The 144179-nt window shown below is 41.6% G+C and overlaps 1 protein-coding gene across 2 annotated transcripts; it reads right to left on the bottom strand.

Moving 5' to 3' along the window:
- Positions 1–46418: 46418 nt before the first annotated feature.
- LOC134611665 (rho GTPase-activating protein 39-like) lies at positions 46419–138744 on the bottom strand. 2 transcript variants are annotated; one of them, XM_063455778.1, is made up of 10 exons: positions 138596–138744; positions 101941–102372; positions 82605–83850; positions 77894–78446; positions 66109–66201; positions 61000–61073; positions 57222–57421; positions 56390–56481; positions 54663–54832; positions 46419–48399 (listed from the first exon to the last, which is right to left on the bottom strand). In XM_063455778.1, the coding sequence occupies exons 1-10, from the start codon at positions 138604–138606 to the stop codon at positions 48205–48207; spliced, it is 3066 nt and encodes a 1021-aa protein (XP_063311848.1). In that variant the 5' UTR covers positions 138607–138744; the 3' UTR covers positions 46419–48204. The 2 variants fall into 2 exon arrangements, with proteins under 2 accessions (XP_063311848.1, XP_063311849.1); XM_063455779.1 differs by lacking the exons at positions 101941–102372; positions 138596–138744 and adding an exon at positions 88455–88527.
- Positions 138745–144179: the final 5435 nt, after the last annotated feature.

Raw genomic sequence — 144179 nt, 5'->3', positions numbered from 1 at the left:
GCCACAATAGGCAGCCATCCAAACTCGCAAACAGCAAGAAACTACTCACACAGCAGTGGGAAGGGTAGCGGACCCCGAGATCGGGAGTTTCGGATCCCGCCACGGGAAGCACGGGACTTCGGAGGCCGCGGCCTACTCTAGGGGGAGCGGGGTGGACGGCCGCTGCCCTGTCTCCCTACTATACTGCCCCACGCTGGAATGTTGAATGCCTGCCGGCTCCTGTTCCCCCACCTCTGGGCCGGGGGGGTCATCCCGGTCCACACTGGGGCGCACTCAAGCTGACCTGCAAGCTGACTACAGGGCGCTGGACACGCAAGGCCCAAACCCAAGATGGCGGCGGCTCAGAGCTCCTACATAACCGCTCCTGCGATATGGAGCCACAACAGCTGTCTGAACACAGGTACAGCGACCGCACCGTACCCAGGTCAAAGGGAAAGCTGCAGCCTCTCAGCATGGCACTTGAGTGGGAGCAACACACAGCACACAAGTGAGCTTGGAGATTGCACCTGGGCGGAGACCTATAATGGCAAGCAACATGTTTACCCCCACATCCATGAGAGCGAAATCACCAGTCCAGTATGCCACAAAAGCCACTCACCCGACCAGGGAATCAGTGGAAGGCACAGCTCGTCACCACCCTTTCAAGCCACAGCCGCAAATCGGGGAGCCGTAAAGCTACACACTCTGCAAACGCTGCTGGAGCTGAGTCCCGTCGCTGGGGACAGCTAGCAGTTCCTACTCTACCCTGTCAGCCCCCATCCTGAGGGACAAAATGGCACTTACCTTGGGCTTACACGAACGGTGCCAGATGTCCCTTTCTCACCCTCTCAGCAGATCAGTCTGTCATCACACGCGACCCCACTCTCAAGCTGCATACCCCACTATGCTTTATTATTATTATTATTCTATGCAACTAGTATGAGCAAATGTTCTATGCAACTGTGACAAGCTAATGTTATCTGCAAATGTAGGGTATTCCTAATTATTCCTGTCAGTTCAACAGGTAATCGAACAACCAATACTTAAGCCTAAACAAGTATAGATGAGATAAGCTACATATACAACCACATAGCGACTACAAAAACGAATCCACTAGCATGTAACTCAGCATGTAGACACAAATATAAATACTAGACCACTGTTTTCTCTTTATGTGCAATGCTGGGGCCCAACGCAGATATAATCGTTTGTCAAATAGATTGCTAACGTATACACAAAATTGCCTAGCTTAGCATGCTCAACAAAAACAAAATTTGTGCAAGTTTCTCATGCCACTGTTTAACCTATATGTAACTTTATGTAAATGAACGCTGTTGTGGCGTATGACAATGCCCTGTAATCACCTGCACAACAAAAATAAATACATTCAAAAATAAATAAATTATTCAACGCCATATTATTACTCTCTTACAGTGTCCAAAAAATGATCCATTGTAGTATGGAAGGCTGTATTGTAGACAAACCTGACTAATCTTGCTTGCTTGTTCAAACCAGTGAGGATTCAATAAAATGTCATTTTGCATCTTGAACCGGAAGTATAGAACCGTTCTCCTTAAAGGCGAGCTTGCTAATCAGGCTCCCACTTGATTAGCTGTTAAGGCAACAATTGTTGGGGAATTAATGATGTTATGAGGTGAAGGGAGATTGTTATAGAGCAGGCTTCCTCAAACTCCGGCCCTCCAGATGTTGTTGAACAACAACTCCCATGATTCTATGAATGAAATAGATAGGCTGAGAATCATGGGAGTTGTATATCAGCAACATCTAGAAGGCCATGGTTTGGGTAAGCCTGTTATAGAGCATGCCTCAGACTACATCCCCTCTTTAAAATGTTGTGCATTGACAAACTTAGAACCATATTTAGCGACGGAGTTCCAAAAACCTTCAAAGTGTTATAATATAATTTATTTAGTGTCATCATATCCGCTTCCTCTTTCTGTTCATGGAGTAGATATTAAAATGTGCAATGAAAATACTTTAGAAACTGTGCAGCTTTTTCAGACTTTTTTTATACTCTGCTGAGATTGCCTGCTTCACGTAATAGATCATGTGATCACCTCCTTCACAAGTGTCACCTGTCACCTAAAACCAGTTTGCATCGATCTCACCAAATATCACAATTGAGTTAGAATCCAAATGAATAAATGATTGGCAGATTTGTGATTTTATCAGGCTCAGTCAGGCTCGTAAGAGTGATATTTTGGCTCATATTAATAACCTCTCATACCAAACCGTTACCTTCACTGCAATGCTTTTTGTGGCTTAACCAACAGAATCAAATGAAGGTGTGTTCTGATATTTTTCAAGTCTAACCCATAGACCGAATTAATCCACTTTCCTGGAAGGCATTCTCTATCCTGTTACAATTTCATGAAAGACAATACTTATTGGTAATGTTTTCAAAGTGGAGTGTGGGATTTGTCTTATTTTCCCCTGCAGGTGTTTTTTATATTAGGAACATTTTATCTGGCAGACAGTTTGTGTTGCTTAATAACTATGTATAGTTTTAACAGAAGAGTTTGCCTTCATACAATGAAACAGCACTCATCAAAAGCTTATTTCGTTTTTTGATTTGTAACAGATGGGTTTAAATCTCTCCATTGAGTACATAATACCACCATTCCTTTACAGTAGTGAGAAGTGTGCCAGATGAGGCACCATATTCTCTCCCTATCACAGGACTAATATATAATCCTAGTTTTTATTTTTTTTTGTTTTTATTTTTTACACTTCAACTTCTGCGTGGCAGATTACTTACCATGACTGTAATGCTCAAAACTGATTTGTCTAAGCACTTTTTAAAGGAATACTCCAAGCACTACAGTGTGATGTAATAGCAATAGTGCCAGGAGTGCCCTGTTGCCCCCCAATCTAACTTTAATAATCATTAGAATTTTTACCCAGGGGCCACCCTGTATCCTCCTGTGACGAAGTGCCCTTCGCCACGTGTTTTTGGAGAGGACTAATGGCTAGCCTTTTGCCCTGTGGTTATGGCCCTGGTGTGTATTGCCCTTTAAGAACATTATGGGGGCATATTGAGACTTGGCACAATGCCCCTTTAAACTGTCGAAGTGGAACCTTGAATTACCGAACAGCCGGACCACACACAAGTGGAGTGTGCAGCCAATTTACCTCCCAGGCTGGTGGTTAACCGCAAGCTAATAGACGAACGGCTGGGTGGTCGCTGTCATACACGTGGCGGCGGCCATCTTGTTTAGCCGAACACGGTCAGCTGTGTTTTGCCGTTGAGCTCATATAGCTAAAATTGGATACACGACGGCACGAACACCGCTGAACTTTTACCTTTCCTGGAACTTCGACACTTCAACAATAGTCGAAAGGGCATTCGACAATACGAACGTCACATTAACATTACCTATTTTCACGAACGGCCTCCGTTCGTGCATTTGAACAGTATTTTAACTATGGTGAACCGACCGGCCGCACAGCCCAAATCTGTGGAACTGTTTGGGGCATGAAAATGTGCGTGCGGTCGGTCAAATGTGACTTCCAGCTATCTCCCGAACCACTGGACCAATTTGCATGATTTTTTGATATGTTGGTTCCCTAATTATGCTGGTTTAGAAAATTTAACTGTAATTGCATGTATAGTTTGGAAGTTATGAAAAATGTGTAAAAAGTATATTTTTCACTTGGAGATAATTGAGTTGATACAGCAATTAACTCAATTATCTCCCAAGCAGAGGGGAAGAATTTACTGTAATGAATGGGAGTGTTTATCTGTGTGACTGTAAACTATTGGTTGTTGAGTTTGTGTTTTCAGTGCCCAACATTGTCCATGTGGGTGGTAACCTTGTGGGAAAAAGTGTATAAAAGAAACAATAAAGCCTCACTGCATTCTGTTCTTGTTTGACCCTCAACACGTAGTCTTGTCTCGTGATTGGAGGGGAACTACTATAATCACACTTTGGATTGCTATTCTTGTATACTCCCTGAGCTCTAATCATTTAGCTCTTTTAAGAGCTGTTCCTGATACACTCTCCTGGGGACAGGGCTGCCACCAGAAATTTTGGAGCCCCTGACTCAGCTCAGGGTCTGGGCCCCCTGGGGCCCGCCTCCAATCCCACCCACAGGGTCCACCTCCAAATCCCGCCCACAGGAATACATACACAGACACACCCTCCTGTTTCTTACCTTTTCTTTGCTGGAGCTGATAGGATTCGGCGCGGGTGTCCCTCTTCATGGCCCGGCTGGCGCTCCTCCCGCGCGGACTGAGCTGGGAGGAAGTGACCACTTCCTCCCAGCAGCACTTGCTGCGGCTGCTTTTTTTTTTAAAGGGACCCAGTTGTGCTATAACACAGCCACAGCGCTGACCGGGCCTCTGAAGATATAGGGCCCATCGGGTGGCCCACGCACTTAGGGCCACCCCATCAGCGTGCGGGCCCCGGTGCAACTGCACCGGCGGCAGTTCTGCCGCTACACATGGGCCCCCCAGGGCCGCCAGGCCTGTGACAACCCTCATGGTTGTCACCCCCTGATGGCGGCAATGCCTGGAGGAGAGGTCTTTCCCACATGGTCCTGGAGGACAGAGGTTGATGGTGGAAGGAAGACGGCGAGACTCCAGTTAAGCTATGGCGGTTGTGGAGTCTGCGGTGGTTGTGGTGTCCGGTGCTTATGGTCCTCGGTGTCAGCTAGGAAGCATCCGTCAACGGAGGTGCCCAGTCGGGGTGCCAGGTGATCCGTTAAACCTCCTTTCAGCTGACTCTCTTAACCTATAAGTTGGCCCTCCACAGCAGTACTTATCACAGGCAAGTTAAAGAGCACTTACCGCTCTCACTTCTGGCTGAGAGGAGGCAGGGAGCGCCCCCCACAGTTGATTACAGAAAAACTATAATTTTTTTATTTTTATTTATTTAATGGAGAAACCTGCTCAGCTCTCAGTGAGTCACGTCTCTAATATCACATGCTGAATATGTACAACTTATCTTACTTTCAATCTCATTGCCACAGTGTAGAGCTCTGCAGCACCAACTCCAGGTTAATTTTACTGGCATAGCTTGCCTAACACGGTCTCACTAGGTATAGCATTAATGTTGTTAAAAGCTCTTTTGTTGAGCCCATGAAACTGCAACGCCAATTATTAACCACCAAATAGAGTTGCAGTTTTTTCTAGTCCACCTCAGGATAATGTTTTTGTAATGTAGTATGTGTGATGGCACACCTTGCAACTCCCAACAGTCCACGTGAGTAGAATCATTCACACAGAAAAAGCCGTTCACTTTTACTTCCATCTCCTGCGTATATACACAGCCTTACCAATTTAAACATTTTGAGGCATCCCATTGCATTTTCCAGCTTTGTTTTTCCACACTTTAGATACTTCATCCTTTTTGTGGCTCTTGTACCCTTTTCAATGTTTCCCTTTATAGCCTTTCTTATATTACTTCCATGTGTCTGTGTTCTCACTTGTTTTAGATTGTGTTGATTGCCAAAAAGTATTGTAGTCAGACTTCCTTGTCCCTATATTATGACAAGATTGTTCAAATACAAAGGCCTGGCATCTGCATAAATCTATGGGGACTGTTTTTGTGGGTGAAAATACAGTATGAACAAATCTACTTGGTCCCAACCTATCGCCATATAATGTTACATAATAGGAGGATGCTGGACACCTCACTACTCAATCCTAATCCTAATGCTTAATATATACTAGAAATTGTATCAATAAATGCATTTCATAAACAATAACTTAGAACATGATCTGAGCCCGGTGTCTTATCTATAACTGACAAGAAATATAATCAAAGAAAAAAAATATTTCAAGTTATCCAGACTGACCAGTGATGTCAGCTGATGCCCACATTCTCATCTTCTACCTCTGGAAATACAAATCTGTAAAACTTGAAAGTTATGAGATTGGGAGAGGGAGCGGACTGCGGACAGGAGCTAGACCATTATTTGGGCATGCCAGTGCGCGTGTTATTATCCTAATGCTTATGTGCCAGGACTGCCCAAAGGTTTAAGTGCTGCTTTTACTTATTTGTCTAGACAAGGTCCACAGGAAAAAAAAAGGAATAAAACGTCATAGTCTATGATGCCCACATGAAGCTAGTGGGATTGGTTGGGCTGTTTTAGCCTTTGACTTCTTAATTACATTTTTTTTAACAGATTCCAGTGCATTTTATTTTCACAAGCTAGCTGCCAAACCGTGGCTTATTATTAAATGTAGTGTCCCTGTCTCCCTTAAAGCGGCACTGTTACCTTTTTTCCAAATTCGCAAAGACTCCCAATGGTGACATTGCTTCTGGGGACCCAGGGGAGGGTGGGGGGGCAGGTAAAGGGGAGATTACTGAACCGGCATGGCCATCTTTTTCCAGCGGGAACTATTCAGCGCTCCAGGAGCCAACGTCACTGCTGTACTCTTGCAGATCCCACACAAAACCACGGGATCCTCCGTAGACAGAATCAAGTATACCCTGTATTCGTCACTGGTGGCGGCTGTTGGTATTGACACTGTAACTCAGTCCAGAGTCTAGAGAAGTCAGGCGGAGTAAATGTAGTGCCTTCTTTGTCTCTGTATATCTCTTGACTGGGTAGGAATTTCAGTGAAACTGCAATGTTTACATCTACCAAACAGCCACTAAAGGTGCTTCCTGGAGTTTCATAGAGTTTGGCATAGTACATAAACAAATATGGACATACAAAACAGAACGGATCATCTACCCCTATTATCAGTAGTGCAAGAGCAGTATGTGCTCTAAATCTAAACCACCAAATCAAAGCATGCAACTGTCAAGACAAAAAGATTATTGCAACTAAACATACGGTCTCCCTTATGATAGTTCTCTAGAAATCGGAAAAAGATGACCTTACCCCCATTTATTAAAATTAGGGTAAATTACGATACTTGCTGTGAGTTATAAAGCAGGCGTCTGTCCACTGTGGATACCAACACTCAAACTAAGTTTGATCTGAGTCCTCATGATTTGATCTTCTTCCAATCTGGTATTAGGCATGTAGGGGCTTCTGCTGCAGCCTTGGTCTTCTGTGGTGTGATTCCCCACTTGCGGAAGACCTTTCTCTCCTCCTCTGGCAATGATATCACTGACTGGGTACCATTACAGTGGATCAAGAGATTAGCAGGGTAGCTCCAACGGTACAGTATCCGCTGTTGTTGGAGGGCCTTAGTAAGATCTCTGAATTCTTTCTTTCTTTCTTTGCAGTGTGAAGGTAGATAAGTCGGTAAACATCTGAAAGGAGGAATAGCATTGTGGGATATCCGTAACTGACCTGGATGCCTTGAGGAGCAATGCCTTAGCATGGAAGCAGCGCAAATGGGTTTCAGTCCCTAGGAGTTTCAGGAGATAAGAATTTCGGGTTAGCCACTCTATGGATCTCTTAGCATCAGCAGCATATCCACTGGCAAATCTGGTGCAAGAGCTGTGAAATAAGTCATGGAGATCTGGGTTTTTGATCTCTTCAGGGACTAATCTTGTCTACTGACGTGTCTTCAAGGTCCATCAATTTAATTTGGGTTAGCTCCAACTTTTTCTTCAAGCATTGTTCATGGTCAACCATATCGTTGTGGGCCTCAGCAAACTCGCCCATTGTCTGCTCCACGTCCATCCGATTGCCCTAGGTCCTGCATGTCTTTTCTCAGGTCATTCAGAGACATGTTTATTTACTGCAGCAGTTTATCTGCAATCACGTCTAGACAGGACTGAGGTATGCCCTGTGTGACTGGCTGAACTCCCAACGTGGGTGAGTAGGGCAGAGGTAAAGTGTCGTTTCTCCACCATCTTAGCCGTCCTCTTGTAGGCCTGAGGACTTTGACTGCAGAGTGCAGCATGGAAGAAGTATCATTTTGATCCCACTGCCTCCTCTGCTTGTTCTGAGCCAATAGAAAGGATTGTTTGCTTGCTGGTAACACTGTAAATTTGCTCCTGTAGGGCTAGGTTTGTGCAGAGTTTGCCTAATGTGCTGACATCCCCGTCTCTCTCCAGGCCATGCCACCCTTAAAATGTATATATTTTTTTTTTGTCAATCTTTTATTATGGCATTTGATCCACGGTTTACAAAATAGAAAAAGGAGATAAACCTAAAAATAGGAGTCAACATACAATGGATTCGGTGGCGTACATACTGCTGTTGCAGGGGTCGCAGCTGCGACTGGGCCCGTCACTCCAGGGGGTCTGCGGGTACCCGCCGCCATGTTTCGTGGCCCCAGCCACACATGAAGGGGCCCATCGGGTGGCCCATGCTCTTAGGGCCACCCGATGGAGATGGATTTCCAGGGGGCCCCGGTCAGCGCTGGGCGCTTTAACAGCGCTCCTCCCAGCTATCAGACAGCCATGCGGGAGGAAGGAGGAGGGAGTCAGAGTGGGAACTCTGACTCCAATCACGCTGAGCCCCCACTGGACCCCAGGGAAAGTCACCCTCCTGCAAAAGGTAGTAAACAGGAGGGTGACTTAAACATTTTGTATATGTGTGTGCCTATATGTGTGTGTGTCTGTATGTATGTGTGTCTCTGTATGTATGTGTCTGTATCATACAGACACATACATACATACACACACATACAGAGGCACACACACACATACCGACACATACAGACTGTATGTATGTGTGTGTGTATGTATGTGTCTGTGTATATTTTGGTCGGGGGGGTGTATGTGTGTGTGTGTGTGTCTGTATGTATGTGAATGTGTGTCTGTCGGGGGGTATGTATGTGGTGGTGGGGGTCCACGGATCAGTTTTGCACTGGGGCCCCATGGATTGTGTGTACGCCACTGAATGGAGTAAACTCCTAAGCTAGGCTGCCATATTTTTATAATAATAAATGACAAGATATATCAGGCTAGTTATGCATGAGACATTTCTTATAGAGTTAACATGCTAAAGACATGGTGTATCGGGCTAGGTATTCATTAAATAATACAGATTAATCATGCTTATGCCAGGGTACATCTGGCTAGATATTTAAAATTAGCTTAACAAATCTCTGCAACAGAGCCAGGATATGGGGCAGTGCCTGATGTGGGTTTGAAAGTGCCATGAGGATATCATCTGCGAAAAGGGCAAGGCGATAATCCCTCACGTGCATGTGTACGTGATCTCTTATTTTTTGTGCTAGTGGCTCCTGGGAAAGAATGTAGAGTAGTGGGGAGAGAGGGCACCCTTGACGGGTCCCATTGGTGATGGGGAAGGTGTCGGAAAGGAAGCCACCACACGATACCTTAGCCTCTGGGAGTGCATACAAAGCTCAAATTGTCTACAAATTGTCTCTGTGAGTGCTTGTGGGAAGCCAAATTTGGAGAGTACTCTTTGCAAATATGTCCAGTTCAGCCTATCAAAGGCCTTTTCTGCATCTAATGCTAAGAAAAGGCCCTTGCCTCCTCCTCTCTCCATTCCCGCTAGGATATTCAGCACCTTTCTGGAATTGTCTGACCCTTGTCTCCCTCTTACAAAGCTGGTTTGATCGTTGTGTATTAATTTGGGTAGGAATCGTGCCAGTCTGTTGCTAAGGAGCTTCGCATATAGCTTTGCATCGCAATTGAGCAGGGAAATTGGTCTAAAGTTCTTACATACTGTGGGGGATTTCCCCGGTTTATGGAGCGTAGAGATGTGGGCTAGTAAAAGTTATTTTGGTAGGGTACCCTTTTCTATGCTATAATGGAAAAGATTAAGGAGATGCGGGGACAGGATTGTTTGGAATGTATGATAGTAGGCGTTTGGGAGACCATCCGGGCCTGGGGCTTTACGTGCTGGAAGGGAGGCAATCAAAGTTGAGAGTTCGTCTAAGCTGAAGGGTGTTAGTAGGTATTCAGCATCATCTTTGCTTAAGGTGGGGAGATTGAGGTCTAAGAGGAAGGTGTCTATATCTGCAGTGGTGGGGATTGTGACTTTTGGGTCTGTCTTCAGATTATATAGATTGCTATAGTAGTTAGCAAATTAATTTGCTATATATTGTGGGTCCAGTACTTTTTTCCCCTTGGTGTCTACAAGGTAGGCGATTTTGGGGGTTCTGGATGTTTTTCGGAGCCGAGAGGCTAGTTTGGCGCCTGCTCTGTTGCCCGAGGCAAAAAAAACTGTGCTTCATCTTTCTAAATAAAAATGTTGTTTGGGCTAGTTCAAGATCTCTAAGTTGGACTTGTAATCCTAGTATTGTGGCATGATGGGAGGGGGTTGGGGACACTTTGTTGGAATGTGTGATATCCGTGAGTTTTTTGAGTATGTCTGTATATTTTTCGAGGCGTTTCTTTTTAGCGTAGCTAGCATGTTTGATAAAACTGCTTCGAATTACTGATTTATGCGCCAGCCAAATTTGGTCAGGCGTGGAATCTGGCATTTTGTTTTCTGAGAAGCAGTTGTTGAGGTCTTGGGTGATGTGTGCAACTACTGTCGGGTCGGTGAGTACGGTAAGTGATCATTCAGCCTCCAGCTGCCTCTACCCCTTGCCGTAAATTGTTCTTTCAGGGACATGGTGATGGGTGCGTGATCGGACCACGAGATAAGCCCAGGGCCGGCGCTACCTGTAAGGCGGACTAGGCAGCCGCCTAGGGCGCCCCTTCCCAAGGAAGCGCCGGAGCGCCGGCCCCCCTCATGCTGCAGCAGCCCGAGCGCTCTGTAGAGAGCCTCAGGCGGCTGCAGCTTTGCCCGGGCTGGTGCGTCCATGAGGGCGCACCACCCGGGCGCAGCATGAGGAGAGGGGCTAACAGGAGGGAAGCGCTCAGCGCTCCCTCCTGTCACTCCCTCACTGTAGCGTGGCCGAGCCCTGTATGATCCGCGGGTACAGGGAGCATCTGTCTCCTGTACCCGGCCGGACTAACAGGAAGTGCACACTGAGTGTGCACTTCCTGTTAGTCCGGCCGGGTACAGGAAACAAAAGCTCCCTGTACCCGCAGACCATACAGAGCTCGACCACGCTACAACAGAGGTAGGGGAGGGGGGAAGAAAGAAACAGGGAAGGAGGGAGGGGGAAGAAAGAAACAGGGAAGGAGGGAGGGGGAAGAAAGAAACAGGGAAGGAGGGAGGGGGAAGAAAGAAACAGGGAAGGAGGGAGGGGGAAGAAAGAAACAGGGAAGGAGGGAGGGGGAAGAAAGAAACAGGGAAGGAGGGAGGGGGAAGAAAGAAACAGGGAAGGAGGGAGGGGGAAGAAAGAAACAGGGAAGGAGGGAGGGGGAAGAAAGAAACAGGGAAGGAGGGAGGGGGAAGAAAGAAACAGGGAAGGAGAGAGGGGGAAGAAAGAAACAGGGAAGGAGGGAGGGGGAAGAAAGAAACAGGGAAGGAGGGAGGGGGAAGAAAGAAACAGGGAGGGAGGGGGAAGAAAGAAACAGGGAGGGAGGGGGAAGAAAGAAACAGGGAGGGAGGGGGAAGAAAGAAACAGGGAGGGAGGGAGGGGGAAGAAAGAAACAGGGAGGGAGGGAGGGGGAAGAACGAAACAGGGAGGGAGGGAGGGGGAAGAAAGAAACAGGGAGGGGGAAGAAAGAAACAGGGAGGGAGGGAGGGGGAAGAAAGAAACAGGGAGGGAGGGGGAAGAAAGAAACAGGGAGGGAGGGAGGGAGGGAGGGGGAAGAAAGAAACAGGGAGGGAGGGAGGGGGAAGAAAGAAACAGGGAGGGAGGGAGGGAGGGGGAAGAAAGAAACAGGGAGGGAGGGAGGGAGGGGGAAGAAAGAAACAGGGAGGGAGGGAGGGGGAAGAAAGAAACGGAGGGAGGGAGGGAGGGGGAAGAAAGAAACAGGGAGGGAGGGAGGGGGAAGAAAGAAACAGGGAGGGAGGGAGGGAGGGAGGGGGAAGAAAGAAACAGGGAGGGAGGGAGGGAGGGAGGGAGGGGGAAGAAAGAAACAGGGAGGGAGGGAGGGGGAAGAAAGAAACAGGGAGGGAGGGAGGGAGGGAGGGGGAAGAAAGAAACTAACAGGGCGGTGGAGGGAAGAAACTAACAGGGAGGTGGGGGGAAGAAACTAACAGGGGGGGAATTGACGGGGAGAGAGAAATTGACAGGGGAGGGAGGGGGAATGAGAGTAACAAGGGAGGGGGGGAGAAGAGTGACAAGGGAGGGGGGAGAGATTGACATCCATCACACACACACACACACACACACACACAATCACACACAATGCACCCCTTACACACAAAGACAATGAACCCCTTGCACACAGAAAAACACACAATGCATTACACACACACACACGCAATGCAACCCTTACACACAATGCATCCCTTACACACACAGAAACACACAATGCATTCCTTACACACACTCAATGCACCCCTTACACACACTCAAAGCACCCCTTACAGACTCACACACTTCATCCCTTACATACACAGAAACACACCTTGCAGCCCTTACACATACAAACACAGATTCACACAATGCATTCCTTACACACATATCAGGACATCCCCTACACACTCCACCCCCTGTGAACAAACTCATTGGTGGAACATGAAGGTGGACCCTGGGACCCAGACCTTGAGTTGTGTAAAGGGCCCCAAAAAAATGGAGCTGCTTCCCGTTCTCCCAGAACATTGATTTTTGTGACCATTTACAAACAGTCTCCTGAGATCCTGTTCTTCACCAGACCAGTGGAGCCAGACTGCAGCTAGAGCCCATCACCATCCTCATCTGGTTGTAAGTAGGCAATCTAGTATATTATTCGTGGCGCTAATCTCTAATTTACCTCACATTAAAGAAACACTATAGTCCCCTGAACCACTGCAGCTTAATGTAGTGGTTATGGTGTCTATAGCCTGTCCCTGCAGGCCTTTTAATGTAAACATGGCAGCACTCCAGCACTGGCATTAGTTAACATAGCAGGTCATATGGGTGGGGCATTATGATGTCACGGGGGGGGGGGGGGGAGGCAAACTTTACTTTTGCCTAGGGCGGCAAAAATCCTTGCGCCGGCCCTGGATAAGCCCTATGCGGGAGCTGTCTACTCTCGGGAATAATGTTGAAGAAATTAAAAACCTGTCGATCCTAGAATAGCAGTTATGCGCAGCTGTATGGCATGTGAAATCCCTTTCGCTAGGGTGTTGCAATCTCCATGGATCTACATAATTATGTGTTGTGAGGGAGTGTCTAATGCGGGAGACTTGTTTACCTCTCGTCTTCATGGTTCGAGCTAGCAGGGGTTTATTGTGAGAGGAGTCTAAGTGATTGTCTAGCAGGAAGTTCGTGTCTCCCCCAATTATCACATCCCCAAACTTATACTTAGTGCAAGGACATATTCCACAAAGTCATTTTGTTGTGCATTAGGACCATATACATTAACCCCTTAAGGACTGGACTGTTTTTGCGATGTTGTACATTTGCGACCAGGCCTCTTTTTACACTTTTGTGGTGTTTGTGTTTAGCTGTAATTTTCCGCGCTCTCATTTACTGTTCCTATACAAATTATATATTGTTTTTTTCAGGACAAAAAAGGCTTTCTTTACATACCATTATTTATATAATCTCATGTAATTTAATTAAAAAAAACAAACAATCATCTACAAAAGCGAATAAAAAAACCTGCTAAATAGATTCAAATTTTTGTCCTGAGTTTTAAAATACCCAGTGTTTACATGCTTTTTGGCTTTTTTTGCAAGTTATAGGGTTATAGGTACAAGTAGGATATTGATTAAAAGAAGAGAAAAAGGGTTAGCGCTAAAACCAGAACAAGGCAGCAACTTTAAAAGGGAATCCCTCAAAACCCTTAAAACACAATGAAAAAGTAAAAGCTGCGCCACTAAAAAAAATAAATAAGTTAATAAAATAGTCCAGATAAAAGGGAAAGTCCAAGTAAAATAAGTAAAGTCTTAGCTGGGTAAAGCTTCTTTAGGTAGGATAGTCTATACAATACTGGATGGAGAACGGTGTCCTCGTTGTCCTTCCGCAGGTAAATCCAATAATATGAAAAGATAAAACAAATATCCAAAATAGTGTAATATATTCACTAAAGTGTAACAAATTAAGAAAGAAAAGTATAGCACTCACATTTGGTAGAGCTATAACTAGCTCTAGTGTGGAACGCGTACAGCGGTTTAGATCCCCGCTTGTAGGATATACTGCAGCCTTTTCTTTTCTTCAAAGGAAAAAATGCCACTCAAAGAGAATAAAAAGACACAACCAATAGTGTTCTCTGTATAAAATAATGAATAAATAACATAAACAAATAAAATGGTACTCACAAGAATGGAGCAGGCTGACTGCTCCTTGATGATAGCGTAGGTGGAATAATCCCCACCAAGGATTGCTTGGAGTCCCGAGGTAGAAAATGCCAGGTAAAAGATAAAGTGTATATAAAGATTATTGGCACAAACGAAAAAGTGACCAAAAAAATCTTTAATATATAAAATACACAATAAAAATGTCCATAAACGCGTTTCGCCTATAATGGCTTTATCAATATGGAATAAATTTATTCCATATTGATAAAGCCAGTATAAATTTATTCCATATTGATACATTTCCTATAAATTTGACTGGAGGGAGTCCCACATCACCTACTTAGGGGTAAAAATCACACCCACTATACCGGGCATAATTAAACGTAACTACACCTCACTGATCCGGATGTGTAAGACGGAGCTGTCGGGATGGAAATCAACCAACTTGTCATGATTGGGCAAAATCAACACATTTAAAATGATGACCCTCCCGAGGCTCCATAATGTTTTCCGGATGCTACCCCTACTGGTCCCTACTTAGTTTCTCAAGTCCCTGCAATCCATCTGCAGTGCGTTTGTTTGGGGAGGCAAAAGATTGAGGATCCCGCTCGCGCTCTTACAGAGAACACCTTCAGCAGGAAGCGTCGGCCTTCCTAATTTACCTCTTTACTTCAAAGCTTCGGCCCTTGCGGCCGGAATAGCAGTACACTTGCCCCAGGGCCACACACAATGGGTAGAAATGGAAAGAGCCCAGTTTCCAGATCAAGCCCTGATTGATTACCTCTGGACGCCGAAACACCTCCGACCAGTCCATAAGATCCTCCTCCCAACCACTAGGCTAGCCTTGAAAGTGTGGGACATCTTTATGGCAAAAAGGGGTTGTAAATGCAAATTCAATCCAAAAGCCCCATTAACGGCACTTAAAACCATAACGCGGACAATATCCCTCAGTACCTGGTCCCAAGCGGGCATTACTCACCTCGAGCATCTCCTAGAAGGGAATAGAGTGAGGTCCTTTCCCGAATTGCAAAAACAATGGGGCTTACCAGACCAAGACACTTTCAAATACCTACAGGTGAGGAGTATGCTAACCTCACATGCCCTCCCCTCGCCCAACACCCACAGAAGTTGCAAATTGTTATCGCCTCCTCTGATAATACTCAGGTGCTGGGCGACCCCGACAAAACCAAAGGCCCTCTCATTTTGCTATAAAGCGTGGCTAGAAACACTACCAGACAATCCATCACTGTGTAAATCCCAGTGGGAAAAAGATTTAGGTACGGTTATTTCAGAAGATAACTGTCTCAGAGCACTGAACGGACTAACTGAATGGACAAGATGCTACTAGCACATAGAGTCCCACAAAAAGCTACTATTCCGATGGTATCTAACGCCACATAAACTACACAAAATATATCCAGCGGTGTCCCCAAACTGTTGGCGATGTGGGGTGGAGGTGGGGACGCTACTCCACATTTGGTGGTCATGCTGCGGTATTCGCCCGCTATGAAAAGATGTGCACACACTGTTAAAACAATTAGGACTAAAATTGTTCATACCCTCAGTCCTAACATGCCTACTTTTGCTGTCAGACACTAATACACACCCGGCCCACCACCAACTCATAGCACTGGTGTCACTGGCAGCTAGAAACCTGATAGCAACTAACTGGAAAAAAAAAACGCTTTGCCCATCACTAACTCAATTGAAAGATAGGCTACAACAATATTACATATCCGAAAAAATGTCGCTCAGCTTGCCATCCCAGACCACCAAATTCCAGGCAACTTGGGCAAACTGGGTCTCAATCTCACAGCAAGATAGTCCGTAAACTCATACAGCAGGCCACGACAAAGCCTTTCAGTTTATATGATTCCTAGCCCCCAGGTTACTCTGCTACACGGTTCATGTTGTCACTGTTTTTAGTTTAATTTTTGTTTCATTCTGTGAATTATAACATGGTATTGCATAGTCACTAAGTCTGTTAAGCTACCAATATTCTACAATTTGTGTTAACCTTCGCTGTACCAACAAGTTTGTTACTATGACTAACAGCAAGCTGCGACTTGCGATGCAACTTATGTCATCTTTACCAAGTAACTATGTTGTGATTCCTTTTACTTGGAAAAACTCAATAAAATATAAATTGGGAAAAAAAGGAGCTTAACAAACAGGTTATTCTAATTTTGCAAAAGTGACTACCAAGGTGTAGTTTGCGTTTTACGATTTAGCTGACATAGCCAAGAGGAACGAAAGCAAAATAAAATAGATATACATGTCTGAACTTAAAATGGAACAAATGACCGGTTTGCACTACTTGTTAAATGTTCTCTATGCATGATTATGCTATTGAGCTAGTAAGGTTAGTAGCGTGTCATATAGAGGATAGGTTGGAACCACCGAGGCCAGTGAGATTGCTAGTTTAGCTCTGGGCTAGTAGTTATAGACTGTTGACAGTGGTAAGGAGCTCCACTAGGGGTGTGTCTTAGTGGCATGGTGGTGTCATGGTGTTCTCTAAGTAAAATACGAGGCAACAGGCCTAAAGAAAACATAAATACAGGTATGTTTAGCAGTCGGTATTTGCAGGTGTCGCTGAGGTGAAGCTTGTTAGAGTCCCCCTGGACATGCCTGGCTTTCAGCCGTCTCCCTTGTGTGGTTTTCCCTTCAGATAGTTAGACAGTCCATGCCATGGCTGATCAGGCACATCTGCTCTTGTATCACCTTTCCAGTTTCCAGGTCTGTGTGGACTGAGTACTGTCACCTGCTGCCAGGGTGGGGGTCTGCGAGGTCTCTGTACCTTGCGTCTTCGGGCCCAAGCCCTTTCCTGAAGTCCATTGATCCGTTCATCAGGATCGTGGGCCCATGGGTCTTCCGGGTTCCGAACAGACCCCTGGGTATATGGACGGCGGTGGAGGGTTACCTCCATTTGGGCCCCCCGCTTGGAAGAAGAACTGGCATAGAGTCCAGCAGTACCATCCAGCTGTGCTGCAGGAGGTGCAGGCAGATGTGGGCTCTGCTCCAGAGAAGCCTCAGGCTTGGGTGAGAGACTGGCTACAAGGATGTCCTTGTGCGGCCTTGGGGCAGAAGGGGGGATATCATCCGAGGTTGGTTGGCAAGTTGGCACCAGAATTTCTGACATATACCCTCAAACCTGTCATTGAAGGAGTCCAGCCACTCCTGTGCCCCCTGGCTTGTTCACGGTTGCGGTGTCTCCTGTCCGCCAGCCATTTTGGATTTGCCTCGTGGGCCTCGTTTCTGTGAGCGGGTCGCTGTCCAGGCATATGCTTGCCTCGGTGGGAACCAGAATATCCACCACTTGTCCAGAGGGGAGGAGAACGGGGTATGTGGCAGATCTCACTTGTAGCTGCGCCGTGTAGTTCGGGCGATGCAGCTGGGTAGTGCGATTTTTGCGAGCAGGCTGGTTTGGAGAGTGAGGTAAGGAGCTAACTCGATGTGCAGCCAACCACCATGATGCCCAGACCCAGCCCCCTTTAAAAAATTTTTTTAACTTTTTACTTGGCGGGGTGCATTAACTGGTGCCGCTGCTGATTTACGTACTCTGAAAAAGGCCAGGATGGATGGGGCATCTGTAGTATTTGGAATGCCCATAGAAGCAATTAGTCTTTGGGTGAATGGCAATATGTCCCCTCCACCCACCTGTTCAGGTATGCCTCTGAGGCGTATATTCCATCGCCTATGCCGGGACTCTAGCATAAGCTCCATTTTATGCAGCTGTTTGACTTGTGTGGTGAGGCCCTCCATATATACCTTGGTATCTCGCAGTTGAGTATCCCACATCTGTTCTGTGTCCTCCACAGCCGTCACCTTGTGCTGCAAGGCTTTTATGTCTGCTTGTGTCTCCTGGAGGTCTGACTTCCACACCTTTCTCAGGTCTACCAACAATCTTTTGATGTCTCATTTCGTGGATGGAGAGGAGTCCTCATCCTATTCAGCTGTTTGATAAACTCCAGCAGGGTGAGGTGAAGTGCATACGTCTTCCTCCTCAGGGGAATCATCTGAGGTGTCATGCTCCCTCTGGGGATCAGGCACCACCTTGGCGGGCAATGGTGGCGGTGTTCTCTCAAAGGACAGTCTTATGTCCTGCAGTGCAGGTCTCTCTGGCAGGTACTGCCGTTTGTGTTTGCGCCCCATGTCTTCTGTGAGGTATTAGGGGAGCCGGGACCACTCTCACCTGCAGGACCCCAGGGACAGGTCCCCGCCAGCTCCTCCAGGTAGGGAGGCTGGGTGTACACTTGTAAATGTTACAAATATAAATAATTTGAGTGTGTCTGTGAGTGAGTGTATGTGTGAGTGTCTGAGTATGTGTGTGTTTCTGTGTGTGCGTCTGAGTATGTGTGTGTGTGTGTGTGTAAATATGTGTGTCTGTGTGTGTCTGTGAGTGTATGCGTGTGCGTCTGTGAGTGTGTGTATGTGTGCATGCATTTATATATGCATACGAGTGTATAATTTATTTATTTTGGGTGGGGGTGGATCTAAGGTGAGTTCCCTCACTTTTTTCCCAGGACTTGATCCCCTGTGCTCAAATATGGACCCCTGCTGCCGAGCAAGGTAGTCTCCAGTAGGCTGAAGTTCCCAGACCTCTGATGTGGTGTCCGGTCGGGAGAAAGCTGACTTTTAATGGTAAAAAAGCCCACCAAATTGTCTCTTTGCAGCCAGAGCTCTTTCGAGTTGCGTCTGGCTTGCTCGGCAGTTAGGCTCCACCTCCAGTTGAACTATTTTGACTTTAAATTTGAAATTCACGTTGAATAATCCTGTATGTCCGTTTGCAAGATTTTTATTTTGCTATATGGCCAGTAGAGGGTGCTTTTGTTTTCTAAAAAAACTTTAAGTGTGCCCTTATCTTCTTGCAAAGCGTTGGCACAGAAACTAAAAAAAAAACATGTTTTTTTAAAGGCATTTCAATAATCTGGTCTCTAAAGAGGTCTCTGTCCACAATTTTTTTTTTTTAAACAATTATTAAAATCTTCAAATTTTGTAGCAATTGCACTAGCTAGCAAAATGTATAGAGAGATTGATTTGTTCTTTAATTATAGCTAAATGTGTGCATACAGTGACACTTTAACTCTTTGAGGTTGCTTGAGCAGGAAGAGCAGGAAGATGACAAGATCACAGCATCCCAAAGGTAGGGAGGATGGGTGGACTTAAATCAAAATAGAAATTAATAATAATTTGTGAATATATGACAAAATGTGTGTGTGTGTGTGTGTGTGTGTGTTTGTCAGTGAATATGAGGATGTCTGTCCCCAGTGAGTGTTAATTAATATTATTATATGTCTGTCAGATTGTGTCAGATCAGTGAGTGTGTGTGTGTGTGTGTGTGTGTGTGTGTGAGATGGTCAGAGTGTGCCACCAGATCAGTGAGTGTGTGTGTATGTCAGTTAGTGTATGTCTGTGTATCTGAGAGTGTGTGCCTATCAGTGAGTGGGTGTGTCAGTGTGTGTCTGTCAGTTAAAGTGTGAGTTAAACAGTGTGTGTACCCTAATGACTGTGTCTGTTAGTGAGTGTATTGCCAGTGTAATGTATAACAGCGAGTGTGTGTGTGCCAGTCAAGTATATGTTGGTCTTAAACAGGTAGAGATGAGGCCTTGACAGGAGGGGGTGGGGTACATTTAATTAGGGGTTGTCTGAGTTTAGTCATGCCTAGGGCTGTACAAACCAAAATACAGCACTTCTGCCAGGTGACATGAATAACATTGATTACATCATTATACTGGTACCTGTCTAGGGGTGGGATATATTAGGCAGCAAGTGAACAGTCAGTTCTTGAATTTCATGTGTTAGAAGCAGGAAAACGGTCAAACAAAAATATCTGAGGGACTTTGACAAGGGCCAAATAGTGATGGCTAGACGACTGGGTCAAAGCAACTCCAAACTGGCAAGTGGTGTGGGGTGTTCCCGGAATGTAGTAGTTAGTACCTACCAAAAGCTGTGGAAGGAAGGACAACCGGTGAACCAGGCATCAGGGTTATGGTCCAAGGCTCATTGATGCGAAGGCTAGCCCGGCCAGTATGATCATACAGAAAAAACTACTGTACATGATAGAAAGGTGTTAGAACACAAAGTTCATTGCACTTTGCTGCGTATGGGGCTGCATAGCCACCGGCTGGTCAGAGTGCCCATGATGACCCCTGTCCACCACCGAAAGCACCTTCAATGTTCCATTTTGCTTATAGCCCACTAATGATTTTTTTTTTTTTATTGTAGAAATGAGAAGTGCACCAAAATATTTGTGGTTAAGAACTTATGAAATGTAAGTTGTGTATCTTTTTTTAAAAATTCTTTATTTTTCTTGTGCATGGAAAGACAGGTTAAATTTTTCTTGCGATGCCACAACAGCATTAGCAAGCCGATTAGGAACAGTAGATTTGACATGGCATGCAATTTGACTGCACATTTTTATATAAATATCAGGCTAGAGTTGGCAGGGTTATGAGAGATACAATTTTAAACTAAAGGTTCTGATAATGCAAGCATAGTCATACATGAGGTTAATTATAAGCATTTGCGTCAGTACATATCAGTGTCGCTTTGGATCTTTACAAAGAGAGAGCTTAAGCATGTCAGGCTACGCTAAACCAAACAGCACTGTTGGACTTAATTGTGCGTTGATGAGAGATTTGCCTTTTATAAACTAGCGACAGGCCTGGCCTGTTATAGCACAGAGTTGGTATAGCATTGAGGCTCATACTATGCGTGAATAGTGTCTTTGCTGGGTTTGCATATGTGAGATACAGTCCCGGTAGTGTGATGTGTGGCATGGGAGACTTTAATGCAAAGCAAAATTAATGTACGGTAAGACAAATCATGAAAGTAGAAAGAAAAAGCTTGCTTTGTGCCATTAGTGGTAACTGCTCTGATTGTAGAGAGGACGTCTCCGCTTGTGTAGATGGTAGGAGGGACAGGAGTCATCCCCACCATCCGGTTCCCTGGAGATACCCCCAGATAGTGCAGGCTTATCCGATCCCCGATCTGCTAAGCCTTCGGTATGACAGGAGTAAGCCTAGCATAATGTGTCCCACATAGTGCGTGGTGAGAGGGGTGAGTATGCTCTAAATATAGTCCCCTGCCGCTGCCCAATCCTCCCCGGCGATAGCTAGAGGGCAAGGGTGTCCGACATGGCGGCAGGGTTGGCGGTGTTGTGTGGTGAGGGGTCGGATAGCAGGTACCGGCTGTATGTCACCGCTGGATCTGGGATTCCCGCATATTCCCCGAGGGTTCTGGTCTGCTGTGCCCTGGTGGTTCCTGGCTTTGCCGCCCTTTCATGTTTGCCCACCATGCCCACCATTTTGGCAGTGGAGGGTCTTCCTCGCACCGGGCTCCTCTGGGAACAGTCGCGGGAACAGTCTCCTGGGACCGGGATGACCCCCACCGGTCCAAAATGGGAGGGAGGGGGAACAAGGCCCCTACCGCGTGGCTCCAGAGTTCCCGCATGGCAGGATAGTGAGGCGGCGGCCGTCCACCTCACTCACCGCCCGTGTAGGCCTCAGATGTGGCTGTGCCGATGTGCTCTTTCTGAGGTCCGATCGCTTGTGGTTAGATTGGCCACAGCACCCGCGCCTCTTTGCCCACAGGACCGCTGCCTTCAGACTGCAGATAGTTTTTTTTTTTGCTTTTTACAGGCTTTAAGGACGTTATTCTGCAGGAGCTCGCCTTGTGTGCGACCTCTCGGCATGGCGGTCCGGCCCCGCCCCCCAGTTGTGTATCTTTTATAGAGTGCCATGGCAATCTTGAGTATTTCTTTATGACGGTAATGGTATTACATGAAATATATTTATCTCCCAGGCTGAAAGCAAAAAACCTGTGCCTTTCATTGAAGCTGCAGTTGAGTACATATGGTTGCCTCTATATTCTATACTAAAAATTATTTCTGTGTTGTGGGTAGCTGTATGTAACTGTTGTCAACCAGAGCCGGAAAATGAAGCTTGAGTGAGCCTTGAAAAAAAAAAAAATTATATACATCTCATAAAGTACATCTATTTGGTTTTTAGCTTTGGCTTCAACAAAAGACTAGTTTAAAAAAAAAAAAGAAATTAGCTACTCTCTTAAGCTACTTGGCAGTACTCACAATCTGATAAACAGACAGCTCTATTAAACACCCAGAGAAGTTGTTCCCCTTTTGTGGTGTGAGCAGGGACTAATGACTTGAATCTCTTGACTTGAAACACAAATCTGTTTTTTTTTTTTTTTTTTCATTTCAAACTTTGCAACCGAGAACAAAAATAATACATTTTTAAATGATTTATGTATTAAAAGCAATGACTGTAATTTCATGAGCAATTAAACATTTGGATCTGTCCAACGATACATATTGGTGTAGGCAAAACAATTAAAAAGTCTATTTATTTCAGGAGAAAAAAGAGACTGTGATTTTGATGGTATTAGTCATAAAGAACCCAGTGGGATTCCAAAGTAATAATAGGCATATGTCCCCAGGACTCCAAAAACTATTTTTAAAGGAACATAATCGCTTACTATGAAAATATACATTACACGGGTCTTATAGCCAAACAAAATAATGATTACTCACTAGACATTGTATTGTAGGCGATGTTGCTAAATTTAGGCAAAAATAACAGAATTGTGAACTGAATGTAATGAAATATGTGTAAAAAAATAAGTTTTAACAGTTAATATGGTTGAAAATATTATTAAAGTTGATGGTGCAAAGTGTACCTGGCACCCATTTTCAGCTCCGAGAATGGTTTATAACTGCAGTGATTTGTAAAAATCAGCTTCAAAACAGCCCCCAAAAAAGGTCAGTCAGGCAGTCAGAATGCTCAGTTCTGGCCTGCTTGTATCAATTTTGTCCAACTTCTACAACATGGGTCGTCAACCTGGTCCCTACCGCCCACTAGTGGGCGTTTCAGGATTCCAGGTGGGCGATAGGGAATTTCTACTTTTGAGAGATTGGGAGAGCGGGCGGGCGCGAGCCGGCGGTACCCCTGCGACCGTGTACCGCCATCACCACTTGCGGCCCCGGCCCGCGCGGCAAACCGCCAGGGCCGCATATGGAGGGGTCCATCGGGTGGTCCATGCTGTCAGGGCCACCCGATGGATGTGGATTGTGAGGGGGCCCGGTCAGCGCTGGGCGCTTTAACAGCGCGACCGGGCCCCCTGTGATTACATCATCTCTGCTGGGAGGAAGTGATACCCTGGTCACTCCTCCCAGCATACAGAGAGCCCGCGCGGGAGGAAGGAGGAGGAGGGAGTCAGAGTGGAAACTCTGACTCCCATCCACCTGAGCCACCACTGGACCCCAGGGAAAGTCACCCGCCTGCACCTTAAAGGTAGGAAACAAGAGGGTGACTTAAATATAATGTGTGTGTTTGTTTGTGTATGTGTCTTTGTATGTGTGTCGTGTGTGTGTGTGTGTGTGTCTGTATGTATGTATGTATGTGTGCCTGTCTGTTATAGTGGGCTATAGTAAGTGGGATACCTAGCTCAGCCTTCCCACTGGGCATTGCTATAAGGAAGGTTAACACATTTAGGTGGGGAGGGGAATTGAGGAGGGAGAGGAGGGGAGCTGACACACAGATGAGAAATCATATTATGCGCAAACAGAGAAGTCGTCTGAATATCACCGAAAGAGGAGAACTTCGTTTGTTCCTTATGAAAATCGATCCAGATATCAAATATTTAGTCTCGCAGCATCAACCTCAAGGATCTCATTAATCACTAGTAAAGGTAATTTCAATTTACTTTATTGTTTTCTCATTAAACTTTATAAAGTTAAAAACATTATAAACATGCATTAAGTAGAAATAAAAAGATAAATGTACATACATGTATTTTTTTTAAAACACCCTTCTTTCAAAAAAATATTCTGCACTTGCGCGAAAACTGGTGGGCGGTAAGGAAATTTTTTCAACCAAAAAGATGCATTAGTGGGCGGTAGGTAGAAAAAGGTTGACTACCACTGTTCTACAAGCTGCACACATACTTGTAGGATGAACCTCTTTATAGAGAGAAAGATCAACTGTAGTCAGTCACTAAACACAGCATGGATCACACAACTGTCAACTAAGTTTATGTATAAATTGATAGTATCCGCTCTATGATTGCCATCCGATTCTAAATCAGTTTCACTCATCCTGTGTGATAGAAATAGCTGCTAGGGGATAAACAAGGGCAGTATTAACAAATATGCCTGGAGCTGCAGCTTCAGTAGCCTCTTCCCTTGGAATAGGTCAGCTAAACCTAAAAAAAAAAAAATGCTCTTGCTCTATGATTTTGTCCAAATGGAACCAAGTACTGGAACTCAGGAGGGGTATGGGGGAACAAATATCTGTGAACTGGCTAGGTAAAAAAATATAATAAAAAAAGTTAATGATAAAAAAACTTTGTACACTCTGCAAATGCTCTTGCAGCTTCTATTTCTCTAACAATCTAACATACTCCTGTCATCGTGTGGCAGTTAGACAGGTCCTCAATCCGATCAGGAGTCTCTGAATGGGCCGTGTGTACAGAACATTGCTTGAATTCAGAGCACGTTCTTAAAGACGCACGCGGGGCATTACATTATTTCCATGCCAGTCTGGTACCCCCGTTCACATAAGTTCTGGGGTCACAGGCATGATGTGGACCAATCAAATCACACAATCATATTTAAACTCCTCTGGTCCCATTTACTGTGCCCTAACGTGGTTTCTGTTCTCAGTACCCTTTCATTACATTGTGAAATTTCTTGTATTGACCTTGGCTTTGTTGCTGACCCTAAGTTTCTCTTTAACCTATTTCTGACTTGTTTACCATTTCTATTGATACAATGTGCACCTGACACCAGCTGGTTCTCGTTTTCACTGTCTTTCTGTTATCCTCACTCAGACCTGTATTTGACTACGTTTCCTCTCTATTATATGTGAAACCTGGCCACTCTAAGGACCGGTAACATATCTATTTTTGTCCAGTCTGTTACTGTTATCCTAGATTCTGCATGTTTGGGTTATTCCTTGTAACAACTAAACTTACTACATCCACCTCTTTCTCTGTGCCAGTCTACTTCCCATGAGCAAGCTTCTGTCTGCTAGTAAGAAGGGAAGCAGAGGAGTGGGAAAACGAGTCCTGAACAGAGAGGATTCACAATTTGTGATTAATGAGTGAGAGGGTTGTGGGTCTTGTAAGACAGACAGACAGACAGACAGACAGACTAGGTTATAATATGAACGAGACTGAAATAGAGTATGTGTATTCATAAAAATGTATCCGGCAAGTCTCCGTCAAATGTGACTGCCACCAGATGCATGAAGTATGGCTGTGATAGTGCTTTCTGTCAGAAATATTCTATAATTAGGCCCGTTACAACCATCAGCACCAGGTCCAATAGGCTGTTAATCCTGCCCTGGGAGAAACTATTATTACCTTAAGCCTCTGCTCGGCAAGTGTTTTTGGACTAAGAACAAGCCAGACTGAGAGGCACCTGACTGGATGAGCCTCTTCCTGGTGAGGAAGAAATCTACCTGAAGCTGGTTGGTTTCTCGAAGCTGTGCAGTTCTAGAATCTTGGGCATTGTAAATGTATTTTATATGCTACATTAAAAAAAAAAAAAAATAGGGCATCATTTTTCACCATTGATTTCCATTGTCTTCTTGTTTTGTGTGACAATGTGACAGAGACCACAAATATTCTATGCTATACCATTTTAACAAGAGTCTATTCTCATTCTGACGTGATATCATAATATATTATATCATACATCTAATTAAAGAGACATTCTAAGTAACCTCACCGCTCTGTGCACTGTTGTTTAGATTATTTGTGTGCCATACATCAATAAAACTATTACAAGTAGTTTAACAAAAAGTGGACCTCTCCATGGCACTTGCACACCGCTCAATTACATTAATAGTGCATAATTAACTAATCTACATTGTCACATATAAACAGAGTGGTTGCAAGAGAGTGTTGGGCTAACCCAGTGCTTATGTTGCTTAAATTTCCATGTACAGAAAGAAAAGTCCTGCGCTCAACTCCCATCACTACTGGGCGGCTGCAATGACTACAGTACACATCAGCCCCAATACATAGTAAAAACCAAAGAAAAACATGTTACTTGCGCTCTATCCTTTATCCCTATGTATTTTTAAAACAAATGGAGGTCTTTTAGTTACCTCCAATGGCCATGAGAGGTTGAGCCCACCTGCCACATCAAGGCAGACCCCCCTAGGTGGGTCCTAACTCTAACCATTCACCTTGCTTCCTTGAGCCTCTGGCAAAAATCTCTAATGAGACAGAAAGGGGTATTTTTTATATACACCCCTATACATTATTAACCCTTAAAAGGGAACACATGGGATGGGCAGCTGCATTGTAACAAGGCTGAGTAATACAAAAATTGGATACAAATGCAGAAAGAAAAGTCCTGCGCTCAACTCCCATCACTACTGGGCGGCTGCAATGACTACAGTACACATCAGGATACAAATGCAGAAAGAAAAGTCCTGCGCTCAACTCCCATCACTACTGGGCGGCTGCAATGACTACAGTACACATTGCAGCCGCCCAGTAGTGATGGGAGTTGAGCGCAGGACTTTTCTTTCTGCATTTGTATCCAATTTTTGTATTACTCAGCCTTGTTACAATGCAGCCGCCCATCCCATGTGTTCCCTTTTAAGGGTTAATAATGTATAGGGGTGTATATAAAAAATACCCCTTTCTGTCTCATTAGAGATTTTTGCCAGAGGCTCAAGGAAGCAAGGTGAATGGTTAGAGTTAGGACCCACCTAGGGGGGTCTGCCTTGATGTGGCAGGTGGGCTCAACCTCTCATGGCCATTGGAGGTAACTAAAAGACCTCCATTTGTTTTAAAAATACATAGGGATAAAGGATAGAGCGCAAGTAACATGTTTTTCTTTAGATTTCCATTTAACTTGTGTGATAATTTAATTCACAATATTGCATTGAAAAAAAAGTAATCAACAATCGTATAGCTCCTCATCTTTGGCTGAAAAAGTATTTTTGACTTTACAATAAGAGTCTAAAGCCAAGAACCACTCAAATACTTGTAAGATGCCTACTGGAAGATAAATCATATCAGTACTAGTAAATGATGTAGGGCAGGTATACAATGAATCCAATGTTAAGCATTGCATACAAGTGTTATGGTACTTTTTGAAAGTAAACCAAAATGTTCAAAGTCTATCTGTTCCTGTCCAAATCTGAGATGATTAAATTGCGTATACGCAGAAGTAAGCTCACACTGACACATGGAGTTCAGGTTGAAAGCACTTCAGAAAATTTAATACAATCTGGTTGGAAAACAGTTGTGCAGATCTTTTTAAAAGCAAAATGACATCATCATTGAATATCAGATAATAACAAATAAACATCATTGATTGGATTAAACATTATGTGACTAACTTCGTGTCCACCCACCAATATTATTAATTGGCTCAGGGGTTTGAGTGACCAGCTAGGTGTCCTCCCACCGGGAGGTGGTATTGTTCTGGACAAGGGTGTGGACAGAAGGCTCAGGCGCCATCTTTCCCAGCATGAGGTTTACTCGGTGGAAAGGGGGGCTTGAGCGTCATTTTACACAGTCAGTGATATCAGGCCTCATGTCCAGGTGCAAGGTCTCTTATGAATAGAACATTTCATTACTACTGTGTTCTCGTGGCCTTCAAACTATACTATCTTACAAGTCTTAAGGAGTAGCCAGCACCTCCTGGTACTTGTCCTTGTAGGAAACACGGTCTTTGTCTACTGTATTAATTGGGTTGAGAAGTTCAGTCACGTAAGGTAGTTTTAAAATGAACAAGTTAAGTCATGAGGACAAAATGGAGGATTTGAAGAAGTCAGGTTAGGAGGACAAAATGGAGGATTGTCACAATATAAGGTTAAAATGGAGTTAGTACAATAATTCAATACAAGTACAATAATAATTTTTAATAATTCCACATCAGTCCCCCCTATGAAATGTTAGATTCTAAGAGATAAAACTTTATTATGTTAGTATCAGAAGACGTGTTAACCCAAAGGCACAAAAATGACTGGAGTAACGGTTCTCAAAGTCTTCTTAGTTCTTCAGAGGGACATCATAAATAGACAAGCTTACATTACCATATGGACTTGTGTTATCTGGAATATAGGCACAAGTAGTCATGGTGACAGGTAAACGTTGTTGGTTGCAATAGATATAATAAATGCAAATCAAAATATTATTATTATTATTAGCAGTGACGGTTGGGAAAATGGACTCAAACTTTCCTTTTACTGCAAAATCATCTGGTACCCCCCTTGGCACACCTATGGCATCAATATATATATATATCAATCAAACTTTCCCTTTAGAGGGGTGCTCCTCTTTATGTTCTGAAGCATGAATGTGGTGTGTCAAGAGTACCTTGTCATGTATTATGTGTATGGACATAATAACCTTGGCTAGGGTGTAGTATTAAACCTGTCCCACGCTACATCAGCGTAGGTGGACTCGGATCATTTAGTCAATATTAATATCACCACAAACTCAGGATGGGCAAATAATCCTGAGGGAGCTTGGCGTTTGGATCTTTTTAGCTTCACGAGGTCTCCTTTTGGGGTCCTCGGCTTTCCATCGATGGCAGGTGGTCAGGCATTATTATGGCCATCAAACACCTACTTGCTGGTATCTTTTTATTTAACAAGTCATTTTTTCTTTAGAGTCAAAAGTGTGTCAAAATCAACAAATGTCACTTCTCATGTTGCAGAGAGAGTCTTGAATCTGGAACAATGAATCCACTGAGTGATCTCTGCAACTTTCACAATGCACTACTGGGTATATGGTCTTGGATGTAACATTGATGACCGGCTAGACTTCTGGCCATCCTGACAAAATGTCTATGATAACTAGTGCATATTTGACCCAGTAGCTCTTTGTCATCTGGATTCTTGAAAGGGATATTAAGAGTTAGCTAGGTGCTTAGGAGTATTTTAGAGATCAAAGAGTTCATGAGGGTCTTGGATAGGTATAAAGTTCCATGGGCTCACTGCCCAGTACATGTTTTTGGGTAAACAGAGCTTAAGAGCGTTGGAGTACAGCCCGTCTTCAAGGGTTGCCCCTTTCTGTTTTTCCAGCTTTGTATTTCTTCAGGGTCAGTAGCTGCTTTGTCATTCTCTTAGAAGCTTGAGATCTGTAGGTAGGATCTACATGGTGAGTATAGAAGTTTCTTTAGCGGACACCATTCTGTCCACTTCCCTTGGTGCACTTGTGGCTTGGTTGGCAGCTTTTAGTCAGCTGAGTGGTGCTTCTTATCTTCCAGATTGATCCAAAATAATGTGCTGCACCCAGGGCATGTCTTGAGTCAGTGTAGATATTGGCATGTCTTCCTTCAGGCATTTTGTATGCCACTGAGAAGGCTGTCAATTCAGCGTCTTGAGCAGATGTGAGTGAGGAAAGTGAAGGTGCTTGACGTACCTGATCTTCTGTAGCAACAGCAAATCCAGTATGGTACCTTTCCTCTTTATCCGCAAACAGAGTGGAGTCAGGATCTGGTAAAGCTACTGCATGCTCTGTTGAAAGGTGTCTTGTTTCTTCTTTCATCTGTTCAAAGCAACCATGAGGAGCAGTAGAAGAGGTTTCCTCACCTATTTCTGTGTGAGATTGGGGGGTATTTGTCTTTCTATTCACAGTTCTCTTGCTGACCCCCCTCTGTAGAGATCTGTAAATTGAATGTTCATGTTTTGTTCTAATGAGTCAGGTTCCTTTCATGAGATTTCTGGGGACTTAGTGTAGAAAAAACATGAGGGACAGCCACCTCCCTTACAGGTGTCTTACTTCCATGGGAATCTGGGTCAGGACCGCACTATTTCTTTGAGAGTGCCCAAAACAGTTCTTTCATGTCTGAATAATTTTGATTTTTCGTTAGTGTGGTATTCCCCCCTGGGAAGTGGCGGAAGAGTGGCCAGAGCAACTTTTCTTCAAAATATAATGTTGTCAGGTAGAGGCAGAGTCGTCTATGAGTGGAGGAAATTGGTAAGGAATAAGAAGGGAGGAAGCATATAAAGGATACAGATATGGTGGTGGGGAGATGGAAGAATGAGTAGCGGATAGAGTGAGAGGGAAGAAGGTGGAGTAGGAGGAGGAGAAGGAGGAGTAGAGGAGAAGTAGGAGGAGAGAGGAGAAGGTGGAGTGGAAGGAGAAAGTGGAGTAGAGGGAGGAGTAGGAGGAGGAGTAGAGGGGAAGTAGGAGGAGAGAGGAGAAGGTGGAGTAGAGGGAGGAGTAGGAGGAGAAAGTGGAGTAGAGGGAGGAGAAGGAAGAAGAAGGAGGAGTAGAGGGGAAGTAGGAGGAGAGAGGAGAAGGTGGAGTAGAGGGAGGAGTAGGAGGAGGAGAAGAGGAGAAGTAGGAGGAGAGAGGAGAAGGTGGAGTAGAGGAAGGGGTAGGAGGAGAAAGTGGAGTAGAGGGAGGAGTAGGAAGAGGGGGAGGAGTAAGAGCAGGAAGGAGGAGTAGGAGGAGGAGAAGGTGGAGTAGAGGGAGGAGTAGGAGGAGGAGTAGAGGGGAAGTAGGAGGAGAGAGGAGAAGGTGGAGTAGAGGGAGGAGTAGGAGGAGAAAGTGGAGTAGAGGGAGGAGTAGGAAGAAGAAGGAGGAGTAGAGGGGAAGTAGGAGGAGAGAGGAGAAGGTGGAGTAGAGGGAGGAGTAGGAGGAGGAGAAGAGGAGAAGTAGGAGGAGAGAGGAGAAGGTGGAGTAGAGGAAGGGGTAGGAGGAGAAAGTGGAGTAGAGGGAGGAGTAGGAAGAGGGGGAGGAGTAAGAGCAGGAAGGAGGAGTAGGAGGAGGAGAAGGTGGAGTAGAGGGAGGGGCAGTAGGGGAAAGTGGGGGACTGCAGATGAAGGGGAGGGATCGGTGGGAGGAATAAGCGGGGGTGGGCAGGTAAGGGAGCAGACAGGTGATGTAGCAATGGAGGAGACATCAGAAATCAAGACTAGGTAGAAATGCAATGGAGGCTGCAAATAGCCCATGTACAACAACTATTAACTGGCCCTATGCTTTCCCTAGAGAAAAATAATAAAAGGCTAACATGCTCATCTTGTCTCCACAAGCCTCGAACGTTTCACTCCCATGGGTGGCCCATGATGGCTTGCCCACCACTTCTCCACACGGGGTCTTGTGCCCGCGGAGACAGACGCTATCCCTGACTCTAGTTCTTAATTTAATAATTTATATCTAACATCTCAAAATGTAATTTCTACTTATATCACAAATATACATTATCACAATTTTATGTCTCGTAAATGGGATAAAATTTATTCTACTCTTCACTGATAATGTATTTTTAAAACATACAAAATAGACAAATAACATTGCCTTCTGCAAAATAAATGGAAAAGATAATGGAGATTTTGTTAAGCTTATAAATGGCTATACATTGATTCACATTTCTTGTTCTCCAGTTTCTGGCTGTTGATGACAATGTACAATGTAATAGAGCAGCGGAAAATGCTAGTAGAATGCTTGGTTGCATAGGGAGAGGTATTAGCAGTAGGAAGAGGGAAATGCTCATGCCATTGTACAGAACACTGGTGGGACCTCACTTAGAGTACTGGATACAGTACTGGAGACCATATCTTCAGAAGGATATGGATACCTTAGAGAGAGTTCAAAGAAGGGCTACTAAACTGGTTCATGGATTGCAGGGTAAAATTCACCAGGAAAGGTTAAAGGATCTTGACAGGTATAGCTTGGTGAAAAGACGAGACAGGGGAAATATGATAAAAGCATTTTTAAATACATAAAGGGGAAACAACACAGTAAAAGTGGAGACTATATTTAAAAGAAGGAAAAACTACCATAATAAGAGGACATAGTCTCAAAAATAGAGGGACCAAGGTTTAAAAATAATATCAGGAAGTATTACATTACTGAGAGGGTAGTGGATGCATGGAATAGCCTTCCAACTGGAGTGGTAGAGGTTAACTCAGTAGAAGTGTTTTAAGCATGCGTGGGATAGGCATAAGGCTAAGCACTTGCTGCTAGTAACAGATCTAGAATTAATATACTATAATGCCCAAAGTCTCAATTCCTACGCATATGCAATAATAAAATATCTGGGCTTACAACAAAAATTATGTTAGTCAGTCTTTAAACTTGGCTTATTCATTTGTTCAAGAAATCTTGGTTTATTAGAACTTTCTTTTAGTAAATGTTCTTTAAGATAACCCTTCTTTCAGCATGTTATCAATCTTTGTACACAAAGCTAAAAGACACTTGTTACTTATACGTGAAACGATAGACATATATATTCTATCTACATATTAACACAGACACTTTCCTGATATAGGGAAACTAATAGTAGGATAATTTTAGTAATTGTAACTTTTTTGTTCATAATATATGGGAATTAAGGAAGACAGCATGTCTTTAAGATAGGATGAGCATGACACAATACACGGGCATATGACCTCACTGATATGGTAAGGGCAGAGTGAGGGCAGGAGGAGGCGTGGGTACTAAGGACAACCTTCTTTTGTTCTAGGGGCCATTTTCTTTTAGGGCATTTCAGCTGACAAATGAAAGCAATATACATGTAACAGCCCGTGAAGCTTTGAAATAACATGGTGCAAAAATAAAAAAATAAATAAAAATAAATAAATAAATAAACTCACGGAATGCAAACAATATACCTACAGCCATTAATCACTTTTCCTCTTCACAATCTAGCTTAACAACTTTGCATATTCCCTCTATCCACATTGCATAGCAATGCAACAAATCACACTTGCCTTTACATTTTTAACTCGTCCAAATAATTCTCTATTCCTGCATCAGATTCACTTTCCTAACCTTTGTAATAAACACTGAGCTACATCCCTGGCTCCTTATCTTATACAACAGTCTTGGAGAAAATACTTTGTTCCATTGCTAAATCTTATTAGTTTCTGAATAATTTTACTGAACGCTGAACTGAAAAACCAGGAATGTCACCCCTCCCTCTCCCCCCTCGCGTCTCACAGAAGGCAAGGAGAGAGCCAGCATGAAGTTTTTTAACCATGTCAGCGCTGGAAAGACAGTTACGTTACAATTATTGCAAAAGCAAAGGGACACAAAAACACAACATTTAATAATACTCTTTAGTGAAACTCAATACAAAACCCCCACCCTCTACCAGGGTAATGGCTAACACAAAATACAAAAAACAATTATTATAATATACATACATTCTTAACCCTTTGTGATCTAGTTCTTCCTCAACCCTACCTTCGTGCTGAATAGCATTGCTACTCTGTACCAGTAAGCTTGCTTTCTTCTCTGTCAGTAATCTACCACATGAAGGCACAGCAATTTTACACACTTTAGCGATCTCTATCTTCAACTAGATCACACGCGCTAGCCAGCCCTTATTGGGCTTTTCTAACCCTGTTCCATTCCCCTCCTATACAGGCGTCCCAGATATAGGGGGGAAAGGTTTTAAACAGATTATCTACAATGGTCAGCTGCCACTCAGAAAGGGTGGGTCCCTCCAAGTGCATCTTCCCAAAACGCAGACTAGTCACTAATTCTGTGTACCCGAGGTGGTAGCCACGGATTGGAGTGGGGTGAGAAGTGTGTGACCAATCACTTCTCTCACAAGAGAAATAGTAGAGGATAGTATAATAGTATAGGAAGTGTAGAAAAGATAAAAAGGTAAGGAAATCCTTAGAGACAGACACAGGAGTTCATGAGACTCCTAATTAAACAGACAAGACAACAATACAGTTGAAATACAGTGCATGCATCACAGTTCAAATGAAATCAACAGTAATTCCTTTCCTTTACTCGTGTGCTTACTCCAAAGTCACCTCCCTCAATCCCGTAGTATCTTACTACCAACGGCCAAGGATAACAACTAACACCGGTCCGAAATCCATATGCCTCCCTCGTCACAGCAGCCCACTAATAGTGTCTGCGCTACCCTCACTCTTGTAGTGCCCCTATAAAGACCCACTTTATAAGTCCCACTACTCCGTGGTGATGAAGACAGCAATGCCTGCCCGAATTCACACACCACAAAATAAAAATTGGAATGGCTCCAGCTCAGCGCTCAAAGCTGGAGGGTACCACCACTCTGCAAGCAGAGTAACGTGCACAGAGAAGCTAGCTAGGCTATCAAAGTGACACAAGAAGGATCCCCAGGAAACTATGAGTCTACACAATCTCCACAGATCCAACACACCTCTTTTTCCCTACAGCCCCAGCCACGAGGCTCCTAAAAGAGTTAAACAGGAAAAGATGACCCCCAGGAACACATCCACAGGTCAACCCCCCTTTTTCCCTACAACCACAGCACCGTGGTTCCTAAAAGGGGTAAAACAGGCAACAGAAGACCTAGGCAAATCCCCTCAGGTCCACCCCCCTTTATCCCAAAAGAGGTAAAATACAAACAGATAAACAGACAAACCGAAGACCCAGGCAAGTCCCCTCAGGTCCACCCCCCTTTATCCCAAAAAGGGGAAAACAAGCAAGACAGAACCCCAGGCAAATCCCCTGCAGGTCCACCCCCCCTTTATCTCAAAATGGGGAAACAGGCAAACAATTCAAACACAATTCAAACACACCCAGGCAACAGATAGACTAAAATTGCAGGTAAACAAGTGAGTAACGAGACACCGGGCAAGATATTACCTGTCTTTGATGTCCTCCCGGGAAGCAGTCACAGACACGTGGACGGGTCAATCAAAGGGGCCGGAACATACCGGTGGCTCTGCAGAAGTCTCTACCGTGTACTTGGAGGTGATCAGTCTCCCTTCCTACCCCCAGGATTCCCCCGTCCAACAGCATCTTCCTTAGGACGGCTCACCGGCCAGAGGCCATAGCCCGATGCCCCACGTTGGGCGCCAAGTTGTTATGGTACTTTTTGAAAGTAAACCAAAATGTTCAAAGTCTATCTGTTCCTGTCCAAATCTGAGATGATTAAATTGCGTATACGCAGAAGTAAGCTCACACTGACACATGGAGTTCAGGTTGAAAGCACTTCAGAAAATTTAATACAATCTGGTTGGAAAACAGTTGTGCAGATCTTTTTAAAAGCAAAATGACATCATCATTGAATATCAGATAATAACAAATAAACATCATTGATTGGATTAAACATTATGTGACTAACTTCGTGTCCACCCACCAATATTATTAATTGGCTCAGGGGTTTGAGTGACCAGCTAGGTGTCCTCCCACCGGGAGGTGGTATTGTTCTGGACAAGGGTGTGGACAGAAGGCTCAGGCGCCATCTTTCCCAGCATGAGGTTTACTCGGTGGAAAGGGGGGCTTGAGCGTCATTTTACACAGTCAGTGATATCAGGCCTCATGTCCAGGTGCAAGGTCTCTTATGAATAGAACATTTCATTACTACTGTGTTCTCGTGGCCTTCAAACTATACTATCTTACAAGTCTTAAGGAGTAGCCAGCACCTCCTGGTACTTGTCCTTGTAGGAAACACGGTCTTTGTCTACTGTATTAATTGGGTTGAGAAGTTCAGTCACGTAAGGTAGTTTTAAAATGAACAAGTTAAGTCATGAGGACAAAATGGAGGATTTGAAGAAGTCAGGTTAGGAGGACAAAATGGAGGATTGTCACAATATAAGGTTAAAATGGAGTTAGTACAATAATTCAATACAAGTACAATAATAATTTTTAATAATTCCACATCACAAGTATTTGGGCCATGGTGACTTTTATCAATCTATGATTTTACAGTCTGAATCTACACTGCATGGTTAACTACTCTGGGCAGAGCATAAAGCGAAGTATTGTTTATCTTCTGATAAACCAGAAGAGTTTTCATGAAATTAAGAATGAATGTTCATAAGAAAGGATTAAAAACATAGCAAATGAAGAGAAATAAGTTAAGAACACAAGTATGGAAACGGCAAACAACCCATTTTACAAGCTTTCTCTTTGTAGATAAATATACTAGCCTGACTCTGGTACATCCAACTAATTCAATACATTGTGAATTGTTGTGAATATTAAGAATTTTACATCTCAATCCCAATTTGGAAAATTCTTCAGACCAGTTCCTTTTTTTAGTTTGGCTGTCTAGATATTTGATGTTCATTTTGAATTAACAGCAAGTCACACTTTGGTGTCTTACAGCCATTTCACATATGTCTCTCAGTCCCCATTTAATTACCTTACGACAACTTCCCAATGCATCTTTCAAAACTGTGTCATACTCTGATCAGACAAGTATTCCTCATACAGGCTGAATGGAATATGTAACGGAATGCAGTAGTATAGTCCACGATATCCGCTGGTATCACAGGTAATCCACAGTCAGGCTAGCAAGCAAGCTAGGCAAGGCAATATTCCCAATCCTCCCAGTAACCGGACGAAACACAGTTTGGGAGTCAACTAACTGGCTTTATTCACAAGCTGCATATTTATACAGTTCCCCATGCAAGGGGTTTTCTTACAGAGGTTCCAGGGGTTTTATCCCAGCATGCAGTATAATTCTCCCAGCAGACCCCGCTGCACAAGAGGGATACTCCCACTAAAATGGACGATTAAGTAGATTATCTCCTCGTGCTGCAAAACCGACAATTTACATTAAAATACAGTTTTTACGTTTTATTCGGTATTTTGACCGTGCCGAACGTTCGTTAGATAGCTGGGATCTGAGCGCTTCTTTTGAGAGAATACCGCTCAGCTACCAGCTGAAATAACCGAACGCCGCACCAAATAAAGTTATATATGGAAGTTCCCCTCAATCTGTCGATTGTATTTAGGGGAACGTTCCTACCGAACACCGGACTCCCGAACGGCCTGGAAGGGTAGCGGTGTTCGTGTCGTCGAGTAGCCGTTTTCAGTTCCAGGCGCTCGACGACAAAACACCGCTGAAGAATGGCGAATCCAAGATGAACGACGGCCACCTAGGAGAGCCTCTAATTACCGATTGCAACATTGTTGCAATCGGTTAACAAGTGCCACATACTTCTAAGTGTGTGGTCTATCAGGGGAGCCCGGATTCGTTTGACGAACAGCCCGGATAGTCGCTGTTCGTCCAACGAAGTGTTCTGCATGCTGGTAGCTTACGGCTGCCAGCATGCGAACCACCATAATACAGTATACATACAGCATAATATACACAGCACACAATACAGCCTACAGACAACCTTCTATATTGCAGTCCAGAAGTGGCTAGGTTTGCCACAATATAATTAGAGGTACTCTGAGAACCATATGTGTTACAGCTCTTCGGGCAGCTTCCCCCTGGTTCGTGGTAAACCATTTTCGAGTGCTCTGAAGCTGGGCCTCTTTTGGCATGCAAAGCAAACCCCATTGATATGGCTTTGCCGATTCTAACTTGAACTTACATTAGCCACATTTTCACCGAACCATAACAGAGGAACTTCTATGCACTAGGAGTGCCCTGTTCTATTATTATTATATTTATATAGCGCCAACAAATTCTGTAGCGCTTCTAACACCACTTAGGGAGACAGAGAATGAATACTCTTACTCTATAATTACCACAAGCTTCTGTAGTTATGCTGCTTTGAATGCCTCTTTTAACAAGTAGCACCATGTCTGTCAATCTCCCCAATGTCTCCCTCAATCCTCCTTGTGACGGATACCATCTCTATATCTTCAAAAATCAATATATGCTCCACACTACAACACTCTACAGTCATATTCCTGCCTCATCAACCACTATTCTCACTACAGCTATATATTGTTGTCCCTAATATTTTTTCCAGGCCCCAGCAACATTCTCCCTCCCACCAAATTTCAGAAGTCCCCATCCGTGCTTCCTGCCCTTTGCCCTTTTTCTAAAGCTGCTGTACAAAGACTGGGTTATGGAACGGATTAGTTGGTTTTCCTGCACAGCTGACTCTCAATCCACAGCACATACATTCTGGGCTGACATGTCTCCTTACAGATACATCACCCAATCAGTGATGACAACTGCATTACTGGCCCCCTTCCAATCTGCCCCCACATATCCTGACTGCATACCTCCCAATGGTGAGACCAATACCAGTGATATCCATCTCGGGTTTTATCTTGTCTGGAATGTAGCATGTCATCTTATTAATGGGATGCCGATGATATTTCAGCATATGTGTGGAAGAATTGAGTTGAGTACAAAATGATTCTAGAAGTTAACAGTTGCTGAAATAAATTGGGCTTATGTGACATCATAGCAAGTCCTTGCTCAAAAAAAAGGAGAGTAAGTTTCACCTCATATGTATTGTGTAGATACATATGTATGTACTATGTATTGAGTACATTAAGTTTATAATCTAAGGGATTATTCATTAAATGGGGTATTGTTAATGCAACTGCGCAATTTTGTCTTCAATTACTGAGGTGGGAAAAACATCTTGATTTGGCAAAGACATTTTCCGACTATTCTGTCCTACATTTTTCACCTTGGTCATTAACTCAGTATCAGTATTTTTTTTTTTTAAATCATATCCTACAATTTGAATCTGTACCCTGAGGTAGGTTCAATGTAAACGCACCTTTTGTGCTTCTCTGTAAAATGACGCACACATTTAAATATGTCTTGGATTTATACCCCTAAGCAATGAAGTAAATATTTTTTATTATACAAAATTTACTAATTTGAATATATTTATTTTTCAATCATTCCACCCCCCAAAATATTAACATTCATTTGATAATACCTTTCTTTAGAAAATCTTGAACATGTATTATACTTACAAACTACCATTATCATCCAGTTGGGAGGTTTTCGACAGATAATCCGGCAGTAAATCTTCCACACTGTCAACAGAGGCCCGGACAGCCCCGATTTATTTAACCACTTTGAGGGGAAAAAACAAGGGAGACAACCAGACTTATTGGAGCATAAATATTACAAAAGGTAGCAGTAGTTGTGGTGCTTGTGTCCCATAACACATGACAAACATCATATATAAGGAAACTGGTGTGTAGTGTTCCATACTTAGGGATTTAGTTAGCATACAATGAGGCATAGTGAGTAGACAACGGTTAAAATACTGAGTAATAGTGTAACCGTGGGCGGTTCCCTTATTTACCACTATAATGTCTTAAAGCATAGAACTTAGCAGGGCTAACCATACAGATATCTTAGCCATCATTTTATATAGTTAGTAAGAGATCCTCTATTTAACATATATAAATAATTGAGAATACAATATAAAATAAGGATTGCCTTGGAAGCAATAGTTTTGTCTTTTTAGATATTTATTATATAAAAATATAAATATAGACATATAAAATCCATTATAGCAGAGTTTACAAGATGAAATGAAATGCTTGCAAATATCATTAATAGGTTAACATACCCTTCTGAACATGTCATCATGTCAGCCTCTCAGTCATTTTCAGATGGAGCAGCGTCTGTCTCCAAGTCTCTCCTCTCTCTTAACATTTAAAAGTACACCTATTTATACCTTAGGTGTCTTCATTTTAGGGTCACCATAGTTCATATATGAAAAAGTAACTTGTCTACTTTAAATCAATTTAGGACCTCCCTTAATTTGGCAAAGATACAAGGCCATAACTAAAAGCAAGTGCACACGTCATAGGAAACTTCCGGACCTGGGGAACTTCCACCAACTTGGGACAAGATGGCTTCCCAAAGTCTGAATAGCTTATCTGTTGTTTATACTAAGACGTAAGTGCACAGTCGTGGGAGATTCCCGGATTTGGGGAAGTTCCATTAACTTGGGGTTACCACAGTATATTGTGTACTGAAAGAGTCGTAGTATAGCCTTGAAGCTTGTTTATGCATTATTGTTATTGTAATTCGTCTGGGACAAAATGGCGCAAAAATATTATGCACTGAGGTTATTGCTTAAAGAAACATCTATGAAAACAATATGTTCCATTTCTAACACCTTGTCAATTTGCAATATCTCTTAAAGACAAAGTACACAGTTTAAGAAATACAACATTTCATTCTAAAACTTGTAATATTTGCATTTGCCCATAACAATAGCAGGGAGTTCTCCCTACCATTTTGTTTCCACTACATTCTTGTAAACCATTTGTAGTGTCGCATACAACGAGCCAGAACTCTATTCTATTTGATACCTGTGGCCTGACAACACACTATGCATCATCACTTGTAAATTAATCACGAGAACTGTTAAAGGATAGGTAGTACTTATAACCCTTAGATTAGCTTATTTCACCTCAAGACATGTGTAACAAAAGCCCTGTTCGTGAATTACAATATTGTTGCTGTTTAAACTCTTTTTACAATACCCTGCATTTGATACCACAGATGAACTGCAAAACGAACAAACTATATCTAATTGGTTTGTATAACGAACAGTTTGCCGAACGTTAGACCACCCAAGCCAGTCGTGTGCCACCAATTGACTCATTTGACTCTATGCCAAACCGCAACCCCAACGTTCTAAGTGGTTCACTGGGTGGCCGTCGATTCGTATGCATGAACAGATGGCAGTGGCCATCTTGTTTTGTTGAACGTGTCCAGCGGGATTTGGTCGTCGAGTGTCTGGAACTATTCTCGGACACTATCTCTCGAACACCGCTGAGACTTCCAGGACCAGTTAGATTCGTGATAATCCATCCGAAGAAGGAGATATACGATTAAAGCAGCACACGACCATCATATGCACGAACGTTTATGAAAACTATTGTTCGACATTTTTAAAGGCACGAAAGAGACCGGCCGCACACACTGAATGCATGGAACTATTTTGGGCAGGAGCCTCGTGTGCGGCCGGGCAGAAATGGAACTTCCATCTATCTCCCGAACCCCTGAACGATTCATATGATTTTTTAATATGCTAATCCCCTAACTATGCCCTATCAGAAAATATATGTTTTATGGGATATGGATATGGTTTTAGGGTATTTCTGAAAGTGTAAAAAGTTTCATTTTTTCGTTTGGAGATAATGGAGTTGATACAATAATTAACTCCATTATCTCCCAAGCAGAGTGGAGGAATTTTGTGTAATGAATGGCAGTGTTTCATTATGTGACTGTATGGTTATTGGCTGTTGACTGTATTTCCCTGTGCCCAACAAGGTCTACCTGGGTGGCAACCTTGTTGGGAAAGTTGCATAAAAGTCCCATTCAAGCTTCAGATCTGCTTAACCCTCAACATGTAGCCTTGTCTTGTGCTTGTAGGGAACCTGCTTCACAACTAATCACTAGCTCTTGTAAGAGCTCTACTACCCCTTCAACTACTGGTTCGGCTGAGATGACATCTGGAGAATACTGCAACACAGCTCCTCTCAAGGGAAAAGGACGTCTCCAATGGCATACACCCCTCTGATACTCTGGGTGGCCGTTACAGCATGGTATGGTATGTTTTAGGCAGGGTTTGAGAAATGTAGACGCCAGGTTTTACTACAGGTTAATCTAATCATGGAATATAAAAAGACAAACCAAATAACAGATATAAAGATACATGATTAATATATGGCCATCTGGCATTTAAGTTTCTCAAGCCAAGTTTTATGGATGTGGAGGGGAGAACACGTATTTGCACTCCCGATGGATACGTCAAGTAATTGAAACAGTGCACAACAATAAATCTGGTCCTCTTCAATGAGGAGACATTCTCTTCCCCGATGTCAGAGTTAAATGTATGAGGGACCAAAATGAGAGTAAAGGTATCAAATACTCACCTCACCATGTGCTGCTCCCGCATGGCTGGCTCCTTTTTGCAGAGATATTCCCAGCTTCAAGGTTGGAGCGAAGTCTCCGACCTCTTCGCCTTCCCAGTGTTTTGGATGGAGCCCCAAATCACAACGTGTCAGTGTTATAGTATAATTTAGAAATAAACAAAGATCTTTAAATGTCTATCTGTTCCTGTCCAAATTAGAGGAAATTAGATTGCGTATACGCAGAAGTAATTCAGACACACGGAGTTCAGGTTAAAATAACTTCGAGGAAATTTATTGGCAAGTGAAGCAAGAGCGGGCTCGCAGGCCCTTTTAAGAGGGATTTTGCATCATCATTGATTATCGAGATATCAGTAAATAAACATCATTAATTGGATTAATTGTTAAGTGTCTGTGTTAGTGTCCACCCATCAATATGATTAATTGGCTCAAAAACTAAGTGGTTAGCTAAGTGTCCACCCACCGAGAGGTGGTATTGTTCTGGACACGGGTGTGGACGGATGGCTCAAGCGCCATCTTTCCTAGCATGAGGTTTACTCGGTGGAAAGGGGGGCTTGGGCGTCATTTTACGTGGTTAGTGATGTCAGTCTTGTGATCAGGTGCAAGGTTCTCTTATGAATAGAACATTTCATTAGTACAGTGTTCTCATGGCCTTCATATTATACTATGTTGCAAATTACAGGAGATTCAGCAATTCCTGGGTTAGTCAAGTCTTTATAGGAAATACAGTCTCTGTTCATTGTATTAAATGTTGCTGGGAAATTCTGTCATGTAATGTAGTTTAAAATGGAGAATCTGTCAGGTAATGAGGACAAAATGGAGGGTCTGTCACAGTGTGAGGTTAAAAATGGAGTTAGTACAATAATTCAATACAAGTTCAATAAAGATTTTTTAATAATTCTACATCATCAGCATGACTCCTTTTCACATCCAGTGCCTCAAGCTTCAGGTTTGGGTCTATTTCCTATATTTACGCCATTAGAAATGTGTGTATACAAAAGACTCTTTTGTAAATAAACTCTCTGATAGTGGCTTGCATAGTGTCAGGATCCCGCAGGCGGCTGCGAGGGTAGGCTGCAGTCCGCTCGCGGCACTCACCCTCCAGCCGTCCGCGGTCCCCTTCCCGGCGTACGCTCGGCGGGCGGCATCCTCCCAGCCTCGGATGCCGCCCGCGTCTTCCTCTCCGTCCCCCAGCGGCAGCATGCATGACGCTGCACGCTGGGAGACCGCCCAGTTTTATAAACGCCGGGGTCAGCCACCTGACCCGGCGTTAAAGGCACAGTGCCTCAATCACAGTGGGAGGTATAGATATCTCCCACGTGTGACTGTTAATTCTGATTGGAAATTATCCAATCAGAATTAATCTAGGGGTTTAAATACTTACCTTTCCTGTCTCTCTCTGCCCTGTTGTGGTCTTTGCTTTCTAGTATTGCTGTGCTACTTGTGGTTCTCTCTGATTACGTACTCTCTGGCTTGTTTATCTGACCTTGCGACTGTCTCCTACCCTTTGACCTCGGCTTGTCTCTCGTTATTCTGTCTTCTGGTTCCCCTTACTCGGCTTGTCTCCTGACTATTCTTTGTGTGCTTAGCCCGGCCACTCTAAGGTCCGGTACGGCACCTTTTCTGTGTGTGTGTGTTAGCGTGTTTTGGTTTCCAGAATCGTGCCACATAGTAATCCCACTGAGAAATTAGTAAACATGACAAAGTAGGTAAACTGTAAAATTTTATTTGAACAAAATATAAAGCAGAAGCACCTGTAGTTCAATGAGCACACATCTTATAGCGAGGTCCAGTGTAGTGTACATTCTAGAACAGGATCAGAACATTGCAAACATCCCCAGTCAGAAGACACAGATCATTTTCAGAATTCCCACCACACATTTATTGTACAGTAATTTTAACAATGGCACAACATTTTCATTGTAAACAGTTAAAACTATAATGATCATATGGAATACGGAGCAATCTGTTTTACATGGCAGAACTTAAAAAAAAAAAAAGCGCCACGTACGTGATACAGTTCTAATTATTTACATCGTTGCTGCCACAGTGTCAGGCAGAGCACAAGACAAGTAAATCACCAACGGTTTGATATAAACATATTCAATGTAGATGACCAGATGAGTAGAGAAACAAATAAAGAATAGAAAGTAATATATTTAATATTCTATTTACAGTAATTTATACATCTCAGTATAAAAAGACTGAACATCTTTAATTTTTAAGGAACAACATGAAGACAGCCCGGAGTTCCACCCTAGTTTTACTGTCACACTAGGGTTGCCAACTCTATCATTCTTTTCTGGGCACATAATTCTACACAAAACCAGATGATGCATAGAAAAGGCCAATAAAATGCACTGATCAATGGAACTAAATAAATTGATGGACCCTAAGGACATCACACATCAGTTGCGTGTTTCCACATTTTTCATGGCTGCTCGGAAGCATGTGGAGTATAAATGAGCCAAATCAAGAATGACTAAGCTGACATCACTAATTACAGCTCATGAATAGGCAAAGGGATAGGTAGATCTTATTGAAAGTGGAGGGATAAGCCTGCAGCATATTTAGAACAATACAGAACAGGTCACATTTTCATCTTTTGTATTATAGTATGACATCATCTCCCTTGTTATTTGAGACACTTATAGAAAATATATACTTCAGGGATGTATGTTTTATACACACCCTCTGTGCAGTGTACTCTGAGCAAGGGGAGGGTAATAACCTCAAAGCTGGCAGGCTCTATTTGAAATAAATCAAACAAGTGCTTCCACAGTCAACATATGTCATGCTTGTTTTTTTCACTCTTTGTAAACAAGTCATATTGACTTGATTCAGGCAAATTGAAACATTCACTCATTCAGAAAAAAAAACTGTCCTATTTTAACCGACTGAAATAATTAACCATAGATATACGGCACCTACCAACAGAGCCTTTTTTTTAATAAACACCATTATAAAAACAGGCAAGTTTACCAAACGGTTCTGAATTATTGTTGAAAGGTTATTGCCCACATGAAAACAAATTGTTTTCTCAAAATATTTCAATGCAATGGGGGATCATAAATGCAGTAGACGGTAACTACGTATAAGCATGACAATCACAGAAAAACAAAACAAAAACTTACATACAGCTGTCTGTTTTTTATGAAGTGCTGGTTGCTAACCATAAAGTCTGTGATCTGCGGGATCCACATCTGTACTCTAAACTTTAGATCAGTGATGGCTAACTGTGGCATAGATACATTTCTCTACTTTTTTCCTGGATGATCAGGTGGTTTTAAAGGAACCCAATATGTAGAACACGACCACATATTTCTAATGCATATTACAGATAAATAAAATGTATTAAGCGCTCTGATTGGAAGACCCATCTTTGACCAAGAAGGGTCTCCACCAGTCGGGAGGCTCTAATTATGACCTATTGTTTGTTTGTGGTTTTTTTGTTTTCTTTCTTATCTCAAAATTTACTTTCCAGCACAGTGATTTATGGGATATGTATTTTAGGCACAGTTCCACTTGATCTGCTCAAGAAAAAGATAGCAGCCCCTTCTCCCCTCGCCAGCTCTTAGATAGAGTCCAGTCTGAGGATATGTGGTCTGCAAATCTTAGGTAGATGTTTCTAAACGTGGCCTGAATTTGTTTTGTCACTTCTCCACAGTTCCTTATTTATTGAGCACTTCCCTGTAATGAACCGTGAGATCATTTGTGAACTCAACTCAAGACCGATGTCCATGGAGCAGTGGACGGTCCATGAAACAAACTATTTAAAAGACTCTACTATTTTATTGCATGTACAATGCAGCACGCGTCTATAATATGGGGAGACCATTGAATGGTACAGGGCAAGGTGTAGTACTGTGTGAGCATGTATATGTGCTATAGTTCTTTTAAAATCCATATAGTATTATGAATAATAAGCTCATTACACATATATAATTTTTTCCATTAAATATATGTATATATAGTGATTTTACATGCTATGTGTACAGTGGCTGCAATACCTGACAATATTAGCTTTAATAACTTTAAAAAAAACCACAAGAGATGTCCAGCATTCCTTACTGGGAGAAGAGGATATCCCTTTATTGGCAAAACAGGAACGATTTCGACTGTGTGTCTTTATTAAGCGATTGATTGCTAAAGACAAACAGTCAAAACATTGCTGTTTTGCCAACAAGGGGATATTATCTTCTCACAGTAAGGAGTGCTGGACATCTTTTTGTCTGACAATATAAAACACTGCCAGTTTTGACAAATGGTAATGTTTACACTTGGCCAAGAACATGCCTCTAGTGGCTGTCAAACAGACAGCCATCAGAGCTGCTAGCTCCGTCAGATCCTTTGATTTTCAAAGGTCTTCATGTTCAGCGTCATAATTAGCCAGACACAGCCAATGCTTGTGATACGGCTCATGCGTTTCTTTTAAAAAGAAAAATGGGGCCATTAATCTAAATGGATAAAGGGACACATCTGACTTAAAAATACGATATTTATTTTCAAACTTAGAGCGTCCCTTTAACTATATACCATGTTAATTTACTTTCTGGTGAAACATCCTCTTTTGCAACAACTTGAACTTCTGCAAGTAAACAAAAACACACACATTGCAGTTATTGGTCTCTCTGCATATGACCAGTCACAAGTCTCTATATGTTTCAAAGGTAATGAAAGAGAATTTACTTTTTGGGCCTTTTTTTTTCCCTTTTTGTTATTAAGAAAGCTGCGTATAAAGTTGGGGATTTGTAAAATGAGGGCTCCTATAGCTGCCTACTGTTAGCCAAGCAGGAATCCAAAAAGAGAAACTCTTCAAACTCTACATATGTCCTGAACATGGTTATTATATATATATTTAGTTATTTTTTGTATAAAAAAACATGTTATACTCATACAAATACAATGGGCTATGTTGCTGCTTTTAAACTGCTTATATTTAACCTTTCATGTTCCTATAAAAAATATACAGCTGTTCAAGTATTTATATATTTATACATTCAAAAGCACACACGCAGGTATCTACAAGCATACACACACATAATCAAGCATTTCTATATCCCAGCACACACACACTGCATCAAAACTATAAATATATATATATTTATTAGATAAATACATTATCTAGGTGGAGGTGCCGCAGAAGTAGCACTTTCTTGGGTTTGGTGTAAATGATTACATCACAGTGACAACTTAAAGTGGAACAGACAAGAAATCAGGAATTTGCAAGGAGGCAGTACGGAAGGTTTTTATAGAGGCAAAGTCATCATCTAGGCATCTCAAAATCCTGAAGCCTATTCTTGTATCGCAATACACAAAGGCACATTTTAAACATGGGTTGTGAATGTTATCTGCACACCGCACAACTGCATGGGTCAGGAATATCATATATGAACATTGACATACAGACCTAATTTTAAAAGTAATTCGCGATGGCATCTACATCTAATGTAAACTTGTTTTTCTTTAGTAGGAGGTGGCGGAATTATGGATCCTTCCTAATATTTGGACAATTCAAATTAAAACTTTTTTTCCAGTAGCCAAAAGAAAATATGGCACTATATCAAGAGCCTTGACATTGTTCTAGAACTTCTGCACGTAAACAAATGAGAACGTTGGACACCGAATCAAATATAAATAAATTAAAGTAATTAAAGGAAAAGTCGGCATCTATAAAGACATTCACATTTGCCCACTGCTATGTGCTGTGAAGTTTGACTAAATCCCTAGTACAGTGATGGCTGACTTCGGCAAAGCAGAACTATATCTACCATAATGCTTTGCCAGTGTTTGGCTCACCCCCATGGGAAATGTAGTTCATTAATTAATGCAGTGCTGATGTTCGCTATCAATGTACTGATGGATGCGCAATATACACAACATATGTAAAGCTGTACACTGCACAGAAATATACACAACATTTTTTAAATTCTTCCAGACATTGAAGGAAAGTAATTGCAATCAAGCAGTGGGCCTGATTTTACAGTCCAACATGTCAAGCACCCCAATAAAAGATAACAGTAATAACGAAGAAAAAAAAAGTAAAATATTATGAGGTGCACTCATTCCAGGGATAATAAAAGAATAAAATTAAGATAAAACCCTGATTTTCACATAAAATTAACCAAGCTCGTATCTTCTCTCTGTTATATTTTAAAAAGGATTTCAGAAGAAAAGAGCAGTGCTGGAAATTGAAGCACCCGCTGCAGGAGTCTTGCCAGGAAGAAATGTAGTAGTTTTCCTCACAGTGCTACAAACCAAATAGGATAACAAAAATAAAAAAATATTAACTCAAAGAAGATGATGTGGAGCTTGTGGTAATTACATAAGTTTGGGAACCACAAAGATGTAACAGATCCCAGGCAAATGATAGCGACAAAGTGCTGTAAAACTCCTGAGAAGTCTCTGATTGGCTAGCTCATGGAACAAATCTTTCAAATCTTCACCTGAAGAAAGCGCAGCTCTCAAATGAACAAAGTAAGCGTTGGGTTCAGGTAACAGGATCGAAAACAAGATTAGCTACTGGTTTCACCCTTAGAGCAAACCCCTCACAAAACTAGTGTCTAGGTGGACGATTAACATCCGCAAAAAAGACATCTCCTTGCGAGTGTTCTCAAATATAATCCTGGGATCATCTGACTGACACCGCAAGCAGTTGGGAGCCATCACCATGGCCAGATTGTTGACATCCATCTTTGTTGTGCCCACATTAGACGGCTGTGAGAAAACCTGTGTTTAGCAAAAAGAGAAGAGGAGAAAATGTTGAAATGCATAGCTGAATCTATCACACAAGCGCATTCATGCCACCACATTCCTTCAAAACATCACACCGGGAATGGATCTGATGTCCACTCTGCACCATAGACTGGGAGAGTAGTAAATTAATTTCTAGCTCTTCTGCAATTTCAGATCTACTCTACTACTGCCGGTAATCTCACAGAACATCACTCATCCTTGGATGGAATTGTGCTCGTGCTAGGATGGAATTTACATAATTTTACATGTAAAATCACACTGCTACGGAAGTTCAATGGAGGTCATGGCTACAGTAATATAGGGTTCAAGAATTTTTATTAAGATTTTTTAAAAAGGGGGGGGGGGGGTACAGAAAAAAAGAGTGGGATTCAACAAGCCAGTAATACAATACAAACTTGGTAGCTTTAGTCACATTCGGGTTTGACCCTCAGTTATGTTCCGCAATTATATTCTTCGTAAGTCTATACGTACTCCTATATAGCTGCAGATATATATATACATATTCGTGTACACCTAAATTTATGTCCAGTTCTTGTTTCCTTTTTTATACACGTTTTTGTCAATCAGGTATAAGGACATTTATTCCAAATAGGTAACCTAGGGGCGGGGTTACGTAGTGTATCAGTGAAGGAAGGTGTTATATGTGAGTGACCCACCGGGTTCAGTGTTGGTGCAGTAGATATATGTCGCGTATGAGGCCTCCTTCCCTCTGGGGTCCTCAGATCTCTAGCAAAGGTCACACATTGGGCTTAGATAGTACTATATATTGATTAGTATGGGGGGGGGAAGATGTGATGTGTGGTAGAGTAAGGTTGTATCATGTAGGTTAGCTGGGGTATTGGTAAAGTGAAAGTTGGGGACCGCTGTATCGCGGAAACATTGTGTTGAGGTCAGGTGCTACGGGTCGGTATGGTGTGTCATGACGTCGGAGCTGTGGTTTGTAGGGCGTGTTGGGTCCTAGCATGGTGTTAGATTGGAGAGGACAGGCGGTATGTTTGGTGTGTGTTTCAGGAGGTGTATGGAAGTTTCATCCCCTTAGATGGTGTGGTGTATGACATTTTTGGGTTGCCTCAGGTAATATTGTCCAGTATGCTGTATTCGTCCTTCGGTGTCGGGGGGTGGTAGCCCCGCTTCCGTCTATTGTACGATTTGTGGTGTGTATCGTGGCGGACAGGTAGTGTCGTGTCGAGTAATCCTATGGGGTATGGGATGTGTGGTGAAATCCCAGTTATGGTGGTGGTCTATTTAGACCTTGTTGAGTCGGGATGGGGAAAGGGGGGGGGGGGGGTGAGAGGGGGGGGGTGAGGGGGGGGTGGGGGTTGAGGGAAGGCATCCGGACCGTCCCCGCTCAGGGCGCTCCCCCCCCAGATACTGCCTCCGGAGCTCCAGGTCAGGTTGTGGGGCGGTCTTCTAATTGGCCCCTCATCCGCACCGTTTATGTTCCTGTGTGTCTCCCCTCCTCTGCCGCCCGGTTCGCCACGTAGACTAGCCATGGGCGCCACCTATCCGTATGTTTCTCTTCCAATCCTCGTAGCGTGGCCTGTACCGATTCTGCTGTGTAGATCTCATCTATTCTCTCCAGCCATTGCGAGATGGTTGGGGTGTTGGTTTGTTTCCAGCACTGCGGTATCAGGGCTTTGGCCGCGTTCAGGAGGTGTCGGAGTATGGATTTCCGATATGTTCCAATGGGGGTTGGCGTGGAGTGTAACAGGACCAATTTCTTGTCGAATTCGCCCATATCTCCCAGTATTACCTCCGTTTCACGTTGTATTTCTTCCCAGTATGGTGCGATAAGGGGGCAATCCCACCAAATGTGCGTGAGTGTTCCCGGGCCCGTGCCACACCTCCAACACACATTCGGTATCGTCTGGAATATTCTATGTAGTTTGTCTGGTGTTCTGTACCACTGGGTTAGGAGTTTGAAGTTTAGTTCCTGGTAATATGTACTGGACGAGCTTTTATGGTGTAGAATCAGTATCTGTTCCCATTGAGGCTCGGTGAATGTCGTGTCCAGCAGTCTTTCCCAGCTTCTCTTGTGCGCATTTTTGGTTTCGAGTCGGCCGACCAGGAGGTGTTGGTAGATGCGGGAGAGGGTTTTATCAGGGGCTGAGTTGTTATCACAGAGGCCCTCAAACCATGTGAGGTCCCGATGTAGTGCGTCTCTATTTGGGAGTGTCCTATAGAAGTTTTTGAGTTGTGCGTATCGAAAAGTTTGAATGACTGATGCCGGGGATCCGTCAGTCAATTCCCGCAGCGGTTTCAGGTTCGCGTTGGCTAGTGTACGGTGCATAGGGATGTGTTCACCTTCCGCAATAAAGTTCCAGGCTTGTGGGGATATACCCCCCCCTATCTTGGGGTTATTCTGGACTTGGATAAGTGGGCTTGGGGTCGGGGATACGTGTGCGGCTCCCCTGAGACGGTCCCACACTCTCAGCGTGTGAGCTACGGTAGAGTTGGGATCTAAGGTGGTGGGTGCCGAGCTCCCTGTGTTTCATAGTCTCGGGATCAAGTCTGGGTGGAGGTGTCCCTTGTCTAGCGCGACCCATTGTTTGTGGCGGGGATGCGTGTGCCAGTCTAAAATCCTCTGTAGGATGGCTGCTTGATGGTACTTGCGCATGTCTGGAAATGCTAGGCCACCCCAGGGTCTTGGGAGGCAGAGGACGTCGTGTCGGATCCTTGCTTGGTGTCCGTTCCAGGCATATCTGATCATGGCCGTGCGTAGCGAGGAGAGGAAGGCCGCTGGGATGGCTATTGGTAGCGTTTGATATAAGTAGAGGATCCGAGGGAGCACGTTCATCTTCAGGACCGCTATTCTACCCAGCCAGGATATGTGAGGATAAGTCCATTTCTTTAGGACCTGAATAATCCGCTGGAGAAGGGGTGTATAGTTCATCCGGTATAGTTCTGACATATCTGTGGTGAGAGCTAATCCAAGGTAACGCATGTGGGTCGAGCACCATCGAAAGGGGTATCGGGTTTTTAAGGTGGCGGCATCTGGGGCGGGTATCGTAAGATTAAGCACTTCGCATTTCGTCGTGTTTAGTTTAAAATTTGATATTCGTCCATATTCCTCCAGTAGTGTCATCAGACTAGGTAGCGTACGTTCCGGTTCGACGATGTAGAATAGGAGGTCGTCGGCATATGCGGCGACTTTGTGAGTGGAGTTCTGCCATGGGAAGCCCCGTATGTCTTCCGACTGCCGAACTGCTTCCAGGAAGGGTTCCAGAGAGAGTGCGAAGAGCATTGGGGATAATGGGCATCCTTGTCTCGTACCATTCCGTATCAGGAATGAGTCTGTGAGCGCGCCATTAACTCTGACCCTAGCATTCGGTTGGTGGTAGAGTGCTTGTATCCACAGCATCATGTGGATTCCCATTCCCATCTCCCGCAACGTGGTCAGTAGAAATGACCAGTCAACCCGATCGAACGCCTTTTCGGCGTCCGTGGATAGGAGGAGGGTCTGGATCTTATGGTGTCGCGTTAGATGGTGGATGGAGAGAGTTCGTAGGGTGCTGTCTCTGGCCTCCCTTCCTGGTATGAATCCGGTTTGATCTGGGTGGACGAGCTTCGGCAGCCGGGGACCTAGTCTGTTGGAGAGTATTTTCGTGAATAACTTCACGTCTACATTGAGGAGTGAAATTGGTCTGTAACTGCCGCACTGTTCGGGGTTCTTCCCTGGTTTGGGTAGAACTGTGATGGTAGCCGAGAGTGACTCATGGTGGAACTGGGCTCCCGTTGTGAGGGCATTGAGGGCCAGGGCGAGTTTCGGGATGAGTATGGTTTTAAACTTTTTATAGTACTCAAGTGTGAAGCCGTCTGGTCCGGGCGCGCGTCCTGTCTTAGCCGTCTTGATAGCCCCTTCTATCTCCGCCTCTGTGATCGGAGCTTCCATAGCGTCCCTCTCCTCCGGTTGGAGCCTAGTCGCGACGTGTGTCTTCAGGTAGTCCTGTATCCGTCTTTGTTTGTCCACCTCCCCCGGCTGATGGGCTGGTGGGGCTATGTTGTAAAGAGTTGCGTAAAAGTTCCTAAATTCAGTCGCGATCCTATCCGGTAGTTGGGTGGTTGTGCCATCCGTTGTCCGGAGCTTATGTACCTGAGACAGGGTTTGGGGTCCCTTGAGCATTTTTGCCAACAGTTTGCCGCCCTTGTTGGCGTGCTGATAAAAGAACGCCTTTGAGCGTTTGATCGAACGGTAGTGGGTTTGGGTGATGTGGTCCCGTAGGAGCCTACGCGCCTCCAATAACGCAGCATGCGTCGAAAGTAGCTGGGACCGTTTGTGTTTCGACTCCAATGTTGCGATCTTCTCGATGAGGTCGGCTATCTGTTGACGGTTTTCGCGCCGCTTCTTGGCTGTTAGTCTAAGTAGAGTGCCCCGATGACGCTCTTATGTGCCTCCCAGATGGTGGTGTCCGACAGGTCGTCTGTTGTGTTCAGATCAAAGTAGCTGTTCAGTTCCTCGCTTACCTTATCCCGTATCCCCGGATCCAACAGGAGTGAGTCTTGCAATCTCCATGTCCGCGCAGCAGGGCGCATCAGCGGCGAGTCCATCACCATGGTAACCGATCCGTGGTCTGACCAGAGGGCCGGTGCCATTTCCACCGACCGTAGCTTTGTAAGTTGGTCTTGTTGGAGGAATAGGTAGTCCAGTCTTGCGTACCGCTTGTGGAGAGCTGAGAAGTGGGTGAATTCCTGATCCGTGGGGTGGGCAGCCCTCCAGCAGTCCACCAGTCTCAGATTGCGTAAGGACGTTTGAATGTTCCTCAGGGCTCCCTGGGGGATGCTGCTGTGTCCCGTGGATGAATCTAGTAGCGGGTGTAGGGGGGTGTTGAGGTCCCCTCCCATAATCAAGGTACCCTCTGTGAAGGAGGAGAGTTTGGTCAGGGTCCTGCGGATATGTTGGGCTTGGTTGTTGTTCGGTACGTATAGTGTCGCGAATGTGTACACTCGCTCCAGAATTTCGCCCTTTAGGAAGAGGTAACGTCCCTGGGGGTCAGTCAGCCTATCTAGCTCCCGGAATTGAAGCTTTGCCGCGAGGAGTATTGCTACCCCTGCTCGTTTTGCGAGTGGGTGGTTGCTGAAGAATCCCATTGGGTACTCTCTGCTCTTAAGCGGCGGTGCGGAGCCTTCTTTAAAGTGGGTTTCTTGCAGAAAGGCCACCGCGATACGGTCCCTGCGCAAGTCTCGGAGTAGTTGCGATCGCCTCTCTGGGATATTTAATCCCCTGCAGTTCAGAGTCCAGACTCTGTATGGGTCCGGGAGGTAGGTCTTGTGGGCTCTGGCTGTCTGTGCGGCATTTGCCGGGTGCGAGGCAGGGGGCACATCCATGTGTTGCACCAGCGGTGTCGGGTCTCCTGGAGCCCCGTAGGTGTCCGCGGCCGCGAGCACCCGGCGGTCCGGCCGATGCCGAGGTCGGGTGGGAAAGGAGGTGAGGTGGGGTAGTGGTGGGTAAGGAAGGTGTAGTAGGAAGCGTCTCAAGGGAGAGACAGCTACGACACCTGGGTTTGGTGTCGGGTGCCCTTCCCGTCCGGGAAGGGAGGTTCGTGTGCCTGCGGTAGCAGGCAGCGACTCGGTCCACCTGTTATTCAACGGTGGTATCCCGTCGGCGCCTCACCGCAGGGTTTCAGTGTTCACACGAACTGAGGCGGGGGGGTGGTCTCTCCTACCAGGGACGTGTCCAAAGGCCCCAGTGAGTGAGTCCTATTGGTGTATATGTAACGTGGATTCGAGTGGTTGTCTACCATCGCTCAGCCACCGTGGGTGTAGCTTTGTATCTGTGATTGTTATTGATGTAGTTATTGCTCGTGTTAGGGGTCAAGGTGTGCGTGTATATTGGTTTTTGCTTTTTGCTGCGGGGGAAGGTTAACAGCCCCCCTCCCACGCGGGGGATTGTGGGTGTCTTTGCCTCCGTCTCGGGGTGGTGTGTGCACCCCAAGGGGCCTCATGAAGATGAGTGGGTTAGTTGCTTTGCCCATCTCCGTCGGGGTGGGAGCTAAGTTAGTTGCCGTGTGTCTGTGAGGGTGGGGGCCGGGGGGGGGGGTGTGTGTGTGCCAGGACTCGAATAGAAGGTCTCCGAACATGGTTCTGTCTTGCCCCCCAGGACCCCGCGTACATCGTCATGTGGCGTAGGGTGTGTAGTATGGGGACCGGCTACAGTAATATAGTACTGTTGAAGAACCCACACACTCGGTATCAAACATACGAGGAGCACCAAACAAAGTTCTGGGTAAATGTCCTACCTGCAGAAAATGGATGAGATAACAGAGAACAAGTCTGTTGAGCTCTGGAAGCTGTTGAACCACAGATACGGCTGCATCGGGATTTTCATAGTTGCTGATGCACTGCTTGTAAAACTGCTGAGGGATCAGAGGCTCCTCGAGCTCTCTGTACCACAGTTTCAAGAGGGATGCTGGGAGGACACAGAAAAAACTCCTTTAAATTGTTTTACGACTAATCTCATCCATCAAAGAGCTTGACACACATTTTAACATAAAACATGCAATGTCCGACAGATTAATATATATTTTTTTACATTTAAACTTTAGGTGCTTGTTCATACCATCACAATAACAAATAGAAAATGTATGCATGTTCTTTTCTTTTGTTCATAAGAAATATGATCGATAGAAAGAAACTGTAGAGTGTATAGAATTATTTTTAGTTTCAAGGGAAATGATGTTCTCTGCACATGCACGCCCACTGAATCGACGAAAACTGAGAGGCCAGGGACTGGCAGAAGGAATTCAGTCCATTCCTGGTTTCAGAATGAAAGAGCAATAAGTTTATATCCCAAGAAAACTCCATGTTTTTTTTTGTTTTTTTTTTATTATTTATTTTATTGTGTAGATTCAACAAAAGTGTCCACATTGCCACAACAGCTTTTGTAGACACACATAGCAACAAGCATCAACATTGCAATGGCTTAGATAGGCCTAGCACATTTTATTTATTAAGAATATAGTCGTGTTGTCTATCAGTATTCCTGACATGTGCGTTATCAAGAGCACTGCTACTATACTAGCACTTCCTGCCTGAGCTATGCGTAGAACCTTGAACGCTCCAAGAGACCAATCCACCCAATGTCAATAGTCTATTTATAGACGTGTTTAGACAGAGCCAAGGTGACTGTAATTTTAGGCTGACGCTTCGTGCACTTAGTCTTCATTTCGTATTAACTTTGTTTTCCTCAAAGATATTCAATTCATTTAAAACTAGCCTATTAAACTTGGGCCTCGATTTAAAAAGCATTCCAAATGATCAGAATAACTTTTCCAAATGAAAGAATTTAATGACTTGGAAATCTTACTAAATCGAGGCCTTGGCTTGCTGCAACTGCAGTTAAAGCTGAATGTTCAGAGAATGTATCATTAATTGAAGGGGGGGAAAAAGAAAACTCTTAAAAACGATTCATTTGTTCTAAAAATACATATAAGAAATTGTTAGAATATTCCCTTGAAATGCAAAATATTGACTTCCCTAAACGTGAATTCATACAAAACTTCAGGGCTTACTCCACAACCATGACCACGTCTGCTTTGTGAAGTGGTTATGGTGGTAGGAGTCTGGATGTGCAGTGTTTCTGCTTGAAACACTGCACATCCAGAGTAATTTGCACGTGTGTGCTTGGGGCTAGTTACACCTCCTAATTTATTATATATTTTATAAATATTATAATTTATTTGTAAGAAGGTGCCTAGGTTCTAATGATTATGATACCTTTAACACAATCTGCAAACGGACTGAAATAGCACAAAAGGCCTCAAGAAAAAAGTAACCTTTTTAGACATTTAAAACAAAAACAGATTTTTCATATTTTTTATTGTTGTTTAAATGCAGTGTTTATCTGACACTTTAGGATCGAGGGTTACAAAATGTCACTCACATTGCATTAGCTATACAATGTTCTAATTTTGATCAGTAGAATGTTCAAGCACGCTTTCAATAACATATACAAACATGTACACACCTGGAATGGTTGGGTCAGAGAGGGTATCCGGAATTATCCACTGTTCTACCTGCACTTTAAGTGCATTCACTTCATCAATATCCCCAGGGACTCTGTAACCACAAGCGGAGATGTTATACACAGGAGTTTGGCTACTGTCTGTATACCACTTGCAGATGTACAAGTGTTTGTTCTGTTACCATTTACTGGAAAGCAATGTATTAATACTGTGGTTGCTCTGCGCACTGCGGCTGGGTGTGGACAACTGATGGAATGATTCTAAGAATTTGGTGGTCGGAATATGAAGGAATGTTCTAATGAGCTGACACTGAAAGTCTTCAGCATATTAACCCTTTAATAACAGGCTATGAAGATTCTACGTATAGACTCACTTAGTTAAAGGAACACTTCAAGCACCATAACTACTACAGCTTAGTTAGTCTAGCTCCACCTTACCAATACCTGGTTATGCGCATCCACATACAAGAGGGGAAGTAAGAAACTGGATCCCTTGTGAATTACAATAGAGGGAAATGAAAATTGCTTGCACAAGTGAATAAATGGAGCCAATGGCTTTTATAAATAATTTCAGAGCGTGAAATGCTGCTATTGGGCCATTAGCATATGCATGAGCAGTACTGCATGGCTTCCATTGAGAAATGTTCAAGTTCAAGAATTCTCCTACTGAAAGAATGGGGAAGAAATGGGAGGCCAGTAGATGGCTAGGACATAACGCTCCAGGGAATACTTGCAAACCTGGGGCACTTAGAATATTTGTTTTATTATTTTTAAATGTTTATTTTTAATAAATGGGGTGTCCCCTTAAGTGGTCACCTGCTAGTGAAATATGTACCTGAATATTCCTTCGGTCCTCTCGCCTCCAAGGTTTAGCACTTGCTGGGACAGCTGAGTCTGCACCCAGGGAAGTCGCCGGTCAGGATACACCTCTCTTTGACGCTCCATAATCTCCTCCAAGGAGCTTCCAAAGAGAGATGGGGTTTGGATAGCATTCCTGGCCTGCTCAATCTCTTCCAGTGTTGGCTTCCTCAGGCCCTGAAACAGAAAGAATTACAGGGTATCAAAAGCTACCTCAGTTCTGACCTACACAGGGAAGGACAGTGTGGCTGTACAAAATCCCATTTCATTGTAATGTAGCCCTTACTATTTATTCTTGTTTGTAGTGTACACAAACCTAAGGCCACGTTTAATTGGGACCTGGGTCACCAAGATGGATTAAACCACAATTAGTTGGAAACAGATGTTTCATGGTATGTGTTTTGGACCAATAATTCAGAGTTTTACATTCATAGAATAGTTTTTAGAAAGGTTATTGTGATTGAAATCATTTTGTATTGGAACCAGTTTTGTCTCTCTCTCTATGTCTTCAAAAGTTACCCTTTTCTCCTTACTATAACTTCACGAGGAAAAATTACACTTTTAGTAATGCTATAATGCTTGTGATGTTAAAAATGAAGCCATTTCTAAACTGCAATTTGCATTAACTATAATTGCATAACAGAGAGCAACTTTTAGCATAACTGCAGTGTTTCTATCACTGGTATAAAATACTACTAGTAATCCTTTAGACTGTAAGCTCCTTTGAGCAGGATTCTAGCTGCCTCTTGTTTACGTGTTTCGTTAAACTTACACGTATGTCTTGTCTACCTATTGTAAAGCACTGTGGGATACGTTGTCACCATACATGTATTTGAATATAAGATGCAGTCATATGTTTTAACTAGAACTTCAGAAGAAAATATAAATAAAACAACAAGTAAATTTCAGCGTATAAATATGAAGTGTATAAGGGACGTATCATGTGTGTATAGGGGCTGTAGCGTGTATGTTTGTAGAGGATGTAGTGTCTGTTTATAGGGGATGTAATGTGTGTGTGTGTGTAGGGGACGCAGTGTGTGTCAAGGAGGAAGTGTTTGTACAGTGAATGCACAGTGTGTGAATTTGTGGGGTGGGATAGGGGCGAGCGAGACAGAGAGACATTTACATTCAGAATATTTTGGAGTAAACAAACTGCGCCCTATTTTGGATTAAGAATGATGATAAAACAAATGTGCTGTAAGCATTTTCACTAACGTTCATATTTTCTGTCACCTATCCGTCTATTACAGCCAGGACAATCCTCCAGCAAAGTACAGTGATACGGGGAATACAAGTACAGAACAGATTGTATCTACAAAACCAATAGCAAAATTATCTAGAATTGGTAAAAAAGTATTGCCATTCTTGGTGTATGACAGTCCTATGAAATTATGTATATTACACACCCATATACAAATATTTGAACACACAGTACATTGATATTTGCATTACGAGATTTAGGGCCTGTGAGTGCTATGTTTGTCATGGCAGACATCAGGTCTTTGGCTAGAAAGGGATTGCTGTAAAATGCACCCCTGCTGAGAATTAATGGCACGTCCTTACATAGGGATGTTAAAATCCACATAGAAACCCAAGTTAATAAATCAAAGAAGAAAACCACAGCTCCTGCAGGGACCAGAAAAACGATACGAGGTTCACCAAGAAAGACAAAAGAAATATTTCACTTCCCTCAACTGCCAAGCTATTTCTTCTGCAATGTGAATTTCACCAATAAAGTAGAACAAAACATTGTGTTCCTGTTTTTATAATGACACAATTCTCTCCTTTCTTAAAGGGACACTCTAAGCAACTACACAATTTTAGCTTAATGATGCAGTTTTGGTGTATAGATCATGCCCTTGCAGTCTTACTGCTCAGTTCTCTGCCGTTTAAGAGGTCAATCACTTTGTTTATGCAGCCCTAGTCCCACCTCCATGCATGTTGCCTACCCAGTTTCCCTACATAGCTTCTGAAAGAGAGTCCAATTTGTTGTTTGTTTTACTTAAAGGACCACTCTAGGCACCCAGACCACTTCAGCTTAATGAAGTGGTCTGGGTGCCAGGTCCCTCTAGGATTAACCCTTTTTAGTATAAACATAGCAGTTTCGGAGAAACTGCTATGTTTATAATATGATTAATCCAGCCTCCAAATCCTCTAGTGGCTGTCTCACGGACAGCTGCTAGAGGCGCTTGCGTGATTCTCACTGTGAAAATCACAGTGAGAGCACGCAAGCGTCCATAGGAAAGCATTATAAATGCTTTCCTATGAGACCGGCTGAATGCGCGCGCAGCTCTTGCCGCGCATGCGCATTCAGCCGAAAGGGAGGAGAGGAGGAGGAGAGCTCCCCGCCCGGCGCTGGAGAAAGAGGTAAGTTTAACCCCTTCCTCCCCCTAGAGCCCGGCGGGAGGGGGTCCCTGAGGGTGCGGGCACCCTCAGGGCACTATAGTGCCAGGAAAACGAGTATGTTTTCCTGGCACTATAGTGGTCCTTTAACTTGCCTTATCACACAGTGTGTTTAATTTATAATTTCTTACCTCTGCTTTGTTAATTCCTTGCTACAGCTTCCAACAGACTTGTGTGTGCGACTTATGTTCAAATAACAGAGTAGGAGATAGAAACTTCTAAATTAAACACACCATGCTGTAAAATCTGATTGAAAAATTTAAACTTTTTTTATGGAGGCAGTGTGAGTCACAACCTGGGAGGTGTGACTGGGGCTGCATAAACAAAATGATTTAACTGCTAAATGACAGAAAACTGAGCAGTAAGACTAGAGGCAATCTATATACCAGAACGGATTAATTCAACTAAAGATGTTTAAGTGCTTAGAGTGTCCCTTTAACCCCTTAAGGACCAAACTTCTGTAATAAAAGGGAATCATGACATGTCACACATGTCATGTGTCCTTAAGGGGTTAAATGACCACTGCTGCCACCCAGACGACTTCGTCTCCGTGATGTAGTCTGAGTGTAATAGTCCTTTAGTTTTAACCATGCAATGTCAAAATATTTACATTTCAGGGTTAAACCCACCTCTATAAAACATTTTGATATTTGGATGCGTGCTTGGAATGTATGCACATTTGTTTCCAATGCTCGTCTATGAGAAGTATTGGATTAGACACCAGTGAGAGAGCCAGCTGACACTGCAGGATGTGGAGTTGCTGGCAGCACCGAGTAAAGGTGAGTAAAAAAACTGTTTTTTAGGGCGGGAGTGGGGAATACAGGTTAGTGTGCCTTTAACTCTACTGACTGCCAATAACGAGGATTATATTTAGGTGAATAAAACATTGATCTCCTGTCACACACAGGATCTATCCAAACCGCAGACTTTAGTAGAGTAGAGCAGTCAATTCTGATATGTTGAGAGGGATTGGTAGTCCCCTTAGTTTGTGTGGCACCATAGTGTTGATCCTTTTTGTTTGGAGAGTGTCGTTCCAGTTTTTAATTTTGGATATATTTAGGGGAATGACAGAGTTGATCTTAAAATGATAGCTCACAAAAAAGTAATGTATTTAGAATTCTTAAAGGCAAACTACACCCAAATCAACCAGGGCCTAGCTGGAGACAGATGCACATAAAACTTTGTGTAGAAATGGGTAATTCTATTGTAAAAACACTTAATATATAGTTTTAAGTGTACTACAGTTATTTTTGCGATTACAAACATGAAGGGCAAACAAAAAGTCACATAAATCAGTGGAGAGCTATATCAAAAATACACAAATACATCTTTTTATTTGGTTTCTAATTTACCTTTTTTCCCCCAGTAATTGCAACTTTCTGCAGTTTGCGGTAACAATACTTGGCATAGGTGCTGATGGGTAAACCTAGAAGACATAAAATAAATCAATAAATAACAGTGTAAGATCTTAAAGGACCACTATAGTGCCAGGAAAACATACTTTTTTTTCTCCAGGACTTGACCCCTGCTGACACCTACTAGAGGAGGAATTAACCCTGTGATTTTGAAAATTGCAGTTTCTCTAAAAGTGCAATATCTTACATTGCAGAGTTAAAGGACCACTATAGTGCCAGGAAAACATACTCGTTTTCCTGGCACTATAGTGCCATGAGGGTGCCCCCACCCTCAGGGTCCCCCTCCCGCCGGGCTCTGGGGAGAGTAAAGGGTTAAAACTTACCTTTATTCCAGCGCAGGGCGGGGAGCTCTCCTCTACGCCTCCGATCCTCCCTTTTTACCCATTTACAATGCTTTCCTATGGACGCTTGCGTGCTCTCACTGTGATTTTCACAGTGAGAATCACGCAAGCGCCTCTAGCGGCTGTCAGTGAGACAGCTACTAGAGGATTTGGAGGCTGGATTAACCCTAATATAAACATAGCAGTTTCTCTGAAACTGCTATGTTTATAAAAAAAAAAAAGGGTTAATCCTAGAGGGACCAGGCACCCAGACCACCTCATTAAGCTGAAGTGGTCTGGGTGCCTATAGTGGTCCTTTAATGGAAATAACAAGTCTGAAAACAGCCATCAACAAGTACAATAAGGCAGTAGGGTATACAGAGCAATAATGTAGCAAAGTGTAAGTTAAAAGTCATTCTCAGCTAACGCCACTGGTCTCCATGTTTTTTTCCACTCACAGACGTTTACACAAGGATTGTTTTGTATACATAACCCACTATAGGTCTCAACCAAAGAGAAATCTAATTGAAAAAAGAAACAGATATATATATATATGTAGTTTGACAACATATAGGGTACATTGAATTGTATCATCCAAGCACAGATTTGATCTTTTATTAATGGCTAAGAATTGTCAGTGTGTTTTATCCCCCACCATTTCTGATGGAATTCTATGGATTGCATCTACAGCTGTTTCAGTAAAATTGTATTTTCTTCGTACATGAGATGTATAAATGCATTTAAAAAGTCAATGAAATGAAACAAAAATTTTAAAGATGCGGGCAGGATAGTCACTGTGATCCTGTTCCATATCAGGGTTCCATTTTTATTTGATCCAAACATTTACTTGCAATTCTTCTAACACATGGGCAAAGAAACATAGAATGTGACGGCAGATAAGAACCATTCGGCCCATCTAGTCTGCCCAATTTTCTAAATACTTTCATTAGTCCCTGGCCTTATCTTATAGTTAGGATAGCCTTATGCCTATCCCACCCATGCTTAAACTTCCTCACTGTGTTAACCTCTACCACTTCAGCTGGAAGGCTATTCCATGCATCCACTATCCTCTCAGTAAAGTAATACTTCCTGATATTATTTTTAAACCTTTGCCCCTCTAATTTAATACTATTTCCTCTTGTTATGATAGTTTTTCTTCTTTTAAATATAGTTTCCTCCTTTACGGTGTTGATTCCCTTATGTATTTAAGTGTTTCTATCATATCCCCCCTGTCTCGTCTTTCCTCCAAGCTAAACATGTTAAGATCCTTTAACCTTTCCTGGTAAGTTTTATCCTGCAATCCATGAACCCGTTTAGTAGTCCTTCTCTGAACTCTCTAAAGTATCAATATCCTTCTGGAGATACGGTCTCCAGTACTGCGTACAATACTCCAAGTGAGGTCTCACCAGTGTTCTGTACAATGGCATGAGCACTTCCCTCTTTCTACTGCTAATACCTCTCCCTATACAACCAAGCATTCTGCTAGCATTTCCTGCTGCTCTATTACATTGTCTGCCTACCTTTAAGTCATCTGAAATAATTACCCATAGAAACATAGAAGAGAAACCAACTCACTGTACTAGCAGATACAATACAGGAGAAAACAAACAAACAATGTACAAAATGCAACAACACGAAAAAAAAAAAAATAAGTAAAAAACATCTATCTTCAGTAGAGAACTGTACAATTAAACAGTTGCTGGGGTTTTCTTATCTGTCCCTTCTGTTTCCCTTATTTGCGTTATAGTGTTCTGTTTTGACTATTTCACCACCCAACCACACTCTATAATGTAAAATAAAATAAATAAAAGCACTACTTGCAAACATATTTTTTAATATTCATTTACTATATATATATATATATATATATATATATATATATATAATTAGTATGATTATTTTTTGTTGCAATGTAAATGATCTCTGAAAAGTGAATCTCCAGTAACATTCCATAAAATACGGTACTGGTGGAATTCTAAACAGGACATGAAAAATCTGACTGGCATCCTGACAAGGGGTTTCCCTCTTTGAGTTCCATTGTTCAAGTGTTTTATGTTGTTTTTTTTCTCTCTAAATACAAGTTCAGACTTGTTTTTACATCCATTGGGGACATCTATAAATCTATTGCTTTTACATGAATGTGTAGTATCAATTTAAATTAAACGCTCTCCTGCCCCTGCTCTGCAGGCAGAAGAATGCATCTCTGTAGAAGATCGAGTGTGTGCAAGGATCTCCCACTTAGTTTCCCCAGAACTACAATAAAGCTAACAAAATCCAGCTAACAACAAATCACGAATAACCATCTGCTCCAAATAACAATGCAGAAAAATCTCCAGACCATGGAGTAAGAATGAGGCAACATTCTGTCACCACTAAGCAGATTTGCTTTTTTTATAGCAAAAAAGAAATGTCCCAAAGGCAATTTAACATCAAAAAATAGTTCAAAAGGACATACATGAGAGGTTCCCGTTTGCCGTGGTGAGAAGACCCAAGGGACTGCAGTCCCCCTAACAAATTCTGGAATATTCTATCATTCCACTTGATTCCTCTAAGGAATATCCCAAGAAGAGTTTGGAGTCCTCTCACACTGAATTAGCACTAGGCAACTTATGGCAAAACCTGAACAGGACAGTGGAGATGGCTGCTCACTTGTTTTGGTAACTTGGTATATAATCGTAAAGGTGCCCAAGCTCCCCCTACCACATCCCCTAGGATTGGTGGAGGGTATCCATGCCACAAGAAACTAACCTTAATAATGGACTCCAGACTAAATACACGTCATTATACTACCTTCATCCAAGATAGGCACCACCCCTGAGATGTGAGCACTGGTTAGACACAGCACTTTCTAAGCCTCGATCAGGTTATAAAAAGGCCTCTCAGCAGATATATTACCCCAGCCCAGCCAAGCTGGCAATCACAAATTGCTTCTGAGACACTAGAATGCACACATCCAGGATTTCCACCTAAGTTCCAAAAGGCAATATTCCTGACCAGATGACTTACACTATGTTGTGCTTGATTTAAGGGTCACAATCACAAAGATTATCTCTGAGAAACCTGCCTGAAAAATGATACCTCAAATGTAGCTTCTGATAAGGGCAAGCACTTAGGCTGATGGGCTCTGGTGGAGAGGACATTTTATCTTTACTGTGGCACAGGATTAACATATCTCGAGTGGCCAGCTTAGTCTAAATGTTCCTTCTCATCCTACCAGACTGAGCCTGAACGAGCTTTGTTTTACTGCCTATATCGACATGCATAAAAGAAGAAACATTTAAAAAAAAATTTTTTTTTACTCGTGCTACTTTATTAGCACCTGCAGGATAAGAAAAGACAACATTTCAGCCAAGTAAGGCCTTTGTCAAGTTTTCAGTGTCTTAGCCTGGGGCTCTAGTTTGCAAAAACAACATTGCATCATCTTCCTTTTCAGTATCTTTACATATATTATTCCTTATTTGTGCGATTTGTCCTGTTCTTGTCCTCTAACATGCAATGCCCCTAAATGCTCACTCTCTACATGCGTTATAATTATATTGCATTTCACTATGGTCTCTCATACAGCTATTATCGAAAACTTTATTTGGATGATCATCGCTCTTTTTAGATACTATTTATAACAGTAGTTAGTGTTTTTGTTGAGATATTTGCTTAAGACACTATTTTCTTTTTTCTTTCATTGTCATCCATATAATTCATGTCATATTATTTGCAAAATATGTAGCGTGTGCAGTTGCTTTTCTGCAGTCTGCCAATTTGCCTGTTTTCTTTGTGCTGCTGCACGACAATAACACACTACAACAATAACACACTACAAAGTACTAGTCACAACAATGGCAAGAAATAAAAGAATGGGGAAAAAAAGTCTGTATGGCTAAAACATTGAATTTTCTTTTTATTTCCTAAAATGGTTATAAAACATGTAATTGCTCTCCAGACACAAATAAATGACAAGAAAGCATTGTGTGTGTGAAGGCAAAACTAGTGCCATAACACAGTACTAATCTTTCCCTTTTCTAAATAGTGCTCAATAATGTTGCAATGTAGGACAGGGCAAAGAAGGGAACGATAGAGCCTTGCTGAATTGAATTTTTAAAATGTAAACTGAATTTCCTTTAACCTTTATTAACCCAACTTATTGTCCCTACCACTTCAGCATACCTGGTTATTCAAAAAGTGCGTAGATACAGGTCTATATAAAAATACAATATATAATCTACTAGGCTTACTATTAGTGAGCAAGGATGTATAACAGGAAGGCGCACTCCCAGACTATGATTGTCGTCCAAACCTGGATAGCTAACTTGCTAGTAGACCTCTTTAACAAAGCTGTAGCAGAGATCCCCGGCTTTCATAAGAGCACTCGAAAATTGGTTGACACTAACCATAGAAATGATGACTTCAAGGATCTTTGTACAACCATTACAATGTGTTGCAGATGTTAGAGTGCTTGCCATTTAAAGATATCTGGCCCACCAAAGCATCTCTCTTTTGGTGTCAACATCTCTTATCAGAGGTCAACACCGGTCAGCACTGTGGTACTGAAACTTCTGACCAGACCAATGTCTACTCCTGTTGTGTTGCCCATGTAATATTAAACGTTCAGTTCCTCTATGAAAATAACCCAAAACAAATGGGGATTGTTCTAGAATGTTAAGCATAGCCACTTTCACCATCTTGCTGGGAAAACAAAATTAGTGGAAATGCTAATTGTGGTTATATTTACCTTCTTCTTCATCCCCATTCTGCTTCCTCTTTTTGCGAGATTTTGAATTCTTCTTAGTTTTTAGTTCTTGAGCTTCCTGTATGCGTTGAGTAACTAAAAAAAAGAAGAAGAAATATCTGAGCAATGGTGTTCCATTTTTAAAATGGATTATATGTTGTACAGTCCTAGCGTTTGCCATGCCATGGGCTTGTGAACAAATATAATAACATAATAATCTAAAGTATGTTGAAATGAACGAGAGATACAGGCGTGTTCATTCCAATGTCTTATAATATATAAACCTATCAAGACAGAATGTTCCTTTTGAATTGCAGAAACCACTTTACCCTCATGTATATAGTATCAGCTCACTTTCCCACCTTCCGGAGTGTATCTGTGTGAGTAGAAAGGTTACATTAAACTATCCATTTACTCACATTCACACATCCGAAGCAACTAAACACTCGTTTAACTGAGCTAGTTAAAAAGGAACTTTTGTGGGAAAATTATTTTGAGTTAAAGAGCACTATAGGTTCAGGAACACAAACATGTATTCCTGACCCTATAGGGTTAATACCACCATCTAGCCACCCTGATCACCTCATGCCTCCCTAAATATAGTAAAATCTTACTTGTATTCAAGTCTGCAGCTACATACTCTGTCCATGTTTCCTTTAGACCTGCCCACTGCCTGCTGACATCACCAGAAGTGGTAGCCTGATCCAATCACAATGCTTCCCCACATTACTGGCTGAGACTGACAAAGAGGCAGATCAGGGGCAGAGCCAGCACAATTCAAACACAGCCCTGGTCAATCAGCATCTCCTCAGAGATGAATTGAATCAATTAATCTCTATGAGGAAAGTTCAGTGTCTGCATGCAGAAGGAGGAGACACTGAATGTTTGGATGCATTTTAGGCAGGCATGACCCAGGAAGGATCTCTAACAGCTATCTGAGGAGTGGCCAGTGAAGTTGTCACTAGGCTGTAATGTAAACACTCTCTGAAAAGATAAGCTCTGTTGTTCTGGTTGTTCTGGTGACTATAGTGTCCCTTTAAGTATCCAATAGAACACATTGATATTACTCTTAAAGTGGTTTATGGAGTAGTTTGCAAGTAACGCATTCATAAAAGGATTTATTTTATCTAGAAATAAAGACTGGATCATCCGTAGTCTGTTAAAAAAAAATAAAAAAATACATGACAGCTGCTTTCTTCAAGCATTTATTGCGGATTCTGGATTTTGTGTGGATGCAAATAACTTAATGGGGAACTGAACAACTTAAACCTAAAATAAGAATATATTGTTGGCTAGACGATAAACAACTCATCATACGTTTTCCTCTCATAATAAAGGATGCTGCAGAGCAGTCATGTTTATAGAATTGAGGAGGTAATCAGAATGTTAAGCGAAGAAGCTTACTGTAGGGGCAGGACTGGCATATATTAGGAATTACAGAATTACAGCGGCTTCTGCTCAGGGGTGTAATTCCCCGGGCACCCCTGAACTCTAGAGACGACCCATGCATTATGTTATAAATGGATGTAAGGATGTAAAACGGATAACCTGTATATGTTACTTAGATCCCTGTTTACACAGAACTTTATAAAGTCTGGCCAATAAAAAATGCTGGTCTACTCCCTACTTGAACTAACAGCAATTTACTGGTGGGATTATAGTGAAGGAATTCATACCAAAGCATTCTTGTTTCTTATCTGTCCCTTCTGTTTCCCTAATACGAGTTATCATGTTCTGATTTGACTATATCCCACCCAACCAATCGCTACAATGCATTAGGGCACGAAGTAGCACACATGTCAAGGTTATTTCCTCATGTGAAATATCTCAAAATAATTTAGAGTTTTTCCGGTACAGACTATTCTGCTACATTTCTAACTACTATTACCAATTAACCAAAGAAAGATATATTTCAATGGTAGATGGTGTAGCGGTACTTACCGTTTCCAGGGGCCGGCCGGGGTCCTCTGTTCAAGCTGCGCGCGGCCCTGCTGCTGCACGAGCCGCACGCGGCTCATCCGACGGCTACAACAGGAAGGCGGGCAGTGACCGCGAGAAGCGGTCACGTGTCCCACCTGACTCTAAGAGCGTGCCGCGGGTCTCGGGCGTGCTCTTAAAGGGACAGTGGGAGCCTAAATTGGCAAAGGCCTCCCATTGGTCCCTGTCATGCCACACTCCCCATACACTTACCTTTTGGAGGCGTGGATGTGACAGGGCCCAATCAAAATAGATGTTAAGATATATATACTCACCTCTTTCCCTTAGTTCCTTGCCCTATCGTGGTTTCTGTTTCAGTTCCCTTTAGCGCTTGTTGTATTCAGTTGTGTTCCTTCGTACTTGACCTTGGCTTTGTTTTCGGACTACGTTATCTCTTTATCCTTATCTGCTCTGTTTGCCGGCTTGCTGTTTACTGTGTACCAGACCCCGGCTAGTCCTAGTTTACGCTGTCTCTTTGTGCCCTTGACCTCGGATCGCTCCTGACTCTGTACTTCTCCTATATACGTCGAGTCCGGACACTCTAAGGTCCGGTAGACGTATCTCCCCTCTGTGTTGTCTTCTGTTTAGTTGAATCCTGCGTGTTGGGGGTATATTTTCGTTACAGATGGGCAGTTGACTCTGCACACTTATTTTACTGGCATGCGAATTAAAACAAATTTAACATATTCCAGATGTTATGCACACAAGCAAAATAAGCATATACAGGCATGGGAAAAAAGAAAGTACACCCTCTTTGAAATCTGTTCCCTAAAAGGTCTTACAATTAGGTAAATTCAACCTCAGTTGAACAACACGTGATATGTTACACTGTGTCGTGATTTATTCAACAAAAATAAAGCCAAAATGGAGAAGCCATGTGTGAAAGTAAACCCTTACTGCTTTCATAGGAATTAAGAGGGTAAGTGGCAGACGGGTGCTGCTAATCAAATGCCCTCGATTAATTTTTTTTATCAGCGAAACCACCCTATATAAAAGCCAACATTTTAGCAGTTTGCTGGTCTGGAGCATTCAGGTGTGTGTTAACACAATGCCAAGGAGGAAAGACATCAACAATGATCTCAGAAAAGCGATTGTTGCTGCCCACCAAACTGGGAAGGATTATAAATCAATTTTTAAACAATTTAAAGTCCATCATTCTACAGTGAGAAAATTTTGTCTAAAGTGGAAAACATTTAAAACAGTTGCAAACCTTCCCCGGAGTGGACATACCAGCAAATTATCCCCAAGGTCAGACCATGCAGTGTTTAGAGAAATTGCAAAAAAAAAAAAAAAAAAAGTTATATCTCAGACTCTAGAAGTTCATGACAATACAATTAGAAAAAAAACTAATATAAAAACAAACAAACAAAAAATAAATAAATAAACTAGTGAGGTTTTTGTGGAAGTGTTGACAGGAGAAAGCCTCTTCTCTCTAAAAACAACATGGCAGCACGGCTCACAAACCACCAGACTTCTGGAACAATGTCCTTTGGACAGAGGAGACCAAAGTGGAGATGTTTGGCCATAATGCACAACGTCACGTTTGACGACAACCAAACACAGCATACCAGCACAAAAACCTTGTTTGGGCTTGTTTTCCCGCCACAGGACTTCCTCTGACCATGAACTCCTCTTTATACCAAAGTATTCTAGAGTCTAATGGAGGCCATCTCTCCAACAGTTTAACCCCTTAAGGACACATGACATGTGTGACATGTCATGATTCCCTTTTATTTCAGAAGTTTGGTCCTTAAGGGGTTAAGCTTAGCCAAAATTGGGTCATACAAAAGGACAATCATCACAAGCACACCAGCAGATCTACAACAGAATGGCTGAAAAAGAAAAGAATCAAGGTGGACCAGTCATAGTCCAGACCTGAACTCTATTAAAATGCTGTGGAGGGACCTTAAGAGGTCTGTGCATAAAAAATGCCAGCAAACCTCAACGAACTGAAGCAACATTATAAAAAGAGTGGAGCAAAATTCCTCCACAACAATGTAAGAGACTGATAAAGTCATACAGAAAACAATTACTTAAAGTTATTGCTGCTAAAGGTGGTTCTACAAGCTATTGCATCATAAGGAGTACTTTGTTTTTCACACATAGCTTCTAAATTTTAGCTTTATTTTTATAAAATAAATCATGACGCTGTGTAATATTTCATACATTGTTGTTCATCTGAGGTTGTATTTACCTAATTTTAAGATCTGCTGAGGAACAGATGATGGTTATTGTGTCCTAATATGTAAAACCATAGATTTCAAAGAAGGTGAACTTTCTTTTTCCCATGATTGTGTGTGTGTGTGTGTGTGTGTGTGTGTATATATATACACGGGACATTATTAGCCCAACAAACCTTAACTACATGGAATTCAATTAGGACATAAGTCGTTTGAGGTGTGCCGAAACCAACAAGTGGTTAGGTCTGTCCACCTGTTGAGATTAATATGAATAAGAAGGGGGTGAGGTGGGAGGGGAACTTCCGAAAATGACGACAGGTAAGCGTGGGTCACCTTGGTTTAAATAGGCCGGAAACCCCTCCCACAATTTCACGTTTACTGCCAAGAATGGGGTACATTGACTTTGTGGCAGGCTTATGGAATATATGATCATATAGTGTAACTAAACCTCCATTATTTTTTTGCCTAGGTGAGGTTTTTAAATAAACTATTACAATCTCTAAGATTTGAAATCATTGTTTAGTGAATAAGCGAGTGCGCTGGATTCTGTATATATATATATATATATATCGTTTTATATAGTGTGTATAGAACATTACCATCTATTAATTTAAACGGTACTAAATTAAACAAAACAAGGAATAGAGTCAGCGCTAATCAGGAAGGCAGCAGTCCCAAACAGGGACTCCCTCTAATGTCCCTGGAGATAAATAGACAAAGCAAGAAAATGGGGGATGGGTCTGCGCCACTGGGTACAACAGATAATGATATTAAGTCCAATGGGATCTATATCGTGTGTCCAAAATTCTACTTAATACGGTATCCAGAAGATGTCAATGACATGGAAGATAATCCAATTTTGTAAGAAATAGAAGAGTTCTTACTTACAGTTGACAGAGCTTAATCCAGCTCTGGTGTGAATGGCTTGCAGCGGTATTATCCCCGCTTGCAGGATATACGGCAAGTGTCCTCTTCTATGTAGTGGCAGGTAACCAAATGGGAAATAAAAATGGAAACAATAATGGTGCAGTATGTTCCACACATGCGATAAAAGATATAAAATATAATAGATACACTCACATTCGGTAGAGCTTCAGCTAGCTCTAGTTTGATAGGCGTGCAGCGGTATAATCCCCGCTTAGAGGATATGGGATGAGTGATCTTGACACGAATATCAATAGCTCGGAGAGAAGATAAAACAGCGATAGTGCTCTCAATAAAATCTTTAGTGATAAAATAAAACAATAAAATATACTCACAATATATAGGGCAGACTGACTGCTCTATGTAACAGCGTAGGTGGTATAATCCCCACCTAGGATTCTTTGGAGTATTGTATCCAGGAAGTAAAAAAAATCAAAAATAAAAATAAAAGAAGTATAAAATATATATAAAAAATATATAAAAAAGCCAGGTAGTAGTAAAAGATGATGGTTACAATGTAAAAATGACCAAAATCTTTTTATTAACAGTATATAAAAACAGTAAAAGTATCCAAACGCGTTTCGCCAATATAAGGCTTTATCAATGGATAGCAAACATTACAACCTGGCTGGTTAGAGTTTATATAGGTATAGAGATGATTTAAAATTGGCGCCAAAATTGTACAACCAATAGTAAAACAGATATTTTTTGCACATTCATAACAGCATTTAATGGTAAGAATTCAATAGATATAGCTTCAGAGATGCTTTTAGCATAATTATTTTACAAAAACGAGCGTTATTGGTTAAGTATTAGCATGTTTTCGGCCGGATCACGTGACGCACGTCATAAGCGTGACGTCACTTCCGGCCGCACGGAATTGTGGGGCATGTAGTTATGAGATAAACTCCATGTTTTACATACATGGAGTTTATCTCATAACTACATGCCCCACAATTCCGTGCGGCCGGAAGTGACGTCACGCTTATGCCGTGCGTCACGTGATCCGGCTGAAAACATGCTAATACTTAACCAATAACGCTCGTTTTTGTAAAATAATTATGCTAAAAGCATCTCTGAAGCTATATCTATTGAATTCTTACCATTAAATGCTGTTATGAATGTGCAAAAAATATCTGTTTTACTATTGGTTGTACAATTTTGGCGCCAATTTTAAATCATCTCTATACCTATATAAACTCTAACCAGCCAGGTTGTAATGTTTGCTATCCATTGATAAAGCCTTATATTGGCGAAACGCGTTTGGATACTTTTACTGTTTTTATATACTGTTAATAAAAAGATTTTGGTCATTTTTACATTGTAACCATCATCTTTTACTACTACCTGGCTTTTTTATATATTTTTTATATATATTTTATACTTCTTTTATTTTTATTTTTGATTTTTTTTACTTCCTGGATACAATACTCCAAAGAATCCTAGGTGGGGATTATACCACCTACGCTGTTACATAGAGCAGTCAGTCTGCCCTATATATTGTGAGTATATTTTATTGTTTTATTTTATCACTAAAGATTTTATTGAGAGCACTATCGCTGTTTTATCTTCTCTCCGAGCTATTGATATTCGTGTCAAGATCACTCATCCCATATCCTCTAAGCGGGGATTATACCGCTGCACGCCTATCAAACTAGAGCTAGCTGAAGCTCTACCGAATGTGAGTGTATCTATTATATTTTATATCTTTTATCGCATGTGTGGAACATACTGCACCATTATTGTTTCCATTTTTATTTCCCATTTGGTTACCTGCCACTACATAGAAGAGGACACTTTCCGTATATCCTGCAAGCGGGGATAATACCGCTGCAAGCCATTCACACCAGAGCTGGATTAAGCTCTGTCAACTGTAAGTAAGAACTCTTCTATTTCTTACAAAATTGGATTATCTTCCATGTCATTGACATCTTCTGGATACCGTATTAAGTAGAATTTTGGACACACGATATAGATCCCATTGGACTTAATATCATTATCTGTTGTACCCAGTGGCGCAGACCCATCCCCCATTTTCTTGCTTTAGGTACTAAATTAAAGTTCACACTCATTGTACTTGCTGTATTCACTCGTGTACACGCTGTGTGGAATTAAAGGACCACTCTAGTGCCAGGAAAACATACTCGTTTTCCTGGCACTAGAGTGCCCTGAGGGTGCCCCCACCCTCAGGGACCCACTCCCGCCGGGCTCTGGGGGGAGGAAGGGGTTAAACTTACCTCTTTCTCCAGCGCCGGGCGAGGAGCTTTCCTCCTCCTCCTCTTCTTCCTCGCGACGTCATCGGCTGAATGCGCATGCGCGGCAGGAGCCGCGCTCACATTCAGCCGGTCGCATAGGAAAGCATTCATAATGCTTTCCTATGGACGCTTGCGTGCTCTCACTGTGATTTTCACAGTGAGAAGCACGCAAGCGCCTCTAGCGGCTGTCAATGAGACAGCCACTAGAGGCTCTGGAGGCTGGCTTAACCCTCAGTATAAACATAGCAGTTTCTCTGAAACTGCTATGTTTATAAAAAAAAGGGTAAAAGCTAGCTGGACCTGGCACCCAGACCACTTCATTAAGCTGAAGTGGTCTGGGTGCCTAGAGTGGTGCTTTAATGACCTGACCAACAAAGTTTTCGTTTTGTATGCTGCTGTAAAAAACAACTGAAAACAGCATAATATAAGGTGTACTAAACCTGCAGTCACCTAGTACAAAAACCTTTAGTGGTTACGAGATTGGAGTGCATTTAATGCACTAAAATGTTACTAGTCATTGTTTTAGGAGACTCCTTTAAATGTGTCCTAAACATTTCTGATTAGATTTAGATATGCTCGGCATCTCATCATTTGCCCTGTGGCTCTGCATGCTTTTCAGATTGACCTTCAGTTTCTGCTTAAGGCCAGACAAGTTTTTGTTTACATGTATCATTACAGAAAACACCTTAGCCTGTTACACATCAGACTTATCCACAAGGGTGATCCAGATCGAAAACGCAACTGGCTCTCTCTGCCCCAGAGATACAACAACCTCAGACAATCGTTTTGGCCTCCTTGTGTATTCTCCTCAGTGCATCTGATATCCCACTAGGCACAGTGAGCACGGGGTCAATGTACATTGTTTAGGTTACTCTTTGACTCCGAGCAAATGCAGTAATGCAAAAACAAACAGAAGATATGAGAATGCACAAGGAAACAGGAAAAAGCTAAACATTTTGGTGACTAATACCAGTGGCCCTGCACACATGTGGCTGTCTGATATCCTCCTACACTGCCACAATGGTATGGTCCAGTTCATCTCTAGTGGTTTGCCCTAGGGATTGACAAATGCATGGGAACACAGAAATAGGTCCTGGCTCTAAGAAAAGAGTGTGGGCTGAGCCAGCTTTCCTGCTTTCTCCAATGCAGATACTGGTCTGTTAGTCCACCTATTGTACAGCGCTGCGGAATTTGTTGGCGCCTTTAAATAATAATAATGCAGTATCCTGACTGATACACTATGAATAATCTTTAAAACATTAAAAACAAAAATAAGCACATATCAGTCACCCCTCTTAGTTAGCCACATTTCCTCCAGCAGCCACTGCCATGACACTCCTTGTAAAACACTTGTAAACACAGTAAAAAATATACTGTCAGACTGTTTAATATATGTCAGTATATTTTAGAAAACGTTATGCTGTTTAATTTAGTATATAAGGTTTATATCACAAGTATAGACCCTTAACTATTAAGATCACTGATCAGTTAAAGAAATACATTGAATTTTCATTTTTCAGGATGGTAACCATATTTATGTAATCTTTGTCATGAAACAAGAACCACATATTTATAGGATTCAGCTTATATTGCCCTTTCCCAGAATCTAACCTGATGCATAGTATAAACTACCTAAATGACTCATCTAGAACTGATACCAGAGGCAAGAGTGCTACAATAGGCCACTGGCCTCCGATTTGCATTTGGATGCAGTCAAAAAGAATCAGATACTGTAGCCTGTTCTGTACAGATGACACTGCCTACAAAAATGATTACGTATCAAAATTCTAACGAACAATTTAGTATCTAGATAAAGTGCCTTGTAATTTATCCACGAAAAACATAAAGACTGAGCTATAAAGTGCTCAGATGCACACTGTCTCATAATTACAGTGTTCAGAAAAGGCAAGAGACAACTTCGTGTTTATCCTGACCCCACATCAGTATGCTCCTACATCAGAAAAGGACTACACTATCCCCTGATTACAGACCTTGAGCAGATTATTATAGTCTGTTTTGTACAAATGGCACACCCTTTAGCATTTGCAATTACAATTCCTCTATAAGAGTAGACAGTGAAATCTGCAGTGCTTTAGATGTTCAGAATATCATATAATATGTGGGTGGTATATGTCAGCCAAGCCTAAAAAATGTAAACATGATTTTTTTTAACAAACGAAAAATGTAAGGCGTGTTTGCTTGATATGTGACACAGCGCATCTATCAATCACCTAAAGGGGAACTATAGTGCCAGGAAAACAACTTTGCTCCCTATAGTGTCCCCTCCCTTGCTCCCCTCCTCCCCACGGTGCAGAAGGGGTTAATAGCCTTAGTGCTGGTTTAGGCTCCGCCTTTGCCGATGTCAGCCAGCAGAACTATTGCGCATGTGTGGCGATCGCCGCGCTCGCATTAGGACTTCCCCCATAGGAAAGCACTGTATAATGCTTTTGTATCGGCTTTTGTGTGAATGCAATAATTATAATGGCAGGGTTAAGGGGCCTGGGACACTGCACCCAGACCACTTCAATGAGCTGAAGTGGTCTGGGTGCCTATAGTGTCACTTTCATGTGCCTCTATCAATCACTTAAAACTCCCAGCAGTCATTCTCTTGGCACCAAAACACCACACAGCAGTCATCAGACACCTTCACAGTACCCAACATTACACACCGGTAAATACATAGCCCCGATGCAATATATATTGAGCAAAAATTCAGCTTATACACAGGGCCGTCTTTAGCGCGGGGCAAACGGGGCAGCTGCCCCGGGCCCAGTTGCTCCTGGGGGGCCCCAGAGCAGCTTCTCCGTGGGCCCCGCGATTTGCGCAGCCCCCCTTGGACCCGGCAGTGCGGCTGCACAGAGCCGCACAATCCCGCATGCTAAAGAGGGCCCCTGGGTGGCCCATGCACAAAGGGCCACCCGGTGGGCATGTGCCAGCAGGGGCCCAGTCGGGCGCTGTTACGCTTAAACAGCGCGACCGGGCCCCTTCCTGTTCGGCAGCCGGCTGGGAGGAAGTGCCGCGCGTCACTTCCTCCCACCGGAGATTAGAGCCGCACAGGAGGAGAAAGGCAGGGAGGAGGGGAGTTTCAGAGTGGAACTCCCAACTGCCTCAGCCTGCCACTGGACTCCAGGGAAACCACCCTCCAGAAAAGGTAAGGGTGGTTGGAGGGTGGCTAAATGTATGTTAGTATGTTTGTGTGTGTATGTCTGTGTGTGTCAGTATTTCTGTCTGTGTGTGTGTCAGTATGTCTGTCTGTGTTTCAGTGTGTCTGTGTGTGTATATCAGTATGCCTGTGTGTGTCAGCATGTCTGTGTGTGTGTCAATACTTCTGTCAGTGTGTGTGTGTCAGTATTTCTGTGTGTGTCAGTATTTCTGTGTGTGTCAATACTTCTGTCAGTGTGTGTGTCAGTATTTCTGTGTGTGTCAGTATGTCTGTCTGTGTGTGTGTCAGTACGTCTGTCTGTGTGTGTGTCAGTACGTCTGTCTGTGTTTCCGTGTGTCTGTGTGTATATCAGTATGCCTGTGTGTGTCAGCATGTCTGTGTGTGTGTCAATACTTCTGTCAGTGTGTGTGTGTCAGTATTTTTGTCAGTGTATGTGTCTGTGTGTGTCAGTACATCTGTCAGTGTATGTGTCTGTGTGTGTGTATGTCTGTGTGTCAGTATGTCTGTGTGTATGTCAGTATGCCTGTGTGTGTCAGCATGTCTGTGTGTGTGTCAATAGTCTGTCAGTGTATGTGTCTGTATGTGTGTCATTATATCTGTCAGTGTATGTGTCTGTGTGTGTATGTATGTGCGTCTGTGTGTGTGTCAGTATGTCTGAATGTGTGTCAATATGTCTGCCAGTATATATTTGTGTGTCAGTGTATGTGTGTGTCAGTATGTATCTGTGAATGTTTTAATATGTCTGTCTGTGTGTGTATGTGTCAATATGTCAGTGTGATTGGGGGTTGGGCGTAATTGGGGGGTTGGTGGATTGAGAGGGTCGCAGGGCCGAGGGGGTCCAACAAAATTCTTTGCCCAGGGTCCTATTCATATTATAGACGGCCCTGCTTATACAGAACCAAACAGCTTCATACCCAGAGACAGAAAGGACTGCTCTTTAATATAGTGCAAGTCCAGGTGCAGCAAGCAGTAACAAAACAGAGAGATGCCAGAAGCAATTCACACCACTTAGCAGAACACATCCAAAAAAGTGAATTCACTGCACACGTTGGTAAACAAGTTCAAGAGGAAATAATATTGGACATATATTGCGGAGACTCACACACAGCCAGCACTATGACTGGATGCCCAGACTATTAAACATAATGTTAGAATGACATCTCTTTAATCATTTAAATCTCCAGCTCCACAGGCTGTCGGAAACCAGCCCTGGAAGGCCAAACTGTTAATGCCAAGATGTAATACATATAATCCTATTAGAGCAACATAAGAACACTTGAAACACTTACTGTTAATGTCGCTGACTTCATCCAGATGTCTGTAGATATATCCTTCCAAATAGGACTGAAATTTTGGGGACGGCGAGAAAAATCCCAAGCTTATGGCTATGAGTTCCCATCCCAAGGATAAGCTCCTGTAGGTCATATTATTAGTAGTCTGTCTCACTAGCTGCATATACAGCTCATCCCTTAACCCTTGTAAGCTCCAACATTTTGTCACCAGTATTAATGCCACTTGGTTTCTGTCAGTCCGGGCCTGCCGGTCACCCATGTATATCTGAACCATCTTGAACATTTCACATGCTTCCTTTTTTATCACTCGATTGCTTGTGATTAGCATGGGCTTCTTGATGGACCCACCATTCCACGATAGCATGTTGGAGATGGAAAGTCTCCTACGGAAGATGCCTTGTGTGTGCATATTGAGGTTTTTTGAAGCCCAATCCACCATGCTGGTTTGAGACAGGGGTTTCCTTAAGGTAGTATAAGGAAACTGGTATCCAGGTCCAAATGGAGATGGTCCACGATTGTCACTTTTCGGGTTGGTCTCCAGAGTTCCATTCTGCAAGTAGAGAGCGTTAAGTTACAGTATCAAACAGTATGCAAGCTATAGAAGTAAGAAATATCACCTGCATCATTTGAAACATCATACCTGGTTCGTCCCCTTATAAAATTACACCCAAATATCTCGTACTCCGCAACATCAGCCTTTTATAAACATAAAATAAAACCAGTGCTAAGCTTTCTTAATAGCAGGATCAGTCTCATATATGCAAGATAATCCTTAATTATCTTAAGAACAGAGAACAACAACACAGAACAGCTGAGCAGGGGAAGAATGAAACAAACAAGCCGAGGTGCTTGTTACACAAATCTACAACTAGAGGCTGAGTCTGCTACAAGATGCTCTGACAAAAGTGGGGGAACAGATTGTCTATAATTATTTAGCACTGTACACCTATATTTTGCACGTCATGACAAAAAAAAAAAAACAACACATTTGCAGTGCATCAATTGCCAAAATGGCATCAAAACAAATACCAATAAAGTACATACAATAGATTTACTTACTAAATTATGAGCTGATAACCAGATGTGCTGTATGTATGCCAAAACCACCAAAGAAAATATATTTATTGGGAGATTTTTTCTAATCGAGTTATTTTGACCTAAAGGTTGCAAATTCTGTTTTCAGTTCACCACAATTTCAGGTAGTACACAATTCATTATTAAGGTTATTCGGCGAGCCAGGAATTGTGAAGAAATGATCATGCAACCACAAAATGTTAGACCAAAGTAACCACAGTGGAAAAATAAATAAAATAATGAAAATGAGCACTTTCTAGAGTTCTATACAAAATTAATAAAACATTTTAGGTGCCCACTCCACTTACAGCCTATATATAGCCCGCTGACACCATGGAGGTTTGATACCAGCTGTTAACCTTTAAGTTTATCTCTTAAAAATGTAGTCTGGTTTTCTACATTGCAAGTGAAATGCAAATATATGTATTGTTAGTTAATTTGCCTCAATGGCAATGCTTGTAATGGGCAGACCGGCTGGCATTAAGACAAGTCCCGCACCAAGGCCTGCCACCCACATACAAGACCATGCATAGAGTGCTAAAGATGGACTTGCGATATGCTGGCTGGGGACATTTCCTTTGTGCTCCTGGATGCAGGACACCATGGAGCAATATCAGGATGGTGAGACAAGACCCTAAAATTGTGACTATCCCAACAAAATTGGGACAGTCGGTAGTCCTGCCTGGCTCTGTCAGGGTCTTTCTGATCTGCACTGCTACGATAAAGTTGTACTTCTGCATTAGCATATCAACTTTGGACATTATTCGTTGTCTGAGAGTGTCAGCAGTTAGTTGTGTAAAACTGGAATTGTTAATGTCAAAGTGTAAAGCATAGCAGTGCAGACAATCAGGATTTTGGGTGTTCAACAGAGCCAGGTTAGTGTCTTTTCAGAAACAGTTTCACAGGTTACAATGGGGCATCCGGTACCATAATCACTACAATGTGCTGTAATAGTTATCGTACTAACAGGGATATTTCCTAAAATGAGAGTTCAAAGTGAATTTTAAATTTAGGGCAGAGTAGCCAAAATGATAGCATACCTGCATTTTTCCAGTTCAGCTATTTTCACCTTAAATTTGAAATTCCCTTTAAATTCTCACCTTAGTAAATAGTCCAGTTACTGTATCCCATTAAAACATATCCAGTTTGGATGCTGTTAGAGACGCCTGGCTTGTCCCCACTACTCAGTAAGAAAGAAGTAGCAAAAATCTTAAATTTGTCCTGTCTTTAGGGATTTTCTACACAAAATATATTACTTCCGTGACTGCTTATCTTTCTTTTTAATTTTATTTATTTTAAACAAATTAATGACTTCCAGGTTAACCTGAGCTTCCTCCTGGGCATTGCATTATAGTAAACAAAAGACCTAAAGAGTATTTTATTAATTGTAATGCCATGAGATGGTCCGTGAGCGACAATTACAATTGGCTACCAACATCCCATGCTCTCTGTAGCACGTTTTTTCCTATAAAATAAACGGTCAGTGAGGATGAAATCAATGATCCAATTCCTATGTGACCATCTCCACAATAAAACAATCAAGTATTCAAGTTGTTATTACCACTAAACATGCCACAACTTGCTAATATGAAAATAAATAAAATCTCATTCCAGCATATTAGCAAAAACAGGTTTATGTAAAGAAACGGTTAAATACAATGTGCTTTACAGCCGAGAATAAACAGATTATACAGCTCGTGGTAGACCTCATCTACCACCATTCCTCGACTGATGGGAGTCGTTACCAAAGAAAGACTCGACAGCTAGAGGCCGTCAAGTACTGGCTGAGAATAGCACTATCATCCTATAAACAAATTTCGCTGGTTTCCGCCCGCAAAGCAAAACTACAAACCAATGACATTCCAAGGGTTAAAAATACTTGGCATGTAAAGGATTTGTGGTCAGTATTTTTAATTTTTTCTTTACCGAACCTAAAAAAAGTCTGCAAGTTGGCAGAGGTGCAGGGCTGTGGTTGAAGGTGGTATCTCCTGTATACAAAACAAAAGCTATTTGGATAGCCTAAAATTAAGCCTACCAATTAGGATTCCATATTTAGGTAAACGTAAAAATATAAAATCTAAACACAACGATCCCACATATATAATAATACACCACCGTTACCACCGTGCCTCACACATAGTGGAGAAATCCAGTGTCTACCGGTCTCTGACAGGTAAACACATTAAGTTCTATAAGTAGAACACTAGCCGTTTTAATGTATACAACAATCTATATTAGTCTGGTGGATACTCTGGAGAGTTTCAACAACATTTTTCCACTCATAGATTTAAATTTCTTTTCCGGCCTGAAAATGGGTTAATAACTGAGCTCTCGGTTTCTCTTTGCTTATTAGGGGGGGGTCGTGATTTTTCTGCATATATGGATGGACTGTGAACTATCCCTGCGTGTTCTGTGAGAAAGTGAGACAGAAAGAGGATGTTCTGGCCAGGATCACTGTGATAATCAGCATTTGGTTTTGGTTCCCTATCCGAGACACTTGATGTTCTGGCATTGTGCTTAGGTGTCAAGGAAGTTAACTTAATACTTGTGTAGTTTAATATTCTTGTACTTACAGATTATTTTAAGCAGCACTTCTTAGATATGTGCAATAAGAAGCTCAAGATGAGTGATTATTGTCAGTTTATCACCAACACATACTGCAGCAGAGTTTGGCAAATTTCCTGTTCGTGTCGTGTTGCATCATACTTCCTAATGCTGGCACATGGCTACTAGGGGCAAAGTGTCTGTGAGAGCTCTTTATCTTTAATTTTGGTGTTAACAGTATGGTGTAATTTCAAATATTAAATAAGCAATCCCAGAGCAGTCTATAAAAATTTGTTTAATTCCTTAAAGGAACACTATAGTGTTATGAATACAGAGTTGCTGCCCCCCCTTCCCTCCATGGAACCTATCACTTCCTTTCAGTCACCTGATTCCAGTGCCGCTGGACATCGGTGTTGGCTCCACCTCCTCTGACGTGAGTGCTGAAGACCTTATGCACATGAGCGGCAAGCACTGAGCGCACGTTGGGGGTTCCCCATAGTAAAGCATTGATTCAATGCTGGAAGTTAAAGAGCAGGAAGCACCTCTAGTGGCTGTCTGGTAGACAGCCACTACACCCACTCTTAACCCTGCAATGTAAACACTGCAGTTTCTCTAAAACTGCAATGTTTTACATAGCAGGACTAAGGGCAATAGGGACACTGCACCAAGACCACGTCATTGAGATGATGTGGACTGGGTGCCTATAGTGTCCTTTAAGAAAGGATGCAAAGTGCTGCAAGGATAGATGTGGTGTAGGAACTAATAACACCAATGTAGATAGAATTCATAAATTCACACATATTCAACCTAAACCAGCCATAACTTTCATATGACCTGAAGTCTGGTAGAAGATATATTTTTACAACCATGGTATTAAATTGATAATGTTGGATGAACTTTTAAAATTATGTAATATTTTGAAAAACATGTTTGCATATATTGATATATTAAATCATTTTAAAAGTTTACCCAAGTTTATGGACGCCCAAGTCTCTCATTTTACAACCTAAGGTTCCACAACCATAGTAAATCTAAAATCCCAATGTCACAATAAACCAATTAATAGAAAATATATTTTTTTTTTGTTTACCTCCGAAGCTGTTCTTGCGGACTCTGATGAGAGTAAACTGATCTGGCTTGTGATCTTCTTCTCCAAGAAATCTATCTTCTCGTAGGTGCGTTTCTGCCGTACCACTTCTTGTTGCCCTGTTACTTCCCCACTTACATTCTCCCGGCACTCTGCTCCAGGCTTGTACAATGACCTACTGCTGGCTGTGACATCATCCCTTGACCCCCTACTTCCAGTTTGTTTTAAAGAGTCCATCTGAAACCTCACTTTACTGTTGTCAGTAGCATTAGGGCTTTCTAACATCTCTGTATCCAGGCTGGTCTTGCTTTCTTGGCGCACAGGGGTTTTTGTCACTACTGACCTCATCTCTGCAATCAGTTTCTCATTCAAAGCATTAAGTTCACTGCTGCTGCCCACTGACCCAGGTCTTATTTGTCCAACACCTTGTCGCCTACCCTTCCTTTTCCTCAAACTGGGAGAAGGTCCTGTTGAATAGCCAGAATCCTGTTGACTTACAACTGTAGGGTAGTCTTGAGGAAGACTATTCTGGCGATTATGATGAGCCTCTATATTCTTAAGAACATTAGCCTCCAAGACCCTCCAAGAGTGCTTGAAACTATCCTTAAGTGCCAGCTGACCGGGCTGATGCTTAGGTGGGGTATCAAGGGACCCAGTAGGAGATGTAGTCTGTTTAGAGGATTGGTCAACGTTCACCATGTGTTTAATGTACTCCCTTCCTGCTGGGCTGTACTCCGTAGCAGAAGGACTCCTCTTATGCTTATGGTGAGCACTGGGGTAAGGAAGTAGCTTTGGAGGCTGAGGGTGGTTGTGCATGCTACTGGTTGGGGACAAAGGTGGAGAAAGTGAACGGGCAGTCATGCTTCCTATGTCCATCTCTGCAGGCGGTTCATCATAAATGGGGGATTCCATGGATGGCTCATCATATATAGGAGGTGGTGAGCCATATCTGGGAGATGAGGGTTGAAGTGTCCCTGTGGGAGTCCTCTGTGGGGTCTGACCAGTAGCCCCATTGGTTAGAACAAGGCAGAACCCACCATTGTCAGTCTTTTTGATCTGCATAGATTGCTGTGGATCCCCACCAGACTTTTCAGTGAAAGGCTGGGGTTGTGCATATATTAATGACTTGGCTGAAGAGTTTTTGGGAATGCTGTTTTGAAGAGGACCGCAGGATGTGGGTGAAGGGACCTGTCTCAAGCTGTTAACCTTCACAAGCATGGCCGCCTTGGTTCCAGGAATAGGCTGCCACCTGTGAGACAGAAAATACAGTGTGAGTTGCGGTACTATCAAACAACATGATTTCACATGACATACATACTAATTGTTGTATATAAAGTATTGTTTTGTAAAGTCACTTTTCACTATTTCATAGATAGACTACATTCTACAACACAAAGTACCAGCTGTCTATGTTTTACAGCAGAAATTCTGAAAACCAAAATATTTTTTAAAAATAAGGTTGTAATATAAAGGTACCCAAGCACCAAATTTGGGAGTAAACCCTAATCCCTAAAAATAACTAAGAGAAGAAAAAGGAAAACAGTGTCAGGAATATGTACAAAACATGACCTTTAATTGTTATTCAATAAAACGATACTCATGTTCTTCATTCCTATAAAATAACTTCAAATCAGACACACATTGACTGAAAATACTGAATAACTCTACTGAAATGAACAATGAAGCTCAGGGATCAGCTTTAGTTGTAACGTATAACATGTAACATGCAAATTACCCTACTACGGTGGCAATGCTTCCAATAGAACCTAAAAAAAAAAAAAAAACAGGAACAAAAATCCACCATCACCAAAATACCAAACTTCCCCTCCAGTACCAAAATTAATTAGACTTCACCACTAGATATTCACTGAATATCTTGAGTGCCATGATCAGCAATTACTGGTCTAGATTTTAGAGGAACACAGAAGTTGTAGCTAAACCGGCCTGGATGTCCCAGATTGTGTAGAACAGGTTGAGGCATGGATGTCTCAATAAAAAAGAAGACGGATTACTAAATACACAAAATCAGATGGCAGGACATTGTATAGATGTATTGGACTGGTTAGTTTGACACACATTGGCTGCATGCAGTGTTCCATTTTTAGAACATTAAAAAAAAATAGTTTATTTCATGTACATACTTAACAAATTGGCAAAATAAGTAATAATGTTTTGATCTCATGATAACAAAATAACCACTGGATATGATAGCCATGAGAATTCACACGTTCTATTTCCGCACCAGTTCCCTACCAGCTCTTTACACTCAGCCCTTTACATATCCGCTGTCAGGATATAACAATGGGATTCTTGTGCTGTTCCAAACTGAATAGTCACACAATCGCCTGGCAGGGGCTGAGCTGGGTGGGTCCTGCCACACTGTGGACAACAGGAAATAGAAACTTGATAAACGATTCAGGGTTTAAGGGTGACAATCAAGCTTTTGTTGTGAGATGTTTTGTTCCAACAAGTGATGGGGAGGGGGAACGTCAAGGAGAGATAAATAGGGAATATATCTATGTGAAATCAGGGTACAAATGAATGTGTCAGTTCAGTAATGAGAAATTAAATAAAAAGAGAACAAAATTCAAAGTGAATTTCTGAATTTAGGTCAAAATTGTCATATTAGAAAATTAAAGGGACTCTATAGTCACCCAGACCACTTCATCTCAATGTAGTGTTATGGGTGCAGTGGTCCTCTCCTTTTAACCCTCTAATGTAAAACATTGCAGTAGTTTTCTTTTCTTTTTTTAAACAGCAATGTTTACATTGTAAGGTCAAATTCACTTCATACTGACAGTGACGCAGAAGCACATAGGAAAGCATTGACTACACTGATTTCCTATAGGGAAGCTTGGATACGTCTGAGGTACTCCAATTCTCCGCTATGAGTAGCGTTGAATAGGACCATCGCAGAGGAACCTCGATGGTTTTACAGGAGGTGGGGAAGTGAGCAGCATAGAGGGAGCCTTGGAACTGGAAATTAAAAAAAAAAAAAAACTTAATTGTATTCCTAAATATTGCACGGGGGAGGGGGCAAACCTGTACCTATGGACAGGGGTACCATAGCATTAGGAATATAGGTTCTTATCCAGATGCAGATATAAACCCACACAATCTGTGGCTCCCAAGATTTTTGCAAGGAACTACATCCCCAAAATTGTAAATAGGGATGTGAACAAGGGGACAGAAGGCATGTAACAGGTGCTATTTGCTTATTGTGCAGTTGCCCTTATCCTATGAGATTACTGAAACTATGGCTGGTACAGACTACATATCCAATAAATTATGTTAGACAGTGGTTTCTGGGATAAGGAAACCTGCCACAGACCAGGACAAGAGGCTCTTAATTGGTAATTATTTTTCCTGGTATGGGGGGGGACAATGCTTGTTTTTTTCTGTCTTCTGTGTTTTAGCAACGGGAACTTTAAAGGTATTTATCCTCCAAATTCACTCATGTCTAACCATCTCATATTATCCTCCAATTCTACTCCTATATCCACACACTTCCCCCTCTATTCATTTCTCCTTACACGCGTCCCCCTCTCTTTCTTCTCTCGCTAAATAATCAAGTACACTAAACCAACTTTTTAGACTAGTACATCACCGTAGACCAACTTTATGGGACCAAATTGTGACCACATAACTTCTAACCAAAATTACTCTACCTTCCAATAGTAGAATAGTTTTTAAGAAGACTCATTTGTCACCTCCACGCAGGACATACGTTTACATTTTTTTTTATAGAAGATATAGGCTCTCTCACGTTCTTTTCAAATAAACCTCCTTCTAGCTCAACAACGAAATTCTCTCTATAGCAGACTGTAAGGGAGCCTTGGCCAATGAAAAACAAATGTATATGGTTGGATACCGCCTTTGATCATATCTTGAATGTTATTGGAAGAATGTTATCATTTCAAACTTGTGCTTTACTCTCTTGCTTGATGTACATTATACATTTGTACTTATTCTTTCTTAAAACCAAATCCTTTTTTTTTTTTTATCTTTTCATATTTTTAATGCATATTCTATATAATGCATTGCAAATCACTTTGGACTAGAGAAGGACTCCCACGGGGTCCTAGATAGGGTACGAGTTTGGGGTTCCCCATTCATTCTTCACACAGAGATGGTTAATGGAGCCGAATCAAATTCATAGTTCCCAGGCCCCTGTCTAACCCCTGGTTCCTACGTGACTGCCTAAGGTCACCCTTATGGTTAATCCTTCTCAGAGCCTTTCAACTTAGTCTGGAGGTAAGTTTAGAGAAACATTTTCCAGATACATTTAGGGAACCCTAGATTTTGATAAATGTTGAGGTAAATTGGCTGAAATCCTTTTGGACTCACAAGTGAAATCCACAGGATTCCCTAGCATGTTGGACATTGGTTAACCGAGTTCAGCTTCAAACTCAGTCTCCAATTAAATTTAACGAGTACAAAGTTTGGCACGGCTCTGAAGAACTTGGAAAATAGTGATTTTAATGCTGACTTACATTAAAAATTATATTAACAAAATAAATATAATAAAAATAAAGAGCTGCTCCCCTCTCAGCCCATATCCTACCTCACAAACCCTCTCTTTCACACTACACACATACCCAATGCATCCTTACACATGCACAGAAACACACAATGCATCCCTAACACACACACTACATCCCTTACACAAACTGGTATCTTGATACACTACATTCCATAAGAACACACATACATTACATCCTCTACAATAACACAACACATCCCCTACACACATACACTCCACTCCCTGTGAGCGAACTCATGGTGGGCCTTGGGGGCCCAGACCGTGATCTGTGTAAGGGGCCCCAAAAAATGGAGCTGCTTTCTGTTTGTTGATATTTGTGAACACTGCCTCCAGAGAGCCTGTTTTAACACCAGACCAGTGGAGACAGACTGCAGCCTGAGCCCATCATCATCCTCTTGTCCTCATCTGGTGGTAAGTAGGCAATCCAATATATTATTAGTGGCACTAATCTCTAATTTACCTCACATTAAAGGGACACTATAGTCACAGCTTAATGTAGTGGTTCTCGTGTCTATAGCCTGTCTCTGCAGGCTTTTTAATGTAAACACACTGCCTTTTTAGAGAAAAGACACCGTGCGCAGCACTGCCATTGGATGATATGGCAGATCATATGGGTGGGGTATTGTGATGTTACATGGTGGGCAGAGTATATGGGGGGCGGCAATTTTTTGTTTGCCAAGGGCGGCAAAAATCCTTGCACCGGCCCTCACTATAGCTGCTTCTTCTAAAGGCCTAGAATTTTTTGATGTTGTGTGAGATAATGCCATCAGCCGCATTTGCTAGTAGGACCAATTTTTACTCTATTCTGGAAGAGGAAGAGCCTCTAGTGGCTGTCAGATAGACAGACGCTAAGAGACATATTTAACACTTTCTACAAACCAGCAATGGTTTAGATTGCAGGGTTAAAATGACAGGACCAGTGCATACAGACCACTTCATCTTAACTTTAATGGTCCTTTAAGGAAATTCTATTATGTCTGGACAATGTTATAATATGAGCAATGACTATTACTGGGCTACTTTGCCCTTACAATTAAAAATTGCCAATTTATTTCTAACTTCTAACATTGCCATTGAAATAACAATCTACCGCTGTAAGTGAATTTTCTGCCTGTCTATAAAGTAACCACCCCAATGAGAAGTTATTTATATTCCTGGGCTTCATATGACAATGTAAACATTAAACCGCTATTGCCAATATACAGACGGGCTGTTAGTGCTGTATTTTCTACGGATCACACTGAGCTGTCCTTCACAACTGACAAGGTATCAGAGTTAGTTAGATTATGTTTAAGAGTCACCAACCTCACCTAAAGATTCAGAAGTCCTTCTACCCATTTCCATCTGTCCTGGTGAAGTGACACTGTGTCCTTTCCGTATCTTATCCCTCTGTTATGACCAGAGTAACCCTCCTGGGACTTGTCTTCTGCAACAAATCTCCCGTTTGTTCTCTATAATTTCCCCCCTGCTCTCTTCTAAGGCATATTTGTCACTCCCTCTTCCTAAACAAGGAGAGCTCCCAGCTCTGCCTCCCAAGTTTTTCCCTACCTCACTCTCCACAAAGCAGTCCTTCCTGGCATTGTCAGCCCTTAATTAAACGTTTTATTATGTTTTGCTTTCAGGAAATAGAACCTTAGCTGAGAAAATGCGGATTCTATTTAAAGATGAAAAAACAAACCTTTTCTTGGAGTATTATGTTATTATATTAAATATGTGCGTTTCTGTGTCACTGATTATATAAAAGTGCACAAGAGGTAAGTGTGTGTCGAACGTACCTGCACTGCATACCTCATCCTATAGAACGGTCATGGACGGGGTTGACTTTTTTTTTTTTACGTTTAGAGAGGGGTCGTCCCCACCCCCAAAAACTAAATTAAAATCTTTGTATATATTCTTCGACGTTCCAGGTATTAAATAATTAAATATTGAAGCCATTTAATCCATTTAGACAAGAGTAAATCAAAGCACGGTGTATAAAAAAGCCAAGGATTAATTTTCTGATCACAGTCACCTTCCTTACATTTAAAACTACTGATGGGATAGCAAGCTTCTTTTTTTAATTTTATTTTTTAGTAATTTCATGTTGGGATAGGTTCTGCCACAGTACATCCCATGCAAAGCTTAGTCAAGACTATTCCTTCGTATTATTGTAGTCTGAGCCTCGTTGACATGAAAGACTACGAAGAGCTATACTCAAAGCCTCTTAAAAAACCTACAGCTTAATTCTAAGGAGATTTGTGATGATAAGAAACCACATTCACAAATTTGAAAATCTGTTTCCAAAAGACGCTCCTCTCCACCATGTTCCCCCCCCCCCCCCCCCCCTTTAATTAGTATTATTATAGGGTAATATGTGAAACTATCCGACAGAAGCGGCTAACCTTAAACAATAAATCACATCCTCAATTGTGGTCAATGGTAATACTGTAACAAATAAAATCCTCTGATAAAACAAAACAAATCTACTCTACCTGACGCTCTAAGTCAATCAATGGCTCCCCGTTCACAGAACGGTTTGAGAAATGCACATATTTTACCAAAGCAGTTTTTATGAATGGCTGCCACTGATTGGCTGAGAGCGTCAGCTGACTGCTAGGCTTCAATTTTCAAGCTTTTCAGTCAGCGGATGTTCGAGTGGGACGAGCTTGAACAGAGACTTTGGGATTAAACCATTTGTGAACAATTTAACCCCTAATGGTAAGCCAGTGCCAGGGACCTGTTTTGTTCCTAACCACATCAATGACAAAAATATCCAATGTCCACTATTTTTTTTTCATTTTACCTTTAACCAACTGCTTATATATGTAATGTATTCAAACCCTTTCTTGAGAGATCTCCACAGTCCTAGCCTGATTGATTTATTAGTTTTAATTAATTAGCAGATGAGAATCCCAATATTAATGCCAACGCTTATTAAAACACATTTTAATGGTTGCATTCACTCTAATCAATGCGCCTGTGGCATACTTTGAGCCATGGCACACTGGGATAAAGTCACTGCTCTAGGAAACAATACCCATTATTGAGTGATTTTTCCGTCGTGACAGGGTCTCTGTAACAATGTTACCAGTGTACTTCAGAAGCGGTTTTGAAATTCTTATGGAGATTAACGCCATTCATTGTAGGCACAAGATTTATTTTTAGACATGAGAAGCATTCTGTCCACTGTGATCAATTCTCAGCATTCCGTGCACACATCTTGGGGATGGCCAATTTTTCCACTACTGAAAGAATAAAAGGCAGTACTGCCAATATTTGATTTCTTCAATCTTATCCTAATTAGAAAAAGTTTATTATTGAAGGAGCACTAAATCAACAAATATTTTTTTAAAATTTAAATTACCATTGCTCATATTTACCTTTAGAATAATTGGCCCCCTATAAAATAAAAATAGTAAAGTAAAATCATTATAAATCTAACAATCAGATGCTTCTCACATAGAAGCATTGAGAAGACAGCGCATGTGCAGCAATCCTTGCTATTTGTGAATCCAATGCTTCTCTGTTTGGTTCTGCACACTGATCTGCTGCTTTCTTTACTTCTCGTCCCTATGAAAGACATTTTTCATATCTGAGATATCACGCAGCTATGTTCCAGCTATTACTGCATTAGGTACATTTTAATCTTTTATAGATTTAGTTTAACTGGATTGGTACCCCTATTTGTCAGCATAGCCCAAATGCTACTTATAGCAGCTGTGAGTACAATCAGTCCCTAAACACTGTCTTTTCAGTGAAAATGCAGTGTTTACATCACAGCCTAGGGACACATTTAATGGCCATTCCTCAGATGGCTGCTAGAGGTGCTTCGTGGGGCAGTGCTGCACAGTGTGACTGCCATTCAATGTATCCACCCTCTGCATGGAGATGCTGAACTTTTTGCATAGAGAAGCATTGATTAAATGCATTTCTATGATGAGATGCTGATTGGCCAGGGCTGTGTTTGACTTGTGCTGGCTCTGCCCCTGACCTGCCTCCTTGACAGGCTCAACCAATCAATACTACGGAAAAGCAATATGATTGGCTCAGTTTAACACTTCTGATGATGTCAGCCAAGCAGGCAGATCAGGAGCAGAGCCAGCAGCAGCAGACTGGAGTAAAGGTAAGATTCTACCCCTGAACCTGTGATCTACCATAACAGCTCTCTGTACCAATTAATTTTACCACTGAAATATGTGTCACATTTCATCTCATGCAAAAAACACATGACAACAGTTAAAGGTAAAGTTGTATTCCTGGCACTACCGATCACTCTGCCTCCCCCTCCTTCGTGCCCCCCTTTACCTGGTAAATTAAGGGTTAAAAACCCTTTATTTACTTACCTGATCCCAGCGCCGATGTCCCTCGGCACTGGGTCGAAGCTCCGTCCCCTCCTCTGTCCCGCGACTAGCAGGGTCTAATGTGCATTAGACCTCCCCATAAGAAAGCATTGAATCATTGCTTTCCTATGGGGAAAAATCTGACGCTTGAGGTCCTCATGCAGAGCGTCAGATAACGGACCAAAAGTCCATTCCGATAGACAGCCACTGAGGGCAGACTTAGTTTCTCTGGAACTGCAATGTTTTTTTTGTAAGTATATTTTTATTGGTCTTTTTCTTTTCATAACAATTACATAACAATTATGTAAGGCACACAAGTAACAAGACAGTGAGACGCGCAGGTTTCGGGTAGAGAGATCAGAGGTAAGGGTGGTTATTCAACACGTTGTGGACTCGCAGGTTCATATTTTGGTGTGAAACATTATGGCTCGCAGGCCTGAAACATAAAACAAAGTAACAGTAGTCGTGTGTCAAGTGGCACTATGTTAGGTGCGGTATTACTAGTCAGATATATACCCGGTGTTCAACGCGTTCTATCCTTCTGTACTGGTGGTGTGCAGTATGTGTAGGGCATTGTGCCCTGGGGTTCCCCGTCTACCGGGTGCGTTCCCTGTTCCTTCTCGACTAGGTAAGTGGGGGGGAAGTAGGGGAGAGGTGGTGACTGGGGACAGTTAGGTAACTTCAGGCTGCCCTAGAGGGGTCATGTTTTGGATGATGTAGGGGGGAGGATAACGAGTAGGGGGGGTGGGAGAGGGAGATAAGGTGATGGACCTTGTTCCTCACCGTCCTCATCCCACCCTGTTTGGGTTCCCCATGGTCGCTTCCTGTGGTCCTGCATACAGGTCTAGGTCGGAGTTTATCGTATAAGTGCATGGAAGTCAGCGGACCCTGTAGTCAGGAGCCAGTGAGTGGAACTGCAATGTTTTACATTGCAGCACTAGGTGCAAAAGGGACACAGCACCCAGACCACTTCAATGAGCTGAAGTGGTCTGGGTGCATACAGTGTCCCTTTAATATTCAACAAGAAAAGACCTCACACTGTATACAATAATAGCTGTGATTTCACTCCTGGTGTTTGATGAACCAACACAACACAATCACATATATAAACAGAGGCTTAACATGTGTATTCCAGAAACACCCAGAGTTAATGTGGCTTTGAAGGAATGCCAAGAATTTCTGTAGATTAAAGTATTCATTTTTGGAAACGACATTTTCCTGTAAAATACATTACCAACTCCCTAAGAGACACAGCGTATTGTTGGAACTTTAAATATATTAGTTTCCTTAAAACACAGACTATTTTAGCTCTGAGCTGCAAGAAAAACATTCAAACATAATAATAAACAAACTCTCTTGTAATTAGGAAAATAAAACTCTATCTTCAAAAAGTAATGGAATTATGAACAGGAAACAAGCCAGCAAGCTGTGTCTTTTTCATAATGACTGTATGCCTCTTCGGTATGTAATGTCTTACTTAATTCTCTTAATGGTTTTCTGCCTATGGGGCATGTGGAATCCCTGTAGAACAGTTTCACTTGTGGGTGCATAAAATTGCTACACATAAAAAATGAAGAGTATGCCTTTATTTTGATTCCAAGGTACTAAAAAGGCTTATTCACTAGAAGACCATTTTTTACTGTACTGAAAACCCAATTAGGCAAAAGGAGCCGATTTAAAATAATCCTCCAAATCAGCTACAGTCACAGATTGTTTACTTTAGCCTAAATTGTGAGATTTGGATTTAAATTAACTACAAATTGGTGTTCAAGAAGCACTATTTAAATGGATTTATAACTCATAAGAAGCCCAGAAGCACATTTTCTGCCCACCTCACAGAAAGGGGTGTAGTTAGTCTTCACTTTTGAGTTGTGATGCACTGTTTATATTGAAATTATATCACTCTTAAATGAACACTATAGTCATCCAGACCACTTCATTGAGGTGAAGTGGTCTGGGTGCATTATTCCTATCCTCTGATGTGAAGTGGTCTGGGTGCAGTGTTCCTATCCTCTGAGGTGAAGTGGTTTGGGTGCAGTATTCGTAGCCTCTGGGGTGAAGTGGTCTGGGTCCAGTGTTCCTCGCCTCTGAAGTGAAGTGGTCTAGGTGCAGTGTTCCTCGCCTCTAAGGTAAAGTGGTCTAGGTGCAGTGTTCCTAGCCTCTTAGGTGAAGTGGTCTGGGTGCAGTGTTCCTAGCCTCTAAGGTGAAGTGGTGGGTCCAGTGTTCCTCGCCTCTGAGGTGAAGTGGTCTGGGTGCAGTGTTCCTCGCCTCTAAGGTGAAGTGGTCTAGGTGCAGTGTTCCTAGCCTCTATGGTGAAGTGGTCTGGGTGCAGTGTTCCTCGCCTCTAAGGTGAAGTGGTCTAGGTGCAGTGTTCCTAGCCTCTAAGGTGAAGTGCTCTGCGTGCAGTGGTCCTATTCTTTTAAACTGCAATGTAAATCATTAAGTCCACCTCTAGAGGCGGTCAGTATGACTCAGTCAGTAAAACTTGGTCACGTGACATGGAAGCCCCATAGCATGTTGAAATTTAAATGCTTGTGCAGAGCTCACTGCGCATGCGCATAACATCCCCAATGCTTCTCTACAAGGAGGATTGATTTGTACATCGGCAAAGGAGGCACGGGAGCCGGGAAGGTGAAAAGCACCAAATTAAAAGGCAAGTATGCAGATTTTTATTCCTAACGCTATGGTACTCATTTAACCCCTTAAGGACCAAACTTCTGGAATAAAAGGGAATCATGACATGTCACACATGTCATGTGTCCTTAAGGGGTTAAACAGTAACATAGAAAAACAACTAAACAAGAACTTGAATTAATAATACATTATAAAATTAATATTCTTACTAAATATCAAACTATACATTTGAAAACTATGTATAGTAACATAAAAACATTTTTTTTTTTAGATTTAGTCTGGACCACCAACAATTTATAATGCATCAAATGAATCTCCCTTAGAAAACGTTCCATCCTCACCTCTCCTACATGCTCAGTCTTCTTTTCTCAGCCTAAACCATGTCCACCCCATTCCACACTCACGCACATTAAACCTGGCAGCACTACTTGCAAATAACAGCTGCCAGCGTGGATTCATATTGCTGCTCATACTCGATTACTCATCACACCTGCCGCCCCATGCACTTGCCTGTAGAGACAGAAACTAGCATCTATTTATGTACTATCAGCCAACGTCCAACACCTGTCTATAAGGAAAATAAATCTTTCCTAACGCCAGGGTCTCGTGCTTGTGATATGCTTAATGTAGACTTGTTACCTAAAATAACCCTATACATTCAAAAAAGGCTACTTTCCAAGACTTACATTTCAAGACCATTAAAGGGACACTATAGATATCAAAACAAGCTACACTTAATAAAGCAGTTTGGGTGTATAGATTATGCCCCTGCAGTGTCACTTTTCTGCTATTTAGGAGTTAAATCACTTTTGTTTCTGTTTATGCAGTCCTAGGCACATCTCACCTGGCTGTGACTGACACAGCCCGCATGAAAAAATTGTTGTATTTTCATTAATGCACGATGTTGACTTGCTTTAGAAGTTGTATCTCCTGCTCTGTAAATTGAACTTTAAAGGGACACTGTAGGCACCCAGACCACTTCAGCTCATTGAAGTGGTCTGGGTGTTGTGTCCCTTTTGGACCTCCCGCGTCAGATTTTTCCCATAGGAAAGCATTGAATAACGCTTTTCTATGGGGAGATAAGCCACGCATGCGCATTAGGTCTCCCCCCCGCCGGCTCACGTAAGCAGGGGAGGAGCGTAGGCATAGCCTAACTCAGCCCCACAGGAGGGACCTATTAAACCTATAGTGCAAGGAAAACAGCTTTTCCTGGCACTATAGGATCCCTTTAATCACAGACAGGAGAGGTCCCTCAAAGGATATTAACAGTGCAGGAGATAGGACATTCTGAATTAAACAGATTGTGTAAACATTAGATCTATCTTTTCAGGAAGTGTTTAGGAAGGCTGTGCAAGTCACATGCATGGAGGTGTGACTAGGGCTGTGTAAAAAAAGTGATTTAACTCCTCTATGGCTAAGATTTTAGAGGGTGACCAAAAACCGCTTCACCAAATACACAAAAACTGCTTCATGCCTTTAAGTTTTAACTCTCTGCACGAATTAAGTAAGAAACTAATGAAGCTATTGAGTTAACTAATAAAAACGGCACTGTGGTACCTTCTTGGACTGAATTACTACCGAGTGGTGGACTACATATCGCATCAGCCAATCCTGTGCAGCGATATGAAGGACATTCAATGTCCTCCGACTGATAATAGAAAGGACAGTATTGACTGACAATTGTCAGCCACATACTTGTCCCTTCAGATCGGCCACAAACTAATAAAATAGAGTGGTAACACATATATATATCTATATCTATATATATATATATATATATATATATATATATATATATATATATGGGGGGCCTTCCTTTTTAATATATTATCTCTACAAATAAGGGGGTGCAAGGATGGAGTGTTCTTTCAACTCTGTGCTAAGAAAAAACGTGGTATATTCTGCAAAAATGTTTTTTACAGAATTAATATCTGGTACATATATCACTTTTTACTGAATATCTCGCTTGTAGATCATATTGCAAACAGCATAATGATCAAGTCCTGAGCAAGTGTTTTTTTTTTTTTTTCTGGGTACTCCGGTAGAGAAAAACTCATGTGACATTTTAGGGGTCTTGCAGATATGTCTCTCGCAGACTGTGGTTAGTGATGGAATCAAGAAGGCATGCAGAGTAGTTTCCCCTCCAATCCCGAATCAGACAATGCTGCAGCTGTCCACGCTGCATGGACCCAGCAAGTTATCTCATGAAAGAAAGTATTGTGCACAGGGTGAGATAGCACACTCCTATCTGCTGACAGAACAGATTCCTGGAACAGCTGCTCAACTCAGCAAACCCTACAGCTTCTGTTCCCGTGCCAGGCTGGGTGTGTATGGGAGACTGCATGAATATGTGTATGTATGTATGTATGCATGCAAGCACAGACAAGAGACACAGCGAGAATGTGTAAAAGTTACATAAGAAAGAAAGTGCATGTGTTTTTTTTTTAAGTAACTGCTAATATATTTATATGCGCGCACAAAGTAAAGAAAAGGCTGTGCGGACACAACTTGTTGAATATTGACTTATTATAAACAAAAAGGAAATGTCAATATTTTGATCTCCACTGACACCCATGTCAGGACAACGGAGGTGGAGATCAAACACGGTCACGTTCCTTTTAATGACATCCGTGCTTTTTTCCAGGAAGTGCGGCCTTTTGCTCATTGTGCAAAGCCAGCCCAACCATTTGGGTGAACTAAGCAACCGGTACAGGGATCTAAGCAACAGGAGGCGCAGGTGGCAGCTAATGTACTGTTTAAAACGAACACTCCGGGCACCATAACAACTTTATTAAAATGAAGTTGGTATGGTGCCAGGAAGACTCTGATGCTTCCTTACACATAGGGGTTAAAGCGTTCATGACTGCCGCCGGGAAGGTTTCTAAAAATTTCATATACTAGTAGGACAGTGACACTGTATCCAGACAACTTCAATGAGACGCAGTGGTCTGGGTGACTATAGTGTCCCTTTAAATGCTAATAGGTGTTAATAACTAAATTGTGACATTAATTTAAGAAACAAATGCAATGTACTGTAGTTCTATGGTTTAAACACCTAGCCTCAGCTGTATATGAAACAACCACAATAAAGAAAAATATATAATAAAATGTAAAAACAGTTTTAGCCACCTCTGGTGTATAGGTTGCTACATTTTATCCCTTCCATACTTCACACTCATTTAGTGTTTTCTATTTACTATGTAGCTTTTTAGTTTAGTTAATGGTTACCCAATATATTTACCAGTCTGTTTTGCCTCTTCTTTAGTCTGACTTGTATATATTTGGTACTTCTGGCAAATTTATGGAGTTTAACTTTACATTTACTTTTTCTGCGCTCATTCTTTGCCCTATATATTATTACGGTTTGAAAAAGTCAATATATATCTTCTAATTTTGCAATTACGTACGTCTGAGATCGATCATACATTTTTAATTATTATTTTTATGCTTTCTGTCCATCAGAAGAATATTATTTATCACTACTTTTCTTTTCTACTCTGTTAATTAGTGAAATATACTGCAATTAGAATTTAACTTGTATATACTGCATCATTGTGATTTGCACGCATCTCACAGCCTTGCAACTATTTTGGTCTAGCAGCTAGATCTTCTATTTAGCTAGACTCATAGGATACATATTTTAGTATTTCCATTGTCTATTTATAGATATAGTTTCCTCTATATTAAGTTACCCTATGCAAATGACTCCTTAATCCCTGGACTATAGCAGACTAATATTTCAATTGCATGTTTTTCATTATTTCTATTTGGTATATTTAACGCTCTATAATGTAAGTTCATTTGAGCAGAGCCCTCAGCAACCTCTGTTCCTGTGCGTGCAGCTTGTCTTGTTGCAAATACATGTCTGTTAGTCCACCTATTGTACAACGCTACGGAATATGTTGGCGCATACTAAATAATAATAATAATTATTGATCTAATAAAGGTTACATTTTATACAGTAGGGTTGGGGAGTGTGTCAATTGTGTTTTTCATTTTGAATTGGTTTAATTACTTAGTGGTTACCCCCCCCCCCCCCCCCCCCCCGCACCCCCACACTTCTTGTTTCCCCAACCTGACATCATATGTTCCTTAACCTTTCTTTTCATTTACATGTTATTTGTTAATACCAAAGCTGCAGGGCTTTCTGATCTAGGCAGTAAATATTGCCAAGTACTGCGGCTGGGAAATATTAGAGAAATTGTGAAAACACATCCAGGTGAAATAAAATATAGTCTTTTTTTTTCCCCCTCTGCAAAACCTTTCTAATGCCAGAAGGGTGAGAAAACCCTCTGGTGCCAAAAAGGTTAAAGCAGGATTTTGCTTGCTGCCAATCTAGTTCAGGCTTGGTTGGGAGCCCAGGGAGGAAGAAAGCTAGAACATCTGTTAGCCATAAAAGGTGTCCTTGTCACAACCCATTTGCCTGTTTGCTGTGAATAAACTTTTCAAAGGCCTGTTTGCCAGGTCTGGAAGCAGAATCAGCAGTGCACATGATAAATGTACAATCCCAAACACTGACAGCAGGGACTAGTCTGCAGAAGTTAAAGGAGCACTATGGGGTCAGGAACACAAACATATATTTTTGACCCTGTAGTGTTAAAACCACCATCTAGTCCCACTGCCCCCCCTCTTGCCTCCCTAAATATAGTAAAATCTTACTTGTATTCAAGCCTGAAGCTGCTGGTTTTTGTCCCTGTCTGCCTCATAACGGCAAGCTGCCTGTTGACATCATCAGAAGTGTTCTGAGCCAATCACAATGCTTCCCCATAGAATTGGCTGAGACTGTGAAGGAGGCAGATCAGGGGCAGACACAGCCCTGGCCAATCAGCATCTTCTCATAAAGATGAATTTAATCAATTAATTTAAATGAGGAAAGCTCAGTGTCTGCATGCAGAGGGAGGAGATACTGAATGTACTGAGATAGGAAGCAGCTCTAGCAGCCATCTGAGAAGTGGCCAGTGAAGTTATCACTAGGCTGTAATGTAAACCCAAAATTTTCTCTCAAAAGGCAGTGTTTACAGCAAAAAGCCTGAAGTGAATGATTCTACTCACCAGAACAAATGCAATAAGCTGTAGTTGTTCTGGTGACTGTAGTGTCCCTTTGATATCCTTCAAATGGCAAAACACGCTCATATTTTGTTAATAGCGCTTAATTGGTAGGTTTGTCATAACTTGCATATTTACTTTTTGCATCTTTTGAGTTTATTTGATCATTGCAAGATCCGCTGAGCATAAAAACCAGCCGATATCCCTGCAGTGTGTACAGATGGACACCTAAACATGTCTAGGGCGGGAATAAGAAATTGACAAATGTAAGTGGATTCTAGTAGCCAGCTCAAAAATGTAACCAGAAGTTTGTAACAGCCAACGATCGCCCAAAGGACTGTAACAAGATATCCAGAATGCATTTCACTTATATCACATCAATAGACATCCAACACCCACGGAATGTCCACAAACAGCATCAAATTCTGCGTCCACAATAAGTCCAGCTCATACTGCTGTCACATGTACACCTGGTTTGGCTGAATTTTCTTTTTAAAGGATAATACAACATACCAAAATCAATAACATATATATGTTCACAATACCTGAAATGACCATTCAGAGGTACCTTAAAGGAACACTGTAGCGTTAGGAATACAAATGTGTATTCTTAACGCTACAATGCTCTGGTAGCCATTTAGGTTACCTGTATCCATCTGCAGGGAGAAAAAAGCCAATCCCACAGGCCACCCATTGGCTGAGAACATCAGCTGACCGCTCTCAGCCAACTAATGCAATTTTGTGCCTTGGGATATGCACAGAATTGACATTTTACATCCTGGCATTACTGGGTAATATTTGTCTTTTCTGCCAAATATGGCCTTGATTTAATAAGATTTCCAAATGATTCAATAGTGTTAGAAATAGCTGCAAATAGTTTATCTGCAGAAGTCCCTTTACTGTCAATGGGAGTAGTTTTAGTTAAATCATTTGGAAAGCTTATTAAATCAAGGCCTATATTTGTAAATTTTGCAAATTTGATTTCAGTTCATCATAATTCTGTCTTTTGAATAAACACCAATACCTACAAATAACTGAGATTTCACAAAATCCCTACACACAGAGATCCACAGTCATCTGCAAGGCAGTCTGGGTAGCAATATGCAAATGATTCCATGCCATGTATAACTTTAGCATGTGTTCCAAGAGGTGGAATTTGCAGCTAAATCTGAAATCTTTCATTACTTTTTATTCTTTTCAGTGGAAACGTTCTGCTTATAATTAACAAAATAAACAATATAGGATTCCACTGGGGAGCCAAATACCATCTTGCAATAGCTAGGAGTGAATTTGCAGTGCACAAAGTATACACAACCTGAAAGGAGGAATTAATCAACTTGTTTCTTTTGTGACTGGGCTTGTAAAATTATGTATAAACATACATGAGATGGTTGACAACACTATTAATAAAATAAAATACACTCTTTGTCATGGCCTTGGTTTACATCATTCAAAGAAAAAACACTGACTAATTTCGGGACAGGTCAATGAGGCAAAATAATACAAACAGAGATCATACTAAGGGATTTATCTACTAAAAAGCAAATTGTAGAGAAATGGAAATATTCTCCAACTCCGCTAGAGTGACAGCTTGACTATTACTCAAGGAAACCCAATTACTACAATCCGCTGCTCCCACTAATGGGGCAAACTATTTAAAGGACCACTATAGTGCCCTGAGGGTGCCCCCACCTTTAGGGTCCCCCTCCCGCCGGGCTCTAGGGGGCGGAAGGGGTTAAACTTGCCTCTTTCTCCAGCGCCGGGCAGGGAACTCTCCTCCTCCAAATTGCCGTCATCGGCTGAATGCGCATGCGCGGCAGGAGCCGTGCGCGCATTCAGCCAGTCCATAGGAAAGCATTCTCAATGCTTTCCTATGGATGCTGGGGTCTTCTCACTTTGAAAATCACAGTGAGAAGCACGGAAGCACCTCTAGCGGCTGTCAATGAGACAGGCACTAGAGGCTGGAATTACCCTATTATAAACATAGCAGTTTCTCTGAAACTGCTATGTTTATAATAGCTATGTTTATAGAAGAAAGGGTTAATCCTAGATGGACCAGGCACCCAGAACACTTCATTAAGCTGAAGTGGTCTGGGTGCCTATAGTGGTCCTTTAACAAAGTGTTGCCCCCTTATCTGGGTCCCCAGTGACGACAACAAGCTTCTGCAGACCTGCAGAAGTTGGAACTCGATCCCGCAGGTAATCCATTGGCTGAGAGCATCAGCTGACCACTCTCAGCCAACGAACGGAATTCTGTGCATAGGGATAAATAGCTTATTGTGTAGGTTTTTCTCGGGAGTTCAAGCAAGCTGCGACTGTCCTGCTTGGCATCCAAGCCCTGCCCCCTTCCAATTCCCTTTTTAATGATTAAACCCCCTTAGTGATGACATGATAGCAGATTGCTTTTTTAGGATATCTGGATGATTTACTTGATGACTAAAGGGTTACTATCCACCCAGCAGAATTAATGCAGGCCTTGGACCATACGAAAACCCTCTGCAGACAGTTAATTGAACAACATTAGCATATACACAAAGCTGCCTCTCCCTTTTTAAGGAAAAAAAAAATGCATTATTGTAATCTTGTTTTACTGGTTTTAATGCTTTGCACAGACAGGTCTGGATAGAGAGAGAGAAAAAAAAAGTCACTTTAGATTTTGCTGGGTGTCATATTGCAGTTCCAACTAGCTCCAATTGAGTGTTTAGATTAAATACCCTATGAATTCACTTACACATACACACAATTTGCTAACCTGACACAACGGCATCATCAACAACAATAATTGTGAGTAGCTCACCTCCCAGAGTCCTTTCTGCTATCCACACTGTCTCCCTTCCTCTTTGCTCCTTCCTTTAAAAACTCTGCATCCTGAAGCATTAGAATATCGATAGGCGTGTTTCCTCCATCACTGCTGATGCTACCGGAATGAGCGATTCGCTCCTGGCTGGCTCGTCCAAAGAGATTTGGCTGTGATGCACGCTTTACAGCTTGTAGCTTTGCCAGGGGAACGATGTCACATTGCTGCGGACGATGCCACACGGTTTGACGGCTCAGGGCATTGTAATAGTAGAAGCGACCACTCTGCTGGTCGTACAGTTCCCACCACTGGTTCTCACCAGACTGGCGCACGCGGACTTCCGGTGGTGGCTCCCAACCGCATTCTCCAGTTGTAAGGTTTACATACATCCGCTCATGGGTGCGTGGCTCGATAATCTCCACCCAATCAGAGCTGCAATAATACAGAAAAAATATTCAGTAAAAAAAATCAGTCGTACACTAGCACAATTACAGTAAGCAATACAAAATGATGAAAACACTCACATATTTTGTTCACAAAAGAAGTTTAAAGGGACACTGTAGGCACCCAGACCACTTCAGCTCATTGGAGTGGTCTGGGTACAGTGTCCCTTTTGCACTTAGTGCTGCAATGTAATAGATTGGAGTTCTATAGAAACTGCATTATTGTACATTGTAGCTTTAGGTCTGCCTCCAGACAGCCACTAGAGGGCTTCCTGGTTTGAAACGGACCTTTGGTCCGGTATCTGACCCTGGACGTCCTCACGCTCTGCATGAGGACATCCAGCGTCAGATTTTTCCCTATGGGAAAGCATTGATTCAATGGGGGGCAGAGCATCGAACCAGTACAGAGGGACATCGGTAAGTAAAGGGTTTTTAACCCTTATTTACCGTGAAAGGGGAGCATGAGGGAAGGGGAAATCAGGGTTAACGATAGTGCCAGGAATACAGCTTTGTACTATAGTATCCCTTTAAGCCCGCAATAAGTAATGTCTTTCCTAAGTCCACTTAGAAACATATCTCAAACTTCCCCTCTCTGTAGTTGCTGGACTGCATTTTCCTTAATTCTGTGCCAGAAAAAAGAAAACAAAAAAAACTAAAGCTTGTGTGGGAGACAGGACAACACTTCTGCAATAAGTTAACTTTTCTCAACAGAAATACACAAGAGCAAGGTCATACTATTTAAACACAGAAAAGAAAAAAACCTTTATATTTTCGGAAAAATTTATGTTTTTTTTCGTTGAAGTTGAAATAGAGTTTTGTGCTTTAATACAATTGGTTCATCTCTCAGACAGTTGATCTTTGAAGGTTCCAGCGTTCTATACAAAAGCACATCGGCCAACTGCTCTTTGAAATTATACCAGTTATCTTCACAACAACGCAAGGTAGGCAGGCTGCCAGAATGTATGAATTAAATCTGAACTATTTGCAATCTCACAGGCATCCTGAATATCTAAAACCTGTCTTTAATATTCCATTGACTAAAACTTGAGATGGCACTGTGCCAATGTTTTAATAAAGAAAGGAGCTATATGGCTTATATATCACAAATGCCGCGGGATTAGGATAAACATATACATTATTTTTTTGAGTGCGTAGCAGACAACAAACAATCATTTCATAAGCATTTAATGCATGGCTTTTCATGATTCAGAATTTTAAGGGATATGTTCACCTCAGACAGTCTATTGGCAACATGCAGCTTCTGTGAGGACAATGTACAAAAATAATGCATGTTCAAGTATCTATTTTGTAATAATGGCTTTTCAAATTGTAATGCAATATCTCCATAACAGATTATAGGAAGGGAGAAGGCTGGAGTATCACTTTATGTTTTTTATTACCTTTCTTTAAGTAGCGTTATTTGAGGCCTGTATAAGTGACTTCAGTGACTTGGGAAGCACATAAACCTTTATTCAAACTCAGGGTTGGCACAATATTCCTGTAAAGCTTGGAGTTATTTTAGCCTAGCTCTATTAAAGGGGAAACAAGGCTTTTTTTTTTTTTTTTACATTGAATAAAATAGTGAAAATCACCTATTTATTGTTAGCCTGATTTTCATATTAAGTCAATTTTTCACCAAAAAAAATATTTTAAAAATGTATCATTTGATGTTCAGTCATGGGACAGCCAAGGCACACACCGCATTGTAAGTCTTCTGTGCTAAAAAAATGGTGCGAAAATGTAAATGGGGATGAGTCACCAATAGAAACCACAGCGCATGTGTTGGAGTTGCTATGGGAGGAGAACAGAGGGACTTCCTTTGGGAGGTCTTTTCTGCTCTCCCAATGTCTTGGCCCGCCGAGGCACTGACTGACAGCTGTGTGAAAAAAAACTGTTTTTTAAACAGGTTTACTCCTAATCTATACATTTGCTAGCAGAACTGCTAGCACAATGTATAGATAAAATCTTTTACTCAGTCTAATGAGCCTGGGTTGCTTGGGGCATGACAGGTGTGCTTTAACCCTCTTCATTCTGTGCTGAAAATTCTCCCCTCAATCTACGCCTCTTCTATTCGCCACCCTATAGGAGGTTAACCAACGCAGATCTCATGAGGACACAGGAACTTTTGGTGTTGTCCTAATCACAAATCCATCAATTCTACTTGAAAATCTAGCGCCCCTTTTCGTTACATTCAAGATTAAATCCAGCATCTTAGCTCAAAAGACCAGCCAAAAATTAGAATCTCTGGCAGAGTCTGGCTGGTTAGAACTTATGAGGAACAATTCCAGATAACTAATGGAACTCAAATATAAATAACAATTGGCGACAAGGGCAGGTGAGGGTAAGTCAAGCGATGGACCGAATGCATTTTACACCAGCAGTGCTTAGAGTGATTCTAGTATATTATTACATCCATAGGTTAAAAAAAAAAAAACCCTCATCCAAAATACCTTGATACCATGCACCTGCTATACAGAACTGTAATAGCAGACCTTTAATTTCACATTACACCTCACAATGGCCTATTATTCCATTCATATCAAGGAGTTATCAACGTGACCAACACCAGTATTATCACAAACAACTTATAAAGAGAGAATTGTTTGCATTCCGAGGAGTGCTGTAATTGTGTAAAAACTAATCTCTTCTGGCAGAGGCATGTTCCCTTTCATTCCTATGTAATATTTAAATCCTAGTTTGCAGGAAAATCCCAATGGATTAACATTAACAAAAATACTACGTGAATATAAGTGCGTTATATTTTGATAAAGTGTGTGTGTAGAAACATACACACTATATTTTAAATATGAGTAATAAAATGTGTGTGTGTGTGTGAACGATATGTGCCATTAAATCCTACAATTCTTTTATGGCGTGTGGAACTGCAGCAACTTTGTCAAACCCGGTTTTACTTGGGTTACTAGTGATGTAGATTTGCTATGTTGCTGATGCCATTCGAAGGGTTTTACTCCAAGCACCATAACCACTACAGCACACTTCAGTAGCTATAGTGCCAAGAGGGCCCTGGCACTCTTAAAGGTTAAGTAGTCAAAGCATTTCCAAATAGTTTGACAACTTACCTGTTGTCCACTAGGTGCCTCTTTTGCTACCGAAAAACTTCCTGCATTGCGCTAAGGCAGGCGTCAAAGTGCATAGATCATTGGCTGATTGCGATAGCGGACGCTCTCGGCCAATCAGTTTGCCCTGTCTGGCAAGGCTTTGCTCATTGGCGTTAATAAACACTCATATCTGGCACCTGGAAGTCCCAAGGTAAATTGTCAAATCTTTCGCAAACGGCTTGGCTATTTACCCTGGGAGCGCCCCAGTGCACTCCTGGCACCATAACCACTACAGCAACAAACATTATGTTTCCTCCATTTTATTTTACAGACAAAATCTCCTCCATGTAACTACATAAAAGCATGCAGCTAGGTACTCCGCATCCTTTTCACCTGGAGTGTTATCACAATTACAACAGCGCTAATTGTTTTTAGAAGCCGTCAGCACCTTTATGAAACAGGAGAGATTGTTTTTACAGTTCAAGCGAAACACTGCTGGTCCCATGTCATATCAGTGCTTCCAACTGCTAAGGTAATGCTTTGTATAATAGATAGTATGTCAGTTCAAATCATTGTGTTATGGTATGCCTTATCATCGTTAATATTTATTTATCTGAATAAAACTATATTAGACATATAAATGTTTTACATGGAGTCACAAAATGAAAACTGGATACAGATTAGCAACCTGTACTTACACAAAACAACTTGCTTTCACAACTTTCCAGAGGTTGAGTCTGAAAAACGTACCGTGACACTACAGCTAAAACAAATGACCCCATAAAGGCCCCAAAGTCCAGTTATATCTTTGCACAATCAGGCTACAGTGCCCCAGAGAGTCCACTAAAACAAACTACAGACAGAGAGCATAGTTTACAAAGGTAGTTAAACTTTAACCAGGTTTTCCATTATTAGCAATTTGTGCACAGCATTTGAAATCCTGATTTCAGATCCAAGTTTAAAGCAAATATTGACCATGCACATATCCTGTAATCTCACCTATTTCATTAGACTAGAAAACATCTCCTACTTGTGTAGATGAATTCTATTTTTATTGTAAAATGTGGACATGCTGTCCCCACATTAAAGCATTACAAACAACTCAAAAAATGCATAAGATCTGTTCTAACAGGTGATATTTTGATCACTGTGATAGCAAAAGTCATGTTGCCAAATTGCTAATGTGTAGAGTATTCAGGGGTTCGCATATTTAGAGAGAGACAATATATTTTGCAATGCTGTGTAACACGTATAGAAAAGAAAAAATATATATTATAAAAATTGTACACGCAAGTTAAGATAGACAGAAACGAGAGGCAGGGGTGGCCCTGGTCAGACATGTTCACAATGTAAAATCCCATCTTATTAAAGGACCACTCTAGTGCCAGGAAAGCATACTCGTTTTCCTGGCACTAGAGTGCCCTGAGGGTGCCCCCACCCTCAGAGACCCCCTCCCGCCCGGCTCTGGAAAGGGGTAAAAACTTACCTTTTTCCAGCGCTGGGCGGAGAGATCTCCTCCTGCTCTCCTCCTCCGATCCTCCTCTTCTCCTCCCCGTCGGCTGAATGCGCACGCGCGGCAAGAGCTGCGCGCGCATTCAGCCGGTCACATAGGAAAGCATTCATAATGCTTTCCTATGGACGCTGGCGTGCTCTCACTGTGAAAATCACAGTGAGAATCACGCAAGCGCCTCTAGCGGCTGTCAGTGAGACAGCCACTAGAGGAAATAGGGGGAAGGCTTAACCCATTCATAAACATAGCAGTTTCTCTGAAACTGCTATGTTTATGAAAAAATGGGTTAACCCTAGAAGGACCTGGCACCCAGACCACCTCATTAAGCTGAAGTGGTCTGGGTGCCTAGAGTGGTCCTTTAAGACCAGTAGGTAGAGTTTTGGTCTGTACGTGCAAGTTTTGTCACATGCCTATTTGGGACCTGTGTGAAGGGCTGTGTGGGGGGTTTTTCCAATGCTTATACATACATTTACACACATTTAGTCGGTCACCGTATACTCAGAAATGTTTCAGCATGACCCAACAAAGGTCCAGTAGTTTTCGTCTGGGATCAATCCCACCTTTACCACATAAGTAGATAAATAGGGTGATCCCTATCTAATTGAATTTATCCAACACAGTTTACACGGTATACTCATATTTTGGAAAATGTCACAGCAGAGTTTTATTAAAGGGATACTCCATGCACCATATCCACTGGATTTGAAGTGGTCATAGTGCCTGTAGTCTCTATGTGCAGCACTTTGCTTTGACGCTCTGCACATATAGAGCGTAGCCCGTTTGGTATCTGGATTGGTATCTGGCTTCTGCAGCTATGCGAACCCAAAATAACCCCACCTGGCAGGATAGGAGACTCTGAGCTTGGCGAGGACACCGGTAATATAGCAAAAAACATTCTATTAGTGGGGAACTGTAAAAGGGTACTCCTGATATAACCAGTACAGTGGGCTGTACGGTAGTTATGATGCTTGGCGTAACCTTTAAAGTTCCAGCACATTTAAAAAAAAAAAAAAGCCAAAACCAGGAAACGTGGTTTCAGGTTCCCACAAACATGACAAATGGTAGCTCCAGGGCCTTCTACATTATCAGTAGCTTGCTGGCTGAAACTTGGCTGTTTCTACAGTAGATATACAGGTTATGTAAGAAAGGGTTAGTTGAACTACCTTAAAAAAAAAAAAAAAAAAAAGATGTAATAAACATTTTCAATCTAATATATCGGTTGGCCTTGGACCATCGAAAAAGCGATCCATGGTTTAGATCTTCCCAGATATCCAGCCGTGACATGCTTAGGCAGTTACACCCTCCTCTAATTGAATCTGTCTAGTGCCAGGTTGGATGAGTGTCTTCCTTTAAACCGATGCCAACATTGATCACATGTTCCCCTCTTGCTATATTACTTGTCACTTCTAAACTAACTCTTCGTCGATAAAGCTAGCAGTATACACAGCAATTAATGAATTTGTTATAATTTTAATTGTAAGCTCGTTTGCGCAGGGCCCTCTTTGCCTCTAATATCTATTTGCCTTTCTATAATTGTTGGCGCCATATAAATGATAACATTAAAAATAATAGATGGATACAACTATTTAACCAGCTAATAGACCTTCTATGTGGTTCTTTATTTATGGACACCCTGGCACCTATTAAAGGACACAAAGTATTCTGTACTTCCGATGTCACCCAGTCCATCCACAGACAATTCCATCATGGTTACAGTGTACCCCTTGCTAAATCTTGACATGCAACTCCCCCTGTATAAATAAAACATCTTCAAAAGTCACGTTTTCCCGACAGGTGCAGTTTAAGTTTAAAACCACTTTCCAAAGCCACTCCTTTTTTGTAACTGTAGCTGTAAATGAACAGTTTCAAATGGACTGAATGCATTTTCCACAGGCAATGTGACATGCCTTGCTCCAGGTAAGAGTTTGTCTATGACATGGATCAGATATCATGTCTTCTCAGGCATTATACATATTCCTGAGATATATACCGGTAGTTATTTCTGTGTCCTGTTCCACATCGACATGCTCTTGTGCTCTTGCAGTGTATTGTGGGTACTCAATTCAGACAAATTCCAACACACAAACAAGGAAATAAATAATGTTATATTATAGTGTGTTTGAGGGGTTTGGTTTTTTTTGATGTTTTTTTTATGCTTTTGTATTGAGAAAAAAAAAAAAAAAGAAAGAAAGAAAGAAAGAAAGTACCCCCTTACTTTGTATTAAATATAACTTTGAAAAGAAGTGGAAAGTTTTGGGAACATTTCTGACTGATTAGCTCTTTATATTTATGTCAGCAATCAATAATCGAAGGTCAATGTTATTGGAATATTCTTGCAGTCAGCAACTATAAAGGCTATGTGCTTTATTAGCTATTGTGGAAAGTCTGTAGAATTGACAAGAGAAATGCAAATGTAAGCCAAAAAAAGTGATTTTTTGGGGGGCAATAATCCACAAATTCAGGTTTTGTAAATCAACAATCAATAGGATGGTTATTTGTGAATGTGAGAATTGTTAGAAATTCAAAGAAAATGGCCAAAGTACCTGTGCTATGCTACCATTTTGGTAAAAAAAAATAAAAAATTAAATTCACTTTAAATTTAACACCCAACATATGATGACAAAAAAGACATGTGATGACATCATTTGTCACAAATAAGCACAGAACACTGATCTGCATTGTCAAGCAAGTAGGAGAATACATCAAAGGAGTACTTCATGACAAGTGGCACTGCTGGGGACATAGTAAGGCATCAGATCTTTTTCTCTATGTCATAAACAACGGTTAAATTAAAATATGGATTCCATAGGTAGCTGTGTGAGCAGTCACACCTGTGTGCTAGGAATTGTAGAATGCCATTAATGCAACTGTATCAATTCCTAAGGAACTTATCTTAAATTAAAGGACACGATAAATTAAGGGACACTATAGGCACCTAGACCACTTTATTTCTTTGAAGTTATCTGGGTGTCTATAGTGTCCCTTTAATTTAAGATTAGTTGCATAATGATGTCCAGCATGTTGAATCCCCATAGGAAAGCATAAGGGGAAGAAGGCCTAATGTATTTGCAGCGCTTGCTGTGTATGTGCATTAGGTCCCCATCCATCAGCTGAAGTCAAGGAGGAAGAACACGACCCAGCACCAAGGGTCATCGGTGCTGGAATCAGGACGTTTAAAAAGAACTTTTGCCACTGGGGGAGTTCGGGGTCAGAGGGCAATATAGTGTTAAGAATATAGGTCTTTGTTCCTAACACTATAATTTTTTAAGCCATAAATTAAGTATTTACTCTACATTTGTATATAACAGGTGCACTTTAAATAAATATTAAAAGTACCATAACTACAACAGTCCACTGTGATCATTATGGAGCCATATTTTTCTAAGGTTTCCGTGGTGACTGCATCACTTTTAGAATGTTGATCCAAAGCTAATTTGTAAATACAGTATATATTTTTACCACTGTGTTTGTGACACCTATAAAAAGGCTCTATGATGCCAATCTGTAAGCAAGTACAATAAGTGTGTTACATAAAAACAATTTAAGGTTTCTGAGCGTTGCAAATATATACACTGGATATACGGTAATTCTATCTATAATCTTGAGAACAAACAGAACATGTTTTGGGTGAAGGCTATAGATTTTTTTTTTTTTTACCTCAACTTGTAACAGAATACCCACTACCGGTGAATTTGTTCCTTGTTACCTACTTAGGACCAATTTTAATGTACAATTTGATATTTTTTAGAATATAAAACTGGAATGTGCTTGTATAAAATACATAAATATTTCATTGGCTTGGTAAGAGCCATCATTCTTCGTATGTTAAAATTACTGGGAGCACTGCCATATGCTAGAATCGTACTGCTCATTGTATTTAGGTTTGGAGTAAGATGTTTTCTTAGAATTCCAAAGTATCAGCATTGGAGCCATCTGGACTCCATACTGTTCTATTATTGAGCATATTCTTATTGTACTTTTGTATCTGGGGTTTATTCACTAAACTGTAAACAACCCTTTCATATGGGTTAAGGGTTTTAGGTCATGTTGTCACATGATTATGAATAGATTTGCACTTAAAAAAAGTCACATATAATATAAACACACAAACCAAAAAAGTTATGGTGGGTAAAAAGTGTTTGAAAATCCCTCCCATCTGAAGTTAGTGGATAGTCAATATATTGTTAAAACCAGATCTGCACACCAGTCAAGCTATAAGACTTGCTTTTCCCCATAGAACTCTCACATTTGCAGTGATATTACTACTGCAAGGGATTCTGGGTGGGCATATGCAAATTAGTTTAACAAAGAATCAATTTTTTGCCTCATTATTCCATTTTAAACATGGATTCCTTGCATAACTTCAGCCACCTGCACAGTCCACATACCCTGCTTCCGGGCTCTTCTTGCAGGGAAATTCAGCTATTGAACACTACACTCACTGGCCGAGAGCATCACTGAGCACCCACAGCCAAGAAGCACAGTATATGATCAGCCATCCTCAGAGCCACCCAGATTCTCGTGCATGAGAAGACTGGAAGAAGCATGGGTGCCCGGGTAAGTTGTAAAACAATTCTAAAAAATTGTTAGATTAATTAAACTGGGACAGTATCAGAGCACTCCTGGCACCATAACCACTACAGATTAATTACATTTCCAACTGAAGAACTAAAGTGCCACCAAAGTGGGACATTCCAGGCACCAAAGGTGTATAATTGCATCTATAAGACATCACGTAAAGAAAAGAATATCCTGTTTGGGACTGAGATTGCTCTAGCTGCCCCACCCTCTATCTGAATTCCAAGATGAAGTGGTGGGACATCTAATAAAAAACGTACATCTGCCTTTCCCCACAAACCTATACGTAGCCTTTTCTCATTTGAGTCATTGAAAATTGCTCACAGGGGCGGGGCCTGACGGCCATTCCGGACAGATGCATCCAGAATCAGCTCCTGCACCAAAATTGATAAAATGCATGGAAACTGCTGTTCATACCCCCCCACTGATGATTAGAATTGTCTCCATGGTGCCCCTGGATTGAAGAAGGAAGATCCTAAGCCTGTATGATGCCTCCGGGTGTCCACGCTGACGGAGAGCTGGTTCGTGGCATGGTTTGCCTAGAGGAGTGGAGGAGCAGCCGATCTCCGCTCCTGATCCGCGACGCTGTTTGGTGCCCTGTTCCCCGCCCTCTAGACTGGTGAGGGTGATCCCGGTCTACTTCCTGGAGGTTCCCTTACCAAACGGAGAGCGTACTGCACTATCGCAACAATTATACTCAAGATGGGCGACGCCACGTGCCCCTCCGATTCCGGCAGATGATGTCCTGCAGCCCTGCTACAGCTGAACGGACCATTCAAGTCCCTTTACACAGTGGAGGTCTGGCTGTGATCCGTGGCACAGAAAAACGCGTCTTGCAACACTATGGAGAGCTAAGTGGAGAGTGAGAAATCTCACATGATGCAACAATTCACGAGAAACACGGGACTTTTGGCTGGGATCAGTGATACGCTGCAGCATTGCCCCTCCATCACTGCACGGAGAGCATCCATTTCTTGCCTACAAGGGAGTCCTCCTGGAGAGTTTATTCTTTTGGCAAAGCTATCTGACATGCTTTACAATTACTTTCTATTTCATGTTTACAGTGTGTGATACCTGTGCCTATAATTATTACGCTTCATGCGTTTTCTTATTCCATATATAACTTTAGCTGAGTTTCTAGCTAGTATGCAGAAATGTTTGACTCACTGATAGTGATGTCCCGAACTGTTCGCCGAACTGTTCGCGAACTGTCCGCCAGGAAAACAATAGCGTGTTCGCGTTGGGCGAACATATGCGATTTCCGACCCGCCCCCTATTCGTCATCATTGAGTAAACTTTGACCCGGAACCTCACAGTCAGCAGACACATTCTGGGAGGGAGGGTCTGCTGCTGATTGGCTGGAATGTGTCTGCTGACTGTGAGGTTCCGGGCCAAAGTTTACTCAATGATGATGAATAGGGGGCGGACCGGAAATCGCATGTGTTCGCCCAACGCGAACACGCTATTGTTCGCCGGCGGACAGTTCACGAACAGTTCGGCGAACAGTTCGGGACATCACTACTCACTGATGATCAGCCTGAGACTACTTAAACAAACAAAAAAAAATGTAAATGCGTGCCATTATTTCTAATGCCATGCTATTGTTATTGTGGAACTTGTTGAAGCTGTTGTGGCTCGACAAACATGCTTGTTAATCTTACGCACACCAAAAATAGAATTACAAAAGAAGAAAAAATTACTCACACAAGCAAGTTCTATGCACTCACACTTCCTTATTAACCTGAACATACGTGCTTGTGATGAGACGTGTATTCTCTGCAATTCTCCTTCCTGAATCGTTTTGCTGAACGCAAGGGATTTTCACTCATTTTTTCCTGGTTTTTTTTTTTTTTTTTTTTTTTATCTTTGAAGCATATTTTCTGCACAAACAGTAAATCCTTGAAAAAAAAATTCTTAATATATTTAAACATGTTTAAACTTGGTTTTCCTTTGTTGTTTGTTCTCTAACCTGCCTGTCATAGTGGTAGACTTAACATAAAATGCCTCTGTGCAAATATGAATTGTAGTTGACCTAAGCTTCAAAATGTGTATAATCTTTGCAGTCAATGATCTTTTATTTAAAATAAACAGGAAATAGTGTAATAATCATGCATATGGCAAAAGAAAGCTACAGGAAGCAATCCCTTCTCTGCTAGGCCTCATAAGAGGCAGCTTTTAAAATATAGGACACTTGGCAACACTCCTGAGTTGCTCAGACAGCTCCAATTGTTCAGAGAAATTACCCAATTGTACACAGCTGCCATTCTAGACATTGGCATAAGGAGAGCTGCTTAAGCAAAATTGCCAATTATGCCGTTAAACAGGTACAGCACCTTTATTGTACGCTTGTCATTATAAATAAAGAATAAAAATAAAAAAAAAAAACAGGTACACCACATGCACAAATAAGCATTGGGTGTATTTGGTGTGTCGTTATAATGTAAAACTATGTTTTGTGTGTGCAGTCAGAGATATTGTAAGTCATTTTATTTTCTCTGTTTCTGTGTCATTTTGCATATGGTAGTATTCTGATAAAAATTTCTGATAGCAATTAAACGGATACTATAAGAGCCAGGAATACAAAGCTGTATCCCTGACACTATAGCTCCCTCTGCATCCCCTCTCCCTCGCGTCTCCCCTGCCTGGGTAAATAAAGGGTTTAAAAAAAAAACCTTTACTTACCGTATATACTCGAGTATAAGCCGACCCGAATATAAGCCGAGGCCCCTAATTTTATCCCAAAAAACTGGGAAAACTTATTGACTCGAGTATAAGACTAGGGTGGGAAATGCAGCAGCTACTGGTAAATTTCTAAATAAAATTAGATCCTAAAAAAAATATATTAATTGAATATTTATTTACAGTGTGTGTATAATGAATGCAGTGTGTGCGTATGTGTGTGTGTATGAGTGCAGCGTGTGTGTATGAGTGCAGCGTGTGTGTATGAGTGCAGTGTGTGTGTGCATGAATGCAGTGTGTGTGTGTATGAATGCAGTGTGTGAATGCAGTGTGTGCAGGGCCGGTGCAAGGATATTTGCCGCCGTAGGCAAAAAAATTTTTGCCGCCCCCTCCCCCCCCCCATATGTCCTGACTTCCCCTCCTCCTCCCTCAGTGGTCCTTACCTCCCCACCCCCGTGTTCCTTCACCCCCCCCCCCCAGTGGTCCTGACTCACCCCTCCCCTAGTGGTCCTTACCCTTCCCTCCCCTAGTGGTCCTTACTTCCCCCTCCCCTCCCATAGTGGTCCTTATCCCACCCCCTCCCTCTCATAGTGGTCCTTATCCCCCTTCTCCCTCCCATAGTGTTCCTTATCCCCCCCATCGTGGTCCTTATACCCCCCATCCCTCCCATAGTGGTCCTTATCCCACCCCCTCCCATAGTGGTCCTTATACCCCCCCTCCCTCCCATAGTGGTCCTTATACCCCCCTCCCTCCAATAGTGGTCCTTATCCCCCCCCCTCCCTCCCATAGTGGTCCTTATCCCCCCCCTCCCTCCCATAGTGGTCCTTATCCCCCCCTCCCTCCCATAGTGGTCCTTATACCCCCCTCCCCTCCAATAGTGGTCCTTATCCCCCCCCCCTCCCTCCCATAGTGGTCCTTATCCCCCCCTCCCTCCCATAGTGGTCCTTATACCCCCCTCCCTCCAATAGTGGTCCTTATCCCCCCCCCTCCCTCCCATAGTGGTCCTTATCCCCCCCCCTCCCATAGTGGTCCTTATCCCCCCCCTCCCTCCCATAGTGGTCCTTATACCCCCTCCCTCCAATAGTGGTCCTCATCCCCCCCCCTCCCTCCCATAGTGGTCCTTACCCCTCCCTCCCTCCCATAGTGGTCCTTATCCCCCCCTCCCTCCCATAGTGGTCCTTATACCCCCCTCCCTCCCATAGTGGTCCTTATCCCCCCCCTCCCTCCCATAGTGGTCCTTATACCCCCCTCCCTCCCATAGTGGTCCTTAACCCACCCCATCCCTCCCATAGTGGTCCTTATACCCCCCCTCCCCTCCCATAGTGGACCTTATACCCCTTTTTTTTGTTATTAATTTTTTTTTTTATTATTTATTATTTTTTTATTATTATTTCTTCTTTTTTTTTTTTTTTTTTCATCCCCCCTCCCTGCTTGATATATGGCAGGGAGGGGGGCTCTCCTTCCCTGGTGGTCCAGTGGCAGTTCAGTGGGGGGGGAGAGGGGGGCTGGCAGAGCTGTAACTTACCTTTCCTGCAGCTCCTGTCAGCTCTCTCCTCCTCTGCGCCGTCCGGTCAGCACCTCGGTCAGCTCCCAGTGTAAATCTCGCGAGAGCCGCGGCTCTCGCGAGACTTACAGTGTAAGCTGACAGAAGAGCTGACCGGACGGCGCAGAGGAGGAGAGAGCTGACAGGAGCTGCAGGAAAGGTAAGTTACAGCTCTGCCAGCCCCCCTCTCCCCCGGTCTGTATTATGGCAATGCAAATTGCCATAATACAGACCTTGACTCGAGTATAAGCCGAGTTGGGGTTTTTCAGCCCAAAAAATTGGCTGAAAAACTCGGCTTATACTCGAGTATATACGGTAATTACCTTTTTCCAGCGCCCATGTCCCTCAGCGATGGGCCGCCACTCTACCACCTCCAACGGCCCGCGATGAGTGAGTGCTAATGCGCATCCGCGGCAAATGCTGCGCACGCATTAGACCTCCTCATAGGATAGCACTGACTCAATGCTTTCCTATGAGAAAAAAATCTGATGCTGGATGTCCTCATGCAGAGCGTGAGGACGTCGAGTGTTAGATATCGGAATAAAAGTCCGTTACGATGCAGGAAGCACCCCCCAGTGGCTATCTGGTAGACAGCCACTGTGGGCAGACTTAGTGCAGCAATGTCAACATTGCAGCACTAAGGGCAAAAGGGACACTGCACACAGATCACTTCAATTAGCTGAAGTGGTCTGGGTGCCTGCAGTGTCCCTTTAACTACACTACAAGTTTTCACTATATGAAGTTCATGGAGCACCGTTCCTTGAATCACAAATTTCAATAACACTCCAGTTATTTTGTTAAAGGGACATTATAAGCCCCCAGACCAATTCATCTCAATGAAGTGGTCTGCATGCCATATGCTTCTTGGTTTAACTCCGCAATGTAAAACACTGGAGGAATAACAATGTTTACATGGCAGGGTTGAAATTACTCTAGTGGCTTTCAGTGCCGCAAGGGATAAAAGATAATTTAAAATACCTTTTTAACCCTTGTGGGACAGAGGCCATCACCTAAATGGTGACTAGCACACTGTTGTGTCAGGAATACAGATTTTTATTGACAACACTATAGTGTTTCTTTATTTTAGCAAAATTGACACTTCTTTGGAAATTCTGCCATAAAAAAAAAATAATAATTGAAATCATCTATAACTTTTGTTAACTTTTTTATTGTGATGTTCCGCTTCCGTCCATTAATGTATATTAAAGATTTAGCAAGTGACAACCCAGTTCCTTCCAGGTACACCCAGGGAAAACAATGCAAATTAAAAGAAGAATAGACGACACTCCTGTCTGTTCTTGTTCACTTACTATGGTCAATGCCAGAAACGGGCAACATTTATAACAGAGACTGAATGCAGGCCAGGTTGTAGGCACCCAGAATATTCGTGGACATTTCATTTCATTTTTCAAACCTCACAAAACCATATTTGCTAAATACAGAATATAAAAAAATCCTATGAAGTTACAATTTCCTTTTAAATAAACAATTAAATAAATAAAAGAAATGGTGACGGGTCCACATGCCAGAAAGGCCCGTGTTAGGAAACGCTTAACATTATTTTGAGACACCTGCACTGAAAGCAAGTATGGTATTACATTTTCCTTTCAATCGAAATTCACACCATAAAGTGATAATCTCTTTTTTGCAACTTGGTCTACTACCCAACCAGCAGGAGCTTAAACTGCTGGCCTTGTCCCTAATCAAGTTATTTTTAACCATGCAACCATTCTGCTCCACAATAACAGCCCACTCCAAGGTCCGCTTGTCCCTAAAATGAGACTTTAACGCAGATCTGCACGCAATGCATTGTATGTCGAGACAGAAGCTATTCTGTCCTCTTGGACAACCCCCTAAAAGCTCTGAATCAGACAGTCGAGGGTGCACAGACACAGAGCATGTTGTCCAGGAATTTTAGGATTAAAATTAGCTACAGTGGAAAAAAGAGACTTTATGACCTTCCCTTTATTCCTGTTATTAAGTCGGTAACAGTTTAAATGTCACGAACCCACTCTCTTTTATTTAATATGACATAATACCCACACAATAAAACACAGAGAACTTTGAGGAGTGTTGACTGCAAAGTTTTGACCAGGCGTTTTTTATTTTTTTGCTTTTTATAAGATTTTAGAAACTTTCCCTATCTATACTCACTTTACGAGTTTGGTTATGACCATACAACCAGTCTATTCTTCTAGATTCCCAGGATATGCCTTTAGAGCTTCTTTATATTTTTACTCCACTCTCAAGATAAATAAAATGTTCAGGTTCGTACAGTTTAGAGAAATCTTTTTCATATTCTATATTTTATTAGGGATCTGGTCTATATTCCGCCATCTACAATCCGTCTTATTAAATTAGCTAAAATTAGTGATCACGGAAAAGATAATGAAATTCTACCTTTACACGTCATAAACTAAAATCAAAGATCCTTCTTGAATACAGGCAACAAAAATCATCAGAAAAACAATAATAAGATTGTATCTTTATTGCTTAACAAGTAAGGGTTTCCACAAGGACAGCTACATTTGTACTCACCAATGGCTAGTGCTAAGCGGAAGTTTTGAGCCCTGGTTATGTTATTGTAAATATCTCATATATAGAAAGGTGTTTTGGGTAAGGCCTTTTTAATGTGGTCCGTTTGCAGCCGCACCAAAGGCTATGATGTACTCTTAATCAGTACCTTGAGCATGGTCCCAGATTTTAACTTTGTGGTTCCAAAATGTATGTTTTAGCAAAGTAAATATAAACAACCCTTAAGTGAACGTATCCTCTTAGCCTAATGTAGTTTATGTGAAATTATCACGATTTTGTTTACAAATCTGCTTCTTTTTCTCTAAACAGTTTTAAAAGAAAAATTATAGTTTTGAAATAAAATCTTTGGAAAGGGTTACTCTAGGTTTTGAAATAGCGCCTTGCTTGTTCAGTACCGTGGAATTCAATGATATATTAAAAAAAAAAAAAGGAGGAAAAACGGGTAAAGATAGAAAATGAATTCATACAATATTTTCTCTTCACTAGTGAACACACGTCGATTGTAGAGAACACGGACACAGTCCCAATATTCTTGGAAAGCCAGCATCATGGTATTTCTCACTTGAAATCATGCAAAGTTAGGGTTTTAATTAGGGATAGGCAGATTATCTGTTCCGCTGGTTATTATTCTGCATTTATCCGGTATTGGTATTGAAATTTGCCAATATTACCGATAACTTTCTCACCTCTCCCAATCACCGCATGTCCTGGCTGCCTGAGAGTAATAGGAGTGTGATTAACATGCTCAGTTAATACCGAAATTGTGTTGTTGTTTTTAAAAACGTACAGAATATCGGCAATCAGCCAGAAAAGCAACCAATAATCCATACCGGCATCGGCTCTGACAAATAATATCAGTCGATCACTAGTTTTGATTCATGTATAGTTCACAATAAAAATACAAAAAAAATATCACTTTTTTTAGGTGTCTCCAGAAATCTCTACAAAAGACCACATCTATTTGTCAGATTGATCTAGTGTGGAATCAACTGGGGAGCATGCTAATGAATGTGAAACACGGCTAGTGATTCCTTGATAGGATTTATAGCCACTCGTTTAGCCGTTCGGTTCTTTCTCATCGACTTCTTGGCACTGCAGTCAAAGGAACTGCAAAGAAAAACCCTGGGGTGAGGAAGATTTCGGCCAAAATTCTGTCTATTAATAGGAACTCAGCTGGAGTCCTACAGCAGAGGCAGCCGTCGGCCCGCTGCCTAAGAAAAAGCAGATGCCAAGGAAGCAAACTTTCCATCATATTCCCTGTGAAGGCCAGTGCAACTACTGGCAGGGCCATGTCCCTCTGGTAATGCGATGCATTTAATAGGCTAAAAGTTCAAACTCCGGCAACAGCGAAGTACAAAACTACTGCTTGTAAGGAATTTAATCAGTCATCCTTCATGACTTTCATACAAAGATCATGCAAAACTTAAAGATTTACGAGCTTCACGTTAGCCACTACCTCACTCACTAACAATGTGGTTAAAGAGGTACTGTTAGTAAAATAGAGGAATTGATCAGATCAAGGTCTGTCCTATGTTGGAATCATGTTTGTGTAAAATGGTTTCGTTATTTTTAAGAAATCTTTAGTAATAAAATATCAACTTATCTGTCACGATTTTCCTGATGCCATGCTGTGCTGCATTTTTATTCAAACACATCTTGTAAAAGCAGTGGAAAAAAAAAAACAGAATTGTAAAGGATAAAAAACGAAATTAATTAAAAAGATGTCAAATCACAAGACGTGGGTAACATGCAAGACAATTGACCTATGAAATGACCGTAGTATTATTGTAAGCTGTTTGAAGACCCATTTTAAATTGGGTTAAGTGTTTTACACAAGCAGCTTATTAAGCTGGGTTGATTACTGCACAGTTACATTTTTTTTTTTTTTTTTAGCTTGATGGTTTGATTTTAAAGTCATTACAAATCAGATTTTAATTTTTTTTTTTTTTTTAAAGATTCAAAATATTAGAAATTGGGTTGTTGTCCAGAACACCAGCAAGAATTTAATAAAGGGTGCTTGAGGTGAATTTGCCCATGATGACTGATTTTGGAACAGTATAATGAGATTTGTTCTAAGGAACAAGGCTTGTAAAAAGACTTTATTAGATAGTTAAGTGTGGAAAACTGTGACAACATAATTAACCCCTTCATTGGCATTATTCTGTATTAAGCTACTGACCTTATTGCAAAAAAGACACTCACCAACCCCCAAATAAATGTCTCACTTAACAAAAGGCACAAGACAAAGCTAAAGGGGGGGGGGGGGGTTGGGATACAACAAAGCCGTGTTTGTTTCCCTCGCTGCTGCACATAGAGTTTTCCGTCCCCCGGTTTACAACAGGCGATTAACATACATTTTCCACTGGTACAAACTTTTCACACAGTCGCATACCCTAAAGAATCTCTTTTAGTGATTCTCTCAATTAAGAATAATTCTCATTAAAACGGTCACTCCGACCTCTGGAGGCTAACAGACACAGGAAAAACGCCAAGACTATGTGTAAAAGGATGGGACTCAAAAAGTACAAAGTATAAATGTGACAATAACTTGATTCAAAGTGGCACAGTAAGATTATAAAAAGTATTTGTAACTGGCATGTCACTGTATAGGGTTTTTCTCCATATATATATATTTTTTTTTTTTTTAGCAGTTTCGAATCTAGCCAAGTCAAACAAAAAACACACACGATAGGCGTCAGGAAAAAAAACGACATCATGGCGTTGTGGTCTGACTGACAAAGATTTGTGCTGCACAAGCACTGTAAGGCATAAGAGTATATGCATTAGCCAAGTGTCGTCAGACTGACACGGACAGGAGAAGATACATTTTGACATCTTTGGGAAGATAAATTATGACATCGGACAGGGCACACGGAGAAAAGAGAATATATAGAATTAAAGGCAAGGAGAGACATGGGTGACAAGCCATGTGATGATGTTGTGCAACGCCAGTATGTAAACAATAGGAGAGGTGTTGTGGTGCTTCTCAAGCAGGGACAATCCGATAGGAAGTGGGTTGAATGTAGCAAACAAAAAGCACCCACACTCAAACCAGAATTGTGGCAGCCTGGGAATTGAAGAAGATTGCCACCAAATAAAGATTGAGAAGAGAAAGTAAACTTTCTAGGCATGACCTCAAAAGCAGAGTGGGTGAACCAGTCTTTGTAGTGGTTATGATGCTTTAATTAAAATAAAAGTTTGAGCGATGAAATAGATCATTTTTCTTTACAATAAACAATATAGTCGTTGCTTAATATAACTAAACCTGTTTACATAAACCTTTTTAAAAGCTTAATATACTTTACATTCATCCACTTAAAATAAAGCAAGCTGCAGACCATTTTCCAGACCATTCTTTTTGTCCATCTGTGCAAAATTAGACCTAACAAAGTCTCATTAGAATGCTGATTAGAAGGAGTGGAGGGGGGCGGTTAAAAGGAAAACCTGAAAAAGCCAAGTTTCATCTTTTTATTCCGGGTTTCAGATTGCTCTCCAACAAAACCAATTAAAAAAGAAGAAAAGAAAAGTAGAAATTAAAATTCTAAATGCAGCGGTCATTACAAGACAAACCAAAACAGCCTGAACTGATAATGGAGCGTTTACCAATTATGCACAGACTGGACCTTCTCGTCTACAGTCTCAAACACTAAAGAGAGTCTAAATTGAAATATTGCACACATGAAGGGTGACGCAATCTATTCACAGAAAAAGTGTTATATAAGCCTTAAAGTCTATAAGTCATGTCATGTTAGGTGCGCTGGAACCGAACTTGGCAAACTCAGCACTTACTAAAATGATGCGCCAAATTGAGGGTACAGCAACTTTAATGAGGTTCCTGCTTAGTCCTGGAACTAAACTCGGTTTCTCCAAGTTCCTACCGAGTTTGGCTGCATTCAACAGCTTGCTGTGGTCTTTCCAGGAACAGAAAAATCTGCCAAGTTTTACTGGCAAATCCAACTAAATTACAGCAGTTTCAGATTATTGAGTATTTCAAGAGATAATCGCCTGGTAGAAAATTGAATATTTAGGATACGAAGTTCGATCTTGGTGAATTGATAAATAAGTTTAAATTACCAGAACCCAAAATCCATCAAAATATTAAATCTTTAAAGCGGCATTTTCAATTTTAAGGTCTATTTTTTCTGGAAATGTCTATTCCCTCATGAAATTCCAATAATTCATACTTTAGTTAATACCCTTGCGTGCAATATTTGGCATGACAAGTACAGAAAATGGAAAAAGGAACGGTTATCTCTCTGAAACGGAAGGTTCCGCATTCCATCAAATCAATAAAAGCTACTGAAATGTTACAAAAGATTCCATAGTAGAATAAATAATACAATGATTTCAAAGAACTTTCAGGTTTTCTCACATGTAAGAAGACTCTTTGTACATCGGCAATGATTCTACTACTTTGCTCGACACGAGGCATGCTAGGACAGTGCTTCTACATCCAATGCTCTTAAAGGATCACTATAGTGTCAGAAAAACAAACTCATTTTCCTGACACTATATAATCCTCACCCTCAGGGTCCCCCTCCCGTGGCGCTGAAGGGGTTAAGACCCCTTCAGCCACTTACTTAAGCCAGCACCGGGCTCCCTCGGCTCTGGTGACCTCTCCTCCCCCGCCGACGTTAGCTCCCAGGTAGAGCGGAATGTGCATGCCCGGCAAGAGCCACGCGCACCTTCAAACAGTCCATAGGAAAGCATTTCTCAGTGCTTTCCTATAGACGTTCTGCAAGTTGGATGCAAATTTCGCATCCAACGTCGCAGAAGCGTCTCTAGCGGCTGTCAGGAAGACAGCCACTAGAGGTTGGATTAACCCTGCTATGTAAACATAGCAGTTTCTCTGAAACTGCTAAGTTTACATGTGAAGGGTTAAAACCTGAGGGACCTGACACCCAGGCCACTTCATTGAGCTGAAGTGGTCTGGGTGACTATAGTGTCCCTTTAACCTCTAAAGATGAGGATTCACGTATTAAAGTCATTAAAGAGGGACTGTCACTTCACTGATTACAGCACAACCAAATAGTTAACTAAAAGTTTGCTCTTGGTTCTGTTAATGGTTTGTAGCTTTTTTAAAATCTATTTCTATCATTAAATGTTTGCCCAGCCAAGGCCGCATAAAGTATGTAAATTAGTTAATTCTCACAGTACCATACATGCATACGGAATTTTGCCGTTAGCTGACCAAACACTGATGTTCATCCCTGAGGCGTCATGGAACTGCGGAGTGCGGATACGCTACAACGTGTATATGTAGCAGAGGAAGGTTTTTTTTGCTTACTTCTGCCGTCTTATTTACCCCAGTAAAACTGAAATGGCATAAGCCTTAGGTCCAGTTTCTTGCTACCTTGCATTAGTGGACAGTGTCCACGGCTATTACTTTCCGATTCCCAAGCATCTGTCCAGTGATGCCACGGAGTACATTATAGAAGTCTTAATCCAAGGGTTCAACTTGTTGAGGCTTGTCAGTTCATTTCACCTGTGCCATATTTGCTCAGGTGGTTAATCCTGACAAGATAAAAGTCCTGCTTAGCCATCTCTGGTGAAATCCATCTCCGCACTGTTTTTTCCACTCATTCCAGCGTTATCCTAGTGTGTTCATCAGGTCCAGCTCATTATAAATATCCACATTTAAAAAAGTCACAAATTGGTAAATTCAAGTATCACCGCATACATGTAGATTATGTAAATGATTACTCTACATCCTGGAGGTTTATCCACTCAATCCATGTTTGGAGGAAACACTAGAAGTACATGGTTAAATAAGCAGACCCTTAAAAGTTTCTAATTTCATTCCACTAAAACTAAAGGCATTTCTATGCTTTTAAGCTATGACATGTGTTTAGATTATGTGACCTACTTCACTTGAGAAGAGGAACCAGAATGCATCGCCTTCTACTACAAAAGTATGAGAAGCATTTGTAACGTAACTTGATAAAAGAACATTCTAACCTATATACTTCCCAAGCATGCACACATAATTAGCCAATCTAATTCAAATAATTGCCCTGTGATCTTTAGTTTGGAGGTGAACTCAAAAGTATTTTCACACACAATGACCTAGTTAGACTAGTCAGCTCTGCTTGAGTTTTTCCCCCTAATGTTGCGTAAACTGAAAATTACCATATTAACTAACTCGAAAAAAAAGTCTGATTAGCTAAACCAATCAACAGATGGTTAATCATTGCAGAACTTGAGTTTATCAGTTTATAGTTTTGACAATTACTCAGTGGTACTAATGACAGGAAGGATATGCAGAGAGATGTTGTTATCCTATCTGTCTTACAATTCTCTAAATGAAGCATATTAACAGTCTGACCTCACGGAGTGATAAATGTGCTATTGTTTAGCAAAGCACACTTCCCATCGTCAAAGGAATCAATGGATCAAAATACAAGGAACAATAAAAGATTAACTGACATCACCTCAATCTAGGAGTATCCCCTCCTGTTTTATCCTAATCAACTGTTTAATGTATTTATTGAGTAACAGCCAGAATGGACAGCCTTGAGAAAAAAATTAAATGGATATTCTAAGCAGGAAAACAGCTTTAGGAGTTTTGGTTTAAAGGTCGTGTCCTTGCAGTCTCACTGCTCAATACATTTAGGAGCTAAAGGAACTCTACAGGGTTAGCAATACAAATGTATATTCATAACTCTATAATCTTTACCTGCCTATGTTGGTGTGTGTCCCCAGCAGGAATTAACATGGTAAGACTTACTTACCTTACATCCCACGGTGCGCTGGTCTCCATGCAAGATTGAAGATCTGAACAAATTCAATGTTCCGTAGTGTGCATGCATGGAAAAAATGCAGGCTAGGTCGCATGCATGGCAAAATGCAGTGCTGCACCAATCAAATGCTCTCTAAGGGATGTATTTTGGGATATAATGGGCAGGCGGCCCTAGAAGCATTTAAACCCTGCAGTGTAATTATAGCCATTTCTGCAGAACAACGTTTTCAGCTACTGGGTAGGGGGAAAGGGGACGGAAGGGGGCTATTGCACACAGACCACTTCATTGAGAGTATGTGGTCTGGGTGCGTATAGAGTCCCTTTGAGTCACTTTGTTAATGAAGCCCTAGCCACAACTCTCCTAGCGGAGACTCACATAGCCTCCCTGCACACTTCCAGAAATAAAAGAGTCTAAGGTTTGCTTGTTTTTGCTTCCATTAACACAGTGTGTTTAATTTAAGGATATTTCTATCACCTATTCTGTTAATTGTCTGCTAGAGCCTACAACAACCTCCTGAGATTAAAGTTCAATTAATAGAGCAGGAGATAATAACTTCATTAGTAAACACGCTGTGCTATCAGATCTGACTGAGAATTAAACCATTTTCCATGGAGGCTGTAGGAGTCACAGCCAGGGGAGGTGTGACTAGGTATATGTAAACAGAAACAAAAGTGATTTAAATTCTAAATGGCAGAGAATTGAGAAGTGAGCCTGCAAGCGTTTGATCTTTACACCAAAACTGCTTCATTAAGCTAAAGTTGTTTTGGTGCTTAGAATGTACTATTAGATATGATGTCACTCAAAATCCATCTTTTTTAAAGAATGTTTTTCCAATACAGTAAAGAGCACGAATCAAAACTGGCACATATCAATACCAATCTCAACGATTCAGTACCACTTTTACCAATATCAGTCTTCACACTTAAAACAAACAAGCCTTTGCCCGAAGTGTAAAAAAAAAAAGAGAGAAAGATTACAGTTTATTTTTTGTAGATCATACAGATCTTTGAGATGGGGTGAATTGCATTTTAATCTCCTTTACGCATTGGACACATTTTGCGGAAATATGAAATTGCTGAGTATACAACATTAGAGGCCCGGTTATTGTATAAGTTTGCCAATGTATAAGGTCCGCAGATGTGTCTGGGCCATGTACAATCATTCGTAATGCGTTAATGGACACAGGTGTTTGACTGTTTCCTGAAATACGCCATCCATCCTTATCGCAATGAGTCATGGGAAGACAAGCGGAAGGTATGAAATGCCATTAGCGTATGATAGGGTCAACAGACCATAACAATAGGTCCACTTGTATGTAACCAAAATAAAAACAGATTCACAGCTTTAAAGATATTTTGAGCCAATTGGCAGGTTACAGTGTAGTGTCAGTGACAGCTGTGAATCTAGTTTAGGGTATGAATGGGAAAACCAATCACGGACAAAACAAAGCACTAAAAAAAATCCATAATTGTCCAACTCCTCTACAGTGAAGAATAAAAAGAAAGAATGTACACAAGGCTGATCGGAGATTGAAAATATGCACAAATCATAATATGAAAAGACAGAAAATGTCCATAAGGGAGTATAAATTTGCAGACATTGTCTTTGCGAGCGGGTGTGTTTATTTGTGGTTTATACTGAACAGACTACCCGTGTATATTGTTTTTATTAAACAAACAAGGTATTTTTAACTCTGCTAACAACTGCACAGCACAGAAACCGAGACTAATCACTTTCAGTTCTCTATACTGCTGAAAAACCAAAAGAAAATGCCCAGACGAGAATAGCAGGAAAAGGAAGGATACCCTTTCGAAACAAAAATGGGGTTTACTTAGAATCTATAAACATATAACTCCTGCAATCATTAATTTTACTATACAGATAATGTGACACGGAAAACATCTCTAGACTATGTATCGTAAGTATTTAATTGGAGCTATACAATGAATGTCCTGTAGAAATAAAATCACTGGTTATATTCAATTATTCCTTTTACTAGTCAATTCAACTTACATCGCTCATCCACATGAATGGCATCCGAACTTGGAATAATCGGATATTGCTAATGAAAAATATGAATTTCAGCTTAAGTGATATCTACAGTTAAGCTTAAACACTTTCAAAACCCCTATTAACAGTGAGAAAGTGCCAATGGACTCCTGACAACAAAGCCACTAGCACATGCTGTAGGGAATGGTTAAGCACTTGGTTGTGGACTATATCTTCCATGATGTCAGCATTATGGTTCTAAGAGCATGATGGGTGATGTAGTCCACAACATCTGGAGTGTTGAATGTTGCCTACTCCCTGCTGTAGTGGTTAAGGTGCCTAGAGTAACTCCTGGTAATTTTTTTATCTGTTTTTCCCACTGTGAATAAATGATTTAATGCAGATATAAAGCGGAATAGGAGATAAGAACAGTCTGGAGGAGAATGATAAAACAGATCATTCGAAGGCACATCTGTCTGTGGTCCTTTCCCATTGTGATGGTGTTAGCGCCGCTCCTCCCTCACAGAGACCAATTGTCCACAAATAATCTTCCACTTCCCTAAACCTCGCAGACAGTACACATTGTTATACACACAATCCGCCCCTCCCCCAGCCATCCAGCTTCAATGGCTCTGTAAAAGAATCCTCAACACGGAATGCAGAAGTAGCGAACCCACAGTACGGCATAATGTGACTAGTGACAAGATATAGCTTCTGTGTAACATGGAAGTTCTTACATAAAGAGAAGTTCAAAAATATGCATGAAAGTTACACAACTATTCTGCTTTGTTAACGCTGTATTTTTAGAAAAGAAAAGTAGACAGTTACAGAAAGAAACAGAAAAACAAAAAAAGATATAAGTTCAGGGTTCTAAGCATCCACTTGCCCACTCGCTGTTCGCGATCAGATGGTTTGTACGCTGGGAAACCCTATCTCTAGCCACTAAACCACAGAGGACCAAAGTACGCTAAAACGTACGCTATTGGAGGGGATGTCAAATGGAAAGATGTGCACTGTGGCATATCATTTTTAGTGATTTAAAGGGATACTAGGGCACCAAAACAACGTAAGCTTAGTTTTTAACATATAGATCATGGCCCTGCGGTTTCAATGCTCAATTCCTGCTATTTAGGAGTTAAAGGTACACATAGTGTTAGAAATACAACATCTATTATCCCTTACCTGAATCCAGCGGCAAGGTCTCTTGTTGCTGTATCTCACTCCGTCTCTTCCGACATCAGTGATGGGCGGAACCTAATGTGCATGCGCGGCAAGCACCCCACGCTCATTTGGCCTTCCTAAAGGTAAAGCACTGACTTGATTTTCAAGATGTTGGACATCCTCGTGCAAAGAGTGTTTGTGGGCTTCCAGCATCGTGTCACAGAATTAAACTGTGTGTAAATCGAGGAAGCACCTCTAGTGGCTATCTGAGAGACAGCCACAAGAGGCAGTCTGAACCCTGCAGTGTAAACATTGCAGTTTCTCGAAAACTGACAAAGAACCAGGGGAAGGTGACTACACCCTATAAGCACAATAACCACTACAACAGGCTCAAGTGGTTATGGTGCTTAGAACACCCCTTAACATTACTTTGATTTGCCTGTTAGAGGCAGCTGTGTGAATGTATTTATACACTCTTAGCTGTGCATTTCCTAATCACCTCCCTGAAATTAATGGGAGACGCTTGTGCATGCGCAGCTCAGCCACAATCATCTTGTATTTGAATTAACACAGCTCTTGAACCAGCCATCATTAAATCCTATGGAAATTACACATTCCTACACTGGCTATGTCATAGAGGCATAGTCAGTGCTTCATCTGTTGGTTTCAACTGAAGTCCAGATTCAGGCTGACATTTCTCATTCACCTCCAGCTTGATATGCATTATAACAGGTGGTAACAAACAGCCTTGATAGTCCCATTATGTGAGGAGTTTATTGTGCTAAGCAAAGGGCCAATTCCATAACTTTGTGATAGCATGAAAAACGATGTTATCTGAACACCTTCATGACAGGACTATCATGATGTGATGGGATTTGCTCCATTGTCAGCTGACTGTTGGATTAGAGATACAGAGATAACAAAACAAGAGGTATTTTATGTTGACATGTACAATGCAGTAAAGTCATAATATACTCAATAAGTAAGCCAGTAGAATTACACCAACAATCTCTTGTGGGAATCCCCATGTAAACAATCAACACAACTTCCCAGCAAATTCAGAGCACCCCAGAATTTCAAAATGGAAATCCCATCTAAGTACCTTAAAAATTGCAAGTCACTTCTGCAAACACAAGCAACCGCACAAATTCAGGTGGGAATTCCCATCCAAAAATACCCAATGAATATAGTAACACACACACACACACCGGAAAAAGTCACTAATAACACATGGTTTGACTCCTAGTGAGTGACACAAAAATCTCTGCAATTTTAAATAACTTTACGAAATAGTTAAAACCCTAGCTTAGTTATTTATATTAATTGCCTGGGTTATACTTTAGAGTCCAAGTTTTTAAACTAATTACTGAAACTTTAGGTAAAAATAAAAATTAAAACTACCGAAGGCCAAACAAAGAACAAACCAAAGACAAAAACAGGGAATAGGAATTGGTACAGAACTCATATCATACAAAGTGATGGGCACCATATTTCATGTCCGATTAGGGTAGAGGTCCATAACAGGAAACAGTATGTTACAGGAAGGGTTGTAAATGTGTGGAGTACTCTTCAAGCAAAGGAAATGGACCTGGGACAGAGATACCAGCTGTAGTAAACAGGATTCTTTTACATTTGCAGAGATTGGTTCGAAGCCACGGAACAATCCATTTGCTTGAAAAACAAAATCATATAATTACAAAAGACGTACAAGGTACCCAGTTTCTACGAGTCTTGTGAATAAGTTTTAAAAAGGAGTGGAAGGCTTTGTCATCATCCCCACCACATCACTTTTTGTTGCAAAGAAGTAATAATCCCGCTTTGTTAACCATCAATCTATTTCCTGGGCTACTTCACAAGCTAATGGCTTTTTCCCAATTCCCTTTGAACAGTTGATAATTAGGTGAAAACACACACAGCTGTTTTTTTTTTCTTTTTCTTCTACCTAAAATTTGTATTTGTAGTGTGATTATCTAATGTAAAAAATCAGCACATATTTTAGGCAAGAGGTGTATCGTACAGACAAGACTCAACAGGCCAGCTGCAACTGATGTGTCTGACTCACACAGGTAAAAAGAATCAACTTATTAAACAGACAGTACACCCCCCTCCGCTTAATGTTCCACTGTGAGTTACAATCAAAAGACCTGTTTTATTCTTCAATTTCAATCACTGAAACCAAAACACTTATTACTCTGCTGTGTGAGCAGCTTAATAATTAGTGTATCACTTATACGAGATTTGATGTATAAAACAGCTGAGTAAAGACGGCTTTGGGACAATGTATTCATTGTTCAAGCTGTAACCTGTGCTCCGTGCCTGTAACCTAGATCATATTCACCTCGCAAGCCGCGCACTGCGAGAGAACTGCATGGAAACGTTCTTTAGAACGGCTAGCATGCTATATAAGAAAGTTTTCTTACTAGCTTAAAGGGACACAAAATTGAAAGGATACTATAGGCACGAAAACAACAAACTCAATCAAGGGGTCTCTGTGCCACATCTCTGTCATTTTAAATGAACACTATAGGGTCAGGAACACAAACATGCATTCGTGACCTTATGGTGTTAAAACCACCATCTAGCCCCCTTGGTCATCTCTTGCCTCCCTAAATATAGTAAAATCTAACTTATATTCAAGTCTGCAGCTGCTGGCTCTGCGCCTGTCTGCCTCTGACCTGCCTACTTTAACCCCTTAAGGACACATGACGTGTGTGACACGTCATGATTCCCTTTTATTCCAGAAGTTTGGTCCTTAAGGGGTTAATCATCAGAAGTTTTGTTCTGAGCCAATCACAATGCTTCCTCATAGGATTGACAGAGACTGTAAAGGAAGCAGATCAGGGGCAAAGCCAGCACAAGTCAAACACAACCCTGACCAATCAGCATCTCCTCATAGAGATGCACTAAATCAATGAAGCTCTATGAGGAACATTCACTGTTTCAATGCAGAGGGTGGAGACACTGAATGGCAGTACTGCACAAATAAAACAAATAAATAAGAAACAATACAATAAGTCCAAGACTTATTGTATTGTTTCTTATTTTATTTGTTTTATATTCATTTATTGTTCCTGTACTCTGCTGCTCCAATTGGATTTGTGCTTGTGATCTCTACACTGCCTTCCAGTTCCACTGAGAGTGGAGACATGCTTACCACTACTTTATGTCTGTAAGTGTAACCAATAAATTCCTTTTATATATACTTCACCATGTATGGCTCTTTTTATCCATTTCTTTGAAGACACTTCTATGTTTGGATCTACTATCAAGTCCAATATTGCATATACCCCAGGGGGGTGAGAGGCCTGATTTACACTTTCGTTTGTGAGTTCATTACTTGCTTCACATTTCACTATTATATCTTAATTGTGTTACGCTATGATATATATTCTTTATCATTCCAGATTTTACTATATTCTCACATAGAATATTCCAACTTTGGATATATTTTCCAGGTTGTATTTCAATTATATGCTTATTTGAATGTGGTTTCCACTTTGTTGCTGCTTGTTTACAGTAAAAAGCCTGAATGGAATGATTATACTCACCAGAACAAATGCAACAAGGTGTTGTTGTTCTGGTGACTATAGTGTCCCTTTAACCCTACAAAACATTGCAGTTTCTCAGTATGCGTATCTGTGTCAGTATGTGTGTGTCATTGTATATGTGTGTACATCAGTGTGTGTGTGTGTGTGTGTGTATCAGTATGTGCGTCATTGTATATGTGTGGATATCTGTGTGTCAGTGCGTATGTGAATCTCTGTGTGTGTGTGTCAGTGTGTATGTGAATTTGTGTGTGTGTGTGTCAGTGTGTATGTGAATCTCTGTGTGTGTATCAGTGTGTATGTGAATCTATGTGTGTGTGTGTCAGTGTGTATATGAATCTCTGTGTGTGTGTCAGTGTGTATGTGAATCTGTGTGTGTGTGTGTCAATGTGTATGTGAATCTCTGTGTGTAGGTATATCTGTACCCCCAACGGGTGTATTACACCCCTTTCGGTGCCGCGTCTGGTGATAGTCAAATTGGTCCCAGTTTAAACTCTAAAAAATATGGTAACTCTACCTTTATTTTTTTCAAATAATGTTTAGGTTTAATGTTTTACATAGCAGTCTAAAAAAAGTGTACCAAAGTGTAAAGCACCAATACAGTAGTTACCTTCAATAGAGAGAGGCTGAAGAGGTCTCTCACTGCTCTGTAGAAGAGACTTAGATAAGATCTCCTATGTTGAATTTGTGTGAATTTGTGTGAAATTGAGCATTTCTTACTGCAGGAGCAATGAGTGATTGTCACTAACCAGATCGGCTGTCTGCGCTCCAGAATTTAGCCGTTCTATGTTTTCATAAGATGCATTCCGAATGCATTAAGATTTTTTTCTTAAAAGAAACTTTATTTATTTATACATTTAGTTGTCTTCCCTGGCAACCATTCAGTTGGTCTACTCCTCCCTGGCAACCGACTATTCAATTGTTATGTACCAAAAATACATACTTAAATTCCAAGTAACCCTAACAGATTATTAACTGGTGTGCATTTGACATTCACAGGTCTACTCACAAAACTGAACTGATGTGAACTGTCCAAAGACTTGCACAGTTTAGGTAAAAAAAAAACCAAAAAAACGACACCAAGCTGGGAACAGCTAACTTGAAGAAATTTTAAAATTTGTCTATTTTGACCCAAGAATTAAATGACTTTGAATAGGAAATTAGCATTAAAATAGATCAATTATCCCTCCCCCTCTCCTACCTGACACCTATTTCAATTGTCCTTACACAGGTGTTAGTTCACATTTGTGCAATGGGGAGGGTGTTTATTAATTAAGTACTATGCAAAGCAAACGAATATACTCCACATAAAGGTTATCATACACACCTTTATTTCCTTGACACTTATCACTGTCTATGGGGAGTTCATTAAAAAGACTTCCCTTGCAGGATTTAAAATTATCATACTCCTGAAAAGAAATAAATTAAGGTGAGATTCCCAAAAAGACTTAAGTAACTGATCTCCCCTACCTACGCAATTCAGAGCCTCACCTACACCCCAGGCACAAACATAAAAACTACATACAATATTGCTTTGGTGACAACAAAAAAAGGGTCCTCTTATCAGTTGCCAACTGATTTCAGTTCTTCGTCAACAGGTCAGTAGGGTCTATCTGAATACATACGCTCCGACACCTTGAACGGAGCACTTGAGTGTTGAGTTCGGATGTGGCATGGGATAGGCTATTCTGAGAAATTTTAGGTAACTTACTAATAAAAATCTGTGCAATTAAAATGTAATTTAAAACAAGAACGATGTATCTTATTTACACATACTTATCTCTAAACACATTTATTGAAGTTTAAAGGGACACTATAGTCACCAGAACAACTACAGCTTAATGTAGTTGTTCTGGTGAGTACAATCGCTCCCTTCAGGCATTTTCATGTAAACACTGTCTTTTCAGAGAAAATGCAGTATTTACATTGCCCCTAGGGACACCTCCAAGTGGCCACTGGTGGTGCTTCCTGGCTCAGTGCTGTACAGTAGGCAGCTCTACCGTTCAGCGTCCCCACGCAGCTGACATTTCCTCATAGAGATGTATTGATTTAATGCATCTCTATGAGGAGGTGCTGATTGGCCAAAATGACGTTTGGCCCCGCCACCTTGCCGATTTTAGTCAATCCAATGCTTTCCCCATGGGAAAGCATTGGATTGGCTAAAAATTGGTAAATCCGATGTCACCAAGGGGACGGGGCAAGCGCCAGCGGACCCGCCCGGTGCTGGAAATAAGGTGAGTTTTATTTACTTTTAAGGGGGCAGGTCACCTAAATGGTGTGTTTAACACTATAGGGTCAGGAATACATGTTTGTGTTCCTGACCCTATAGTGTTCCTTTAAAGACATTATTGCAAGTATTAACTGCTGTTGAGCAGTGTTACACATTCAGGCACACCAACAATATGGAGCTCCTAGAAAACAGGGACATTAGGAGAGAAAAGAGGGACAAAGGAATTTAGGCCCTAAATAGACACACTTGGGAGGTATGTAAATAACACTGTTTACATGTTTACAACAGGCGTTTTTAAACTTTCTATTCAACATGTATCCAAAACACTCATATGGCATCAGTCCTAAGGGGGGCACAGTTTTGTGTCCAAAACCATGGATTAGAAAACAATGGCCTACAGAGTAGTATATAATAATTTTATTAAAGTAACCCACGCATATAAGATCATACGCAATGTCAACCTAATTATGATTCTTGTCTGTACAGGAGTATTTACTGTGTATTAAAAAATAATAATACAATCGATAACTGACACTGTACTGCCCCCCCACTCTCATAATATTGTAAAGCGCTATGGAATCTGTTGGCGCTTTAGAAATGGCAGCAATGATAATATTAATAAAAATAATAATAATACTGGAATATTGGCAGCATATTAAATCCTATTGGCTACTAGAAATTCAGCCCAAAGCCACAAGGAACAGAAGCAGACAATATTTCGAGAACAAAAGTAAATGTTCTACTTGGAAGAACGATGATTCTGGTTTAAATCAAACTATGGTTAACCAGTTATGGTATTGTTTTAAAAAAATGTTTCCAAAGTGAAGATCTGTGTGTGCCAAGTTCATTTGCAGCAATGTTGTTACTGGGATAATTATTGGCCCTATGTTAAGCTGTTAATGAACTGCTGGTAAAAATAACTAGATGGCATTTGTAATGACAAATTAATTCATATACAGTATGTGGAATCGCAATAACAAAATCATGTGCATGCTAAATGGTATTTAGGTTATAAAAGTTTTATAATGTTGTAACCCAACATTTTTATGAATTAGGACATCCATGGTTTAATATCACTTAAGTCACAAACTTACTTGAAGGGACTCTATAGCCACCAGAACCACTACAGTTTAATGTAGTGGTTTTGGTGTCTATAGCCTGTCCCTGCAGGCTTTTCTGAGTGGAGGCAGTGGCTAGTAACACCTCTAGTGGCAGTCACTCAGACGTCTAATATTTTAGTGCCGCACTGTGTACAAACAAAATGTTTGGTTAATTACTTATCAAGTGCTGATTGGCTACCTGCTGTCCAATCAGAACAATCAGGTGTCTAAACAGAGGAAACATTTGTCCAGTATGCGAAATAAGCACTTTTATTAAACATATGCGTTACAGACAGGTCTAGACAAGCCACAGGTTAAAAAAAAATCTGACGAGTAGCATATTAAATATTTTACAGGCGTGTCTAAGTAAATGTATTAATTTAATGTCTAACAACAACTAGATTTAAGTAATATTGATTTTGAATAATGTGCCGTCAATAATGAAAGAGTTTTTGGGATTAACTTTTTCCGAATCCTCTTTATGCCAATAATAAAAATAAATTGAGAAATTTGACAAATTGGCTATTTTGACCTAAAAATGCATTTCCCCCTGTCTCTAATGCTGGTTGAGTAAATAATGCCTGATGTGTATTTTCTCAACGGAAGTTGAGTGTCCAGTGTAGACAGCGGACAATCCTTACTGGCATCATTAAGACCGATATGTAGATAGAATAACACTGAGTTGTAATTATTAACTCTGTCTGTTTATTATATACTCTGACTGATATTACGATTTCAGTTTACCTATAAAGCACCCACATATCCTGGTCAAACAAAACATGCAATTACCTTGCGGCAAAATAGGAACAGTAGGTAATGAGGGTCCTGGTTTAAACAATTTTACAGTGTAAAGACAGCAAATAAAGCATCGCTTTTAAACAGGATGCACATGGACTAAACATATTTTAAATGTTAAATCAATGGAATCCACAAAATAGGACAAAAGACGTGCAAATGGGGAAAAAAAATCTCTTTATCCAATAACGCTGATTTCCTTGCATAAGAAAAGCAAGAAGCATGTTACTGCAAATACTTAATGTCATATTATTATATTATTCATTAGATGCTCAAATTGGCCTGTGTACATGAATTATTAAACGCTTTGTACGTAACTCCTGATCACAAGAGCTCACAATCTATAAAATAGTTTTCTCACAATACCTGCCTACAAAGTAATTAGTGAAGGAAGGAAGAAAAAAAAGAGAGAAAAAAAAGAGGGTGGAATTCAGCACTATTTAAACTGTGATATAATTAAATTCAGGAGTAAAAGAGATTAGCCATGCCTGTTTAATAACAAACTGTCTTGACATCCTAGGGACGTTTTACACTCCTTTCATTTATTGAGTTTTGCAGCTGCTGCATTCACAGATGAAATTAAAATCCCACATGTAGAATTTGACCCAAGCGGTTGCTATCTTTCACCACCTACAGCCAACCACATGGCTACAATATACATAACAAGGAGTTATGGTATTGTGTTACCTCTCTAACTGTCTTAATATAATTATTAAATAATGAGAAATACACATCCTGACATACACCCAACTCTACCGGATTAAAACACCTCTCAATACACTGACTGCCATTATAGCCTCAACTGCTAGAACTAAGATACATGTTCAAAGAGTATAAAAGCAGGCTGCCCAAGGCGGCCATCTTGTTTTGAAAACTTCATATGAGGAAAAACTTTATTTAATCTGGTTTATGTCTAAATTGTTAATGTAAACTTGTTTAAGATGGGACCTTAATGGTCTTTGCTCCCATTCAGATATTTTTTTCAATTTATGTTTTTCTCATCAATTGCATGCCACCATGAAGCATTTATGGCATAACAACAGGGCCCGCGCTTCTACAGTTGTAGTCTACAATAAAGTACATATTTTATTTTTGTTTGTTTTTTTTGTAAATAAATATACTAAGAAGGGTGTCCACAGAATATAGTAAATTATAAGCGTAATGCTACTGGGGACGGCTTATATACAACTTTTACCTAGTACCATGACATAACATATAATAAATAAAAAGTTATTTTAGTTTAATCAGATCGTAAATATTTAACAGTAAGATGTGGTCAAACTAAAAATGGTGTGTTTCAGGACAAGGTAAAAGTATGCCAAAAATTGCATGTTATGAAAAAAAATTGATACCTTTATTTTTTTTATTGAATGTAGTAAAATTTCATTAGATATCAATTATTTTTACGCATTTTTGTAAATTTTTTTGCATTTAGAAAAAAAAAAAAAAGCAGTGTCCTATATATTAACATAACCTGAATTAACAACAAACAAAAATGAATTGGGCAGCACAACACCTAGTAAACAAGCCAAAATACACAATCAACTTACTACATGTGTCAATACAGAAAAACTGCAATTTATCAGACACCAATAAAATCACACTCTAGCCATGAAAGGATGGATTGGACATTAGCCCAATTAATGCATTTAGCCAATAACAAACACCCCAAATTCTAGTAGCTGCTTCCTGTAAACAGACATTATATATATATTATTATTATTATTATTTATATAGCGCCAACAAATTCCGTAGCACTGTACAATGGGTGGACTAACAGACACAAATAATTCACTTTCTACGACAACCTACAATATGCACTTTAACATTAAACATGATAACGTCTCGAATATAATAATAACGTTTTTAATAAACACCACACATAATATAGTCTTTAAACAAGCTTTTCACACACCCTAATAACTGCTGCTTATTAAACAAAAGAAAAGTTCACATAATCTAATTTCCTGAACGTGACAAGATAACACAATTAACACACTTTGGTAGATCTTAGAAGACACAAGGACAGCAAACAACATCTAACACACAACCAATGACTACTTTCTGAGTATATGTTACACACAAGGTATACGGATCATTTCTCCATTCAAAACTTCATCAGACAAGCTTTATAAACGATATACTCCATATTACATACCCTAAAATATACAACAGCCTTTAGAATCTATGAATAACAACTTTAATTAATAAACAATTACCTAAATAAACACACCATTAAACAGACACACTGCAGCATGTAGAAGTCTTAAAATATATTTTACAAAAATTAAAATTAGCTAAATCTGCACTATCTTAACCCCTTAAGGACCAAACTTCTGGAATAAAAGGGAATCATGACATGTCACACATGTCGTGTGTCCTTAAGGGGTTAAACTTTTCATTGAATAAAACACAACTAATGTGGTGACATTTACGGTCAGTAACTCTGTGGTTTATAAGTGTCCACTGTGGGTGCAGCAAACACACTTAGAAAGTTTAATACTCAAAGACTTTTATTAATGCGGTTTGCAAATTAAATCCTTTTGGGACATTGGTTAGTCCACATAACCCCCTTGCTGAAAATAAAATCCCAATTATGGGATGATGGTAGCACATCCTACTGTGCTTTGTCACACATAGCAAGACCATATTCACATTGTGTGTGTGTGTGTGTGTGTCCCACCAGCTCCCAAATAGAACTTAGTGAAACTTGTATTGCAACAAACTACCTAGTTAGCCCCTTTTTACCTGTCAGCCATGGTTTGATGTCCCTCCTCACATGGTCCGGTGTAAAACCAGGGGAAAGCCGAAATCCTGATTTGGGGAGCTGTTAACTGCCCAGATCCCTGTTGTGATCTGCTGAGATCCAAAGTGAGTATTAGCAAGAGTAACCAACCTTCCCCCCTCCCCTATTTGCTGTGAGTGAGTCAGACTCCACTTCCCAGGCAGGATGTGTAATCTGATTCTACTCCTAGTGTATCCTCCCCCAGCCCTGGGTTTGCAGAGAGCTGGGACAACATGCACTACATTCCCTGCACAAAACAGGCACGAAGAGGTTGGGGTTTAACCCAATGGCTGCCAGGGAGAATGTTTTTGCTGACAGAAAATAAATTAGGGGAACTTCCCTTAAAGGAAGGACCTGTGATTTATAATTATTATTTATTACTTTCATTTATAAAGCGTAAACATATTCCCCAGCGCTGTACAATTAGGGTAGGACATGTATCCTACAAAGACTATTAAAGGATCCCTCCAAAAAAAATCAAATAACAGTTGAGTAGATATACCACAAACAAAAAGATGAATGCACTTAATTATGTATTATTTCATTATTTTCATTTAATCTAAAACAGCTTTCAAACTCTGCACATTTCTTGTCTGCAGCCTTTACAAGCCCTCCTCTTCTAATCCCACCCAGACTTTCTGTGGCTGTCCAATCGCAGACTTCCCAATGCAGCTCAATGAGAAGTCTTTGCAAGGCTGGTGCTCTGGGCAGTTGGTGCCTCGCAGTTTAGCTTCACTGAGCTAACCAAACCAGGAAGTAACAGGACAGTTTTTCTGGTTGACAGCCAAGAAAGATGTGTCATGGTGACATTTTCAAAAATATATAAATACCAATTTCTATTGAAATCTTCACCTTTTGTTTAAAAAAAAAAAAAAAAAAAGGACACACTCTACACACAAAGTGTTTCTGTAAGTTCTTTAGGTATCATTAGTGCCCTTTAAGATATACAAGCTTACAATTTGTTTTTTTTTATTTTGAAGGGTTACTCCAAAAGCAATGACCATTTTAATGATTTGAAGTGGTCATGGTGGTAGGAGTCTGGATGTGCATTGTTTCTGCTTAAAAACACTGCACATTCAGATATATTTGAACTGCAGCACCTCCCCTCTCCCCCCCCCCCCCCCCCCAAAAAAAAACACACAACATATATGCTTCTGCAATGGCAGTGTCTCTATATGTGTGTGCTTGGGATGAACTGTTTGTCTGTGTGTGTAACCGCGGCAACGATCTGTGCTCGCGCAAGAAGGACCCAGAGGAGCTGCAGGCTGAGCTCCCGGGTCCTCTCTTCCTCCCTCCCCTGCCGGCTGCCCGCACGGTGCCTGCGGACAGGGGAGGGGGCAATTGCCCGCCTCTTACTCCCCCCTGCCCCTCTTCTTACCCCCCCTCCCCCTCTTCTTACCCCCCTTCTTACTCCCACCCTCTTCTTACTCACTCTCTTCTTACCCCCTTCTTACTCTCCCCCTCTTCTTACTCCCCCTCCCTCTCTTCTTACTCCCCCTCCCTCTCTTCTTACTCCCCTCCCTCTCTTTTTACCCCCCTCCCTCTCTCTTCTTACCCCCCTCCCTCTCTTCTTACCCACCCTCCCTCTCTCTTCTTACCCCCCTCTCTCTCTTTTTACCCCCTCTCTCTCTTTTTACCCCCTCCCTCTCTCTTTTTACCCCCCTCCCTCTCTCTTTTTACCCCCCTCCCTCTTTACCCCCTTCCCTCTCTCTTTTTACCCCCCTCCCACTCTCTTTTTAACCCCCCCCACTCTCTTTTTACCCCCCCACTCTCTTTTTACCCCCCTCCCACTCTCTTTTTACCCCCCTCCCACTCTCTTTTTAAACCCCCCCTCCCACTCTCTTTTTAAACCCCCCCTCCCACTCTCTTTTTAAACCCCCCCACTCTCTTTTTAACACCCCCCCCCTCCCACTCTCTTTTTACCCCCTCCCCTGTAGCGTGGCCGAGCTGCTGTGCGGTCCGCGGTGCCCGGCCGGAGTGATAGGAAGGTGCACACTGAGTGTGCACCTTCCTGTCAGTCCGGCCGGGTACAGGAAACAGAAACTCCTGTTCCGCGCGGAACAGAAGTTTCTGTTTCCTGTACCCGGCCGGACTGACAGGAAGGTGCACACTGAGCACCTTCCTATCACTCCGGCCGGGCACCGCGGACCGCACAGCTACAGGGGAGGGGAGGTGAGAAGCTGCAGCCGCCTGAGGCTCTTAAGAGAGCGCTCAGGCGGCTGCAGCATTTAAAGGGGCGGCCGGGCCCCCTGATGGCAGGCCCCCCTCCCGGCCGGGCCCTCGGACCATGTCCGAAGTGCCCGACCGGTCAGTCCGCCCCTGTGTGTCTGTGTGTGTGCTGGGGATGAAGTATATGTCTATGTGTCCTGGGGATGTAGTATATGTCTGTGTGTGCTGGGGATGTAGTGTGATACACACTACACACAGATACAAACACTGCACACATACACACACACACACACACACACACATTACACACACACACACACACATACCCACACACACATTACACCCAGTCCCTTTATTCTCCACCTGAACTAATCGAACCGTCCTGGATTTACGCAACGGATTCAATTGTTTAGGTGTAAATTAACAGGAATGTGATTCGTTCATCGCAGGTGAAAAGGATTTGTTCACTAGTCTACACCTAGAATTATTGATTTTTCCTTGTAGATGTTAAACTTGTTTTTGAAGAAAAAAATATGAGGTATAAACCATCTGACACTTTTTGTGGAGACACTAAATTTATACATAGACTTCCATAAGAAAGGGGAAAATACTTAAAGGGACACCAGGGTGAACTTTTAAAAATACATCTTGCTAAAGTGGTTATGGTGCAATTATGCTGTCCCTTTAGCCTCTTTTAAATGTTTAATTCTGGAGATAAATATATAGATATATATTTTCTGTATGTAGGCCATTTCCTTGGACTGCCAGTCAGACAGCTAGAATGCTCTCCTTCATCAGGTACTTTTGTGTGACTTCTGTGTTTGGTGTCAGCACACACCAAACACAATATGCTACCCTTAATGGACAGCGCGTCTGCCCTGGGCACAAAGTTCTTAATAGCGCAAAATTTCAAAACGTAAAGTAGTAAAATTGAATAAAATTAGTGTGCCCTCCACCTCACACAAAACAAATCTCCCCATGTTCAAACATTCTACACAGGATTTCAACATAATGGGGCAAATAAACAAAGCCACTGAAAATTTGACAGTATTTTAATTGATAATTACAACCATACTCTTCTCATGTAATTCTTATCGGTGAATTACATAATGCCTATTATTAGTGTGATTCTTTAAACAGGAAATCAAGCTATTTTATAAACATAGAAACATAGAATGTGATAAGAACAGATAAGAACCATTTGGCCCATCTAGTCTGCCCAATTTTCTAAATACTTTCATTAGTCCCTGGCCTTATCATATAGTTAGGATAGCCTTATGCCTATCCCACGCATGCTTAAACTCCCTCACTGTGTTAACCTCTACCACTTCATCTGGAAGGCTATTCCATGCATCCACTACCCTCTCAGTAAAGTAATACTTCCTGATATTATTTTTAAACCTTTGCCCCTCTAATTTAAGACTATGTCCTCCTGTTGTGGTAGTTTTTCTTCTTTTAAATATAGTCTCCTCCTTTACTGTGTTGATTCCCTTTATGTATTTAAGTGTTTCTATCATATCCCCCCTGCCTCGTCTTTCCCCCAAGCTATACATGTTAAGTTCCTTTAAGCTTTCTTGGTACGTTTTATCCTGCAATCCATGAACCAGTTTAGAAGCCCTTCTCTGAACTGTCTCTAAGGTATCAATATCCTTCTGGAGATACGGTCTCCAGTACTGCGTACAATACTCCAAGTGAGGTCTCACCAGTGTTCTGTACAATGGCATGAGCACTTCCCTCTTTCTACTGCTAATACCTCTCCCTATACAACCAAGCATTCTGCTAGCATTTCCTGCTGCTCTATTACATTGTCTACCTACCTTTAAATCATCAGAAATAATCACCCCTATATCCCTTTCCATAGATGTTGAGGTTAGGACTTTATCAAATATTCTGTACTCTGCCCTTGGGTTTTTACGTCTAAGATGCATTATCTTGCACTTATCCACATTAAATGTCAGTTGCCACAACTCTGACCATTTTCCTAGTTTACCTAAATCATTTGCCATTTGGCTTATCCCTCCTGGAACATCAACCCTGTTACATATCTTAGTATCATCAGCAAAAAGACACACCTTACCATCAAGACCTTCTACAATATCACTAATAAAAATATTAAAGAGAATGGGTCCAAGTACAGATCCCTGAGGTACCCCACTGGTGACAAGTCCATGCTTTGAATATACTCCATTGACTACAACCCTCTGTTGCCTGTCACTCAGCCACTGCCTTACCTATTCAACAATATTGGAATCCAAACTTAAAGATTGCAGTTTATTGATAAGCCTTCTATGTGCAACAGTGTATTAATAGGCATTAATAGGCATGTAAATAGGCATGTAAATGTATATTAAATGGTATCATGCCGGTAACGAGCACCTAAATAGCCCCGCTCCTCTTTTCCTACACACATCGTCTCCGTGCTGTGACACTGATAGTTGCGTTGCAGAATTTGTAAAATCCACCTCACGCTTAAAGTAATGTGTATAGAGGTGAGGTGGATTTTGAAAGTTACACAACGCAACTATCAGTGTCACACACATCACAGAGACGAGGCGGGTAGGAAAGAGGAGTGAGGCTATCTAGGCCAGGGCTTGGCAAATTTGGTTTGAATCTAGGAGCCAGCTAAAAAAAAGTTTGGAGCCAGGTTTCTTTTTTTTAAACTAACAAAGCTTTATTTGCAACAACAAAAATATAATTCTTAAATGGACATTATAGTCAATAGAATAGTGAAAACTGCACTGTATGGGGGGAAAAGGTGAGTAAAAACACCTTTCCCATGCGATTGGAAGGGAGCCGGTAACCTAAACCGACACAGTCACTGACAGACAGACACACTCACTGACAGACACACATACACACTGACAGACAGAAACTCACACACTCACTGACAAACACACACCCACACACTGACAGACACACAGACATGTTTTCTCACAAACTCACTAATTATTATTATCTGTTGTATTTCAATTTACGTCCACCCAGCCTCTTTACCTTTGGGAGAGCTGGAGTGGATCTTTAAACTGGGGTCTAGTGTGGTTACTGTCTTGTTCTCAGGGCCGGCCTTAGACCTTTAGGCGCCCTGTGCGAAAAATCTGTACAGCGCTCCTCTCCCTCCGTCATCCATGTATAGTGTGTGTGTATAGGAGTGAAGTGATTGTATAGGGGATATGTATGTTATGTGTTGGCTGTGTGTGATATTTGTAATGTGTGTATTAACTGTATGTGATATACGTGTATTGGTTGTATGTGATATTTGTGCTGGGCTTATTAGCTGTGTGTGATGGGTGTTAAATTCAGATAAAAATATGCATTTAAAGGGACTCTCCAGTGCCACCCCCCATCCCTTCCCACCCCCCATCCCAGGTTGCTTAAGGG

This window comes from Pelobates fuscus, chromosome 5, assembly GCF_036172605.1.
Source record: "Pelobates fuscus isolate aPelFus1 chromosome 5, aPelFus1.pri, whole genome shotgun sequence".
Classification (NCBI taxonomy): Eukaryota; Metazoa; Chordata; class Amphibia; order Anura; family Pelobatidae; genus Pelobates; species Pelobates fuscus.
Note: the sequence above shows the minus strand (reverse complement) of the source record. Positions and strands in the feature narration are given on the sequence as shown.

Excerpts from the sequence above, each read along its gene's own strand:
- LOC134611665 (XM_063455778.1), bottom strand. Across the intron at positions 83,851-101,940 it reads AGCAGAAAGGACTCTGGGAG|GTGGCAGCCTATTCCTGGAA; the intron begins GTGAGCTACTCA and ends TCTGTCTCACAG. Across the intron at positions 78,447-82,604 it reads CCGCAAGAACAGCTTCGGAG|AATGGAACTCTGGAGACCAA; the intron begins GTAAACAAAAAA and ends CTCTACTTGCAG.